The following is a 140,186-nucleotide window of genomic DNA, read 5'->3' on the forward strand; positions in this document are numbered from 1 at the left end:
TGAGCCAATGGTGACAGCGATGAGGAAGCATGAGTCACCTGGAAAGAGAGTGGATGAGACCCTCTGCTGTCTCCCAAGAACCAGGGCACAGCCACAGCCACAGTGCCCATGGGGAGAGGCCTGGAAACCCAGGTCCCCGCCAAGCAGGCCCCCTGGCCATTTGTCTTTAGGCTGCTTCACACTGGCTGCTGGTGTTAGCAAAAATCTGTGCTGTGTGATTGGAGAGACCATTAGAAGTCCCCAAATACCAATCCTCTGCCCCATCCCAGAATTCCCACTCTTAGTCAGTGCAAGTTGAGGCCATTGATTCTCAGCCAGCGTTGTACTTTGGAATCACAGGGCACAGCTAAAATGTGTGAAACCAGTGCTAACCTTGGAGATTGTGGCATTATTTGTGTAGGAGGGGCCCTAGCAATTGGCATCTTTCAGAGGACCCTAGTGTGTAGACAGAGTTAGATCCGTTGCATTGGTATGCAGATGCCTCCACCAGGCACACTGATATTTGGATCTGTCTGCCTGGTGCATGGTCAGAGGTTGAACAGCAGCCCTGGTCTCTGTCCACTAGATGGTCAGTGCCAATGCCCCAGTTGTGACCGTTAACAAAGTCACTAGGGAAAATTGCCCATCTGAGAACCACTGAAGGTGATAACAAAGGGTGGAGGAGAGAGGACGCCCTGACCCTTGATGCTCATGCAGTCCAGGACCAGCATGGCCGGAGCACTGGTCAGAACCGCAGAACACCCTGCCAGCACCCCACCTGACTTGTCATAGTAAAAAGACCTGGGGCTGCGTGTGCGTCACCACAGGGAGACTGCCATGCCACCAGGGCCGGCTGTTTTCCCTGTAAACATTATTTACAGGATTAGTTTATTATTAAAATGGTGATTCCCCTCTGAATCCAGAAAACCATGTAGACTGTCAACATGAGAAACCTTGGAGAGGTCAGCTGCTCCTTCCACACAGGACGGTGGTGATGGCTTGAAGCTGAGCTTATGGGGTGAGCGGCCAGGTGAGAGGGTGAGGTGCACCTAGAGGGGTCTCACTGGGAGGGTGGGTGGGGTGGATGAGCAGAGCCCTCGACTGTCCTAGTCAGGGAGTGGGGCCAGCGAGTAGCTGCCATGCCAGAGACAGCTCTTCCCCACGTCCTGCCCTCGGGCTGGCCAGGCTTCTGCTGTGTGAACCAGGGGCTGTCCTCAGTGGATTATGGGTAACACAGAAATGTGAGTCAGACAGACCAGACACACCCTTCAGGACGCAATTGGTGGCCATACCCACTGCAGGACTGCAAGGCCACCACCCTGCTTCTGGATGAGACCAGTTCTGGAGTCCTCCAGCCGCCCTTGGGGATATCAAGGTTGACCTTAAGAAGAGGGAAGTCAGGGAGGGGGGCATTGTGGAAATGGGGCACAGCATTAGGGACTGAGCTGGTGGCCCTGTGCGCTGGAGTCAACCAACACCCCCCCTGCCCATGTCCCTGTCCCTTCTCTGCCTTGCCTGCCTCCATGGCTTTCACTGGGTGACTTGCTAGTGGGCTGCAGTGCTGTCTGTCCCCTCTGCTGGCTCCAAGGGCCATGAAGACAGGGTCTTTGACTCTGAATCCCCAGGGTGGCCTGGGCCACACTCCGGCCCCATAGTTATTTGTGGAGTGGCGAGTGAATGAGCGCACATGCAAGTAAGAATCTGGTTTATTGCAGTGATGACCGAAGGAACCACCTCTGACAGTTTGACCCATGCAAATTCACCTGCTTTTCCCAGTGCCTTGGAGTTTCCCCAGTGAAGACCAAGAGGCGTTCCCATTCTTGGGGGCTATTGCTCTGGACGGGATCGTTCTCTCTCTTTCAAAGACACCAAAACTCTGCTTGTGTGAAAACCTATTTCTCTGAGAGTTCAGCTTATCAAACAAACATGCTCATTCATAGTTCAGTCATTCATACGTCTGATCAAAGAGTTCTTTCCAAGTACTGACCATCTGCCAGGGGACATGCTAAGTGCTGGGGAAGGTAACCAGCACTGTGACTGTCACATACACTGCCCATGGGCACAGGAGCTGGGGTTAACACCCCATGTTGACAGGGAGTATGGTCAGAGTGCCACCCCGCCCCCGTCAGAGACGTGCTCCCTGGGAGCCCACGAAGAGCAGGCCTGAGACTTGGCACCCGAGGCCCTTTGGAAGGGTGCAGAGACACGCATCATGGACAAAGCAGGTCGGGCTGCCCACATCAGGAATCCCGAGAGAGACGCTCCCAGGGAAAGACGGAGACGGGGGCCCTCCTCCTGGAGGGACAGGCGAGTTCATTCCAAGTGTCCTTCTGCTGGCACAGGTGGGAGCCTCAGTGGGCACGGGGACATGGGTGGGGAGAACAGCAGCTCTCTGGGAAAGAAGTCGACACGCTCTTGCTCAGTGTGTGTGACATGGGACAGAGGAGGCTGGACACCTGAGGAATTTTCGGGAAGCAGGTTTATTGACTGCAGGGTTCAGAGGTGGCTCTTGCGTAAGAGTTCTTCTCAACGATGAGTGCAGAAATTCGTTGAACTTTACACCCAGTGTGTGGGGAAGGGGCTAGGAGGTTCACATGACAAGAGGGTTTCGTCCCATCCTCTCGACGACAGGGGATTCACAGTTTTTTCTGCAAACCTGGCATTTATAAACAGAGGAAGCTGCAAACCAGTGCCTTCTGCAGATTGTTGCTGAAAGCTAGTGTCCTGTGCCAAAAGCTCTCTGATAAGAAGAGGAAGTTACATGCCACAAATAGGGTGGGGGTCTGAACTCCAGGATCTGCTTATTATGGTAAGGTTTTCTGGGCCCGGGTCTCTGGCCTGCTTCATGTGATGCAGAAACAGATCTCAAGATACGCGTGTGCACACACATCCACACACCTAAATTGTTTACTGTCTGGAAACTGAAAAAGGTTTTACAAAGCTGCAGAAAACATAGGAAAACACTCACAAGCAGCCAGTCATGTTTTCTTCCAGGAACCAGTCACCATGCTGGATCCTGTGGTGACCATACCCACCGCCAGCTTCCCAGGAGGGTGCCAGTGGTCCGGGACCCCAGCCAGCACATCCACATCCTTAGGGTCCTGGCCTGGTGGAGATTTTCTTCCTACTTCAGGAGCACTGGGTGGGCTTCCTGGAGGAGGTGAGGCCTGGCTGGCCTGGAGGAGGGGCATAGGGATGGGGTAGCATGAGAGGGAGGCTGGGGAAAGGCGGCACCTATACCTGGAGGAGGAGAGAAGAAGATGTAAAGGAAGGACCAGGAAATATTTTGATTTAAATTCCACATACTTTCTCAGGGCTGTTCTTCCCAAATTCTAGGAAATTTGTAAATCTTAATGTTGCCAAACAAATCACTTTTAGGATTAGTACCTTGAACTCAGTAAGGTAGCCCACCAACGAATAGGGGAAGCAAAGGGAGATAGGAGACTCTAAGACACCTCTAGTTTGGGGGACTTTCTGACATTATCTGCTCATCAGATAATGGAAACAACATCAGACCAAGGATCCTGAGAATGACCAGATCACCATGAACTGTCCCGTGAGCACCAGGCTGATGTCATCCCTATATACCACCCCATGCTCAGCCCTCGCCAGGCTTATTGTAGAAGAAGAGCTGGGAGCCCAAGTGTCTCACTCTCGAGATGGCTGTGTTCTCCCCCTGAACTCGTCTTCTTTGCCTTCCTCCAAGGCAGCGTCTCTTCAGGTAGCCAACATTCTCTCTTGAATATGCCTCCCTTTTCCTGAATCAATCAATCTCTGTGTCTTTGGTGCTTACTGAAGTTCTTCTCTCTCTCTCATAAGCCAAGGACCCCCCTCGTGCTGAGGTGAGTCACTTCCCCACCCCTGGAACCCCCTGGACCATCTTTCAGTGACAGTTCTTCTCTGGTGACAGAACTTGCTAAAGAGGGCCCATGGCTCAGCAGCATTGTCTCATCGGAGGGTTGTCAGAAAGATTTGTCCCAAGCCAGGTGCAGTGGTGCACCCGTGTCATCCCAGCAACTCAGGAGGCTGAGGCAGGAGGATCACAAGTTCAAGGCCAGTCTGGGCAACTTAGCAAAACCTTGTCTCAAAGTAAAAAAAAAATAGGATGTAGCTCAGGTATAGAACCCCTACTCCCCCCAACTCTAATCTCCAGGACTGAAGGAAAAATAACAGTAAAGAAAGCCTGGCCTCAGGTCTAGAGAATCAAAATGTGCATTTTAGCAAAATCCTTCCAGGGAGTTCTGGGGCCAATAGAGGAAGCTGGGGGGTGGGGGGGGGCAGGTGAGCAAGAGCCCAGAGGAAAAGTCAGGGAGTCATTATTCTGTCCCCCTATCTCCCCCCTAAGTGAGGTCAGCAAGTTTCCTGACCCCACCTTTTGGTGGTTTATCTTCTACCCTCTCTCTGGGGATTACCTAGGTTTCAAGGAGAGAGAATCCAGTCCATGGGTGACCCATTGATTGGAGAATGTGATCTTCTTCCAGTGGGTGATTCAGTGCTCTGGGCCAAGGGTGGACATTTCTGTGAGATGGGGCAAGGTGAGCAGATTTTAAAAGGCCGCCAACAGAGGCTTGATTTGAGACACACACACACACACACACACACACACACACCCGCAGAACTCGATCAGACAGACAGACAGAGTGGACAGGAGGAGGGTCTGAGGAGAAACCACGTGGGATCTCCACCGAACTGGGGTTTTACAGGGCTCACAGCAGGAAGGGAGGGGCTTGGGACAGGAAAAGGTGTTTTTAGAGTCCCTTGTCCTGCTGGAGTTGGTGGGGGAGCTGGCTGAACTCCAGGATTAACTCGGGTTAATCAGGAGATCCCGCTGATTGACAGGCGTTTCCCTCGGCTCCTGATTGATGTTTCCTTCCCGCCCGCCCGGGCTGCTTTGTTCTAAGTCACCACCACAGACCTGACAATTTCTATGTGACTTCCTCCATCTCACACACAGAGCTCGGCGGGTTGATCAGAGCCTCAATGCCCAGAACGTGTGAGAAGCTTACCAAAGTAACACAGCAAAGAAAACTTGAACTCCAAGCAGAAAAATGGACCAAGGAAATGAAGCAATTGTTCATAAGTGATACCAAGGAGAAAAAAAAAATAAATGAATAAAACTAGTCTGTGAATAAAATAAGCAGATGCCTCCACAATTATCAAGGATTTAACAAACGGCAATATTAGTATAAGCTGGAGACCGATCTGGACATCTCCCTGGAAAAGAATCTCCTGAGTCACTGTGACATGGATGGAGTCTCTGACTCGGAGATGCTGTCAGCTCTAGCTACCTAGCCCGGGGGTCTCAGTATGAGACAGCAGGAGAGGGAACATGGGATGAGTGGGTCTCCAATCCGGGTCAAACCTTAGTGGGACCTTGTAGTGGTTGCTGCAGGAGCCTGGGGTGCTGCTCTTCCATGCCTGTGCCTAGGGCAGGTCATCATCATGGTGACGTGGCTTAGCACTGGCTCTGCCCGCAGGGGATATAGACTGAATCACCTCCCTCCATGCTTCACACAGTGGTGCCTGTCAGCCTAACACCTGTCACAGCCTAGGTGGGGCCAATCAGGCCACCCACAGCAGCTGGCACAGCCACATGGGTTCCGGTTGCTCCAGGTGTGCCATGCCAGTGATGGCCTGGTCATCATCCCTGACTCCAGGTCAGAGCTGGATTGCAGGGGACCCGAAGACAGGAGGGGAGCAGGTGCAAAGTGGGAGAGGTAGGTAGATTCAGCTCAGACTGGTGGTCCTGAGCACTTGAATTTGGACTTTCTCCTGCAGGCTCAGGGAGCCCTGGGGAGTGCGGAGGCAGGAAGAGGCCCAACCGTGGACAAGGTGGCATCCAGGTGGGAGAGACTGAAACCAGGAGGTCAATAAGGAAATCAATGAAAGTTCAAAAGACGGATCAAGCTTTGATCAATTGTGAAAACAGAATCAAAAGGATCAGTGGGACAGGAACAAAGGGTGGGGAGAGGTCAGAATGACTGGTTTCCACCAGCCCAGCTGTGGTGGGTGGGGCCACCATCCATCAGGACTCACAAAGAAACAGGATCAGGGGAGACAGGGAGACCTAACAGGCTGTGACTAAGGAAAGGATACACCTTTCCAAGCACCATGTCACGTGGCCATGGGAAGCCCACAGAGAAAATCTAGTTTCAAATTCTAGACACATTGCAGCCACACGAGCAAACCTAATCCAAAGCACATTAAAAGACACCATGAGCAAAAGATTATTTCAGAGATGAAAATAATTCAATATACTTAATAATATAACTCACTATGTTCTTAAATCTATTGCGATAGATCACAATATCCTCCATAGACAATGAAAAGATGTCTAACAAAATTATAAAAAAAGTTTTTCATGAAATTCCCAATAAAATAGGAATAGGAGGATGCTTCTTCAGCATGATAAATTATATCTCTTTCAAAACTAGTATCAGTTGTTTAAAATTTTTTTAGTTGTAAATGGATATAATACCTGTATTTTATTTATTAATTTTTATGTGGTGCTGAGGATCAAACCCAGTGCCTCACACATGCTAGGCAAGTGCTCTACCACTGAGCTACAACCACAGCCGCACTAGTATCCATTTTTAGAGTTAGGAACAAAATAAGAATGCCCATTACTACTAAGCACTACACTAGGGTAGTGGACAATGTAATCAGACAGGAAAAAAAAATAAAGGCTTCAAATTTGAAATACTATCACTATTTGTGCAGGATACAATTGTATACCTGCAAACCCAATCTCAAACAAGGAATTCACCAGAAAAGCATGATACAAAGTTAGCAAATAGATATCATCAGCTTTCGTATTCACAAACAATAATTAGAAGATTTTATGGAAGAAAAGGCTCTATTTGCAATGACAACAAAAAAGTATAAATACCTAGACACAAATTTAATAAGAGACAAACAAGATCAATATGCAGGAAACTTGAAAATGTTCTTAAGAAGTGCAAAAGAAGAAATTAGCAAGTGGAATTACATTTCCTCTTCTTAGATAGGACAATTCCACTTCAGAAAGCCATCAAGGCTCCCTAACGTAAATTCTAAATTTCTGTGATCCCAATAGAAATTCCAATCAGACTATATTTGTGGGAGGAATTCTATAATATGGAAAAAAAAAAAGAATAGCCATGATGAAAACTTTGAGGAAAAAAAAAAGTGGGAATATAAAGAAGTACTCATAATGGCTATTAAGACAGAATAAATCTGTTCTGAAACAACATGGTAGAGCTTGGACAGAGTAATGGAAGATAAATAAAAATGCAAAAAGAAAGCCCAGAAAGAGGCCCAAGTGTATGCAGAGGTTCAGAATGTGATAAAGGTCATCGAAAGCCACTGGAAAGGAGGACTCTTCAGTAAATGGAGTTGACACAGCAGGGGACGATCCAACTCTGAGTGACAGCAGTGGCTGGAGTATTTCCCCAGGGCTTAGAGGGCTAAATGTCAGACCTTAAGCCATTGGTGTACTAGAGGACAGCATGGAGCATTTCCTTAGAAACCTGGAGTTGGGTTGGCCTTTCTAATAGACACAAATCCATGACAGTGTTTAGTAGATTTGAGCATGTGTGTATGAGTCTGTTTCTCACAAAGAAAAAAATCAGAAAATAAAAATATATATATATATATATATATATATATATATATATATATATATATAGAGAGAGAGAGAGAGAGAGAGAGAGAGAGAAACTGGGAAAAATAATGCAAATTATAATCTCTATTTAAAATATTTTAACCATCACATGTAGTGCTTCCAACGAGCCCAGCATTACAGCCAAGCACTTTATAAAAATTAGGTCAGCTAATCGTATGCCAACCCTGTGACATGCCACTCTCATTAACACCAGCTCAAGCTGGAAAGGGAAGCAGGAAGAGGTTAAGTAACACGCCATGAACATGCTGGAACAAGCCTAAGAGGTAAAAAGGTGTGCCACTCAAAATGACAGCAGGTCATTCAAAACCCAAGCCCTAGGCACAGATCTGCAGGGAATGAATTCTGTCAAGGGACACATGAGGCATGAATCAGACAGGAGAACATCATTTATTGAATCGAGGCTCAGCGTGGTGAAGATACAAATTCTCTTTGCGTTCATCTTTACATATAGTTGAATAAAGAAATTAACAGGACATTGAAGAATGTCCCTCAGTATTTATAAACATTTTATAGTATTACTTACATGAGACGTTAACTGGGGGGATTTGTTTTGAAGGAAACTCTTCAGATTTCTCTATCAACTCAGCTACTGTCCCAGTAGCCACCAGAGGCCCAGGCAGAAGAGCACAGCAGGACCTGGTGGGGTCAGGTACCACCTGAACCTGTAGCAACCAGAGAGAACTCCAGAGAAGGATGGTGATGGTCCAAGCCCGGCAGAGGGCTGCGTGGGACGTGCAGTCAGGATAAACAGAGTATGTGCTCAGAGATGGCAAGGCACGGGGAAATACTTCAAGGCAGAATAAAGAGGACTGCACAGGCTTTTGACAATAAGCCTTGGCTACAGGACAGAAAGGTGGCGTCAGTCTAGAATGAAACACGCAGCTGGACGGATGTTCTCGTAGGAGTTTTCTAGGTAAGGTGGCCGTGGCTGTGTGCAAGGCTGTGGTCCAGCAGTCTTCAACAATTAGTTCTTGTCATCGGACACACGTGCCTGAGACCCCCTCCTTCCAACTTCTGGGTTTTATCCATTTGTTTTGATTAGGGCTTGGCACAAGGGACTCCATTTTGATTCTGACTCCTTACACCCACATAGAACTCAGTGTCTCCTGACAGCCCGTCAGGGGACCTGCCAGGGTGCAGAGAGATGGCCTTGAGCTCTCTGACACTGCACCCGAGCCAGGCGCACCCAGGCCTGGGAGCCACCTGGACGTGGCCTGAGCAGAATGGGCACTGAGGGCACAGGAAGAGCAGGCTTTACCCTAGACGGTCCCTCCTGGGCTCCTGGAGGGGTGTCTGAGAGACGCCAGTTACATTTTAACACTCATTGCCATCCTCCTGCTCCTTATGGTGAGGGAAAGAGAGATTAATATAGCCACTCCTGAAATAAGAAGTACTGAACTCAAGAAGTTAGCTGGCCAGTGGGTGTGTCCACAGGTGGCCTAGCTGTCTGCTGTCCCTGCAGGGCAGTCCCAGGACCACCTTCTATCTTCCAAGGTGGATGGTATTAGATGGTGAGGAGCTGAGAACAATTGGGTTGGAGACAAAGTGTCCCCCAGTCTCAAGGAGGTCCAGGTGCAGGTGAGGGAGAGGAAGCCCAGGAAGCTGCCCAGCTTTGCTCATTGTCTCTTGCTCTTATCCCCACTTTCAGAGGTCACATAGAAGGTCACATGCAGGGCCTCCCATTAGCTCTGGCACAGCCAGCGCCTGTGACACACGAGTCACTATGGTAGAGGGTGAAACCACTGACCCTCCTTTTGGGCCTGCATGGGTGTCCCGTGGGTGACCTGATGCCAGAGGGCCACCACCCGCCGAGCACACTGACATTGCCATGTTCTGCACACATGTCCCATGAAGGGTCCCAACACTGTTATGCATGGGCAGCCCATTGCTTGCCCTGGTCGTTTATCCTATAAGTCTCCCCAAACCCTGTCCCTGGGAGGTGGACCTGATGCATGGGGCTCCCACCTCCCCAAGCTGGATGTCTCGTGAATAAACTCTTCTTCTTTTGTAAAACTCTTGGTTAGGATGGTTGCCACCTGGCACGGTGGGCAGCACAGGCTCCACTCAGTAGCAGGCCATCTCCAGTCTGGGACAACAGTGGCTGTGGAAGCCAGACTGTACCTCCAGGGGCCGGTGAGGTCCAGTGGTGTGGCAGGACCAGCCGCAGTGCGTGAGGAAGCCCGAAGTGGTCTCCGCCTTGCGCCTGCATGATCCGGGGTTTTTGGGCCACAGGGACCAGGTGATGGTTTTAGGTTCCAGGACTTTCGCAGTTGCTGAGGGGCCCCACAGGAAGGGAGGAAGTGAAGCCAAAGGTGTGCATGTGGGGAGCCCTGGGGTGCAGGACCCTCCGGTGGCCAGCTCCCTCTCTTGATACGCAAACATCCCTGTGACAGGCTTTCAAGGCAAACAGGGGTCTGTAAAAAGAGTCATTTCTTCTTATACTTTGAAGCTTTCTAAACTCTGTAGGATGTAGTGACGTCACTGAATTGCTAGGCCAATTAACTGCTGTCTAAACTATAACCTGGCGGGCTTAGTTCTTAGAACTATGGCTCTTACGGAGGTGAACTCAAGTCAGCTGGAGCTGCTGCCTGTGGTGCAGGACATGATGACCTGCTGAGAACACTCACAGGTGTTTCACTGTCTTTATTCTAACACCTGTGAACTATTTACCATGAATTCCCTGTGCAGGTCTTTGGTTACGAAGGCCAAGAATTCTAACCCACCAATGTCGTAATGGTTAAGAAATGATATCATAGTTCCTATAAAAGCCCCAGGTAACCTCTGCTCAGGGCCCAGAACTTCCAAGCACTGGCTCATGTGGGTCCACCAGTGTAACAAACCTGAATTCTCCAACCCTCCAATTGGTGCTTGGTCTCTTATTAAGTGTAATTTCTTTTTTCTTTCTTTCTTTTTAAAATAAATGACAGCAGAATGCATTATAATTCATATTATACATACAGAGCACAATTTTTCATATCTCTGTGTATAAAGTACATTCACACCAATTCGTGTCTTCATACATGTACTTTGGATCATGATGACCATCACATTCCACCATCATTGCTAACTGCATGCCCCCTCCCTTCCCCTCTCACCCCTCTGCCCTATCTAGAGTTCATCTATTCCTCCCATGCTCCCCCTCCCTATCCCACTATAAGTCAATCTCTTTGTATCAGAAGAAACATTCAGCATTTGTTTTTTGGGGATTGGCTAACTTAGCATTATCTTCTCCAACTCCATCCATTTACCTGCAAATGCCATGATTTTATTCTCTTTTATTGCTGAGTAATATTCCATTGTATATATATATATATATGCCACATTTGTTTTATCCAGTTATCCACTGAAGGGTATCTAAGTTGGTTCCACAGTTTAGCTATTGTGAATTGTGCTGCTATAAACATTGATGTGGCTGTGTCCCTGTAGTATGCTGTTTTTAAGTCCTTTGGGTATAGACCAAAAAGAGGGATAGCTGGGTCAAATGGTGGTTCCATTCTAAGTTTTCCAGGAATCTTTATACCGTTACCAAGCGTGATTTCTATAACACAGCAACAATCATAAAAAGGCCCATTGCTATGGAGGCCATGGCCTGTGCCCTGGAGAGGCCCAGGAGGCCATCCTTCCAACAGGCCTTCCAACAGCTCCCCTGCTTGCTGCCCACTCCCAGCCCTCCACTCAGCCAGGAAGAACCCTGTGACACGAGAATGTGTGAGCCCAGGCCACAGGGTCACTGGCTAAACCTCTGCATGAGAGGGGTCCTTTGATCGGCTTACAGCTCAGCCTTCCCCTGTCTGTCTGCCTCCAGGGGTCTCCAGCAGGATCCCTTCTAAAGCGAGGAATCCTGCCCTCAAATCCCGTGCCCAGAAGCACACCTGTGCCTAGTGTGCGGTGTTCACCGAGAGCATGTGCTGGTGTGTGCGCTAGTGTGAGTGTGTTTATGTGTAAGCGTGTGTTACTATGTGTGTTACTACAAGTGTGGTTAGTGTACCTGTCAGTGTGTGTTTTTGCATGTTATTTTACGTGTCTGCACATGTGTATAATGGTGCATGTTTATGTGTGTTAGCGTGTGTTCATGCGGATGTGTTAACAGGTGTAGGTTTTAGTCATCTGAGTGCAAAGTAGAAGATTCACATATTGTCTGGGGCAAGGATTTATGCACCTTATGGTCATAAACTTTGTACCCACCAGTACAGGTCACCTACTGCCACGTACCAAGATACTCATGACTTGGCTCAGAGGCAGTTTAAGACAGCCCCTGTTCTCTCTGACTTTGTGGGTTGGGACTCAGCAGGTGGCCCCGCTGCAGGGTCTGTCATGGAGCTGCATCATCTGAGAGCTCCCCAGGGCCAAGGAACTGCTCCCAGGGGCTCCTTCCTGCAAGGTATGGCAGGAGGCTGTGGCTCCTGACCTGTGACCTCTCCAGAGCTCAGGCATGTCCCTCTGACAGGGCGCGCATGTCCCCCAGGGTGAGCCATCCAAGAGGAAGCAAGATAAAGCCGCCTCCCCTGGAGCTGGGCTCACACTGTCCCCTCCACTGTATATGCACTGGAAACCGGTCCTGGGTCCGGCCCTTGCTCAGGCCTCCACTGTAGGAGAAGGAGTGCTGAAGAAACTGTGCCCAGGGTTCAAAACCAGCACAACACCCACCAGGAAACACACCGAGCACGGAAGGAGGACGTGGGCCATCCCTGGTCCCCTGTGACACTGCAGTTTGGTTTCCTGCAGGCACTGGAGAGCATGTGTGCCTGCCACCTGCATGTCCTGTTGCTGACTCAGTGGCTTTTGAGGGCTCTCTTCAGGGTCTGTGAAGGCTTGCTCGACCCTGGGCTCCTCTGTGGCACCGTGTCCTGGAGACAAGCAGGGGTATGCTTGGACAGCTGCTTCCTCTGCGATGGGCACTAACTCCGAGTCTCTGTCCTCTGGGCCTCCAAAACCCAGGGTACCACACTGGGAATGGCCCTGGCATCATCCACAAGGCACTAGTGTGGAAGCCATCTCCACTGAGGTTCTGGATCTTCCTGGCGCTGGGAGGGTGGCCATGGGAAGCGAGCACCAAGACATGGGCTTGTAGGGGAGAGCGCACCATCATTGCACCTTGGCGACAGGAAGACTGCAGTGGGGTGACTTCTGAGGTCCTGCAGTGCTTGTGGGTCCCTGCTCCTCCTATCCCCAGCCGGCATGGGGCCTTTTAGGCCTCTCCTTGGCCTACAGCCCTCCAGGACTCCCCTTGCCCCCTTCCCATCTGGTTTCTGCAACAACACTGGGTCCTCAGGGCCGCCCTCCCTGACACCTATGCCCTGCCTGCCCTTCCCAGCCTCCTGCCCTCCTCTGTGTTTCTCTGCATTGAGAGCTACAGCTCTGTCCCCTTGCTGGGACAGAAAGCCCTGGGGGTGTTGCCAGATGTCAGTGTGGCCAGGACCTGGGCCCCAGTGACTGTTGGCAGCACAGACAGAACAGTGGTGGGGGCGCCTCCCCTGCAGCCAGCATCAGGGAGCGGCGGCCACTCACAGGAGCCCGGGAAAGTGTGCGAATGAGTGTGGGTTTAATACGGGTTAGAGCAAGGCTGTTTACCCCCAGGGCGTTAGCAAGGTCTGGGGACAGTTTTGGTCCTCAGGACCTGGGTGGAGAGTGGGGTCTCCTCCTGGGATCCAGCCGGAAGAGGCCACAGAGGTCTGAGTCGCTCTGCATCTCACATGACTAGCACAGCCCACAACAGCGTCATCTTCCGCGGTGTCATCAGGGCCAAGGCAGAGAGTGCTGGATGGGGACAGTTCCCCAGCAAACATGAGCCTGAGGGTCACTTGGAGGAGGCAAAGGGAGGATGATCCAATAAAAAGGTAAGTTCAGCCTAAAGCCATCCACGGTGACACTGCTTAGGAAGGTTGCTTGTAGCTCGACCCAGTTGTCTTTCCTCAGCTGCGGACTCTAGGGACCGGTTACCGTTGTCTGTCTCGTTGACTCCAGTGCTGAAGTCCCCTCAGGGGTGGGTTGTGCTGGTCCACCCAGCACTGCAGTATGATCTTCTGGGAGAGACTTAAGACAGTTACAGGGGACATCATCTGAGTGCACCTGTGTGTGAATTGCACCGGCTACAGAAAACACGCCCCAGAGCACCAGCCCTTTCCATGTGGTCCACACCTCTCTGTTCCCTTCAAATTCTAAGAAATTTTATCGGATTTCTCTGATTTGAATGAGTTAGACCTCTTCTAAGAATAAACTTTAGATAAAAAAATAATTAATATGAGGAATGAATGTGTAGAGCTATTACCAATGTCAGACACTTGAGGACCCTACTGTTAGGGATACGAGGTGGGGAGCCACCACTGCTGTCCTGTTGGGGGCACTGTTCTGGGCTCTCATGGGGACGCTGAGATGAATCAGATGTCACCTACAGCCTCGAGGGCACCTCTGGGCTTTCTGGGGAGGAGTACACAAATCCTCTAGTCAATGCAGAATCTCTGGAGCATCCACAGACCAAATTTGGAGGGACAGGAGGGGTGGCCCCTGGCTACAGGAACCAGAGATTGTTCCAGAAGGAAGAAATGCCAGCAAGAGATTTTGCAAGACAGGGAGAAAATCCACAGAAAGCAGTGCAGAGAAAGTGGGGTGTCCTTCCAGGAGAAGGAGACAGGCCAGCAAAACCTTAGGGGTTCTGCCCTGGGCCGCCATTGTTCCTACACTGCATGTATCCCCTTGGCCGTGCTAGTGGGTAACCAGGTGATTCAGGTGTTCTTTCTGTGAGTTTCTATGGCCTCAGATCAAGGCACCCCTCAGACAGTACATCCAGAGGCAGCAGACCATCAACTGCATGTTGGTCCTCTGCAGCATACTCGTTGTCACCACGGAGGTGTGGAGCATGGTGCAGGGGGTGAACCCTGATGGAGACAGTTCCCTAGAACAGAAGAAAGACCCAGGCTTCCAGGGGATGGTAGGGGAGGAAGGATGCCCCATCTCCGTAGAAGCTCCTGGAATGTAGCACTCTCAGGAATGCTCTGCACCCTGCCATGAATCCAAGTGCTGTCCCATGTTTTCAATAGGGATGTCCTGACACCATCTGTCTAGTATTTGTATATTAACTTTGCTACAGAAATTTAGTACTCCTTCTTTTTAACTGTCAGTTTTTTGGTCTTCTCGTTTGCAACAAAGTTAGAGAGGCTAAAGTTCTCAACAAATATTAACCATAATTATTATATATATAGTTCATCAATAATGTCACAGAGTATATATAATTAGATCTAGTATAGCTGAAACAATACTGCAACATAAATGATACTTTTCTAAGCATTCTAGGTCATGTACAGGAAAAGAGAAACTTGTGCTAGGTATAAAATGAAAATGGGCTATTTTCAGGTTCTTTGCAGTACAGCTCACAATACCCAAAGGAAGAAGGAACCCAAGTGTATGTCATGGATATATGAATAAATAAAATATAGAATACCCATAAGATGGAATGTCATTCAGCCTTTAAATGGGAGAAGATTTTGAAACAATACAACATGGATGAACCTCCAAGACATTCGGCTAAGTGAAATAAGGACAAGTCCCATATGACTCCACTCACATGAGGCAGGTAAAGCAGTCAAACTCATAGGCACAAAAATTTGGATAGTGGGTGCCAGGGGCTGGCAGGGAGGATGGGGATTAGTGTTAATGGGCACAGAGTTTCAGTTTCTGGAGAAGGATAGCAGTGATGGTTGTACATAATATAAATGAGCTTAATACACTGAACTATAAACTTTAAAACAGTTAAAATGGTAAATTTTATGTTCTATATACTTTACCACCATTTTTTAAATAAATGTTTTGGAACAGAAGCTTCCTGAAGGCAGAGTGGCAGGAGCAACATGTTTTCATTAGTTGGGTTATTCTCTGCCACAGACAGAGCCTGCCCTTGTCAAGGTCACCACTCTTCACCACACTGAGGGATGGACAGTCACTTCTTAGTGTTCATCTTGTATTTGCTCTCAGTGGCAGGCATGGCTGACCGCTCCCTCTCTTGGCAAACCCTCCCTCTACCCACCCTGCTGGCTGAGCTCAGATCAGAGCTCCTTCTCCCCACTGGCTGCATGGAGGGACATCCTCAGCCTCCATGTCTGCTGCCCCTTCAATATGCTGGCCTCTAAACAGTGGAACCTTGGTCTGGGTTCTCTCCTCTGTCGACACCTTCTCCTCGAGTCGTTTTACTCACCCATGCTTTGGAATCCTGTCTATGTGCCAGTGACTCCCAGATCTGCACCTTTACCCTGACCTGTCCTAGACTTGACGTCTCCCTGCGGCTGACTGATGTCCATCTCCATGACCTTAATTCCCCACTTCATCCCGTTCTCCTCCTCCCCCAGGCTTCCCAGGCGGTGCACAGGAACATGTCCAAGTTCTAAATCCACATCTGAGTCACACCATGAGCTCCCTCCCACCTTTCCTCTGTGTCTCATTTATCTGTAGTCCTGGGACTCTGCCTCCAAAATTATCACCATGTCCACCGTCCCCTGTGTACCCCACAGCTGCTCCCAAGTCTCTCTCACCTCCTTCCAGAACAAAGGCCTTAGACCTGCTGGTCTGCAGACCTTTGCCTTGACCACAAAACTCACTCTCCATTGGTCTGTAAATGTGCCTCCCTGTTCCTATCCTTTACTGCTTCTTGTCTCCCATATGTAACCCCAGACTCCTCTACCTGTCCAGCAAGCCCTGGCTACCTGTCCCTGAGTGCCTCTCCCAACACAGTTCCCAGAGCCCTCTGCCTGGCCCACCCCTAGCGAGGGAGCTCAGTTCAGAAGCTTCTTGTCATCCGACGGCCCAGAGTTCTCTCCCTCTCCTTCAGGTCTCAGCCCACCCAGCACACCCAAAGTCTGCATCTTTGTTCTTGTATTTCACTTTGCCTGGCTTCTTCCCCTGAGAGGTGGGATGCTCATGAGACCAGGGGCTTCACAGTCTGGTTCCCACCAGCTCTTCCACACCCAGAACAGTGTGCTCCAGAAGTATTTGTTTAGCAAGAAGGATACAGAATGAACCCATGGATTAATTGAAAAAAAGAAGAGAAATGAAAGGATCTAATGTTTGGGGACAGTGCCCTTGTTGGTGGTCCAGTCCAAAGCTGGCCTTATCAGACATTGCTGTATGACGGATGGTGCAGAGGGAGCCTGCCTGCTTTCTGGGTTGAGTCCTCATTTCAGACAGAAGCACAAGAAGTGCAGAACACTCTCTTCCTGGCCAAGGTGAACCCTAATTGGAAGCTTTGATTTTATTATCTTCTCTTTTTCCCCTTCGAATATAGGTCAGTGATCTAGGGTCTCATGGGTGATTGATGGATGGTACCAGGAAAGAGACCTCAGGGAGCTTTCTCCCCTCCCAGGGCAAGGTCCTCTCTTTCACTCATGCAAGATGCACAGAGACCTGGTTTTCTTCAGAACTTGTGTGTCTGTGCACATAAAAACCTTCTTGGAGAGTAGGAAGATTTGCTCTCAAATGACAACATTGGGAACAGGAAGATGAAAGCAGTAAGACCCGAGGTAGGCAGGTAGACAGATGGATAGATATATAGACAGATACCACTGTTTAACTAGGTAGCTAGGAAATTTCAAAAAATGGTAGACCAAAGGCCAGGTTTGAAAATTTAAAAATAGGATCAAAATAGAGAAGACAATATGTTCAATAGGGCCAATGTGTTCAATAGGGGTATCTTATTATCAATTAATATCATCAGTCATTAATAACAAAGAATAATAACAGTCATTAATGACAAACAATCTGTCAGAATTCAGACTTCATTCCCACGGGAGTGGGAAGATGTGGGGACAGAGAGTGGGAGAAGACAGAGAGATGGAGATCACCCAGCTCAGCAGAGCCCGGGCAGGAACCTGGGCTCTCCCTCCTGTGGGCAACACGGAGTTCTTCAAACACGGTGGACAGAGCAGCACTGTGACAACCAGTGCCCTGGTGCCTGGCACCCAGCGGGCACCCAAGACACAGTGTGAAATAAACTGTGGGTGGGTGAACGGAGGGAGGGTGAGTGGGAGCCGCTGGCCAGGCTCCATCAGGAACCGCAGAGGAAGGCTGCAGTTGACCTGGGGGTCCCGCCAGAGAAGCTGGTCCTTCCTCAGGAAGTTCTGAACACTCCACCAGCAAGACACGTGCCCGGCCCCGAGGGTAAGAAGTCAGTTTGTGAGACACAACTCTGTTCTTACTATCTCAGACACCCACAGAGTGTCTCTGCCAGCACTGTCTGGAGGGCAGGGGCCTCAGGCCGATGGACAGGAGGGTTTCAGTGCTCTCCTGGACCTTGACAGAGGACGTGGAGCCACTGGGAAGATTTCAGGGGACCCTCAAGCAGAGATGATCCTGGGCCTGGTGGTGCTGACGGGTGTGACAGTCACACAGCATGTGTCTTTGAGGGAGAAGCACTCCTTAAAGGGCACTTGGGCCTGTGTCCTTCAGCTCCGTTGTTAAAACAAAATACTGGTGCTGAGCCATGTGGAGGGTGAGCCCCACCAGGGAGCTGATAACATGTTCTTCCTGTGGGGTGAGGATTTCCCTGGAGTCCCAGGAGTCCCCAAACCACACCTGGGTCACCTGGCCCCTTAGGTGGCCATGTCCTGCCTGGGTGGCCCAACATACCCTTAAGGTGGCCTTCTGTCCCCAGGGCCACTTCTGCCCTCAAGTACCTTCCTCTCACCGTAAGAGGAGGTGTTTTGGTGGCATCTCCTTGCAGTCCTGGCCACAAGCACACTGGTGGCCCAGGCCCTGGCTCTTGAGGTGACTACAGCACAGTGGATGACTTTTCCCTACTCAGGAAATTCAGGTGTTTGAGCACATTGAGAAGGTAGTCAGTGCTGGTGCAGGGACACCTGGAAGAAGCAGGGGCTGGTCCCATGCACAGAAGAGAAGAGGCAGCCAGCATGGAAACCAGACCCTGGCTCCAGCCTAGGAGGGACAGAGGAGGTGCTGGTGGGGGCCTACCCGAGCCAGGGCAGCTCCAGAGGAGGACTCATCACTCGGGGGCCCAGCGGAGGATCCAGGTTTGCTCTGCAGTCCCTTGAGCCCCTGGGAGTCCACAAAGCACATCCAAGCCCAGGGGCAGCACAGGCAGAGAGCCCAGGCACATGAGGCTGCCTGGGCTGATCCTTATTGAGGCGGGGACAGGGGGTGGCCCTTCCCACCACACCACCCACTCCCCCGGTCCCTCCCCCCTCCTCTGGCACTTAGGCTCCTGGCATTTCCCTTACAGCTGGCTCTTCTTTCTCACAACCAAAGAGGAGAAAGGAAACTGAAAGGGAACAAGAGTTGGGCAAGAAATGGGATGTTGGCGGGGAGGGGAGGACCCAGTGGCTTCCAGTCACCCTGGAGGGCACAGGAGGGGCACTCTGCTGCTGTAGACCAGCCTTCCCTTGCCACCCTTCACACCAGGGACACTGGGACTCTTACGGGCAGGGTGTGCTTTATGCCAAGGGCAAGAGCCAACAGCAAGGACCTGGTGGTGTCCCCTGAGGGGTCCTCAGCCTGGTAGCAAAGGTCAAGATGCTGTGATAGGGCCATGCTGCCTGGGGTGTGGGGCACCTGGCCCCATGCCCTGCCCGTTCCCTGGGCATGTCCTGTGGGAAAGCCTCCATCAGCAAGTGCACTGGGCCTGGAGGAGGACGGCTGAGGTGTCCAGGGCTCAGGGCCTGGGAGAAGGAGTGCCCCTGGGCTAGACCAAGTTCATGTGTGTGTGTGGGGGAGGGGGTGCAGTGAGGAAGTGTGTGTGGGGCCCCATGGGAGCAGCACAGTCAGGGCCTAGTGCACCATGCTGAGCAGAGTGCAGGGGAGCTCTCCCCAGGAGTGGGACACCCTGTGGCGTTTGAACAAGGGCCACCAGCTTTCCACAGGGGTTGGAAGAGTGTGCGGGCTTGGAGGAAGGGGGCTGACTTCACAGAGCCCCCCTTGAAGGGCTTCCCTTAGTAGCTCCGCTCTCCCCTGTCCCTGGCGCGCCCAGCGCAGCCCAGGCTGTGCAGCCTGTGGAGGGCAAAGGAGGAGCAGAGAGACCACCGCCTCACCCCAGGGCTCCATGGGCTGGAGGATGGCAGAGGGCCAGTGGATGGTTTGGCCACTACTAAGGTCCCCTGCAGACACTGGACATGCCAGCTGTGTTTTACAGGAGGTAGGCAATCTCCTAAGAGGGCAGGACCCAGCCTGTGCCAGGGTGGAGCCACAGGCCCATACAAGGGAGCACTCAAGACAGTAGAGTCACCCGTGTCCACTGAGCACCTGCTGCAGGTGTGTCAGGCTCAAGGTAGTCTCTGGGAAATGCAAGTGTGACCAGACCTTGCCCTGTCTCCACAGAGGTGACACCTCATGAAGGAGGTGGTCATATCCCCCACTATCACCATTGTCCCTCGAGATACAACAGAATCTTGGCCTGAGTTTAGGCCGCTAGGGGCCCAGAAGACGCCGGAGCCAGCTTTGGAAGGGGCTTCGAGGGACAACTGCACAGCCAGGCAGACGTTGCATGGGACTTTCCAGGGAGGGGACTTTCCAGCAGTCTGTGAGCACAGGGCAGCCCAGAAGGAGGACCTTCCTAAACAGATCTCAGGAGGCAGAAGCTTATGTGGTGGGCAGGAGTTCCCCGGATCGGCAGGGAGGCAGTTCTCCAGGGCTGGGAGTTTGAAGTTCTTTTTGATAGAAAAGAGAGATCTGGCATTTATTTAGGAGGGAATACCTCCACAGCAACTTGGGTGGGAGGTGCTGGGGCTCCTGAGGGCAGGCGCTGCCTCTTCATCTTAGCCAAGGGGCAAAGGTGCAGAAGGATGTAGGTGTGGGGGCCACAGCCCTCCCTCCCGGCTAGGGGCCTGCTCCATGGACCTCAGTCTTCTCCTGTGTGAAATAGGAGTGAGAATCTTCCCACCTGGGAGTGTGCTCGTGGGGTGAGTGACTGGCTCCTATTCCTCTCTGAGGCTGGTGCCTAACATGCTGAGTCAGTACCCATGATCTGGGTCCAGGTCGCGGCCACTTCCCACTCTCTAGCAGGCCCTAAGGTCACTGTCATGGTGTGCTTATAAAAGTGATGAGGTTCCCGCACCAGAGCCCGGGAGGGACCAGGGCAGTGGGGGAAGCACAGGGCACAGACTGAAGGAGGCTGCAGCACCAGCCAGAGGGTGTGCCTTCAGTTTGGACCCGGGCTCCTTGTGGCCCTTCCCCTCACAGTCCTGGCTAAGCTGAGACTCAGCCCAGGTGTCAGTCGGGGGCTTTGATGAACTTTCCTAAAAACAGTCATTGTGGTTTGTAGGAGCACTGCTGCCCAGTTGCCCAGAGTGAGACCTGGGGATGTCCCAAAGGCACTGCAGGTTGGCACCTATGTCCTGCAGAGACCTCTGTCACTGGGCTCATGGCCAGAAGAAGTTGGGTCTCTCTTAAGTCTGACTGGAGGTAAGCAGCTCCGTGGGCTTGCAGGCTTCCTGGGTGACCCTGGGAGAGGGAGAGCTTGGGGTGTACCACCTAACACCTAGCACGGGTGGACCCTGTAGAGCCGAAGGACTTCAGCCCAGGCAGATGCGGGCTGCAGAGCTTCCCTGGTTTCCACAGACGTTTGAGTTTCTGGGAACCCCGTACAGGAGCTGGGGAAGGTTGTGTGGAGTGGTGGAGGAGTCATGATCCCTAATGACAGCAGACTTTGGGGGACTTGTGGTTTGGAACTGTCAGCTGAACTAAGGGGTTTGGAAGAGGGGTTCCTCAGTTCCCCGAGGGAAACGTCATTCCCCTGCACAGGGAGCAGGAACCCCAGAAGGAGGGCCAAGATTGCTGGGTGCCACCCCAGGTTCTCCCATCCTTTTCCAACCTGGAGAAGTCAGGGGGTAGAAGTGCAGGGAGGCCTCCCAGCCTCCAGAGAGTAAAGGGGCAGGAGGAGATGCACTGGGAGATGCCCAAGGGTCCCGCTACAAGGAACACAGAAAGGTGGACTCCCTGCTGCAGTGCGAGTGGCCCCGGGGAGTCTACTCAAAAGACCATCCATGCTGCCATCAGTGCCGCAGGCAGCTCAGAGCATCAAGGGACAGACAGACGTCAGTGGTGGGAACCCGAGGTTCAGGGACTAATTCTATGAAACGGATCCACTGTGCTGACCCCCACTGCGCTGATCCCCACATGCTTTCTTTTCCAAGAAGCCATTTACCTGCAGCCCTGCCTGGCCTCAGTGGACAGGATATGTCACCTTCCTCAGTAATCTACTCTTAACTGTAGGAGAAATGCGGGCCCAAAAGAGTGTGGATAAGAGGAACCCAAGTTACCCCAAAGGAGGAGACTTTTGTGACCAGATCCTGAAACTCTGAGAGATAAAGGCAGTTCCTCCTAATCATAAAATCTGTAAGAATGTACGGTTAAGAATCCAATTAGAACCTAGAGTTCCATGACAGTGGGGACCTTAGAGTCACCTTGCTGTCCTATTATTTGTCAAAAGTCAAGAGGAGGAGCTGTGCAGGGCTTTTGGAACTCCTCTGGGACTCCCAAACTGAAGTGCAGGACAGGATCCTTGTCTCTCTCCTCTCTGAGAGCACCCATTCTCTCTCTTGAGAGTGTTCTCTTCTTTCCCCTTCAATAAATTTGTCCTGTTATTCTAAGGGACACTTAGGAAACCTTTGAGACTTGATCGGTAAGAATCAGGGTTTGAAGAGGGGTCTTTGCAGCTGCCTGTATGGCAAGCCTCCAGCTTCTCCTAAAGATCAAGCTGCCTATCAAGGTCCCCACAAGTTTCCCTGGAGACACAGCAGGGTGGCCTGGCTGGAGCATCTCCTTTCAGCAAGATCCAGGAGGCGGAGGCCTGCAGGGCAGCAGCCTGATCTGGGTAGGAATCGGTTTCGTTTCTGAGCCTGGCTCCACCTCCAACTCCACCTCCAAGGCTGGGCTGCAGCGGGCCTGTCTCCCTTAGTTTTCCCGCAAGCAGGCGGGGTTTGCTGGAACCACATAGAGCCTCCCAGCTGCACATCGCCTGCACTGTCGCTGCACAGGGACAGGTGAGTGTCCAGGGAGGCGCGGGACAAGCACAGCGCATTCCTGCTGTGGACTGGCCCCCAGGGGAGCACTGCAGGGACATTGCTGGGTGCAGGGAAGTTGCTGAGTGCAGGGGAACGGTGATACTGACAGCAGCTGCAGGTGAGCTCAGACCCCTTTCATTCCAGTTCCCACCAACTCACTCCTGCTGAGGCTCTTGGGTGGAGTTTGAGAAACTATCCCCTAAGTGGCAGTGGCTTTTCTGCTGGTGTTGGCGGGCAGGCACCGGGATGGGGAGTGCAGAGGGTCGCAGAGGGCCTCAGGCTAAGGCTGAGCCCTGAGAAAGTTTCAGACCCAGGGCTGCTGGGGTGCGAGCCCACCCCAGCTGCTGACCATGGACTCGGTGGGTTGTGTTTCCCCCCTAAGGAGGTGCAGCCAGCAAGGCCAAGTCCAGGAGACCCCTGGAAGGGCAGAGGAGTCCTCGGGATCCTGCAGGAGGTTCCCAGGAAGGGGTGGCAGAGACTGGCTTGTGCACAATGCCCCTGCTCCAGGTCCTCCCCAGCCGTGGACTTGGACTTGGAATCCCTAGGATCTTGGGGTCTTGGGGGTACAGAAGGGCGTCAGTGGCTGGGGCAGACTCAGGTTAGGGGTCTGACTCAGTTTGCAGAGATGCCTTGGGTGTGCCTGGAGGGGTGGAGAGTGGCAGGAGTCCTGCAGACTGACAGAGGACCCCAGGGGCCTCGGAGTCCTGTCCCCCACGAGGTTGGTGACCACCCACTGCTCAGATGGGGTACTAGGAATGAGTGGTCACATTGTAAGTCAAGGTTTTTCCTGGGAAGCCCATCAAGTGCTGGTGGCCACTAACTGTCAGTCCCAGAGGGTTCTAGAAGAAAAACCAAAAGGGCAAGTAGCCCTGGGAGGGCTGTTTTCAGACCTAGAGTGAGCCACCTTGGGAAGGTGGCTGGTTCTCAGTGCCTTAGGCTGTCCCGACAACTGCTGGGCAGGTGGTCTCTTTAGGCTCCTGAGGGAGGAAGGCTCTGAATCCTCCCTCTGTTCCCTGCTAGCCTTTGGGCTCTGAGCTGAAGATTCTGCCCCACATGGATGAGCCCAGCCTGCAGGCTGGATGGCCCCTCACCTGCCGTGGGCACTGTGCCCAGCAATGCTGGAAGCTGGCACCTTGGTCTGGGAGATATGTGCAGGCTCCCACAGCCTGAAATCTGGAGTGGAGAGGCAACAGCCTGCCACCCAACCTCACAGGACATTAGGTGGCCACAAGACAGGAACCTGCCCTAGAAAGGAACACAAAGAGCCCTCAGCACCTGGACAGTGGCCCTCCCTGACCCTAAACTGTGATGACAACAGAAGTCCAGGCAAAACCCAGTCCTCTGCACAATGTGACCACAGTACCCTCGTGGGCCATGCCCAGTGGGGTCTGCAGTAGTGAGGGAGGAGAGCTAGGGAGGAGAGAGAGGGGGCCCAGCTCCCTTGCAGTCTTCCCCCAAACACAGGGTGCAGTATCTGCACCTCATGAACAAACGTGGGCTGAGAGCCGCGGGTCATGGCCATAAGACTCTACCAAGACCCATGGTGCTGGATCTGCTTGGTCCAGGTGCACACGGCAGCTGGAGGCCCAGAGCAGTGAGAGTAGAAACTGGTGGAATGACTGAGATTCCCTTTCTGTGAATCCACCCTGATGATCAAAATGACCCTAGAAAGGTACAAAGTTTGTGGCTTGCAGAGAAAACACACAGGACTTAGCTCTCAGGAATCTCTGTAGGAAAAAACAGAGGGAGGGAGTATATACCCAACGACTGCTTTGGTTGCTCAAAGTGAGTCCGTGGTCCTGGAGAGCAGGCCAGGGACCCATGATGTCACCTGATGGTGTACTAAGGCCCACTGAGGCCGTCCTGGCCCAGTAACATGGTGATCCAGGGGACAGATGGAGGGGGTCTTCTCTGTGGAGCCAGGGACACTGTAGGAACCCAAGCTCTCAGCCCACGTTTGCTTGTGAGGTGCAGATCCTGTTTCCAAAATAGGTGGAGGGCGGTTGTCTCTAGAAGAGTTCTGTGGATGGACAGTCTCCATAAGTGACCTCTGACTCGATGGCCTTCCTTATCACCCGACTCCTACCAGACAAAAGGAGCCACCCTCCCTTTCCAGAGGGCCAGGGATGACTAGATGCTGCCCTCGAAGCACACAATCCTGGGGGTGGGCAGAGGCTGGCTGTTCTACAGAGGCCTGGGCTGTGTTCTTTACCAAGGCCCCATCACCCAGGGCCAGGGCTTCCACCTGCACTGACGGGCACATCACCTGTGAAGTTCAAGGTGTGACAGGAGACAAGGAAGAAGATGAGTCCTCCTCCATCAGAAGTCAATTGTGCTCATCCTGCTGCTGTGGAATCCAACCATCTCTTCCCAAATGAAGGTGCTTCCACGGCAGAGAGCAATGAGGCATTGGTAAGTGGCTCTGTTCAGAGGGATGCTTTATTTTGGGAATTTTGACACAGTAACAGGAAGATGACCGTCACAGTGGGTGTGAGTCCTTCCCATCCCCACCCTAAGACTTATAACCCAGCAGGAGGGGCGTCTGGGAGGGAAACGTAAGCAGGTGCTGTAAGGAGAGGAGGCGTCGGGTGGCCCTTCTCATTTGCCTGTGACTTCAGCACTGCTGCTGACACCATTGGACACCTGTTGAGTATTGCTTGGAAATGGAGTGCACCAGAGCAGGCGAGAGGCCAGCATTTCAAACCCGGAATAGCAAAGACCCCAGCGCCCCCTCCCCAAGGACCTGGCTTGAGCTGGTCCTGACTCCTGACTCCTCCCCAGGGCCTCGAGAGCGAGTGCTGTTGTGACTCCTACTTAGAGCTGGGAAGCCGGACTGTGGGGGGAGGAGAACCTGTCACATCACCCGGCTGAAAGGGCCAGTGTGGGGATCAGTCTCCAGGGCGCCTCAGTCCTCACCCCATGTCTGCTTCGCCCCCAAAAGGTCTCCGTTCTACACTGTGGAGACCACGTGGCTTCCCTAGGGATGGAGTGTCCTAGTGAGACCTCCACACTGAGCCGTGGTGAGACGGGGGCAGCACAGTGCGCCCTGGGTGTGGGTGCCAGCCCTGTCCCTACACCAGCCCATCTGCATTCCCCCTGGTCTCCCAGAACAACATGGCGCCCAGCCACATTGAGCTAACCCACTTGGTTGCACCTGGGCCCCAACAGAGCGTGCAAGGACCCAGTTGTCCTGCTCCAGGAGGGACAAGACTGACTCAGTTCATGGTGGCAGAGGTTTCAGTTCATGACAACTTACTGTTACCTTGAGATGTGGTGTCAGAGCACGCCAGGGAGCCTTGCCACACACGGTGCTCCCCTCAAAGGCTGGGAGACAAAAGAGAGAGGAAGTCTGGCCCCTACGTCTCCCCAGGCCCCACCTGTTATACTACAAACTAGCTCCCAGTAATTCCAAGCTGGGAACCAAGGCTTCACCACATGTGCCTCCGGGAGACAGGTCCAAATTGTAACCTCTACTCTCCCCACCTGCCTGGGAAGCAGCTGGTCTTTTCTAGTCTGGGTGTGGGTGTACGTCTGTGAACCCACACGTCCACTTCAAGGTAAGAGTGACGGTGGTTCTCAAATGCGCCCCCGGCCACAGCATCCGCAGGGCCTGGAAGGTGCGGGAACTGCAGGTACTCGGGCCCTCTGCAGCTGAGACCTGGAGAATTAGAGACGTAGCATGGGGACAGGATCAGCGTCGATGGCCCGGGTGGATGTCTCTGGCCCTCTGGAACCTGTGTGCTCCCGGAGGCCACCTGCACAGCAGTGTTTATCACTTTTCATGGAACCATCCTAGGGGAGAGTGCAGAGCAGGATGAGGTTGCCTTGTCGGAATCCCACACTGGCCATCACGTTCTGGCCAAGGCACGCAACTTCTAAAAAAAAAAAAAAAAAAAGAATAGCAGCCTAATGAATCCTCCTTAAAATAGAACAGAGTCACCAGCCTGGTTCCTGCCTGCTTCTAGATGAAGGCCAGCTGTGCTGGCGGGAGACACGCTGCCCCGGCCGTCCCTGGGTCACCCACCGCCCAAGCCATGCTCATCCTGCTTCTTTTTTGGGTGGGTCTAGAATCCCACGTTCCTGGGGTTTTCTGAGTGTGTTCAGCCTGTCAGAGAAGGAGGGTACAGCCCAGGGTTAGGGCTGTGCTCAGTAGAGTGGGAAGCCTTGGACTGAAACCCAGCACCAAATAAACCAACCTGCACCAGAAGCAGTGTCTCCCCACCTGGTTGGTGGGCGGTAGGAAGCTGCTGTCTAGCCCGTCTTTGATCCTCTGTAGAGGGTGTTTCAGGTGCTGGCCCTTTTAGCATTTCCTCTTTGGCCCTGTGCTACAACAAGTTGACTCTAAGGTGCATGGATGTAGTTTGTTTTGTATTTCCTGTTTTGGGGTCTTTATGAGGGTTTTGGACCTTTGGTTTATGTTTTGCATTCGATGGAGGGGTGCGTGCACGACTTCTTCAGGTATCCCCCCTCCCCTTGGTGGGATTCCAGGGACCCTATATTACTCCTGTCCACATTGCCATCTTTGGTGGAGCGTGACCTGCACATAACAGAGTGTCCTCTTGGCCTTCTCCAGGGGTCCGAGTTCAACCTCTGCAGGCAGTACGAGGAGAAGGTGCGCCCCTGCATCGACCTCATCGACTCCCTGCGGGCCCTGGGCGTGGAGCGGGATTTGGCCCTGCCTGCCATCGCCGTCATTGGGGACCAGAGCTCGGGCAAGAGCTCTGTGCTGGAGGCTCTGTCGGGAGTGGCTCTCCCCAGGGGCAGTGGTGAGAACTCATTTCTAACTATTGTCCTCGGGCACCTGGTGGCTCCCAGAGCAGTTCTGTATTCTCCACAGTCTGGAGGCTGCAGGTGGAAGGTGAACGTGGGTTCTCCTGAGGTCCTTCTGGGCTTGCAGGTGGCCACCTCTTCACTGTGCCCTAACCTCACGTGGCCTCTTCTCTGGGCAAGATTCCTGGGGTCTCCGCATAATTTTACAAAGATGCCAATCACATGGGTCAGGACTTTCCTGTTGTGACCCCTGATGACATCTGTCAACTCTAATTGCCTCTTCAGTGGCCCCATCTGCAAAGGCAGTCACATCGGGGTGATTGGCTCAGCCTGTGCATTTGGGGTGAAGAGCTCTCTGTCTCTTACACCGTCTGGTTGCACGCCTTTGTGGATTGTATGGGGTCTGCAGTTGGTGGAGAGTCTGACTGGATAGTGTCCCTGCCCAGAACACAGGGCACTTGGGTGTCTTTCCTGAGCTCATCCCACCAGGTTACTGGCCAGCTGGGGGGACAATGATGGGCATCTGTAGAGTGATGCCTTTGACTTGCATGGACAGGGGTAACTGTGAGAGCTCAGAGGCTGAGCTCTTAGACAGCCAGGATTTAGAGAGGGCTTATAGACGCTCCTTCTGAACGGGAATGTGGCCTGGGGAAGCAGTGAGTGGGGGGTGGCTCAGGAGCAGGGAGGGCCGCTTGCCTGTGTTTGGGAGATTGTCACCTGACCTGAAGGCAGTACATTGGGTTGAAAGCCCGAAGTGTTCATGGGTTTAGATGAATGAGAGAAAGTCACTGGGGTGACTGTTCCAAAAGCTCATGTCTGAGGTCACCACAGACGCGATGCCCCAGTGCATGAGGTCACTGCAGGGTTTTGAGACCAGAGGCTTCTGCCTGGGCATCTCCCCTGATGATGGCATCAACCTTGGAGATCTGTGGGTGCATGGCCCCTCCAGCCTCCAGAGCAGAGCAGAGGACTGACATTAGCTTGGTCTCCTAGGTATCGTCACCAGGTGCCCTCTTGTGCTGAGGATGAAGAAGCTGGGGCAGGAGGATGAGTGGAGGGCCAAGGTCAGTTACCTGGACATGGAGTTGGAGCTCTCAGAGGCTTCACAGGTGGAAGAGGAAATCAATAAAGGTGAGTGTCCGTGGTCTTGCCTGGACACCAGGCCCAGCTAGTGCAGAGGGTCCCCGTCTCCCCTGCCTTGGGCCTGCTCCCTCGGGAGCCCTCCCTTCACCCACCCCAGAGCTACTGCACCTCCTCTGCCTCATGTTAGGGTCACACACACGACTTGGGGACCTGGGTACTGCAGGAGCAGTGAGCTGCCTTGGCCACACATGCCGACGTCATTATTTGCAGCCATGTTCTAGACTGTAACAGACATTCCAGAGAGATGGTGTCTACGCTCAGAAGCACCAGGTGGCCGTCAGGAACCTTCTCCCATTCTAAATGTGTCAATACCGAGAGGGGTCCAGAGAAAAGCAGGCTCCTAACAGAACTCACCGGTTCCTGGTGCCCTAACAAGTTCCCCGCTCTGGTCTGGGTCCCCTGGTGTCCTCACATTCCTCTGTGTGACTCTCCTCCCACACCCAGGGGAGGGTCACGGCATGCCATCAGGAAGGGCTCCAGGCTGGCCCAGTGGAGATGTCCCAGGTCCCTCTATAGACAGTCCTGGGCACAGCAGGGAAAGTACCGAGTCACCTCTTGAGGAAACATGGGGTCCAATCTCCAAAGGGGAAGGTGCTCCAAACCTGCTGCCCCCAGGACCCCCGAGCCAGAGCTGCTGTGGCAGGCTCCCTAAATGGGGCACCGCCCTTCAGCTGCACCCCGTGTCCTCTCCTCTCCACAGCCCAGAACCTCATCGCCGGGACAGGGCTGGGCATCAGCGATGAGCTCATCAGCCTGGAGGTCAGCTCCCCCAGCGTCCCGGATCTGACCCTCATCGACCTTCCTGGCATTACCAGGGTGGCTGTTGGCAATCAGCCCACTGACATCGGGCGCCAGGTGAGACTCCAGCCTCCACCTGCCTGTGCCCCGGATGAGGGGGCGCTGCATGAGTGCAGCCGGGAGTCCAGGTCCTGGTTGAAGGGGGCGTGTGGAGGCGAGTGGCAGGGGAGAGCCAGTGTCACGATCCCCAGTGGACGGAGACGACCGTGTAGACAGGCAGCTCTGTCCTTCCTGCCTGTGGGAGCACAGCCTGCACTTCTGTAGCCTCCACAGAGCATGGTCGGGAGCTCTGGACGCTCCTTGAGCATTTCAGACATCAGAGCGTCACCTCGTCCCCTTCCTTAGAGAAGAAGGGACTTTGGGCCTCAGAATGCAGGAAGGCATCATCTCTGTGTGTTCAGCCGAGCCTTGGTTGGGTCACGTGAAGTTTTGTGTGGCACGTACCCTGCCGTCTCTTAGAGGGCTCCTAGTGGGCAGAGAGGGTGAAGGCGCAGAGGAGGTGACACATGGCCCCCGTGGCTCTCACCCCAGGAAGGAAGACTCAGGAAGTGAGTCAGGCAGTAGGTCTGGTGTCTTGCTCTCCACTGGGACCCTCAGATCTGAGGCCTCAGAGACAGTAGGCAGCCACAGCCTCACGGCCTTCCCTGACCTGGGGCTCCACAGTCCGCAGGCACCGCTGCCCTGAGTCTGGCTTGGCAGAGCCACGGGGTTGTGTTTGCAGGTTCACTTGCCCACGGAGGAGGTTGCAGACACCGAGTGCCTGAGTGCAAGTGCATGGTCTGGGCCTGTCCCCTGCTTGTCCACCCCAGTGTGTCTCCTGCTTGTCCAGCCCAGTGCTGGGAAGTCACGGCCTCTTTTTCCTATAGATCAAGCGACTCATCAGGAAGTATATCCAGAAGCAGGAGACCATCAACCTGGTGGTGGTCCCCAGCAACGTGGACATCGCCACCACGGAGGCACTGAGCATGGCGCAGGAGGTGGACCCTGACGGAGACAGGACCATAGGTGAGAAGCAGGGAGCCGACGGTGGGACCACATCCCTGAGTCCAGGGGAGAGGCTGGCTGGCCGAGGGTACCTGCACGTGGCTCAGGAACCCCCCCAGGTGTAGGTTCCGTGTCCACTGGGTCTGGAGGAAGGGAGCCACGTTGATCCTTATTGGCCACCTCATGGCCTCCTGACCCATGTCCCTTTGGGAAGGCGCCCTGGGCTCCGAGGGTGGGCAGGAACAGGAAGGAGAAGCTCCCAGTTGAGATCTCTGGAGGGCAGCCAGGCTGGTCTGTGCATGGTGAAGGACGGACAGAACACGGCCTGTCCCTCCATGGGCCTGGGTGCAGGAGCTGGGGAAGGGCCACCCCTCTAGTATGGCCCCCTGTCTCCCTGAGGCCTTCCCTTGCAAGTCTTTGTGGACTGGGACTCCAGCTTGCTCGTGGGTTCTGTAGGGGCCCTTGTCTGCTGGCCCTGGGCTGGGAGGAGGCCTGGGGGCTGGTTCTTCCCTCTGCCTTGGGACACTGCACGGTCTCTGATCCCAGTCCCTGGCTGGCAGGAATTCTGACGAAGCCCGACCTGGTGGACAAAGGCACTGAAGACACCGTGGTGGACGTGGTGAGGAACTTCGTGTGCCACCTGAAGAAGGGCTACATGATCGTCAAGTGCCGCGGCCAGCACGACATCCAGTCACGGCTGAGCCTGGCCGAGGCCCTGCAGAAGGAGAAGGCCTTCTTCGAGGACCACCCTCAGTTCAGGTTGGTCAGCTGCGCTTCCCCAAGGCCAGCCCCAAGCAAGGCGGCCGTCCCTGCCGGGGAGAGAGGCTGGGCTGAAGCAGGTGTCGGCAGCGTGTGTGTGTGTGAGTGTGTGTGTGCGCGCACATGGGAGTGAGTGTGCCCCGGCACTGACTGCAGAGCTGTCCTGAGAGGAAAGGGTCGCACACAGCCTTGCCCCCTAATTTAAGGGAATAAGGAGGCTGCTTGCTGCGGTCATCTAAGCGTATGGGCTGGAGCCACAGTAGAAACACGGATGGAACAACAGAGAAAAACACAGAGCCCAGGTCGGACACAGGTGCCTGCGTGTTTGACACTGACCAACGCACATTTCACCCAAGGAGCCAGAGAGGTCGCTGCCAGTCAGGGGCATGGGGTTGTGTTGAACACCTGGGGAAGCCTGAATGGGGTCTTCCCTAACTAGCAGACCAAAACGGACATCAGCTGTAGTTAACTTAGCCATGAAAGGTGACCATGCGGGTCCCTGAGGACCTCGGCCCCGGCATCTGCAGTCGCAGGTGCAGAAGTGCCTGTGTCCAGTGAGGCCTCTTCAGAAGGCAGGACTGACGGACACGCTGGTGGGATCTCAAAGAAGAGCCAGGTGGAGTCTCAGCCTTATTGCCTTCAGTTCCCCGGGGGGCTTCCGGGCGTCCCATGGAGTGACAGGATGTCCCAGGTGCATGCACAGAGTGGCAGCTGCAGTGCGTTCCACAGCAGCCAGAAGGTGAGAGACACCCAACATCCGAGGAGCGAGGAGTGCAGAAGCAGGGTAGCTGTGGGCAGGAGGTGGACGCTCCCGTCCAGGCTCAGAAAGGCAGGAAGCCCCCTCCTGCTGCCACGTGGCTGGACCTTGAAGACACTGTGCCAAGGGAAAGACTGTGACACCAGACCAAGGCCGTGTGTCTGCACTGGACGAGGTCCCTGGAGCCAGGAAACTCACAGCCACAGGAGAGGAACTGGCCAGGCCTTGGAGGAGGTGGGAACGGGGCTTGGCGGTTAATGGAGCAACGTTCCAAGACAGGAAAGTTCTGGAGGTGGGAGGTGGCCGTGCTGAGCCACAGTGTCAAAGTCATAGCGTCTCTGAAGTGTGCACTCTAAATAGCTAAAAGTCAAACAACATGGCATGTTTCATACACGTTGGGAAAAATGGATGGTTGTGGACAGTCAGGCTTGGTGAGGGTCTCCAGCCCCTGCCGCCTGCCACCCTCAGGGACTACAAATATCAGAGACCTGCAATACCTCACCCTGTGGGCCCAAGTTTGGCATTACAAGGAGACTCTGTGGCCTCCCTCCTCCACGTGAACATGGTTGCAGTTCTCACCCTGGGGCAGCTGTGTCTCTCGGTTCCCCAGTTGTCACGTGTGTATGTAAATAGGCACCATGTTTGTGTGCAGTCCTGTCCCCACGGGTGCTGTGTAGTCACGCCATTTACACACGGAAGGGTGTGCGTGTGCTACGGAAGCGTGTCTGAGGTGCACACATGTATGTTTTGTAGACCAAATCTGCAGTTGGATGTCTTGAGACACATTTATTTGATGAGCTGGAAGGGACAGTTCCAGCCTCTGTGGACATACCTGAGCTGCCCACAGGCAACCAGGTCTGATCCAGCTGTTTGCATTGCTTGGGTACCAGCTGTATGCCCTTGTGTACGGTTGGAAGCGCCTGAGTCTGTCCCGGCCTCCCATCTGCACATGCAGACTCTGATGTGCTGTCCACGTGACCACGGATGTCCCTCTTGCTCTCTCTCCCAGGGCTCTCCTGGACGAAGGAAAGGCCACGATTCCCTGCCTGGCGGAGAGACTGACCACTGAGCTCATTGCACACATCTGTGTAAGCAGAGCCCCATGTCCTCTCTGAAGGGTCCCTGGCACCCAGCCGTCCACAGTGCTGGGGAGGTCCTGTACCCAGACCTCTCAAGGCTTCTCGGCACACATCGTGCTGTCTTCGCCGTTGGTGACTCCAGCACGAGAAGCCTTGGTGTTGGGATTCTGCTGCCTCACACAGCAGATGTGGGTGGCACCCTGGCTGTGAGTCCATCTGTCCTGGGGTTTGATGTGTGGGTATCCTTAGGAGCTGGGTTCCCAGTGGGTCTCCGGGGAGAAGAATGTTGGATTCTGTCGGACCTGGCAGAGTGTCTCGCTCACACCACTGTAATTCTCAGCAGTTAGGGGCCCTCAGCCAGTGTGGACTGGGGCAGCAGCCCTGTTGGAGAGCTGCCTCCCGTGTGGGCACAGATTCTCAGTAGAGATCTTGCCATGCTGCCCAGCACCAGCGTTCAAGGTCTTTCCCAAAGTCCCAGGGTGCAGGTGGAGAGCAGGGTGATGTCTGGTGGACCTGGTCATGAGGGTGGAGCTCTCTGGGCCAGCGTCATGCAGAAAGAGCTCATCCCTTAGCAGACTGCCCACTTAGAGCTGCCTGGGACTTATCTTTGCCCCTGCACTGGGTCACACTCCTAAACCCAAGCTCAATTTTTCTTAGCTAGGTCACTGTCCTCGAGGCCCAAGGTGAGTCTGAGGCCCATCAGCTGGCTTCGGACTCTGAGTCTCCCTCCTCACATTGCCAGTCACGGGCTCGTGTGAGGGAGGCTGCTGAGGGCCTGGCTGCACCCTCCAAGCTGCAGGGGCGGGGACCTGGGGGCACTCAGTCACCTTGTATTTTATTGTATTTATTTTTAATTTTTAAATAGGACTTTTGCATTTATTTCTGATTTTGCTTCAGACGTGATGTGATTTCTTTACATATGAAATATATCAAGTATATACAAAACAGTTAATAGACACTTATATACGAACTTGGTAGATTTTTTGGTATTTGCTTCAGATTCCCCCCCTTTTTTAACCAGTCCATTTTTTATGTGTTGTTTTTACATATATACATGAGGGTGGAGTGCATTTTGATATATTTTACATACGTGAACTATAACTTCCCATTCCTATGGTTGTAATGATGTGGAATTGCACTGGTCATGTATTTATGTATATGAATGTAGTAAATTATGTCCGATTCTCTCTAAAGTCATCCCTATTCTCAGCTTTCCTTTCTTTCCTTGATTCACTTTTGTTTAAATCAATGAACTTCTCTTTCCCCCTCCCTCCTCATTTATTGGGTGTTATCATCCACATGTCAGAATGTTTGGCCTCTGTTTTGTTTTGCTTTTTTTTGGATTGGCTTATTTCACTTAGTAGGATAATCTCCAGTTCCGTTTCTTTAGTGGTCAGTGCCATAATTGACTCTTCGCTATGGCTGAGTAATGTTCCACTGTGTACATACACCACATTTTCTTTATCCATTCATCTGTTGAAGGGCAGCTGGGTTGATTCATAGTTTAGCTATTGTGAATTGAGCTGCTCCAAACATTGATGTGGCTGTGTCCCTGTAGTTCACTGATTTTAAGTCCCTTGGGTATATACCGGGTAGTGGGATAACTTTAGCCACCTGTTAGGAACAGAAGTCCCTGCTAGCTTCTCCCTGCTGAGAACAACATCTAAGTGTTGAGGAATCTCAAGTTGTTCCAACTGCAGACAGTGGATCTGTCTGCACCCCTGCACCACCAGAGCTCGTGGAACATGATGCAGAAGCAGTGGCACCTTGGTGGCTCCTAGGTGGCCAGGAATCATGTTCAGTGGGCGTCTCTGTGCGGCTCATGGGCTTGTGTGCAGGAGCAGGCTGTGGGCAGCCCTGGTGGAAGGGGATGCCCCAGTGTGTCTCTCTGCACAGGAAAGTCTTTAGAGGACATCAGGACGTCACATGTACCTTGCAGCTACTCTGGTGAGCAGGCCTGTGGCCTCATTTTTTTTTCCGCGTCCATATTTGTATATCCCCTCGTTTTCCCAGAAATCCCTGCCACTGCTGGAAAATCAAATAAAGGAAAATATCCAGAAAGTAACCGAGGAGTTGAAATACTGTGGCGTGGACGTCCCAGAGGAGGAGAGCTTGAAAACCTTCTTCCTGATAGACGTGAGTATTCCCCGGGGCCTCGTGGGGCAGATTCCGCCTGGTGTCCACACGGGGATGCTGAGCCTCATCCGCTTCTGTCCTCACTCCCATGAGGCTATCCACGGCCCTCTGCCCACTTGGTCCTAAAAGGGACAGGGTTGAGGCAGTGGCCAGGGAATGGAGGGTGTGTGCAGGCTGCGTAGCAGGGAGGAGGTCTCAGTCCTCTCCTCCACTGAAGGTGGAAGGGAAGGGTGGGGCTTCCTGGTACCTGAAATGCCTCACCCCCTTTAATAAAGGGTCGCCCAGGAGGGGGAAAGGCTCATCCAAGCCCAGCACCCACAGGCCTGCAAACACCCTGGCGTCTGTTGTTTGAAGATCTGCTCACACTGATGTTGTCCTTATTTGCAGAAAATCAATGAGTTCAATCAGGACATCAATGCTATCGTACAAGCCGAGGAAGTTGTAGGGCCAGAAGAAATGCGGCTGTTTACCAGGATGCGAAAGGAGTTCCACAAATGGAGTACTGTGATTGAAGAGAACTTCCAAAAAGGTGAGGGTGCTGGGTGTGTATAAGCAGTGGAAACCCGCAGCTCACTGTTCTGGGTGTGTGAATGCCAAGGTCCAGGCGCCAGCTGATTGGGTGTCTGGTTTCAAGATGGCGCTGTCTAGCTGTGTCCTCAGAGGGAAGCAGAGGCCAGACTCCCCTGGCCCTGTTTCTAAGGGCAGGCACCCAGATGTTGGGGTAGAGCCCTCAGGACCACACTGGAGAACTTCAGCATGAACTTGGGGACACGTTTGGCCATGTCAGTGAGTCCAGGCCTGGTCATGGCAGGAGCCTTGGGCTGAGTCTGGGGCAGGAGGTTCCAGTGGTGGGGATGCTGGGGAGGCAGCTAGGAGAAAGCAGCTCACCTGCTCGGCTCCATGCTGCGGACGAGGCCATGAGCCTTCATGACTGATGTCCAAGGTTACCATAGAACACTTCTTAGCCCCCAGAAGAGACGCTGCTCCCCAATAGTGAGTGGAGGGACATGGTGCATCTGGTGTCCTAGATCCCAGTGAGGGTACTGCTGGCATAAGCCTGGCCTCCTGTGGCAGCAGAGAATGAAGACAAAGAGCCCACTGGAGACCAGCTGTGCGCCCTCCCCCCTCCCCCAGGAATCTGGGGAGGGAGAGGGCAGTTCTGGAATGATCTATCCAGATTTCAAGAGGCTGAAGGAAGTCATAGATGAGTTGATCAGGGTGTGGCAGCCAAGCACAATTCCAAGTGACCTGCTGTCTCTCGAGGACCTTGATGTGTGTCCACTATTCACTTCCACCATCCAGAGCTTCAGAGCAACAGATTTCTTTGGCTTTTAGTCTCAAACCTGGGAAAGTGGTGCTCCTCTCTGGGTAGGCCACCCTGTGGAATCCATGGGCCGACGGCGTGGAGGTGGTGGGGATTTGGAGCAGTGCTCTTTGGAGAAGCCCATGGACGGCTCATTAGGGGACAGCGATTTACCTCATCACTGTGTCCTCTGTTCCTGCACTGCTCAGCCCTGCAATTCCAGGGAGCAGAGGCTGTCCCCTGCTGTGGGTGCCTCTGGGTTTAGAGAGGGACACCTGCCCATTTCCAACAGGGAATCCTTTGCAATCACACGGGGGTGAAACGCAGTGCATGGAGTGTAGAAGACAGAGCTCTTGAGACTCCATAGTAACACCCGAATAACCCAGTGAGAAAATGGGAAGAGACACGACTTCAGGAAGAAGACCCAGAAATGGCTGCAGGCACCTGAAAACCACAGGGTGACCGCTTCACAGCCAGGGACAGACACGACCCTCACGAGCTGCGGGTGGAGAGGGAGGTGGCACAGCTGCTTTGGATGATGGCCAGCAGCTCCACCCCTAGGTCCACACTCCAGGGCCCTGAGACCCATGTCCACACAGGAACTGCAGAGCAGGGGTCCCCACAGCAGCCCAGGTCTCCTCACATGGTGGCCTTGGCCCATGTCCAGCTCTCCTCTGTGGTGCTCACAGGAGCACCCTTACTTAAACCCATTGCCTCTTACAGACCCTGCCCACAGCACGGTCGCACTATGAGGCCTTAGGTGGTGGGACCCCCACCTGCATTTCCAGGAATTTCCCCAAACCACACACAACTGTGCCATGTGAAATTCTCAGTCCCAGGCCCAACGCGTGACCCATTCTGAACATGGCTGGACCTTGGACACACCCTGTAGGTGCAGGAAGCAGTCCCAACAGGCCACATGCACCTGCGTCAATACCTATGACGTGTCCACAGTGGGCAGAGCTGTCGGTCAGCCAGCAGAGTGGTGGTCGCAGGGACTGGAGAGAGGGACCAACTGGCAGGGACAGTGACGGCCTGTGGCGTCTTCCAGGGGAGGACTTCTCAGCCTCTAGAAGAGATAGTGGTGGATTAGATAGTGGTGGAGTCCCAGATCAGTTAGACACGCTGAGAGCCACAGGACTGTCCACTTGGCAGAGTGAGTGGTATTGCCTGTGAACTGACCTCAAAAACAATTTCCTGCCAGGAAAATCCCTGAGCAAACAGGCCCCAGAGACCATCCTTCCAGGTGGGAAGCTGGGCCCCTCTGAGGCTGCACCCTGAGGGAGCGTCCCCACGGTCAGGCACCTTGGGCACACAGTGTGAAGAGAAGCTGAGCATTCAGCCTAGTGGACAGTGTCACTGAGCCTCTTACAGCACCTGAGGTGCCTGTGCCCTCTTGTCCCCTCTATGACGGACACCTCCTCTGTCACCACAGCCCAAGAGCACCTGGTGGGCAGGTGGCTGCAGCTGATGTCAGGGTCATTGCTGCCCCCAGAGGCCCTGTGGTCCTGGTTGGGGAGGCGATGTGTCCTCCTCTCTCTCTGGCAGAAGTGGAGCAGAGTGACACAATGACACAGGCCAGTGCTTTGTCCAGTAGGCCTTCCCTGAGACCCTGCGCCTGCTGTTCCTCTGTGTGACCCCTGGGGGGGGTCTAGGGACACCACAATGGCCGTCTCCTTACTACAGACCAGAGGGTCATCCATTCCCAAATCGAGGTTCCTGGGAATTCGCTTCTCCCACTGAGGTCTTCAGAAGACCAGGAAGGTGGTGTCGACCACCCGCGGGGGGCTTACCCACAGCCCCTTTCCTCCTGTAGGGCATGGAGTTCTGCGTAAAGAGATCAGGAAGTTTGAAAACCAGTACCGTGGCCGGGAGCTGCCAGGCTTTGTGAATTACAGGACGTTTGAGACGATCATAAAGGAGCAGCTCAGGTCCCTGGAGGAGCCGGCCGTGGACATGCTGCACACGGTGACGGGTGAGCACCATGTCACTTTCTGGCCTTCACTTCTCAGGCAGGGAGGGTGATCGGAGCCGGGCTCGGGTTCACAGCTGTTCCCGGGGGTTTTCTCCCAGCAGCCCTCTCTGCCGCCCAGACCCCAGCCTGCTGTTGGGCTCCATTCTGACACTGCCACCCCACTGGTTAAGGACACACTCCCCCAGACTGTCCCCAAGAGTATGCATAGCCCATCAGGAGCACATCCCTGCCTGTCCCTCAGGCCCTGCCCCGTCCTCCGGTTGGGGCGTCACAGGTGATCCCGGGAACATGCCGCCTGGCCTCTGCTGTGCGTGCTGAGGGTGTTGAGGACACGGGGCTTGTGCCATGACGGGTGGCGTGGGTCTCAGCTCAGACGCTCAGAGGTTTTCTGGAGGCCTCCCCACCCGGGCCTGGTGATGACTGGAACCCCAGCCCCACTTCCCTCCCCGGAGGGTGGGGTGGGGTGGACAGGGCAGCTTCCACAGCTGGCTTGTCCTCCTGGTGACCAACCCTCATCCTGAATCTGTCTGTGCCCACAGAAATGTTTAGTGGGGCGAGGGATGCTCCTCTCAGGCAGGAGGTCCCCATGCCCCCAACAGGCATGTCAGGGCTGGAGGCCAGGCTGGGGTTCCCCTCTGCCACCCTGCCCCTTGCCCCACGGCCCTGAGCACAGCCCTTGCAACGCTCTGTGTGTTGGCTCCTCTGAGAAGCGGGGTTGGGGGAATGGCCATGCACCCGGTGAGGGCCTGGCACTGCCTCAAGGGTCGAGTGGGTGCGGTGGCATTGCTGCGGTCAGGGAACCAGGTCAGAGCCCTGAGGGCAGACCCGACTTGGTCCTCTCTCACCCCTTCCTGAAACCATCTCCCCGAGGTTTGGAGAAGGCCTGATGTCTCCCCTCCTCCCCTCCCCGCACACCCTGCCTCTTCATCAAGAGTGGTAATAGAGGTGGCCAGGGGCCAGCTGGTGGGGCAGCCTCCCCGGGCTCAGCAGGGTGAGTCCCAGGAACCTGGCCTGCTGGGTGGCGTCCCCACCAGCACCCTCGTCACTGCAGAGCTCTGGCCTCTGGTGACCCTGTGGTCCTTGCAGCAGGCCCCGCAGTTACCCAAGAGAAGTGCAGTCAGTCAGCATCTCGGGAGCTACTTGTGTTTCACAAAGCTGAGGTTTGGGGTCAGTTCAGACTATTCAAGGGTGACGATCTGGTGCTCTGGGATCAAGGACGATCCCGTGAATAGGAAGAACGGGAATGTGTGCTCCTAACACGAGAGCGATGGCGGGAATTTCTATGTAGTGAGAATCGGCTCTTGCATTTCGTTTCAAATGAATATCGTGCTCCTGCAGATTCTCTGGACAACCTTCAGGCTGATGTGACAGTTTTATCGTTAAGTATGACTAGAATCCTGGTCCCCACAAGCCACATTCTTTGAAACTGAGCTCACACGAGTGTTCTGTGGAGTGGCGGCCAGGGCTACTGAGCGAGGAGACCCCTCCGAGGACCTGAGGGCCCACTTCTGCAGGTGCGGGAGGGGGAGCAGGCCTGGCCCCTGGCCTGTCCTGTGTCTTGGGCTCTGTGCCGGCTGCGTGGGCCACCAGGGCCGCCACCACTGTCGAACCTCTTTTTCTCTTTGGTCAGATATGGTGCGAATCGCCTTCACAAATGCTTCAGAAAAGAACTTTGCTGAATTTTTTAACCTCCACAAAACTGCCAAGGTGAGAAGAAGCCGTGGTTTTCGAAGGCTGACCCCAGGCTGGCGGGGGACCCTACCTGATTCCTCTGTCCGTTCCCGGCCTCTCGTTGGCTCTTGGAGAAGCAGTTCCTCCACCAGGTCGGGTTGGAGCCAGAGGAGGGTTGGGGAGGGAGAGAGCAGGCAGAATCGCAGCCTGTGACTCTCAGGAGAGAGGCCGCCTTGGTCAGGTTGGAGGTCACAAGGTGGGCGTGCCCCCAGCTGGGGCCCTCAGTGAGAAGCTGAATACAGAAACAGCATCTGTGGAGAGTGAGCAGAGAGCGAGGAGTGAAGGAGACCCTCGTGCCCAGAGGACAGGCGTGGCCCAGAGCCCAGCAGGGCCACCTGGGGAGAGGGCTGCTCAGTGGGCTCAGGACCCCAGGGCTCTGACCTCAGCTGGGGTCAGGCCTGATGAGCAGGGGGTGGCCCAGGCTGCCCCAGGCCGTGCCGTGCTCACCTTGGTGACCCAGGCTGTGGGCATGCTGATGACCCACTGCCTACTGCACGGGTGACTTGGTGGAGGAGGTTGAGCTGTGTCTCTCTCACCGCAGTCCAAGATTGAGGACATCAGGCTGGAACAAGAGCAAGGAGCGGAGAGGTGCATCCGGCTTCACTTTCAGATGGAGCAGATCGTGTACTGCCAGGACCAGGTCTACCGGGGCGCGTTGCAGGGCGTCAGGGAGAAGGAGGCAGAGGAGGAGAAGAGGAAATCCCACGGCCAGAGCCAGTCTGTCTCTGCAGAGGAGTCGTCCATGGCTGAAATCTTCCAGCACCTCGATGCCTATCGCAAGGTGCGTGTGCAGGGTCTCCATCCTAGGGGTTCTGTGGTTTCCCTGTTGCCTGAGCCCCTCTCTGTCTATGGCACGGTGGCTGTGAGGTGACCATCAGCCAGCTCCACCTCTCAGGTCTGGGTGAGCGTCCCTGGGGGCAGCTCCACCTCATGTAGACAGAACTGGTTGTGGCTTAGAGCACTTGGTAATCTGGCTTCCACTGGCTGTGTGGCTCTGGCCAAGCCACTTACCCTCTCTGAGACTTGGATTCTTCTCTGTGCAGTGCTGTCTCATGGAGAATGTTCCGTGACAGGTGTGTGGGCGAGTCCCCCAGCACAGGGTTGGGATGGCTTGGCAGCTCACAGGGACCCATGTCCTGGAGACGCCTGCTTGGCCTGGCGCTGCCTTTGCTCCCCATGTGAAGTCACAGGTGCAGCTCAGGCAGAGCTTCTGGGGCCTGAGCATCTGCAGAGTGAGGCGCTGGCCCCTCCTGGTTTCCAGACCCAGCCCTCCCCACTCTGGGCTGCGGTGGGCAGAGTGTCTCTGTGTGCACCTTGCACAGCCCGCAGCTCTGCCTGGATGCCCTGTGCCTAGGGGGCCCAGGGGCACTGTGGCTCGTGGCCTGGTGCAGCGCATGGGTCCAGGTGGAGAGCACCCTCGGAAGGCAGGGCTGGCATCCAGGTCCCAGCCCCATTCCCTGCAGACTCAGGGCTGCAGACCCGGAGTGAGCCGATTGGGGGTGGCAGGAGTGCAGGGCCCATCCCGCAGCCCCTGGCACCTGTGTGCTCAGGCTGCCCCAGGGGGCACAGGGGATTTGGGGAGAGGGTGAGGTGTGACGGAGCAGAACGGCTGACCCTGCAAATGCGTGGCCACCACCCCGTGGGAGCCTGCAGCCTGCCCGAGGAGCAGCCCTTCTCCAGGGTCTTGTGGCTGCTCCCAGGTGACTCCGTGCTCTGCAGAGCTGCACTGCACCTGCGTGTTCTCCTCCTTCTGCACAAAGGCTCGCAGGCTGCCCACGGCCCTGCACCTGGCCCCTCGCACTGCTCCCTGGAGATGGGTCCACTCAGATGCCAAGAGCAACCTGGCTCCCCCAGTGACTGCCCAGTGTCCCACGTTAGGGTGGAGCACAGGAGTCCATCACCTCTTGACAGCACCATCTCTTTGCAGCCTCTGCTACCACAGGGATGTTGCAGAGGTGACCCTGTCCACAGCCCATGCCTGTGGAAGCCTGCAGTGCCCGAGCCAGGTTCTGCAGGCAGACAGGACCAGAGGGATATGTCTAAGAAGTCAAAAATTGGCCACTGACTGTGGCCAGTGACTGTGGAGCTGGAAACTGGGGCCAAGTGAGCCGAGCCCGCGGCTGGGGTGTCCTCTTGCCCTGAAGGCCTTTCCCTGACTGGACAAGGCCCACCCACAATGTAGAGTCATCTCCTTACTTAGGGCCAGCTGACCCTTGCATGCCCAGGTCCCAGCATGTCCCCCAAGGGCCCCTTTGCCCGCAGCCGTCCCCTCCTGCACAGCAGCTGGGGCTCCCACCCACTCGCCCCAGGCGCACCTTGCTCTGCTCCCTCTCAGCCTCCCCTGCAGCAGCCACTGGGTGCTCCTCGCCTGCCTGGCGTCTTCTTCGCTGGCATCTGACCACACGCTTCATCTCCTGGGCCATCCCAGAGGGTCCTGCCCTGCACCCTGCCTCCCAGGGAGGGAGACTGAGCCCCAGAGAGGTCGCAGGACTTGCCAAGCTCCAGCACATGCCGATTTCCTGAGGTTGGCCTGTGCAGAGGAGCCGTCAGGGATGTGGTTTTGTGCCGAGTGTGTTGCTGTCTGGTTTAGGAATGTCTGCCTCTTCCACGAGGACGAGCCGATGGTCAGGGAGGCTGGGAACACTCACTCCAGCTCGGTCTTGGACACCTGTGGGGTGGTTCTCTGCCCCGTGCAGGGCTCCCCCCGTCCCCAGCACAGAAGCCTCTGTCGGGACTGAGACCAGGCGAGGGCCTGCACCCCCAGTCTGGGTCCGTCCAGGGTTCCTGTGGGGAGGTCAGCGTGCCCTGCTGACCTGGCCTCGGCTCCTGTGACCTGTCCCTTCCTCCCAGGAGGCTCACAACCGCATCTCCAGCCTCGTGCCCTTGATCATCCAGTTCTTCGTCCTGAAGACGTTCGGCCAGCAGCTGCAGAAGGCCATGCTCCTGCTCCTGCAGGACAAGGACGCCTGTGGCTGGCTGCTGAAGGAGCGCAGCGACACCAGCGACAAGAGGAAGTTCCTGAAGGAGCGGCTCTCGCGCCTGACCCAGGCTCGGCACCGGCTGGCCAAGTTCCCTGGCTAAGGCTGTGTGCACCAGGTCCACAGCACAGGGAGGCGGCCCTGGCCTTTCCTGGTGGCTCTGTGACGACTGTCCCCCAGCAGAGAGGGAGCATGAGCCCGGCTGCCCAGGCAAGGGCTCTGCTGGCCCCTGGATGAGGGTTGGGGGCTCTGGGAGCCTGTGATTCCCAGTGGTCAGAGGAGAGCCCTGAGCTGGGCCAGAGGGCTCAGCGCCCTGCCAGTGTCCTTCCTGATTTGTAATGTCCTCTCAGGAGCCTTGTCTTGCTGTGGGTGGGAGGGCTCGTGGTGGGTGTCCACCTGTCCCTAATAAACCCTGCTGCCCGGCACTTCTCTGACACGTTTGTACCTGGGGAACCCTGAGTATGGCAGGAGGAGGGGCCTTGTGCCCGACCTGCCCTGACGCTGCCCTCCCCAGGGCCTGGAGGACAGAGGACCGCAGCGTCCTGCTGTTTCCTAGAGATGGCCGGGAAGGGGGCAAGCTTGGGAAGCCATGACCTCAGGTTGTCACTGGTACCTGCTGGGCGCCTGGCCTGCAGGTGAGGCTCTCTGGGTCCTGGTGGAGAGGACGCTCTGCCAGTTCTGCTGAGAGGTCCTGGCCGAGAGGGCGGCTGGTGGGGTTTGCAGGACGGAGAGGCCCTGTGTGGCCAGCAGGGAGACCATGGGCAGCAGGAGCCACACCCCACACCCGAGCCTCCATGCTGCTGCTTGACCTTCATCCCCTGGGGCCACCAGGCCGGAGGGCAGCCGTGCAGCAGTGCCCCGGGGACGGGGCAGCCGTGGCCTTGGCCCTCAGAGGAGCAGTGCAGCTCTGGCCTTCAGGAAGGCCTGAGCCCACACAGAAGGCAGGGAGCACCCCCGGCACGAGGGGCAAGGACCAAGCAGCAGGGGGACATTGTCTAGGACACTCAGGCCGACCAGTCCTGCTGGGGCCTGGGGTCCCTGTGCAGCCACAGCCGGTGATCCTCTAACTCTGCTGCCCGTTGACAGGGAGGGCCTCAGGCCACACTGGACGCTGCCTGTCAGGGGCAAGGTGGGTCTGGGTTATGCCCCTGCCCCTCCCAGGCACACCCCGACCCAGATCTCTTCTGACCATGAAGCTTCTTAATCAATCCTTGGACGGTGTCGGGTTCGCCTCCAAGACGGGATGCAGGAGCACTGTGGGCTCGGCATAGTCCGCAGCTGTGGCAGGTGTCTCCACGAGGTGGGGGCTGCCTGTGCCCCTGCAGCAGGACCCGGAGCCCGGGAGCGCCAGAGCTGACCGCCGGCTGCAGTTGGGGAAAGGACTGCGCCAGTTCATGAGGCTGGGTGGGCAGGGCCACTCCTTGTTTGGTTTTTTGATTTTTGTGGTGCTGGGGATTGAACCCAGGGCCTTGGGCATGCGAGACAAGCACGCTACCATCTGAGCTGTGTCCCCAGTCCCCGTGCCACTTCCTAATGGCCCCAAGTCTCTCCAAAGACACCACTTATCCTCTCCCTCCAGAGACACCCCCAGGCTCTCCCTCCAGGCACCCCAGGCCTCTCCCAGTCCTGCCTGGGAGCAGCCCTAAGGCTGATGCGTTCGCCGTGGCTGCCGCCCTCTGGTGGCTGCTAGAGTCATTGCCCATGGTGAGGTCCCATGGCCAGGTCCCTTGGCAGGCTCTGCCCAGTCTTGCAGGGACTTGCAGTTCTGTGGGACAGAAATGGAATCTGAGGTTTCCAGACCTGACATGGACTCTGCTGTGTGCACTTTTCCTGGAGACCCCTGGAGGGTCTGGGGGGAAGGTGGGTCTGGAGCACCTGGTCTCTAGAACCCGGTGGCCCCTGGAGGCTGGACCGTGCTGGGGAGGAGCTGGGGGCTGGCGTGAACCTGGCTCCCTGACCCTCTGGACTCGGCTGTCCTCTCCCATGCCAGGGCCTCCGCCCTCAGTGCAGTCCTCCTGTGGCTCAGAGCTGGACCTCTACCAGCGTGGGGAAGCCCAGGGCAGGCTCAGTCCCTTGAGGAAGGAATGGATCCCAGGGGCAGACCCTCCCCCAGGCGGCCATGAGCCCCAGAGGCCTGAGGTTGGTCCAGTTCCCCTTTATCCTCCCCCAGAAACAGCGCTCCTGGGAGTGCAGGGGTTTCAGATGGTCTGAGTCCCCGTCCCAGCCGGGGGGCTCCAGGTGGTCTGTGGCTCTTGGGGCTCAAACACCGACCGTGGGTTTGTTCCCCCTGAGCGGGTGGCTACGACAGGGATGTTCTCAGTGTGACTTTCCAGTAGTGAAAGTCCCAGCTCCTGCCTCAAACACTGGGCGCAGCTGGTGAGCTGGCTCCCGGCCATGCCATGCTGTCCAGCCCTGTGTGGGCTTGTGGGGCCGTGCAGGGCAGCTCCAGGTCAGCTCTGGTCACAGCCTTGGTTCTGGAGTCAGAGCCGGATCCACTGAGCCACGGCAGAACTAGAGCAAAGGGCTCCAAGCTTGCCAGGGACCTGAGCTTTGGGTGACTGTCCCCAGGGACTCTGCCAGAGGTGGACCCAGCCCTCATGCCCAGGCTGGGCTCAGGCTCGGCCAGCTGCAAGCTGCAGCACCGGCTCAGCCTGACCCCAGCTCCCTGATGGGCACGCTGGGTGGTTCAGGCCAGGCCACTTCCTGTGGGGGGAGCAGCGTTCCCTACAGGAAGTCACTCTTCTTGTCTCTCCCCAGCTTTTCCTTTCAAGTGAAGTCATTCTCGCCCCAGATCAGTCATTCTAGAGGAAGTCATTGTCCACGGACAAGACCATGGGCAAGCACCACACCTGCTCTGCTCTGAGGGACACTGCTTACCTTGATTCCAGAGCCCTCCCTGCTGAAGCGCCCGTTGCTGAGGCTTATATGTGACCTCCAGCTAGCCAGCAGCCCTTTGGGGACTGGTGGGGAGAATCTGCCAGTCCTGTGCATCCCAGTGTCCCAGTCCCAGGGAGGCTGTTTTAGGGACTTTTTCACTGCTGGGACTAAAGGATCTGACCAGAACAATTTCAAAGGAGGAAAAGTTTATTTGTAGGCTCATGGTTTGGGAGATCCCAGTCCAGAGAAGGTCAGCCCCATTCCTCGGGGCTTGAGGTGACGCAGAACATCGCGGCAGGAGAGTGTGGTGGAGGGAAGCAGCTCCAGGATGATCGGGAAGGGGACTCCACTGGCCAGATACAAATACACACCCAAAGCCGCACCCCAATTCCCACCTTCTCCAGCCAAACCGGCCACTTCAGTTAATCCCATCAAGGACTCATGCTGATTAGGCTAAGCCTCCGCCCATCATTTCTCCTCGGAACCTTCTTGCCTTGACTCACACGTGAGCGTTGGGGGGACACCTCACATCCAGACCACAACAGAGGCCCACAGGCGGCCTGTGCTCGGCTCCCTCCAGTTGCCGCTGTTGGGCTGCGTCCTCTCAGGGGCTGTTCATTGCCCTGTGTTTGTAAATCTGAGTTTGGCTGGCCGTGTCCCTGTTCTCCACAGCCAGGGTGCAGCGCCGCAGCGCCACTGTGGAGGCCAGCACAGGGTGGCGCAGCCTCTAACGGAGACACGCGCTAGAGCCCTGGTTCGGGCTGTTGGGGGCTGCTGGATGGGAATGCCGTCCGGGGACCCACCAAGATAGTCAGATGTGGCATCTGCACGGAAACACGTGGAGTGGGGGCTGTGTGTGTCACTTTTGAGCGTATCGTGCCCAGGATGCCCGGGAGCCCAGCTGTCCCCCCAGGAGCAGTGTCAGTGCTGCCGTCCCAGATCCCTGGAGCTTCCCCCAGAACCACTGTCCCCACTCAGAGCCTGTCATCCAAGACAACCCAGGGCTTGGTCGAGGCTTCGCTCTGTTTTCACTTTCTTCCATGTGGACAGGTTTGGGGAGGGAAGCCAGCCATGGTCGTTTCCTCCAACCCTCTTACACGCTGAGGATGCTCAAGGAAGAGAGGCTTTCTGCCCCAGGTGGGGAGAGGCACCCAGTCTCTCTCCTGCCTGCATCTCCAACTCCAGGGCCTTGGGATGGATACACCGGAGGAGGCCTTCCTGCCACCGTGAACCAACAGAGACTATGGAAAGGACCTGACTGTTTTGGTCAGGCTGGGCCCGAGGACCTGGGTACCCTGGGCACAAAGGTGGGAACGGGTGGCTCTCAGGGCCCGAATCTGGGAGAGGTGGGAACCTGGACAAGGCCCCTCCAGGAGTCATCAAGGGTCACATCCCACAGGACAGGCTGTGGGAATCCAGGGACCTGGCCTGGCCAGGTGCTCTGACCAGCATACCCTCCCCCAGGCCGGGCCCGAACTCGTTGTTGAACAAGGAGAGGCCACCCAGCCCTGCTGCCCGGCACAACTGCAAAGACTGGATGAATACTGGAAAAAAGCACGCACTTTATTTGCATAGTATCCTGTCATTGAATTTTACAGCTTAGAACAGACAGAGAGCAGGAGACGAGTTGTGGTGCACACCGAGAGGAGACGCACCGAGAAGGGAGTGTTTGGGAGCGTTTGGCCACTTCCAGGAGCTTGAGCATCCGGCCTGGGAGGAAGGTCCCCGGTGCTACTCCACGGGGGTGTGGGGGAGCACCCACCCTCCCCGGCAAGCCCAGTGGGAGCAGCACATCAGCCACTGGAGCCACGAGAGCTGGCCACGATCAAGGTGGTCACACTCTGCAATGTCACAGCGGGCCCTCCCTCCAGTGGAAACCCAGGGCCACAAGGGGCCACAGGGAGTGCCGCACACACCTGTCCCCTCTGTCACAAGCTTGGGGGCTTTTCTTTCACACTCCTCTGCAGGACCTTGAGTTAGGAGCCAGCTGTCAAGTGCGAGAGACTCAAAGGCCCGCTGTGTCTACGGGGCACAAGTAGAGCTCAGGGAGCCCAGTGCGGGCAGGCGTCAGAAGCCAGGTCCCAGAGCACCGAGGTAGTCTAGGAGAAACCAGACCTGGAACCAGGGCTTCCGGATCTGCACATCCCTGAGTCCCCAGAGGACCTCGGCCTCCATGGGACGAGCCGGCCCTGAGAGGGTTCCCGAGGGCTGGGCTCAGCCCACTGGCAGCCAAGGGGCCAGCACAGGCTCTGAGGGGGAAGGGAGGAGGCACAGGGAGAGGCCAGGGCCAGGCTGCAGTGGTTGGAGTGGGTCTGTGTTCAGCCCCGGCTCTGAGGGCTCTGCCTACACTCTCAGCCTCAAAGGTTTCTGCTGTCCCAATAAGTGGCCAGCATAGCTGTGCCCTAGGAGGGCTGGTCCCTTTGTTTCCAGCCAGCATCCACCCTGGGTGCTGAGAAGGCACTAAAATATGACCAGCCACCTAGAGACCAGGTGGCAAGGTGCCCATGTGCCTGCCCTCAGGTGGCCCTCCCTGGCCACCAAGACCCCTGCCCTCCCCCTCTTCCCTCTCAGGTCATCCAACCACTCAGAGGTCACCCCTCCACACTCATCCAAAGGGGGGCAGCAAGGCTCAGGAGGAAGACCCAGCAGGGCAGCGCCTGCATGCATGTCCCTGGAGGGCCTGCCACCCCTCTGGACAGAGAGTTGGGGGAGTGGACAGGGCGGGCCTGCAGCCTGCGGATGCCAACAGCAGCAGACGACAAGTCACTGTTTAATCAAAGTGAAAGGACCTGGGATCATCTGGAAAGGCACACACGCCAGGGAATTAAATCAGCCCCAGGGGTCCTTGGGTACGACGTTGAGGACAAGGGAGTCGTGGACACGGCCACACAGGTTAGCTGTTCGCCTGTTCAGAAGGAAAAAGAAACAGACGCTGCTTTCTTCAAACAGCAACAGGCAGGCTATTCCTCCTCCAGGTGCAGATGGCAGGGCTCAGGCGCAGGAAGCAGGGGCCAGGCTGCAGGCGGACGGGCGGTAGGGACCCCAGCACCTCTGAGAACAGGCTCAGCCTGGGAGCCACACTCGGCTGAGGACACCAACACCTCAGGGGTGTCACCGTGGAGTCCTTGCTTCCTACCCGCCACACGTCCTGACACCCGGTCCTCTGCCGCTGCAGCCACACACTCCCGCTCCTCTGCTCCCTCACCCCTGTGCCCAGCCCCCACTGTCCCTCCTTGTTGCCCCCAATCACAGCCACACCTGTCTGCGTGCAGCCACCTGCCCCTCTCCAGGTGAGGCCCAGCCCCAAGGTAACGTGAAGGCCCTGCACCCAGATGTCATTGAGGGGACAGAGGTAGAGCACTGCCCCTGGTCCTGGCCCTCCTTCAGCCCCTGGGACCTTGGGGACACGAGGAGAGGAAGAGCATGTCTCTCACCAGTGCCAGCCTGGAAGGCGTCAGGACCTGAGACTATGGGCGGCCTGCTGCCCCTGAGCTGGGGACACTCAGAGCTCTGCCAGCAGAGGGGCTCAGGGTGGCAGGGCAGGATGGCAGGGCAGGGTGGCAGGGCAGGGTGGCAGGGCAGGGTGGCAGGGCAGGATGGCAGGAGCCTGGGGTCACCCTCTCCATGCTCCTTACCCTGCTGCAGGGTCTGGGGACCCAAGGCCCCCAGACACTCCTGCACCCCTTGAGTGTGGGGGCTGCTCAGGGCCCTTGGGAGGTCCCCATGCGGGGGGCGCCCCATCCGACTCTTCCCTCTGCTCCCTGCCCCTCACCACAGGGTTCAGTTGATGTGGGCGGTGGTGACTGGCCAGCTGAGCCGGCTCCAGTGCAGAGGGCAGAGCCCCGAGGAGGGTCCTGCTGGCTTCTGCCACCAGCACCACTGGGCACCAGGGCCTGGGGACACTGGATTGGGGGAAGGTGATCTTGATCTAGCTTCACTGCAGCCGTGGGAAGCAGGGTGGCCTGGTGCATTGGTGGCCAACCAGCTTCTCGCAGCAGAAGCTGGCCTCCTCTCAAGGAGACGGAAACCCAGTGGAAAGGACAGGAAGTTACCCTCATCTGTCGGTAGATCCAGTCTGTGAACACCGTCATGTTTCCGTACACTCCGGGCCTGTTAGGCTTGGCACACCCAGATCCCCAGCTCGTGTCCCCAATCAACCACCAGACTTCATTCTTCAAAGTGACCAGCGGCCCTCCACTGTCCCCCTGGGGGACACAGCAAGTTACCGAGAGTAGAAAGGCTAGTTGCAACCCTCAGCCCATCTCAGAGCACCTAGAGGGCGCAGGGTCAGGGGTTAGGAGTGGGGGTGCCGTCCGCCCTCCACCCCAGGAGGCAGGCTGCGGCATTAATGGACACAGGCGCCCAGCTCAGCGTGGCCAAGAGGCCGGCTGTCTGTGGTTTAAGTCAGCACACTCCCTCCTGCTGCCCGGCACTTCCCCAGGGAAGGGCTCTTTCCCAGGAAGCCAAGCACAGGAGGCTCTCATGCTGTTGGTGACCACCAGTCCCCACAGCTGCCCCAGAGCTATATCACCAGGAGGCTTCACAGAGCCCCGCAGAGCATGGACCCTCACAAGGGATCGGCAGGAACTGGCGAGGCTCAGAGTTGAAGAGAAACTGGCAATTACCTGGCAGGAGTCGATGTTGCCCTGCAGGTACCCGGCACAGATCATGGCCGGAGTGATGAGGTTATTGTAGACATATTTGCTGTTGCAGCGGGAGTGCTCAATGAGGTGCACCATCGCAGCGTTCAGCACGTCCGAGGTCTTCCCTAAGAACAGAGGCATGGACCAGCGGCTCTCAAGGGCGAGTGGATGTCCTTCCCTGAGGGCATGCCTGCTGTCCCCTCCCTCTGCCCATCCTGATCCCAAGCATGGCGTGCTAAGTAGGGTCAGTGTGTTTTTCCCCATTAAGATGGGGCAACGGAGGCACAAAGCCAGGTGAACTGCCTCAGATCATCAACCACTGAAGAGCAGAACTGAGACTCAAACCAACTGCCCACACCTTGCCCCGCTGGCCTGCATGCCCTGAGCCTTACCTTTCTCATAGGTGGCCCCCCACCCAGAAATCCAGCACGGCTGTTGTGCCTCCAGCATCATGCCAGGATTGGGCAGGCACACGGGCTTCACCCTGTCTGTGCCAAGAGGAGGAAACCATGAGCCCTGGGAGTCCAGCAATGGCCTCAGGCAAGAGACTGTGCCTGGCCTGGCCCTGTGCATAGGCAGCCCCCACCACCCTGCCCCGAGAACCCTGGATGCCTATGTGCCTTGACACCCCCACTGTGTGCCCTGGCAGGCCCCTCTTTCTAAGAGGCGAGAAGTTCCCCTCTGAATCCTGTGACATCGTTGCTCCTAAAAACACACGTTCAGCACAGTGGAGCCTCTGGCTCCTGGCTCCTGGTGGGCTCCCCTGAGAGCCCTTTCCCACCTTGAAGGAAAGTTCTTCATGGGGAGGGGGAGGCTCTGCTTCATCTGCACCCACTTGGGGCTAGAACATTCCAGACCTTCGCATAGACTAGTGTGGGGGCCAAACAGGAAGCTGAGGGGAGGCGCTGGTGTAACCCATGATTCTAAAGGACATCACTCCCTGAGTGTACGCGGGGAATAGAGCTCTCTTTAGAAACTGCAAGCCTCATGCTCCCAGCTGGAGGCGATTCCATCCCCGCAGACGACTGGCAATGTCTGGAGACAACTTTGATTGTCTCGACTAGTGGATGCTACTGACCTCTAGTGGGCAGAGGACAGGGACGCTGCTAAACGTCCTGCAAGGGCCAAGCAGCTGCACATCAATGAGGAGCAAATCTGGCCATCCCTGCTTCCCTTCCCCACACCAGGGCACTCCTGGCCTCTGCCAAGCCCTCCTCTAGCAGTGCCAATCTGTTCAGTGCCAATCTGTCTTCCCTGACCACGCGTCTCGCTAACAACCAGCATCTCTCTCCTTACAACCTGGCCCAGCACCACCTCACCCTGGCCACCTGCACCACTGAACGTCAGCATCGCTCCAGCCACACGTACCATTGAACGTCAGCGGTGTCTGCAACTTCATAAGCGCAACATCGTTGTTCTTGGTCTTGGAGTCATAATTGGGGTGAGAGATCACTTTCTCGACCCGGTGTCCACTTCCATAGAGCATGGAGGACTGTCTCAGAAGGCCTGCGAACGCCGTCCAGTACCGCGGGCTGTTGAGAGGCCTGGGAGACAGAGGCACAGCACGCAATGTCTCACCCCGCGCCAGGCGGTCTTTGAAAACTACGAGCTGGAGCTGCTGCCCAGGCTGAGACGACTCCCCAGAATGCAGAGCAGGACTGGGCAGTGGGGGGCTCCACCTATCACCCCCCCACCCGTGCCCCTCTTTCTGCCTCCAGCTGAGGACTCTGGCTGCTGTGGCTGCTGCACTGGCCCACAAATGGGCCCTGAATCTGCCCTAAAGTTGCAAACCCTGTTTCTGGCAGGACTGGGTCCTATTAACCTTCAAATGTCAGATCATTTCCTGGTAGACAGCAGGTACTCAAATACAAGTATGCTAATAAACACTTGGACTCTAATAATAATCGAGACATTCCCTTTATCCAAGGATTTTATTTGGGATCTGAGGGCCCCCAACTGCTAGAGAGCTCTCAGGATCCAGGGGCCTGAAGGGAGAGACAGAAGGGGACACTCCTGGGCGAGACATGGACACTCCCTGCACCTTTACAGCAGCCCCCGTAGAGCAGGGCACACCTGTGTGATAGGTGCAGACCATGTAGGTCAGAAACACTGAGTGACCCGTCCTAGACACACAGCCAGAGGACGGCCAGGCCAGGAGTGAGGCTTCCTGCAACACAGGCAGGTGCCAAAGTAGACACTAAGAAAAGGAAGCGGGCGGGGGCAGTACCTTCCACAACCCCCACGCATCCACCCCTCCCTGCCCGTCTGCATGGGCACGAGGTCCCCGAGTGCATCTGAGGGCTTCTCCTGGCACAAGCATCCGGGAGAGGGGAGGCCCGACAGCAGAGGCCCGGAAGGGCAGGGCAGGGCAGGGCAGGAGGGAGGCTGCAGGGATCGGGTCACAGCCATGAGCACAAGCCACCCTAGCTGTGTCGCAGGGCCAGGGCCAGGGCCAGGGCCAGGGGCACTCTGCACACACCTGCTGAGAGTGGACGTGGCCTACCCACACTCAGCCATGCTTCTGGCTGAGAGGTGTCACAGTCTGCCCAGGGCTCATGGTTTCCTCCTCTTGGCACAGACAGGGTGAAGCCCGTGAGCCCCACTCGCCTGTGGAAACGAAGGCCTTGGAGCTTCACAGCCCTGAATAAGGCCACAGAGTCTCACTCCAAACCCAGCGTCCTTGCCACCCCCACCACCCGACAACAAGGGACGTGGACATACTCCTCCACACAGTGGGCAGCGGTCACAATCCACTCAGGGGTGATGATGGAGCCTCCGCAGACGTGGATGTCTTGGACGTGCAGGCTGACCTGCCAGGGCCAGTCACCCAGGTTGGCGTTGGTTCCACCCACGATCCTGCTCTGGCGCCGCAGAAAGGGGCTACCACACTCTGGGGGACAAGCAAACGTCAGTGGGAAGCCAGCCCAGCAGGAGACCCCTGGCACCTGGCCCCCAGCCCAATCCTGAGGGCACAGGGCTCCCACCCAGGGGTTCACCAGGCAGGGCAGTCGGCAGGACTGCCCCCTCGCATTCCCTGCATTAGGGGTCCAACAAGAGGTGTCATAGTCGACCCTTGGTAGAAGGGAGAGCTCCTGACTCTGCAGATCTCCCCAAGTATGAGAGTGAGGGGTGACTGAGGGGAGTGAGGAGAGTGAGGGGTGACTGAGGGGAGTGAGGAGTTGGGTGAAGAGGAGAGTGAGGTGGTGAGTGAGGAGGGAGTGAGGAGGTGAGTGAGAAGGTAAGTAAGAGGGGAGTGAGGAGAGTGAGGGGGAGAGTGAGGAGGGAGTGAGGAGGGAGTGAGGGGGAGAGTGAGGGGGAGAGTGAGGAGGGAGTGAGGGGGAGAGTGAGGGGGAGAGTGAGGACTGGGTGAGGCCATGGCTGAGGAGGTGAGCGAGGAATAGTGAGGGGCAGGGAAGGCTGTGTGGCCTGAGTGTGGTGTGCCTCACTGTGGGTAGCCAGGCCTGGGAGTCCTCCAGGTGAGGAGGTGGTTGTACCTGAGGCCAGTGTCCTCTGCTGGCAGGAGAGCTGCCTCTCAGATGCCTGTGTGCCCCTCTGGCAGCCCTGGAGGCACTGGGGGACCGTCTAATGGACCAGAGCCAAGGGATCAGGAGAAAGGGATGGAGGGCGGGCATGGGAAGCCGTGGGAAGTCCCTTCCCAGGTGGGCAGGTGTGGGGTCCACTGGCCAAGTGCTTCCCGACGTGGCCTGTTGGCGCCTGAGGAGTGTGACCTGGCTCCTAGGAGCACCCATCAGGGCTCCTTCATGTGCCTCCTCATTGGGGTCTCCTTTCCCATGGGAGGGACATGGGTGTGGGGTGGGCGGCAGGCCTCTACTGGCCGTGTGGACACCCCTACCTAGAGGGCACTGAGCGCAGTCTTGCCGGGAGCCACTGATTCTGTTGGCTTCAGCTCGTCCAAGGAGCGGCTGAGCCTCAGGACCAGCACCCAGCGTCAGGGAGCAGGCCAGGCAGGCCCATGCTTCCAGGGCTTGGGAACCATGCTAATCCGAACAGAGATGTGCCGCCCAGCTGAAGCCGCGTCCGAGGGGAAAGGAAGGGAGCTTGGCATCTGGGCTCTCTCCTTCCAAGGCCCAGTGGCTACCGAGCACCAGATGGCCAGGTGGTGGCACTGTCATGAACCTGCCAGGGGTGTTGGGCTCAAACCCCAGGTCTACACAGAGGCTCTCTGACGATGCCCCTTCGCTCCCTGGCGAGGGAGCCCCAGGAAGCCTTTGGCTCAGGGGGGCACAAAGAACAGGCCATCAGGTTCCTGACCACGGTGGCATGCTCTTGGACCACTGCTAAAGACAGCTCAAGTACACCCAGATTGTCAATGGAACCACGGGGCTCTGGACACATCCCAGCCACTCCCTCGCCCTACACTTGCTGTGTCCCCTAAAGACACAGCGGAACACTTCTGTGAAGATGCAGGATGTTTCCTGCTTAGAAATACAAGATAAGCTGAGAAGTACTTACCCACGCAGCGTAAAGAAACCACTGTGTTTGAGGAGCAGCTATCACTGAAAGAGAAGAGGGGAATTCTGTCACCTGATAAAGGAGGAGATGCCTGGCTCGCAAATACTCAGAAATGAGATTTCCTCCCCCTGTTGTCTCTCCTGTCTCCCCAGAACAAAAGTGTCCACCCCTGGAGGCTTCAGAAAGACAACTAGATCTATAAAAGGGACAATTTAAAAAAGGGTGCCACTGAGTCAAAGTACCAGGTCAAATCTCAGCTGTTCAATACTGAGCAAGTTCCTTAAACCTCCTGTTCCTAAATTCCTTACTGAAAAAATAACAATCATGCAGATTGAGCATCCCTGATTTGAAAACTGAAATCAGAAATGCTCCAAATTCGAACCTTTTCAAACAACTACTTGGGAGCACTGTGGAAAATTCCTCGGCATCTGACCCCATGTGATGGGTCACCGTCCAATGCAGGCCTATCAAAACTGTCACCTCAAATCACCCTCAGCCTATGTGCACAAGACACAGACAACTCCATGGTTTTGTGACGAGACTTTGACCCAGTCCTCAAGTGGATCACTGCAGACATGCAAAGATTCCAACTGGAAAATCTGAAATGTGAATCATTTGTGGTGCCAAGCTTCTCAGACAAAGGTACTCAACGTGCAGGGCCAATCCAGCTGGCCGGGAGGGGAGGCCCGCGGAAGTGATGGTGTCCCTTTTGTCCTTGGAACCCAGGCCACCTGCTAGTGACAGGAGGCTACTCACTGGGAAACGTGCCTTCAGATGGTGACACTGTGTGTGCCGAAGGCAATATGACCAATGCTCGGCCTGGTAGAAGGAAAGAGCCACTTGTCCAGAGTCAACGTCCTTGGTTATGAACGACAAAGAAAGAAGGGGTGCCTTCCATCCCTGTCCAATAGAGAACAGTCCCCATACACTGAGGAGGGGGCCTCAGGCCGGGACACCAGAGCTGCGCCAGCACTGACCACTGGGTGTGGGTTCCATTGGACAAAATCTGTTTTGCAGTGACCAGACCACTCTGACGGACACAGAGCAGGACACTCACCCACGCCATGACGTGTCTAGACGCAGCAGGGACCTTGCCCAAGGCACACACATGAGCCAGCCTCGGGAGGCTGGCAGCCACAGTGTCACCGACACAGCCTGAGCCTCATGCGTTCCAGCTCCCTTGGAGAACTGCACCAAAGGCAGCACGTCCCCGAATCCCACATTGCCTGGCACTGCCCCAGCCTAGAGCCACCCAGGTGCCCGCCAGGTGCCCTGGCCACAACAGCTGTGTTCCAGGGCCTCCCCAGCTGTGAGGCACCAGAGAGGCTGCACAGAGGCAGACTCCTGCTGGAGGGAGATGCTGCCTGAGGACCCTAATGTCCACGGGTGCCACCACAGCCAGCAGCACCTGGGAACACCGCAGTTATTCAGGAGACCCTGGCAAGGAGCTACCCTGGAGACTCAAGCATCATGGGCGGCTCTGAGGGACCCCACCTGAGCCTGCCGTGCCGACAGGCGACACTCTAGACAATGACCTTCTCTTCTTTCCTCCAAGCCTGGCAGCCACCTTGCGAGTTCCCAGGGCTCTTGCCAAGGGACGGCAGCTTCTCCCCTCCCCTGCTCTGCCCGCCCCTGGGTGCCTGGCTTTTCTTGGCTGCCTGACTTCCATGTGAGGGAGGGACACAAAGACCTGCCGGCAGCTGTGTTTGGCCCCGCTGTGTGGACGGTCCACCTGGCCTGCAGGCGCAGCCCTGCCCTGGTCCCAGGACAGTGAGGCTGTGGCAGAGGTCAGCGCCCCACCCCACCTTGGACAGAGCCACCAGCAACACACACCAGTGCCCACCTCCACACAAGGAGAAGTGGGTCACCTCAGAGCTGGAGCCTAGGTGACAGTAAACCCCTAGGGACAAGTGACAGGACCTGGGGGTGAGAAACCTCATGTGCAAAGCACACTGCACCCTCCAGGATGACAAGTGTTCTGACAAGAGCAGGGGCCTGCAGGGGACTGGCAGAGGGGTGGCCAGTCCCTCTCTGCCCTCCTGGCCAGTGCAGCCACTGTCAGTGACTGCCCTGGAGCTCCCTGCCACCCATGGCACCCACCGTGACCTGCACAGGGTCACAGCTTAGCCTTGGGGTGCGGGAAATATTTGCCAAATGGAACTAGCCACCTGTGCCAGGCCCCTGCTGTGACGGACCTGACCCTGAGATGTTATTCTTGTGGATTCCTACCTATGGACTAAATGTGATCTGTCCCCAGACTCATCTGGAGTCTTACGTTAGTGGCATTATGAGGGCAGGAACTTAATCCAATTATGGTGTTTAAAGATGGGGCCCTTGGAAAGCTTAGATTAGATGAAGTCATTGCTTTAAACCTGGTGGCTGTATAAGGAAGTGGAAGGAGACCCACAAGACAGGTGCTCCCCTCATGAGGTGATGTGGTCCAAGGTGCCCTTGCCAGTGCCTGTGCCACACTGTTTGGACCTTCTACTTCTAGAGCCATGAGCCAAAATAAATCTCCAGTCTTTATAAAGTAGTCTGCCTCAAGTGTCTTGTTATAGTAACAAAAAGGTAACAGATGCATATTCCCTAGCATATGTACCTACACCTCTGGTACCTGAAGAATGAAAAAAAGTCAACTACCAATAACAGGGCAGACAGCAGAGGTCACAAACAAAATGGCAAATAAGTGTCAATCTCTTCCCAAGAACAAATCTGGAGCTGCTGAGAGCAGCCTGTCCTGCTTAGCTTCCAAACTCCTCCCAGTGCGGAACTCATCCACATCCAGAACAGCAGCTTAAAGAAATCAACTTGGGACAGTGATGTCCAGGGGTCCCCTGTCCTCATCACCACCCTCGACAAGGGAAAAACACCTGTGGTAGAGCTTTTTATAGAGATCGACGGTGCCAGCACTCGTGTTCAGCTTCATGAAGCTCACGGCACCGCTGTCGTCCACGATCCCCCGCGTGGAATAAAAGCTGTTCCTAAAAAACAAAAGGCTATTTAAACAGCGGTCACTTCAGAAGCCTTTAGAAGTCCTCGTCCCAGGCAGCACTTCTTCCAAGCCGTCCGCCGGCAGAGGTGGCACTTTCCTGCCAGATGGGACCTCGCTCTGAAAACTGGCAGAGGACATACCCTAGGACTGCGGAGGGCCACACAGGCTCCCCGGGAAGAGAAGGTGGCCACAGAGCACAGAGCCTTCCCCGCCCCGAGGGCCGCCCTGCCTCCCCAGGGATACAGCTATGTGGTCCATCTCCTCCAAGCCCACGTTGAGATGTGTCCCTGGGGTAAGTGTCCAGGGGAGGTGGGACCTCGAAGGGGCATGTGAGTCAAAATCCTCCCTTGCAAAGGGACTGATGCCTACTGGGGGAGGGGGTTATTCCTCCTGAGGGTGGCTGTTGGGGACCAATCCCAGCCTCTGTGTCACCCTCTCTCTCACAGGAGCACACTTGCCCATCCGCTTTCCCACCCAGAGGTCAACTGGCCCAAGCCCTCTCCAGGTGCCGGCACCATGGAGCACCATGGTCACACTTCCGAGCCAAAATAACCCTCTGCTCTGTACAATTACCCGGGCTCAGCTATTCTGTTACAGCAGCTGAGAACACTAAGACACCTGGCCATGTTGCTGAGCCCCTGGCCGGGAGTCCCAGCCTGGGACACTCCCTCCTGACTAAAGCCCTCAGTGGCTCCCCCCAGGCAGTGAGAGCTGCCTAGGATCAGCCAGGCCACCGCCAGTCCAGCCCTCCTGGCCGCTGCTGCAGCCGGCTCCCACCCAGAGAGGAGAGCCAAGCAGACTCTGCGGAGGCTGAGCGGCTCCTCCAGAAAAGAGCCACCCAAGGCCCTCAGCCTGCACCCCTGCCCGGGCACTACGGCCCCGGGGATCATTCCTGAGTCGCAGGGTCTACAGCGGCCAGGGAGCTGAGGCGGTGGCCATGGGCCGGGCTCACTAGACACAGGGGAGGGCGAGCTCTGGAGGCCCAGGTCCACCTCCCCATACATGGACCAGCTTCGGGAGGTGACCATGGTCTCCAGCACCTTCTCAGGAGGCGGAGACAGTCTGTCCTAAGTCTCTGCCGTTGGTCACTATCTCCATGTGGGGCCGCCCCCGGAGGCACCAGACTCACTTGTAGCCCATGTCCTTGCAGGCCGCCCTGGCGAAGTTCTCATTCCAATCATCCTGGCACACGGGGTGCCAGGCCTTCCGCTCTGGCGAGTAGACCTGGAGGATGAAGTTGGGTCCGTAGAGGCGAACTGCGTGAGAAGAGAGCTCTCCTGGGTCCCGGGCAACGGCACCGACCAAGGTGATCCCCTGCCACCCGAGTCCCGCCACCTGCCCCGGGCAGCTCTCCTCGGGCACTTACGAAGGGGGCCACAATTCTACGCAAGAGAACTGGACGGGGTGTTCAGACACAGACTCACGTAAGTGCTCACTGCCGAACCGTCCACGACAGCCCAAAGGGGACAGCCCAGTGTCCACCAAGGGAGGAAACAGGGCGGGCCCAAAGTGTGCGGCGGACTGTCATCTGCTGCAGATGGGAAGGAAGCTGTGACCCTGCCGCCGCGTGGGCGACCCTGAAGGCAGTGCCCTGCATAAGAGGCCAGTCCCAACGGCCCAGAGATCGCCTGAGACCGCTAGGAGCAATCACGCGGAGAAGGAGTCTAGGAAAGCCAGCCCCTCAGAGTGGGAGGAAGGAGGGCAGGGGGCGGCAGGAGCCCAGGAACCACGTTCTCCATCGATGGTGGATCCTCTGTGGTGGACCACGGCGCACACAGCTGCAGATGTGTAAACACCCGTGCACTGTCCACCTCACGAAGATGATTGTGGACTACAGCTCAATAAAACTGGGCTTAAAAATAAAGAAATAAGCTGGGCGCAGTGGCCCACGCCTGTAATCCCAGTGGCTTGGGAGGCTGAGGCAGGAGGATTACAAGTTCAAAGTCAGCCTCAGCAAAAAGTGAGGCGTTAAGCAACTCAGTGAGACCCTGTCTCTAAATAAAATACAAAATAGTTTTGGGGATATGGCTCAGTGGTCCAGTGCCCCTGGGTTCAATCCCTGATGGCCCCAAAATAAATAAATAAATAAGACAGAGGGTGAAAATTAAGTGTTCTTTAAGGAACTAGCTGACCTCTTGGTGTCCAGGCCCTGGGCTCTGCAGAGCACCCAGTGTGGCAACAAGGACCTGGCATCTAGGGCACTTTAAATGCCTCCAGATTAATGGACGTTTTGTCAAAATGACCTTGGCCTTGCAGTGGAAGCCCTCCCCTGTCTGGCCCATCCCCCCTGGAGTGGCCACACCTGGAGCCCTGGGAGCCCTTGGTGGGGTGGAATCTCGTGAGAAAACAAGGACTGCTGGGTGGGTCGTGGGTCACCAGGAACAACCCTGAGGACAGTGCTGCATGAGACCCAGCAAGTCACCGCTCCAAGTACGCAGTAAAGACGTGCCCAGTGTGGTGTCCACTCCGACGTGACACTGTTCCCCACAAACAGAAAGTGGCCATTGAGCCTCGAAGGAGACTTGGACGCAGCGCTCAGTGCAGGGAGCCCATCTGAAAAAGCCTCAAGCTCCTGGGCCCAGGACAATCCCGAAGGGCAGAGCCAGAGACCAATGGGGCCAGAGCTTCCAGGGCTCGACCCCAGGGCAGCCTATTCCGGAGGACGCCACCGTGACCAGCACGCCGCACTGTGCTTCCGTGGAAACCCACATGCTGTGGGGCGAGTCCTGGACTCAGTCAACACCTGTTTCCCCCTGGGCCTTCTGTGAGCCCAACGCTGCCCGGAGAATGAAGTCACGGGTTCCTTAGAAGGAACTGGACCTAACGTAGCTCCACAGGTAAAGGTGGAGCTGGCCCTGCAGAGCGTGAGGGAGACGTGAGGGTCCCGCCTCCTGGGGGTCCCAGGCTGCTCCCTCCCCCAGCCGCTGCGTCCACATGCGGACCAGCAGGAGCCACAGCAGGAGAGGGGGAGCCGGACAAGCCTCCAGTTTGTCTGTTGCTCTTCCTTTTAGGAACTAGGGATTTTTCCAGCTTTACCAAGGTCTAAAGGACAAACACTGAGTGTGTTCCGGGGTGCACCGTGAGGACTGGATTCCCGTGTCTGCCGTGAGAGGGTCACCAGCAGCGCTCAGACCCCCACGCCCCTCGCCCCACGGCCGTCTCCTTTTCTCTTTCGTGCTGAGAACACTGAGACCTGCCCTCTGAGCCCGTCCCAAGGGCACCATATTTGCTGCTAGCTACAGTTGCCACTCTTCAGTTTCTCTTCCGACATTCCCAGGAAGACTGGCGGGACAGCAAGGGCGAGAGCTGACCACTGCTGACACACTTACACGCGCACCTTGCACAGAAAGCTCCGTGCGTGGGGTTGGGACGTCCTTCCAGGTCAGAGCTGACCCGTGGTGAGAACCGCCTGCTCTAGGAGCAGGACGGTGCAGCCGTCTCCTCCCAATGAGAAGTCCACGTGGAACTGGGAGAATGGCAGGGAGGAGCCACACACGGCAGCACGCGGAGCCCCGGCCGGCGTCCCATGTCCTGCGTGTGCTGGCAGGCCTGGGGCACTGCTGCTGTGGCTGGAGCCAGAGAGCCCACCTTCCACCAAGAGCCTTCCTTCCCTCTCCTAAAGGGGGAGGAGGCAGCCCTTCTGGGGAAATGAGGCAGCGCTGCACCCACTGCAGAGCCCAGGAGACATGGCGTCAGAAGAGACCACGCCTCGGTCTCCCTGCCCACTCATTCAACCCAGAACAGGAACCCGGGGAGCGGCAGCAGCACACCTCGGTGCCACGGCACCTGGAGAGGCCCGCAGAGACGAGCACCGTGGGCTGGAGCTCTGACCCTCACACTCAGGCAGCCACCAACTGCCCTTGAACCCACCTCCACGAATCAACAGGAGATAGAGAGAGAGTCTCAGCTTAAAACCACAGTGAGATGTCACCTTGCTGCCGTGAGAACAGCTGTCACCAAAGAGGAAGAAGAGGAAGATGATGGGGCCAACAGCCAGGCGAGGAAAGAAGCCCTCGCTCCCGCCCGCGTGAGCGCCAACAGGAAGGGCCGCGGGGAAGCTGCTGGGCACCTCGAAAGAGCATCAGCAGAACTACTCTGTGAACCAGGGCCCAGGTCCAGGGGAGAGACGGCCACACCTTCGTCCAGCACTGCCCCGTGCACCACACCCACAGGTGCAACCTACCCACGTCCACCAGGAGATGGACGGGTAAAGAACTTGGCAGGCCCCAAGGAGCCTTGAGGGGAAGGGCAGCCGGCTGTGCGAGACGCCAGTACAAGAAGCCACACGCTGTCCTCACTTGTGCATGGGTGAGGAAGTCGCGCTCAGGGGAGCAGAATGCACCGTGACAGTCGCCACAGTCTGGGGCGGGGGGGGGGGGAGACGATGGCCAAAGGAGACATGGCCTCTATTAGACAGGAGAAGCCCCTTCGAGAGCTCTAGAGGGCAACCTGGGCAACTCAGGTTGGCAGAAGGTCGTGTGTTTGAAAATCACTGAGAGCAGATCTTAAGAGATCTCCCCGCAAAAAAGGTGAGTACCCCACAAGGTGATGCCTGTTGGGTAGCCTGGGCAGCCATTCTACAGGTGTCCCTACGCCACAGCAGCCCACTGTACACCGTGAATGTGGCACGGCTTTAACTTGTCAATCGACAGACCAACAATGGAAAATAAAGCAAACCCAAGTGCTCATGCTGTGACAAAAGAAAAGACTTTAAAGGCAGCTTGTCTTAAAGCCACACAGTGACCCCCAACTTCATATTTTAAGCAGCTTCTGGGCTTTTCACTGCGGCCCTGTGGCATTCATTTGCGAGCACATGGGTTTGAAGGCAGTCTCGCGGGCCCTGCCATGGACCTCCCACCCTGCTGTGTGACGCTGGACCACGAGTACAGCCCTTCTGAGGCCAGGCTCATCCTCAAGACGGGGACAGAGCTGGCTGGTCACCCCTTGCCCAGGCAGAGCTGCTGCTTCCCAGGGCCAGAGCCGCTCACCACATTGGTTCTCGTCCTCGCCGTTGGGGCAGTGCGCGATGCCATCACACCAGAAGGAGGGGCTGACGCAGGTCCCTGAGGAGCCACACTCCATCTCGGACACGGAGCACTTGTTCTCCACTAGCAGAGGAAACAGAGGCGGGAAGGAGACTGTCAGCCGAGGACCAAGGGGACCTCATGGAGCGCCATCATCCCCCCTTGAGCCCATGAATAAAAAAAAATAACTCCCCCAATTTTTAGTAAGTAGGGAATGTGTCCTTGTCACCAGCATGCACAAAAGGAATTAGGGCTGGGTATGGCATGTCCACAAGGCCGATGGGAAGGACCCTCCCAGGGGACTTCAGGGACCCACAAAGCCCCCCATGTCTCCACTGCTCCAGGGTAAAGGCAGAGACAGACACCCTGCTGCCCAGGGTACGGCGCGGGGCTGCTCTAGAGCAGCCACTGTTACCCAGTGAATATAGTGACCAGGGTTGGCCCCAAGGCGGGGGCCAGCTGTGCTCACAGAGCTGGTGCCACCTTGCTCTGGCAAGTTCTAACTGTTCCTCCTGTGGTGTGTCCAAACTACAGAAATGGCCCGGGATCGCCATGACCCACAGGCTAAGAGGAAGCCCACAGCAAGGTGGGACCCATGAGATGGGCTGCTCCCAGGAACAAACGATGAGAAGGAAGGTCCAGGCCACAGTCTCGGAGGGGCCTTGAGGCCTCCCCAGCCCAGGCAGCAGGGTCACCCTGTGCCCAGGACTGCAGGAGCCATGGCTGAGAGGTGGCAGCCGGCCCAGGGGGTTCTCTGAACTTACAGAACTTCCAGACCAGGACAGCAGCTATAACAGTGACCACAAGGAAGGTCCCGAGGACAAGAGTGACACACAGTACTTTCTTGGCCCCTGCAGAAAAGAGAAAGCAAGACACCTGGTGAGCACTGACCCTCCCGCCTCCCCCAGCACGTCCCAGTCCTGACGTTCCTCCACCAGCACCAGGGCCACGTGGAGCCTGCCAGGCCCTCCTCCCTCCGGCTGGAGTGGCTCAAGGTGACAGTACATTTGACACACAGACCTGCCCACCGACTGGCTGGGCCTCATCCGCCTTAAATGCACTCCAAACACCTTCATCAGCCTACGGCTGGCCGAAACCACGTGACCCAAAGCCCATTTCTAATGGAACATTGAATATCCCGTGCAATTTATTGAACCCTGGGCAGGGAACAGCAGACGGCTTCACAGGTTTACCTTCCCACTGTCATAAGATCAGAAACCAAAGTTGGACCGAGCTCAGTCAGGGCCGCCTGACCACCCGAGGAGGGAGCCCTGTTTCTTCTCTCTTGTTTCTATGCTGCTCAGGAGCCCCACACGTGCCGGCAAGCTTTCTGCCACTAAGAAATAGTGGGTTTTATACACTTAAAAAATGTGAGTTGACGTTGTAAGAACAATGTGTCTCGGGGGCCTGGCTTTTTGGAGAGCAGAACCTCTGGTGAATGAATCCCACCCCAGCCTCAAAAGCTCTGCTCCCTAGAAAGGGTCTTCAACTAGGCCAATGATGAATGGGAAAAACAGACAGGAAAAGCACCTCATTTCAGTAATGAGGAGCCTGAGCCATGTGACAGTGTCCCCCACTGTCATGGTCGCAGGAGAGGCACCCAGGGCAGAGGAACAGGTCTTCCCCAAGGCTGTTTGGAGAGCTGATCGTGTGCACCACCTCTCCCATTAGACAGCTTCCCGCTGCCTGTGGCTTCTTATGTTTTAGTTCATTAAATTTAAATGGAATTAAATAAAAGTATGTAACTCCAAGCACTCAGTAGTCACACGTGGCCAGTGGCTACCATACTGGACAGGGCAGGCATAGAACATCCCCATCACTCCTGAAAGTGCCCATCACACAGCACCAGCTTACACCCTTTGGTCCAAGGGCAGAATAAAGGCCCACTGCAGCTAAGAATAAAGTAATTTGAAGAAGGTCAGCAGTTTACTCTGGACAAAACAAAAAGAGAGCATTTTTTGTCAGAGGTGTGAACCAAAGTTTGCTTCAGAGTTTGGAACAGCCAGGCTCAGTGGCGCATGCCTGTAATCCCAGGGACTCCAGAAGCTGAGGCAGGAGGATCATGAGTTTAAGGCCAACCTCAGCAATTTAGCGAGGCCCTAAGCAATTCAGTGGGAACCTATCTCTAAATAAAATATAAAAGGGGCTGGAAATGTGGTTCAGTGGTTAAGCACTTCTGGCACCAAAAAAAAAAAAAAAAAATCCTAACATAGTGACAAATACCATGAAAGCACCCTGCCTCAGACATCTGTCCCTTATGCTGAGCTAAGGAGGGTGCCCAGCCTGTCACCTCCAGCAGTTCCCATGTGGCATGCAACCTCAGACTCTGGAGCTCCCAGAAGCTTTCTTTGAAAGAAAGGTAGAGAGGTGGGAGAGATTTGATGAGAAGGTATCTATTATTTATTCATTCATTCATTCATTTTGGTGCCAGGGATTGAATCCAAGGGCACTTAACCACTGAGCCACACCCCCAGCCCTCTTTTATTTTTTATTTTGAGACAGGGTCTTATTAAGTTGCTTAGAGACTCACCAAGTTGCTGAGGCTGGCTTCAAACCTTCCATCCTCCCGCCTCATCCTCCCGAGCTGCTAGGATTATAGGCATGTGCCACCGCGCCCAGCAAGAAGGCATTTAAGCAGACCCTGCCGGGCTGGTCAGGCGGTGTCCCCTGCTGCCCTCACCTGTATGCTCCTGGGCTTCCAAAAGTCAGTCAGAGCAAGAAATTAAGGTTCTGGAGTTGGAGAGCCAGAGAGGCCCATCTGCTGGGGTCAAAGCCACTCCTCCCTTCTCCTCACCACATCCTGCGGATTCTCCAAAGGCTCTCAGGCAGTAACAGACTTAATAACTCCCTGAGGATCTCGTCCCCAGTCACCAGAATTTCTGATTGACATCTGGGAAGTTGCACTCCTCACAGGTACGGCCCAAGCCGCTGGCCTGAGAACTGTGCCCAAACAAAGATCTAATCAAAATCTGGCTAAAGGTGGCCATGCCTCAAGGTGGCAGGGTAGAGCCCAAAGGAAGTTCACAGGAGAAATTCCAAATGGCCTCTTGGACCCATGACCAAGGACACTTCTCTCCTTGGATGACTCCCCTGAATGCCATTGTATCTAAGATAAAATAACTTGCTGAGGCTGGGGGTGTCGCTCAGTGGTAGTGGTTGCCCAGCAGGCACGAAAACAAGGCCCTGGCTTTCATCCCTGGTCTGGTGAGTTAGGGTCATCACACCAGGCATCTTTCACCTCCCAGTGAGGGTGGCAATGTGCCAGGTCTCCCTGGGGACCCGGGCACAGTCGGAAGCCTCAGCTTTACCTCTGGATGGGGATTTGCCCCAGTGCGAGGTCAGCTAGACTCGCCTCGGTCCTGGTTTGCAAAGGCTGCTGCGGAAGGGTTCGCTGGACCTACCATTCACCTGCATTAATCATTATCGAGCGGCCTGTGGCTGGCCCTGCCCTGCAGCTTCCAGAGTCAACTATTTGCATCACAGGATGGTTGACCTTTGATTTTCCAAACAGTCTTTCAGATGTATACGTGCTGCTGTGCCAATGGAAACTTGTATGGCTGCTGCTAGAACAATACATTAAGTGTGTGTGTGTGTGTGGTGCTGGGGATTGAACCCAGGGCCTTGTGCATGTGAGGCAAGTACTCTACCAGCTGAGCTCTCTATCCTCAGCCCCAAAAAACAAAAACAAGGTTCTATGTTCTCCAGATGGGGTACTTCTGGGTTACTACTTAAATCACTTGGAAAATAGTCTCAAAGCTGAAGATGACTCTTACAAAATGTATATCATGTCTTGTGATATATGTAATCACATGATCTTTAAAATAAAACCAAGGTGAGTTCAATAAATAATAAGTAAAAATTTTAAACGAAGAAAATTACTGGGTTGGGGATACAGCTCAATTGGTAGAGGGCTCGCCTTGCCCGCACAAGGCCCTGGGTTCAGTCCCCAGCACCACAAAAGAAAAAAAGAAAGAAAATTACTAAATTATTTTTGAGTTTATGGGGCACAGTTTCTATAAATACATACACGTAAAGAGGTAACCTGCTCCTGTCCCTTTCTGTCACCCCCTGGATTCTCCCTTGGAAAGTGAGAGTATTTGGCGAGGGGGGCCAGGGGCCCTCTGCCCTCCTGGCCAACCACTGTTGGTGTGAGACCACCTTTGGAGGTGCTGACCTCACCCGCAGCCCGATGGCTTGTGTGTGTCTGTGTGTGTTACTGGGGGTCGCACCAGGGACAGGGCCTCCGTAAGTGGCCCAGGCTGGGCTTGAACTCATGATCCTCCTGCCTCAGCCCCCAAGTAGCTGGGGTCACAACATGGGCCACGGCACCTGGTGCCCCCCGACCCTTGACAGTCAGCAGGTTCGACCGAGGTGCCCAGTCCTCTTCACCCTGGCTTCCTTCCAACCTCCATGACGGGCACCCAAGCCTGGGCACTGTCCACCTCGGCACACCATGGCCCGGTGGCCCTTTCTCTTGGGGACCCTCCTACCCCACTGCAGGTGTTTAGCAGCAGCACGGGCACCAACCCTCGATGCCAGTAGTGTCCCCTCCCTACTTTAACGACCCAAACTCTGCAACACTGTCGACTGCCTCTGAGGGCCAAAGTCACCCCTGTTTGAGAACCACTGGTCTCGACATACCCAACCCCCTCCAGAAGACCTCGGGCAGCGACAGACATTGCTGTGGGCAGAGGGGCACAGGGTAGGCGTGGTAGGGGAGGGATGCCAGGCTGAACAGGGCAGAGCTGGAGGGAGGGAAAGACACAGGGTGAGGGGTGACTGAGGCCAGCGAGGGGCAGAGTGACAGCTCTGGACCGGAGCTGGAAGGCCTGGGAGGGCAGGCAGGGCTCCCTGAACTGAAGGGGGTGGTGTTGCCCCCGATCCTGTGCGGGTGGCATGGAAGTCCATCCATTATCTCCCTTTCACTCTGCGTGCTGTATAGACAGGGATGCCTACGCCAAGACCAGAAACAGGCTCCACCCAAAAGCTTCCCCCTAGAGCTTCCTCTGCACTGTCCAGCTGGGCAGGCTCCAGCCCGAGGTCCAGGAGGGAAAGGTGAGGAGAGACTCCAGACACTGAAATGACAGGGGCAGAGAAGACGCCCCGCCGCCCACCCCCCTCTGCCCTCCGCCCCCGGGCTTTGGGACTTCAGGCCAGGAGAGGAGGTGGGGTGTGGTGGACCTCCTGCTCACCCCCCACCCACCCCCAGGTCGCTTTCCCTGAACACCAAGCCACAGGGCGTCTTGACCTTGACCTGCTGTGCTAGCAGCCAGTCCCACCCTGGGGAGCCACCATTTTCTCAGACACATCAATAAACCTGAGGCCAGAATCGAGGAGAAGCTGGTTGGGAAAGACCCCGAGGCAGAGCCCAGGGGGGTGGCTGTCGCTCAGGTGGAAGCGAGACCTGGAGTGGGCAGCACTGAGCGGCAGGACAGGGAAAGGCAGGTGGCCGGTGGAGGAGGTGTGACAGCCTGCTAAGAAGGCAGAAAAATGCAAAAAGGGTCCTACTTGTGGTACACACTGTCCCCGGAGGGGGCTTGGGCTGCCGGTAGATGCCAGGTGTCGAAGTGTGCGTGGGGACCCTGGAGGTGTACTGGGGCACCGGGGATGGGTAGTACTGAGCTGGATACGCAGCAGCGTAGACATTGGGAGCCACGGCCGACTGCGATGGGTAGAGGGCTTCTGGTTGGTATCCGTGGTTTTCATAGTAAGGCCCGATGCCCGGGGACGGCCCCTGAACAAGTGAAAAGAAAAATAACATAAAGCTGTCACTGACCCTAAAGGGCTGAGTACACAGCCTCAGGCCCCAGTCCCAGGGGCCCTGCAAGGCCACGCAGACATGCCTGGGTGTCTATAATTACACCAGTTTACTTAGAAAAACCAGATGCCAATTCCAAACTAACCATTCTCAGCTGTCAATGTTGTTTTGTTTACTATTTATTTTGCAATAAAGAAAAAGTGGCTGACATCTACAGAAAAAAATGTACAGAAGTGTGGGATTACAACCCATGGGACCAACATCCTCAACCTGTGGTTCCTCGGGGCCTCTCCTTGAGCGCGGAGCTGCAACATTAGGAACCAGTGATAATCATCTTCGGCTTAATCATCTTGGGTTTGAGAGCTCGCCTGCTGCCAGGCCTCAGTACCCATCACCTCTTTGAAACCTGGGCACCAAGCCCAGGGGGTGCACAAGCACCACTCTGCACACCCCTGGCAGAACAGGGTTGGAGTGGACAGAGCTGCCCAGAGGCAGCCTCTGCTGGTGACTCTGGGGCTCCTCTCCTGCCCTCCCCTCCTGCAGAGCTGCCCCATTCCTACCACCTCCCCAGGCAGGCTAGAGCTGCACCGCACCCTCCAGCCGCCCCCCACCCTCCAGTCGCCCTGCAGCAGAAGCTCTGGTGCCGGTGTGCACATGCACAAATGCCAAGGAACGGCCCAGACACACCACGAGTTTCTGGCTCCTGCCTTCAGCTGGTGTCTATCTTCTCAGAAAAAACTTCTCTTCCCCCTGGGCCCACTTCAAAGCCACCTCCTCAAGACCCACCTCACACAGGGCACATGGGACTCCCTCTAGTGCTGATGGCTGGGTCTCTCCTTGGATGCCACCTTTGTCCTCTTGTCTGTGTCCCAAGGTCCCCAGGTAACCCTCCCCAACTCCTGCCCCTTGTCACTTTGGGCTACAGAATAGCAGAGGGGTTGTCCTCCAAGGACAGGTGTCCTCAGCAGAGGCCACTGAAGGCTTAGAATTTTAAATGGGGCCTTCAGGGAACGTGATTGTAAGCACAGGAGCAGATGCCACTCCCAGTTAACCTGTGCTTAGTAACCCACTAAAGCCACCTACAAAGGTCCAAAGATTGATACTCCACCCGGAGCAGTGACAGAGATGGAGAGTCTGGGCCATCCCTAACCTAAATGGGGGCACCAGAGGCATGGAAATCATCCAAGAGCAGCTGGCCTCAGTCCCAACCATTGAACATGCCACTCCACCCAGGGGGGTGCGTGTCACCAAGCACCTAGTCCAGGAGGATTCCAGTGTAGTGGGTCTGACACTACAAAGGGGTCCAATAAAAAAGTGAATACCAGTGACCAGGAGCCTATAAAGGGGGATAGACCAATAAAGGTATATTTCCCTAGAGGATTCAGAATTTTTTTTTTTTTTTTTTTGGTACCAGGGATGGAACCCAGGGGCACTTAACCACTGAGCCACATCTCCAGCCCTTTTTTATATTTTATTTAGAGACAGGGTCTCACTGATTTGCTTAGATCTCACTAAATTGCTGAAGCTTGCTTTGAACTTGTGATCCTCCTGCATCAGCCTCACAAGCTACTGGGATTACAGGAGTGCACTACCGCACCTGGCTCAGAAAAATATTTCCACTAACCATAATGTCTTTGCTAAATGCACTTATTTCAGGCATAATAGGAACCTGTGAGATCTGCTGGGAACAGAGACCAGGGAAGAGTTTCCCAGGGGCAGGAAGGACAGTCCACCCAGCACCTCATTCCTACATAAGTGTCTCTGGGGCACCAGGAAGCTCTCTTCCCAGGACTCACCTGCTGGCCCACCCTGCTGCACCTGTCTACACACCTGGCGCCCCCCCCCCCCACCAACTGTGAAGGCAGGAAGTGGGGAGGTCAAAGCCAGGGTGTGCACCTGGGCTCCTACCCAGCAGCAATGGCTTTCCAGACCCCTCTGGGCAACTCTGGGCTCTGCCCCAACTCAGCCTTTCTAGACAAGGCCTTGAAAGCCCTGCACACAGCCACAGGAGGCCCACAGGCAGCCCTTAAAAGCGCTGACCCACACCTGCTCTTGGGAATAACAGGAGGAGTGAGGACCAGGAAAGGGCCAGAGAGGTAATGATTAACCACTTACTGAGTTTAAAGCCATCCTGATTTTATCAACAGCATTGGGTAAGGGTAGGCATCTGGATCGTTCAAGACGACCTGGAAGAAAAAATTACAAGACTGTAATGCCTCCATACAGGTTAGTTTTCAGAAGATAAATCTAGAAAAAACTGGAAGACTCTGGCAAAAGGAACCTCCTGCCAGAACAAACTGAAGTTCTGCCCATTGACCGTGATCCCTGACCTTCACGGCCTCTTCCGCACCTCTCCAAACACAGCAAGTGGATGCACAGGCTCAGGGAACCAGGGTTCTCCTCTGGGATGCGGACATGCCCTTGGGGCCAGAGGGTGCAGGGCAGGCAAGCAGCTTAACACTGCAGCCCAGAAAGCGTGACCTTGAAGAGGGAGGGACAGACTGAAGGACCCAGACTCCAGGGAAGGCCTCTCAGGCCTCCAAGCCCTACTGAACTCACATGGCTCCCAGCAGGGGACCATGACCTTCCCCTCATGTCACACCTACCAAAAGAAGAACCCGTGGAATAAAAACAGGTAGGAATCACCACAAGGAAACTTCTAGAGCCATCAAGACCAGCAGAGGTTAAGGCAGACCAAGGAGGAGAAGACCCCGGCAGCTCCTGGCAGAGTCACTTTCCGGGGGCGCTGGTGACTGAACCTGGCTGAAATCTCAGTGCCTCCTCCCCACACCGTTAGGTCGTGGGTTCAGTGCAGACTTGTGGGCACTTCCCCGTGTCAGGCATGGCACCAAGGGACGGGGGTGCGATCAGCTCCACCCTCCTGCAGGACACCCATGGGTGCCTGCCTGGGGCCAGCTGCCATGGAGCAGGTGGTCCCGCCTAGTGCCACAGGCAGGCCACATCTGATGTCTCTAAGTAAGTGACAGAGGCCCTCCCAAGTTTTAATAAGTAGATCCGTCTAACAGCTTCCACTAACACATCCACTCCGGTTACTGCCCCAGATCAAAAAAGAAAGAAACTGGAAGCTAACTAATTTGACCAAATTCAAGATTAGTGTAGGTGAGAGAAAGCTGTGGTCATTTCACGTGTGGCCATGAGATGCCGTCGGCATAAAATTCTCCATTCTCCTTCAGTCTCCACTGACACAGATTCTTTGCCTAAACCAACTTTACCAGGCTCCCCAACTCCAGTGCACTTCCCGGTAAAATGTGGTTTTAGCCGAGAACCCTGCTAAGTCAGGCTATCAGGAACCCCCACCTTGGATACCATCACTCTGGACACCAGAGCAGTTTCTTATCCTCCACACCCCAAAGGGTGTCTGGTCAGCCGGGCCTGCCTCCAGCAAGAAGCCTGTCGGGTCAGTTCAGCCAGAACCCCGCTCACCTGAAGTCCTCTTAGTGACTTTCCTGCTAGGATCCTGCCTGCTTCTGGGCTGTAAATTCCCACTTCCCCTTGTGCTGGGAAAGAACCCAATGTCCCCCCACTGCAAGGCCCCTGCCCTTCTCCTGCTCTACTGACAGTGAGCCCTCCTCGTCCTGATTTGACGAAGGTCACTAAATCACTTTCTCTTAACACCCTGTTCAGTAAGGGCTTTTCTCTACTCTTCAGCTGGGCAAGACATGGCCAGAGAATATTCTATGAAGCGATCTTTGGGATCATCCTTCCGAAAGACAGTGCTCTGAATGAGGGTAAGGAGCCTGGAGCAGGTCTGGGCTTTGCTGGCCACATCAGAGGCTGAATGTTTTCACCTATAAGAGCCTGGCACTGGGTAGGTACGCAAACGTGCAGGTGGCTCGTGCAGGTAGCCCATGACCTCTGGGACTAGACTCTCTGCATCCAAACCTAGCTCAGCCCCTCTCTAGCTATGAACTGGAGCAAGCTAGTTCATGGTCCTATACCTTGGTTCTCTCCCCTGCAAGTTAGGTGAGAGCAGTACCTATGGCACAGTAGTTGGGTCCCTGAGAATTTCACACTAATCAGTTTGCGTGCTACATCAGTCTTTGTTAAAAATAACCACAGAGCCGGTGTAGTTGCACACGCCTGTAATCCCAGCAGCTTGGGAAGCTGAGGCAGGAGGATCACAGGTTCAAAGTCAACCTCAACAACTCAACAAGGACTTTAGTAACTTAGCAAGACCCTGTCTCAACATAAAATATAAAAAGGGACTGGGGATGTGGCCCAGTGGTAAAGCTCCCCTGGGTTCAATCTCCAGTGCAAAAAAAAAAAAAACAAAAAACTGCTGTTTTGTGGCATTTAGAATTTGCTTTTGATAAGTATCCCAAGCTAGTGGGTGTCACAAAGTCCACCCAGTTTCAATTCACTGGAGCCAAATGCAGTGGACATCACTGCCTTCCCATCTCCTAGGCAAATCACCATCTGATCATCAAACAAGAAAAAAGAAAGACGGAGACTTCTGATGGATGAAAATATGAGAGTCACTTCGAACAGGTCACAGCAAAAATGCACCAGCTCACTTATTTACTCTACATGAAGGGCCAGATCTTGTCAAGAGCAGCAAAATGTTTTTCACGATTAAATAGATAAAGTCAAGCCCTTCTTGGGTATGAGCAGAGAAAACCAGGGAAGGTGCAGGCTGCGGGATCGCCGTTCACCACACACGGAAGGCTTTTCAACAGGTGGGCTGTCGTTTCAACACGCCTTCCCGGGTCCCCGAGGTGGAGGACCCTGAGGCTCCGGGCACCAAGACCAATCCTGCAGCCCTGCCCAGGAAGCAGAATGAACTCGGCCCTTGCTAAGGTTCCTTTCAAAACAGTCCTGCCTAAGCAAGCCCGCGCCCGGCTCTGGTTTCCCTGCTCCCTGGCCGCCCCGCCCGCCCGCTGGGCTGTCTCGCCAGTTCTGGGATTGGTTGAAGTTTCAGGAAATGAGAATCGGATCGCGCTGGCGGCTTTCCCAGTTTAGGAGTCCTGTGAAAGGAAGGTGAGTCAATGCCCCAAATCCACACTCGCCGTTCATCAGCGATCCCTAACAGTGGGCGAAGGAAGCCGGGAAGGGGAGGAACACTAGGAGCCAAGTGGTCTCACAGAAGCCACAGGACACAGAACAAGGGAGAATCCTACCGCACCCAGGGATCCCGCCACCCAGGACACTGGAGCCAGCAGCGTGAAGTGTGCCCGGCTCGGCTGGGCTACGGTGGACTTTGGAATAGAAGACCAGGGCGCTACCTGCCACCCCCTGCCGAGGAGAAGGAAGGGGAGCCCTGTTCCCACTCCAGAGAAGTGGATCTGAAAGGGAGCCAGCTTCCCAGCTTCCCGAGAGACCCAGGGGGCCGCATCCATCCGCTCACCCTCAGAACGGGCTCCATTTCCACAGCCGCACGAGATTACAAATCGCATGAACTTGTTTCTGAAAGGAGCAGGATACAACCCAGGTGACAAGAGACAACCTGTTTAGCAGTCTTTCCTGTCATTTAAAAGACAAGGACCATTGTTCTCTATTCTGGAAAGCCAGCTCTCATGAGCACTTTGGGAAATTCTCCTTTAAGTGCAAGAGAGCAAATGAGGACAAAGGTCCCGACCCCCTCCTCGCTGGCAGCCAATCCACTGCCTCCCAACCAAGCAGCTGCCCTCCTGCTGCTCCGACCCACTGCGTGTCCCTTCAGGGAGCCGAGGCACCTGCAGCACCTCTGCCCCACCTCGCACCTGGACAGTGCTGCAGGATCCGACCTGCACCCCATGGCAGACCAAAGCTGTTTCTAAAGGAGAACAGGTTCATCTTATAGTTTCCATCCTCTGCAGAGTTAGGAGCACGTTTGCTGGAGATTTATTTTGAAAACCACCCAAAGCCAATGCAGTCAGGTCCATGGGTGCTGACTTGGACCCAGGGTCAGGGGTGGTCCCTACAGATAAGATCACTACCCTCACTCACGCCACCCCGCACCTGTGCCAGCACAAGTCCCCACAGTGTGCTGGGTACTGCCCAAGTTGCTGGAGGTGTGAGGGGTGCCACATCAACGGACACTCCACAGCCAATGAACAAATATGGAAGAGAATCCCTTATATCAAAACCGAGGCACTAAAACACACCCAAGATGCTCTCTGCTCTGGGTTGGAGAGCTAGCTGGAGGCTGGGCAACAGCGGTGGGTTTCAGTAATAGTCAGCATGAACCAGCGTGAGCACATCAGACGGAGCGCGTACAGCAGCTGACAAGGAATTCTACGGGTGGAGGGCAAGTGAGGTGTTGGGAAGAGGCTGCCTGCACCATCAAGTTTCCTTCTACGACTGCCCCATTGTCCTAAGGAGGCTACAGGCTTTTTAGAGTGGATATCAGGTCTGGTCCTCTTTTTAAAAAAGCTAGTTTTATACCATACAAAGAACATGTTCGAATATCTTTGAGATCCAAAGGCTAAATGAACATGGTGACATTGAGCAGAGTGAGACGGGAGCCAGCACTGGACATCACCAGTCTCCAAGCCAGGGATCTCAGGGGGTCCACAGGGTCTGTGTGCGAAAGAGCTGTATGTGGGGCTAACAGGACAGGTGGGTCTCCAGGCCACTCCAAGAGGAGGTGTCCAGGCCACCAGCCCAGGTAAAGAACATGCCCAAGTCCACCTGCATGACGGGGATGATAACTGAATAGGTATGGTAAGGATTAAGTGGCAAAGCAATCCCTGGATCAACGTGGGAGGAGCCACGGTGACAACATGAGGGTCATCCTCCATAACCAAGGATCTGCTAAAGCAGAAGGGACTTAATGTAGTCTCTGTCCCTCCAAGGCCCTACCAGGATCAATGGTCAGGATAGTCCCAATAGCAGCGTTGACTCCATTTGGGGAAACCAAGTTTCCAACAGTTGTAAAGCTCAAAGACTGTGGCTACCTGGGAAAGAACAGAATTCCACAAACCTAGAAACATGGACCCAAGACTAGCAGGTCATGTCTCTAGCATATTCTAGAACAGGACTGGGCTTCCGCTGCAAGGCCAGATGCGATGACCTTCTCAAGTTGCTCCTGGGCAGGCGTGGTGGTACATGCTGGGCCTGTAATCCCGCTACTTGGGAGGCTAAGGCAAGAGGATCTTGAGGATGAGGCCAGCCTAGACAACATGGTGAGACCCCATCTCAAAAAACAAGTAAACAAATAATAAGCTAGAGTTGCTCCAACCTGTTATAAATGTATTACCACCAATAGACTTGAACTTGTCACCACGCAGCTCCGTGGACAGAATTCTGCAGAACAATCTCCAAAACACCTCCTGTGTCCAATGACAGATCTGGGGCTGACCCCAAGGCTGCATCACTGTGAGCTCAGATCTGCACCCTTCCTTCCAGGGTGGCCTCTTGGGAAGCAATGGCCTTAGAGGAAGTTTGACACAGGGCCTCACAGGCAAACAAGCAATAATAAAGCCCGGCTCCTCTCATCCGCCAGACGAGTGGTCACTTGTAAACACGCCACACAGTCTGCTCCGCCACAGGGGCCTCTCTCCTCAGTCCCACCTCCACTGCCCTCACCTGAACGTCCAAGGCCACAAGCACCGAGCGCCCTTGGAGCACTTCATCCCCCTTCCTACACCTCTGACCCCCGCCCCTCCTGACCACCCCCTGGTGCCTGAGGGCTCAACTGTGGACACAGTGCCCAGGGTTCCCATCCCTTCCCCAGGCTCGCCTCAGTTAAGAGCAGAGGGCACACCTTTGGGTCACCTGCCCTCTTCAAAGTCCACACTGTGCACTTTGTGCCTATACCCTGCCCAGAAAACCATCACTCCTCCTCCCAGGAGGCCTCTTCTGACCACTGAGAAGTCTTGCACATGTCACGGTCCTGCTCCTGCCAGTGCCCACAGGCCACTGGGAAAGCCAAGCCCCCCAGGTTCGGCTCTGCTTCCTCTCGGCCCTCCAGCTCCACGCCGGGTCATCCCACAGGGCTTCCGGTGTGAACAGACCACACGTCTCCCCAGGAACCCAAGGGCTGCTTGTGAACAGTGCCCGCTGGCACAAGGGACTTCACAAGCCAGCCTCCTTCAACCCCAGGCCCACGACACCTGGGAGCTGTGAGTCAGGACTTCCCCAGGTCAACCTTGAAGCCTGGCCCAAACCAGACGTCAGCTCTCAGACCCTCCTGCACCCCAATCCTCAAAGACCACCAGACTCACCCTGGGGCCAGCCCAGTGTTGGAGGGTCCCTGGTAGGTACTGGGAAGTCAGGAGGGGCCAGGAAAGCAGGCCACGAACCTCCAAGGACACATGGACCGGGGGAGGGCAGAAGATGGGACAGCCCCCACCAGGGCTCGGTGGCTGCCTGCAGGCAGCTCTCCAGGCCTGGGTCCTCCTCCACCCTCCCCAGCAACAGGGCCAGTTTCCAACGCTCAGTCAGGGGACCTGACCAGCCACTCAGCTGACCAGCCACCTTTCCTTTCCTCCTCAATGCCCAAGGCTGAGGCCTCCTCAGTCCTTCCTGGACCATGGGATTTCTGAAGGGCTTGAATAAAAATAAAGATCACTGGGTGCCACTCCCAGGGTCTGGGGCGCAGCAGTCATGACAGAGGAATGACACCATAGAATTATTATTTTTTATATTTATATATAGTTATCAATTCTTCTTTTAATAACTATTTTTCTCAGGTGGTGCTGAGGGTCAAACCCTGTGCCTCACACATGCTAGGCAAGTGCCCTACAGCAGAGCCACAGCCCCAGCCCTGACGCCACAGTATTAAAAAGCTCCCCAGGACTCCTGCCGCGGCTCAGAGGGAACAGAGCGAGCCAGAGCCTGGTTCCCACTTCCTGGCAGCCCCCAGCCCCAAGCTGGGCCCAGAGTAGGATGGCACTCTTACATGATGGTGGCGGCTCTGGCAAAACGCACCGCGGGTGCCCAGGCTTCACCATCGAGAGTCCTTCACCATTGGCAGGACGTGTGCACTGTGCTGTCACTCGTGACCCCATCGCCCAGGAGTCAGTCTGCACACCACCCCCCTGAGAAGTCCCAGCCCCCCTGCCCACAGGGCACGGCTGCCCAGTGGTGCAGAGCCCGGGCGGGACTGCAGGCAGGCGGCTGTGAGGTCAGGGAGACGCACACCTGACCCCAGAGCAGCCCCCTTTTGTATCTGGATTCCTTGGTCCTCGTTCTCAGTTTCCTTCTCTCCTTTCCTCCACCTCTGTGACATTAAAACCTAGGTACTAAAGACGGTGGAGTGAATAGGACGTCACTTCCCTATGTTCACATAAGACTACACGACCAGCGTAGCTCACACCATGTACAACCACAAGAATGGGGAGTTACACTCCCTCTGTGTATACTCTGCCGAAATACACTCTACTGTCATGCATAACCAAAAAGAATAAATAAAAAATTAAAAAAAAAAACACCTCAGCACTAAGAGAGGAAGAGAGAATCAACACCCTGTGCCAAAGCCCCTTCTAAGACCGGTGTCTCCAACTCAGAACCTGTTAATAATGAGAGCCAGATAGCCCCTACTCTGCCCCACTTCTGCCCCTTCTGGGTCACAGGATCTGGGCAACTTACCTAACCTCTCTGCCTCGGTTTCCCTATAATTGAGTTAAATATGTCATAAAGAGCTGGCGATGGATGATGCCTGACTGGAACAAAGAGTGTCACACCGACATCTACACCTATCGTTATAACTCTTTTGATCTGGGCAACTGTGTACAGGGCCCAGCACCCAACAGTGCCAGGCAGCCCAGGGTGAGTGAACTCCGGGGATCTGTGTTTGGTGCCAGCATTAGCACAATCTTGTTAAAAGGCTGACTTGCTGCATGAGTTAAAGGAAAGTTGCTCAGGACCAAATGCTGGAGCTGGGAACAGAGGTCCAGCAAGCTCTTATTTAAGTACAGAGCCTGCAGTGTGGACCCACAGGTGTAGGGACAGAGTGCCAGCCCGTGAGGCCTTCCCCTCCACTGGGGTGCTGAATTTTCTTCCCCAGAGGTGCCCTTGAGTTTCATTCTGTTCATCAAGGCTACTGGGAGGAAGAGGCAGGGTGAGGCAGGGTGAGCCTCCTGAAGAGGCACAGTGAGGGCTGAGAGTCCTGAGCAGCCTCAGTGACCTCCTGGGGACTCCCTCTCCCAGGGCCCACCTGAGCCTCTTTGGCCTCACTGCACTAAGCAGTTAGTGTCCCTGTGTCCCTGTAAACTCTGCCGGCCCCTCCTAGCCCCACCCTTCCGGCAAGGGAAGCCATGCATTCTCACTTCCTGGAGGCCCCTGCCCACCTGCTGGGATGGGTCAACAACCCCCACCTCACTTTAGGTTTTCAAACACCTAGTAGCTCCTCTGGAAGCCTGAGTAACTTTCCATTCTCTGTGTAGCTCTTGGGCAGATGGGGAGCTCAGGGCTACAGCAGGGGGTGGGGAGATGTGCTCCTGGATTTAACCCCAGAACTAAGGCACAGCTTGCATGGTGGGCTGAAGCAACCTCCAAGCCCAGCTCTGGATGACTCTTGCCTACCAGGCCCACCTGGGGCTGCCATGCTAGCCTTCCCTGCTAAAGGGGACACCAGGATTCCTGAGGACCAGGCCCGCACGTGTTGTGAACCGGATTCAGGCCACAGCACTGAGTCCCAACACGGGGTGGGCAGGTGCTCCCCTCTGCCTGCAGCAGGCACAAGCCGGCACTGGAGCCACCTGCAACCAGGACCTCTGGGGCGTGGACTCACAAACTTTTGGCCTCGGGGCAGTTCTTCAACTTGGCCAGCGCAGTCTCGGGCAGGGTACCCCGTCAGGCTGGTGCATTCGGCCACCTGGCCACCGGCCTGAGTCCCGCCAGAGGGGATGCAGTGGACGGAAACTCCCAGGTGCTGGGCAGGGAGTGCCCGCCCTGGGGCCCAGNCTTCCCGGCAGGGAGCCCTTCGCTCTAGCCTCGCCCGGGTCCCTCAGGGAGCCTGGCCCGTGGCCCCACCGCGCCGACCCTATCGTTCCCCGGCATCTCGGAGTTTCCAGTTTCTCCCTCGGTAGGGAACCAAGGAGCAGAAGGAGTTCAGGTAACAGTCCCAGGCCGCAGTGATTTTCCCGAAACAAAGAAATGCACCACAAGTCTACCCTCCCTGGTCCCCAGAGGGGGAAAAGACTCAGCCAGGGCTCCTAGGTGGGGGCCAAAGGAGGACAGGCGATCCGGGGGCCCGCCCCGCCCGACGGATCCCACCCAAAGGACCCTGGAGCACCCTCTTCTCGGATAAAACTGCCAGGGACTCTCGGGGCCATCAGCCCACCCGCGCAACGCCAGCGGAGGTGGCTGGAGTTCCCACCCGTGCGCCCACGGGGGCCTGCTGTCGTCGTCCTGCCGCCCGCAGGAAGGGCGCTCCGCCGGCCTCAGCCCCGAGCGCTCAGCCCGCGCAGACACACCTGCCGCTCACACCTCGCTTGCCTCCAGCCACCCGCACCCAGAACTGGGGCAGGGAACTCCGGCGGTTCCCAGATGCCCAGGTTCCCCTTCCAAGCCCAAACCCAGCGCTCAGACCCCGCAGAGTCGGTGCGTCTTGAGCGCCACTTACCTGCCGCGCTCGGCCGCGCTCCCCGCCCCTCGGCCTTCCTCCGCGCGCGTCTTCACCTCCGCCTCCCCGGGAGCTCGCGCCTTCCTCGGCCCGGCGCTCAAGTCCCGGGCCTTCCCCAGATCTCGCTTTAATCTCAGGAGGCGGCGTCCCCAGGGCTCAGGGCGACACCCCCCAAACGCGAATCCCCGTTCAACCCGGGCAGGAGGAGGGGACAAGCCGGAGCGGCCATCCCGGACTGGAGGAGGAGTTTCCCCAGGGGAAGCCCCGGACGCGCTCTGCCTTGGCGCGCTCCAGAACAGCGGGGACTCCGGTACGTCTAGGGTCAGGCACCCGCAGGCAGTCGGGGGCTGAGAAGAGGCGCTGCCCTCTCCCCAAGTCCGTAGGTCCTCTCAGGTCGCGGGGCGACGCGGTCTGAGGGCTGCGTTTGAATTTAGGAGGGGGATTCTCGGGAATCGAGTCTCCACTCATTGGAGCAGGGTAGCTCCAATTTCCAGACTTCCTGTAGAAGTGTGTCCTCTGTGCTGACTCTGGGCTGGTGGACCAGGCCAGGGTGGCCCAGGAGGTGGCCCTAGGGGACCGCTGGCCCACGTACAAAGGTCCGGGATGCAGCGCCGCTGGGGGCCAAGGACCCTTCTCGGTTCCCCTTGGCTTTTCTTGCAGCACCGCTGGCCTCCAGTCTCCCCTCTTCCTAACGTCTCCTGGACAGCGTTCCCCAGAGGGACAGACATCTTTTAGTGGGCACCGGTGGAACCCGGCTGGGGAATATGCCTCAGTTCAGAAGACCCGCCCTTCCCCCACTTCTGAAGCTCCTTGGCAAGTCTGCAGTTGTGGAGCTCAGCTTACACTGCCCAGAGTACCCAGCAGAGCATGCCACCCCCAAGCAGTCCTCCCTGCATACTGATGGTTTGGAGCCGGTGTCTTGGAAGTGTAGACTCTACAGCCCCTCTGGAAAACCTGCCCTTGTGTACAGGAAATGTCCATCTTCAAAGGACTTGTTCATTAGTAAAGGTTCAGCAGAAAAAGAGAACTGCTCCAGACAGCTCTGGTCACCAAGAGTCCTTAGTCTTGACTCTGGAGTCCTTATCACCAGGACTGTCCTGCTGTCCCTACAGCAGGGACTGCAAACCCTTGTTCTTTCTGTAGTTTGACATGGCCTACAAGCCTCAAGGGTCTAGCTGGGTGTCTCAGATTTGTGAATGCCTATCTCTGCACCTAAAACTTTAAATGATTTTTCTGTGAATCTGTCATATCAGTTTAATTCATATACCAGCCAGAGAAGCTGAGAGTGTAGCAATACACAAATTAAGATACAAATTAACATTTATGAATTTAAATGTTAATTTTCCTCCCTGAGCAATACACAAATTAACATTTATGGATTTAAAATAAAACGGAAGCAGAATAAAACCTAAATCATTCCCAGCCACTGGCTGCATGGGCCCAGCCGCCCTTCCTGGAAAGCACTCCCTGAATCCCGTCCTGTGGAGCTGGACCTTCCTAGCGAGTTCTTCTCTCCCACCCTTCTTTGGGGAGCATCTACAAGGAGGGCTTTCCCCTAGGTGCTGCTGCCCTCCCCATCTGAGGACTTCACTGCTTTGCAGGTAGGCCCCAGTGGAAGACCCTCAGGAGCAGTGTCCCACAGGGAGCCCAACGGTAGCTGTGCAACTCACTTCTTTCTGTATTGACAGTGTGTTCTGCGCCTTTCTAGCAGGGACTCCTAAGGTCCACTTGCACACCAGGTGGCATCAGCCCTCTTGAGGTGTTTGTCCACCCCCATCCTTTTTCCCTGTTACAGTAGTAGGCAGGTACTAGAGAGGAGCAGAGCCTGTAGGGGACATGGAAGAGATTTATATAAAGAATTGACTCACACAGTTTGGGAGCAGGAAGTCCACGATCTGCCCTCTGCGCCTGGAGTCAGAGAAGAGCCTGCAGTTCAAAGGCCAGAGAGCCAAAGAGCCACACCCAAGGGACAGAGGACCTGGAGCAGAGGCGGAGTGAGTTCAGCCCTCCTCCCCTTTCTGCTTCCTTCAGGCCCTCGCACGCACACTGGCTGACGCATGCATGCACACTGGGCAGAGTGGGCTGCCTTCCCCCAGTGCCAACGCGATGAGAACCTCCTCAGAAGCATGCTCACGGTCACATCCAGAAATAACATTTAACCAGCGGTCTGGGCCCCAGGGCCCAGTCAACCTGATCTATGAAAGTAGCCATTGCGAGTCCACCCCCACCAACTTGACACCCAGGTTGGTCTCCCTAAGCCACACTTAACCTCCCAATAAAGACAATAACAAGGCTACAATTCCGCCAGACCTGACAGAACTATCAGAACTGTCTACACACAACCAAAAATGTCCGGAAGAGGAGATGAAGTCCCAGCCCCATGACCACTTCTCCTTGACATTCCCCAGCTTAAGTACCATGATGAGAAATCAGTGATACACAGGAGAGTGATCTGAAGTCAGTATACCTTATGTTACATGAAAAGGGAATGAGAAAGTGCATCTGAGAAATCACACATACATGCACGCAAAATGTATTCAGAACAAACTAAGAACAACCAATCGTTTGGGTCCTCCTTTCTGTAACTGGCCACATGGTGGGAGGTGGAATTTATGGCTACCTTGCCCTGCCCCTCCTGCTATCCCTTTGTCTTCAGCACGCTGCTTACCTGGATGGGTCACCTACACCTTAATCACTGAAGGGCCTGGGACATCAGAATCGTGCCCAGGTTGGGTGGTTACGGTTTTCCCTTGACCTGAGTCACAGCATGGGGGAACTAAGAAATGCCCCAGGGACTCATGCGCCAGACACCTGCTCCTTACTTCCACAGTGGAGCAGCAGTGTAGCCTCTCTGTGGTAGTCAGGGTCGACCAGCCCGACCAGTACCGCAATTCTCTTTGCCAGTTGTCTCACAGGCATGGGGAGTCCACAACGGCCAGTGGCAGTCTTCAATTCTGGTCTAATGGAATCCTTATTGTGTCTCCTGGTGGAAGCACTTCTCCCTCAGAGTGAAGCCCTCTATGTCAGCAGAGAATAAACTCACGTGAGCAGGAAGCAAACATTTCACTAGTGGGCCATTGGACATAATAGTGACTAATGCCACTCCCATTTCCACCCCTTGATTCCTGGTCCTGTGAATCCCAGCAAGGGGAGAAACAGCGCTATGTAGGGGACACTGATCCAGGGCACACACAGCCTTGTGGGGAACCTTGGCCCTGCTCTGCAAGGTTGTACCTGCCAGAGGCCTCCACAACTGGGTCTTCGAAGGCCGTCCACCATCCTATCAAGGGCTGCCCAGGATGGTGGGGAACATTGTAAGGCCAGTGAGTTCTATGAGCCAGGCTCCATGGCTGCACTTCTTTGGCTGAGAAGTGATTTCCTTGGGCAGAAGCAATGCCATATGGAAGATCATGGCTGTAGGAAAGACATTCTGCAGATCCCCAGAGGGTGTCTCCAGCAGAAGCACTGTGTGCAGGCAAGGCAGATTTATATCCAGATTGCCTGTCCCAGTGAGAACAAACGCCGTCCCTTCCACGATGGAATCCATCCAATGTAACCATCCTGCCACTGGGTAACCGGCAGATCGCTCTGGAAATGGTGCCATATCAGGGACTCTATCTCTGCTGCTGGCAGGTGGATGCTTATTGGTGACTATAACCAAGTCACCATTGGTGAGTGGAAGTCCATATTGCTGAGCCCATGTATAACCCCCATCCCTGCCACCATGACCACTTTGTTCATGAGCCCCTTGGCAGGAACAGGGGTGTCTGGGGAGGAGGCTAACTGGTATCTACAGGATGGGTTATCCTAATCCACTTGGTTATTTAAGGTCAGTCACATATCTCTTCCCCAAATCGGTGTGTCGACAATTTTTCAATTCAAGTCCCTCCCCACCCTGCCAAACCACTGCCTGTAGCCCGCCAGTGGGTATAGAACCTCATGTCTGGACATCTCTGAGGGGTGCATAGCCAGGCGCACTGCTCAGCCTGCGGCCCTCAGGGAGGATTTCTTATCACCGCTGTCCTTAGGGGTGTCCCAGAGAGGGGCTGTGGTGCTGTTGCTGTCCACTTCCAAGAGGTGCTGCATAGCATGCAGAACATCTGTAAACCAGGCTTGAGACTTCTCCCCTGTCAACTACGAGGCCCAGGTGCAGGCTGGGCCAGAGAAGGCAGTGGATTGGGAGTGGGGACCATGGGCATTTGGGCCACTTGTTCATATAACTAACTTGTGCCTTCAGGATCAGGTCACACATGTATCACACTTCCAAGTAATGTGCATATCCATCCTAATGGCTTGGTGTCGACATAACACCCGGTTCATGATGGGCAGCCCAGGTCACCTGGTGGCCCATGGCCAAGCATTCAGTTCTCACCACGCCCAGTAGCAGGCCAAGAATTATCTCTCAAAAAGAAAGTAGCTAGGTAGAAAGGATGGCTGGGCTTTGTCCCTAACCCTAAGGGCCTCCGCTGTGACTCAGCTATGGGACCTGCCAGAGGTTCCACACAGTGTCCCACTGACACCTCAAGCACTGTCAGGTCTGCTGAGTCACGTGGCCTGAGTGGAGGAGCAGCTGGACCCGTGGCAGGGCCTTCTTAAGAGGGTTCAGATGAGCAACTCATCCCTCACCTTGGAAGGGGCATCTCAGCACACCCCACACCACTGACCCTTGGATGTCTCACTGATAGACGTTTTCCCCATGCTAATTCTTGCTCACTAGGTCCCAGCAGCATACTGGACCAAGAAGAAGATGTATCTTTCACCCACAAACACAGCAGAGACAGCACAAGAAACCCAGTCTCTGATGGCATCCTTGAGACACAGAATCAAACCACCCTGAAGTCAAGCCTGCTTTCCCACTGTCTTCACAAGGACCTCTGGAAAATCAGAACTGTTCACCAGGAAAGCAGCTGTGACACATGAAACCAAAGCAATCGTATGACACGTGAACAGTAAGCAGCAGTTCTCTTCCACAAGATGGTGGGCCAGAGAGCCTGGAAAAACGCCCCCTCTACAGAATAGCCAGAAAGGCTGAGTGAGCTAATATGTCACTAGTAACCTTTAACATTGCATCAGACTTTGCAAGAAAACTTGGGAAACCTCATCCATGAAAGTGAAGTGGCAGCACAGGGTGAGAGCCGTGAGATGTTGGGCCTCTGGAATCCTCTGTGTGTACCCATCCCACTGAAGGGTGGCAGCCAGTAACTTGAACTTGTCTCTAGTCTTTGCTCCCAATGAAAGAGGAATCTTTGCTCTTCTGAGCATGTATGACTACAAGCAAGCCTTCTTGTGAGAATTTAGGGTTTGAACCCAAATTCTGACTGTCTTCTATAGTCAGAAAAAGCTTCTAGCCAAGAATTCAATCTAAAGTGGTCCTAAAATAAATATAACTGATTCTGTGATCCTAGATTAGCCATGCCGCAGGCACTTGGTAGAAACAAACTCCAACCCTTTCTAGGGGAATGAATGCCCATCCACCCAAGACACAGTGTCCCCAGGTCACCAACAAAATGAGCTCAAAAATTTAAAAAGCCAAGAACAACAACAGCTGTAGAATCAGACCTTAGATATTGGCATGATTAGACACAGATGAGAAAATAAGAAAGTTTATTGTGTAAAAAAAAGCGGGGGGCGGGGGGAATCTAAAAATAAAAATGAAGCAAGAATTGTTTCAAATCACCCGGGAGAACTGAAGAGATAAAAACTAAAGGGACCTTCTAGAAACAAAATAATATAAACTTTTAATAGGGGAAGAGGGAATCTGGGAGGTAGAATACCTACCTGAAGAAGTTATCTGAAATTCCTACAGGAAGAAAAGCTATTTAAAAAATATGAAAAAGAACCTAAGTGGTGTGGAGACTAAATGGAAAGTTCTGAAGAAGTCTAACTAGACTTCCAAAGTGGTCATAGAGTAAGGAAGAATCAATGCTTTAGGCAGTATGGGTTGCAGATTATCTACAATTGATACAGATCACAAGTTCTTAGGTTTTTGAAGCACAATGAATTCCAATCAGAAAAAAAGAGGAACCCATAGTTAAGAAAATTGCAGAATCCCTCAGATAAAGAAAAAGATCTAGGAACCGGGGATGTGGCTCGGTGGTTGAGACTACGCCCTGGGTCCAATCCTTAGCACTGGAATAAAAAAAAAAAGAAAGAAAGAAAGAAAGAAGAAGACCTAAAATGTTTTTAAAGGGAAGACTTCCCCCTCCAGTGAGTACTGTGGGCTAGCCTGGTGGCAAGGAGGGGTGCAGTGGGAGCAGGGGTACCCACCGGGGCACTAGGCACAGTGACACTGGGAGCGATCCGCTTCTTCCCCTGCGTGATAAATACATGTGTGCCCACTCTTTGTTTATACTTTTTTTTTTTGTAGTATATATACTCCCTGGTACGCATGGAATATTTTGTAATCTGAAAAATGACAGATGATTAATCATTAAGCTAGCTGGCTTTAAAACTGAGTTCTGAAACAGGAATCTCTGGGTGGCTCAAGGAGCCACTTGTGATCTGTAGTAATGAGACAGGATTTGGCTTGATGCCGGTCGAGGAGATCATGCTGCGTCCCGGCTCCGTGGTGACGCCCTGATGCTCATAGTTGGAAGGGGAGGAGGAGACCAAGGGGAGGAGGAGGCTGAGGGCCACTCCAGCTCTGGAGGTCACCTCTACTGTGCTGAGGGCCTCTGACCATGTCCCCAGGGAAGGACACGGTCCCAAATCCACACACTACCGCCAGAAAAGCAAAGGCTTCTATACTACGGTGCTTCTAGCAGGTTCTTCAGGTGAACTCAGATACTGATTGTTCAAACAAGGAAAAGGGCTTCAAATATTTGTTGTTTCTGTGGTTGAAACGAGTTCTAAGGCTTGTCTCCCAGGCTCAGAATGTCCACTGTAAAAATAACAATGACCTTTTATTGAACATTCTCCGTGGCGGTCAGAGGGAGGCTTACATTACCACACTGAGATAGGTGTGTTGACTTCCCCATGTTACCACAAGGTCACTGGAGTCCAGAGGGGCCCAGCACTTGGCCAGGTCACATAGCAGGTGTGGGGGGCCTGACACCAGGGGTGGGTGTGTGCACCACTGAGTGGGAGTCAGGGGCTGGGGTTCCTGGCACCCTTGACAGTGAGACTGCTCTATTCCTGGTCTGTTCCAGGGACCCAAGTCCTCCAGGCCCCTTTGGCTCCAGATCCCAGAGGGAAGCAGTTGCAGGGGTGTGGGGAGGTGCTCAAGAGGAGCCCCGTCCACTCCTCGGTCCTCCAGGAGCACCCTTGCCCTCTGCTGCCTACCACACGTCCTCTAACTGCAGGAGGAGAGGTCCAGGCTGGCTGTGGGACCGAGTGATCACCCCAACTGTCCCCAGCACACCCAGTTCACAACGGTGGAGGGAACTAGGCTCCAGGCAGTAAAAACAAGTTCCACGGGGCACAGGGGGGAGGGGAAATAGCACTGGGTGGTCGTCCCTGTCTTTTTTTTTTTTTTTAAATGTTTATTTATTTATTTATTTTAGTTCTCGGCGGACACAACATCTTTGTTTGTATGTGGTGCTGAGGATCGAACCCGGGCCGCACGCATGCCAGGCGAGCGCGCTACCGCTTGAGCCACATCCCCAGCCCCGGTCGTCCCTGTCTTGCTGCCCTGACCCTGTGGGATTCCCTGCTGCTCCCAGCTCTGTCCTTGGAGAACTTCTGTCCAGTACTGGGGTGGGTCGGGTTGGGGGCTTGCCCTTCTGTACATGGACTTCTGCTCCCCTGCCTTGCAGGCAGGGCCTGGCTGTGGCGTTGCAGGTGGGGGACAAGCTTCCCTGAGTCTGCTCAGATCTGTGGCAGCCTCCCTGGGGATTCAGGGTGCAGGTGCTTCCCAGCTGGTGTCCTGTTCCAGAGGTCAGATCAGACCCTTCGCGAGGTTCCTAGGGTCGGAACCTCCCTGGAAGGCCGCTTTAACCCCAGCCCGACTGTTAGAGGGCTGGCCTTCTGGCTTCACGAGGCTCTGCGATTACGTTTCCCTGTGCCCTGCGGCTGGGATGAAGAAGCCAGTGACAGCCTGGTGTCCTCGAAAGTGTGGGCTCTTTGCTCCTGATCTGGGGGCGGGGAGGTTCCTGGGCATGAGACCCAGAGCAAGTGTAGTGGCTACTGTGCTGTGTCCCCCAGCCCATGAGGCACTGGCTCCCCTGGCTGCTGGGGGTACTCATGCCCGATTCCTCATTCCACCCATGCACTCCCTCCCCCCAAACTTCACCTTGCCGGGGAGAGCGCCCCAGCCCACACTCTCAGCCTTTTTCTGAGGACTGCATCCAGCGACTTGTAGACGAGAGCATGAATGCCTCTAATCTGGCACAACCTGACACAAGGGTGTGAGGTCTTCGTGGTACCCACGCCACAGCCCCAGGTTTCCCTCTGCCTGACTCTCCTCTCACTCCCTCAAAAGCGTTAACCCCACTTTTACTAGTACTGCTACTGCTAGTAGTTCTCAGGACCTGCCTCCTCCTAAAACGTGACCTAGGAGTTCTAGGAAGACACCACCCTGAGGCAGACCCACACCATCATGGCAACATGTGGCCAAAATGGCACCCGTGCCTCCAAGATCCATGCACCAAAGGCACAAAGTCCCTGCATGTATTTCTCATGAGCCATTCCAGAGTTAACCCCTGAAGGATGGACACCAACCAGTCTCAGCCTTGAGCTTCAAACCCTGACTCCCGTCAAGTGATGTTTCCCCCTTGGAGAATTGGGGCTTGCACCCCATCATGTGCCCCCACTCAGTGTGGCTAAGGGGGTGTGTCCTCCTAAGTCTTATTGAGTGGGGCACTTTCCCCCCCATGCAAGACAGATATTTTCATCGCATTGTCAAATGCCGACAGTTCCAGATAAGAAATGGCAGCGTGATGGCCAATTTCCAGGTGAAGTGTCATCCGTGGGCACTTAAGAGCTGTCCGTGGGAGCAGCGCTAGTTCAGACAACAGCTCCTTGTCCACAGACCTCGTTCAAGGCCTCCAGCGTTATATTCAAGCCCCCTCATCTTGAGCTTTCCAAAAGCAGCTGCGGGAATGGAAGGCTGTGTGAGTGGAGGATGGAGAGGCATTAAGGACGCTTGGTCCGGGCTGTAAGGTAAGGATCCTGCCCAAGGCTCCAGCTACTCCCGCTTTCCAGAAGAGCAGGGCCCATGGCATCTGCTGCCTGTTGTTAAAGAAAGAAAGGAGAATAAAGAAATGATTCTCTGCCCTTTATCAAAGCACAGCGAGGAAAATCCGACAGGACCATATTCGCAGGAATAGGGACCAGGAAATGGGGCTTTGCAGAGCAGTGCGGAGACTGGGCTGTACACTCAATGAAGCAGGTGGGCTCAGGGGGTGGAAAGTCACTCAGAGGAGACACTGCGGGGAGGGGGGTGCTGGCTAAACTGACCAGACAGGTTCTTACTGAAGGCAGCCAGGGCGACCAGATGCCCCTGAGGATGGTGGAAGATAAGAAACCCACTGGGTTCTTGGGAGTCCCGCTAGAGTGACTCAGCAGGGCTTTAGCTGAAACTGGGCTCTACATGGGAGTTCTGGATGGTCGAGGAGCGGGCTCAGGACCTGATACAGTTGGACATGCAGAGGGTCTTGTTATCATCTTCTCCTTTGGGAGCTCCTGAAGGGAAAGGCTCTAGAAGGAGGGCACTGAGGGCTGCAGGGGCTGGAGCCCTGCTCCTACCTCCCCAGGACAGGCGCCTGGACCCCACTGGTGCAGGTGCCTGAGAAAGGCCTGGGCAGGGCGGCTCCCACAAAGCACAGAGGAACCCCCTGGGTGGGGCCCAAGTGGGCGGGCACCTGAGGTCTGCCAACCTCCTCTGTCCACCTCTGCGGAGGTCTATCTTGCAGAGGATGTGCAAGAATTGACGTGAAGGATGTGTGCTTTCACAGGGGTGACAGTCGTGCTGGGGGACAAGGACCTTGGAGACACAGAAGGCTCACCTGCAAAGTTCAGTGCAGGGCCATCCTTGAAGGGCTCAAGAGGGGACTGAAGGTGGCCAGGATGTTTGCCTTCTGGCTTCTTCGCTGTCCCTCCCCCAGGCAGGGACTGGGCAGGCAGCAGGAGGGCCAGGGTCCTGGGGCTGGAGTGTGGGGGCCGGGACCTATTGCATAACAAATGACCTTCCAACACTCTTGTGTTTTTGCATTAAAAAAAAAATTGCAGCTAAATAAGTAGAGTGGGTTTTATTACCCATCTCAGAATGCAGTTACCTAGGATGACTAGAACAGTTAGGATCCTGGCCAGGCCTGGGCCTTCACTTTCCTGCCCGCCCTACAGACAGGGAGGAGAGTTGGTGATCTGGATGATTGCTTTCTTTGAAGAGGAGAAAAGTAATGAATACTATTCTGTGCATAATAGGTTCTTACAGACCTAAAATTTAAAGGTTTTTTTCAGAGTTTTTTCTCGTCATAAAGCATGCTTTAATTTTTTTCTGCACCTCACTGGTGCAGGGGCCTGAGAAAGGCCTGGGGCAGGGCAGCTTACCCGCAGCCTACTTTTTCTGTTTAAAATACATGCAAATTACTTTTTCAGAAAGAAGGCTATGGCCGCCTGCAGCGCTGTGTGCAGGGCCGCTGGGACACGGGCTCCAGCTGGTCCCAGCTCTGGTCCCTGCCGGACAGGACAGCAGCCGCTGCTGCTCCGCTGAGCACTCGCCACCCCACCCCTCGCCAGGTCGGGAAGTCTGTTTGGAAACCGCAGGGGCTTCTGTTTCCCTGGTAAAGGATGGCACCCCAATCTCTCCCCCAGAAACAGGCTCCAGCCAGTGGGCACGAAGGTGAAGTCCTGGGCGTGGAGTGGCCCCGGGGCGACTGGGGGGCGGGGGGCACAACACCCCAGGTCTCTCCCTCCCTGGTATCGTCAGGTGGCCAGTTGAGGTCCAAGTCCTTGGTGTCCCCAACACAGAACTGAGCAAGACACACAGGAGTAACAGGCAAAGTACAGGCTTCCGCAGGCCGAGGGGGAGCCGCTTGGGAAGGGGGAGCAGAGAGGCCCCAGGCCAGGTCTGGAAGGCAGGGTCCCACACGGCCCGACTGAAGACCTCACCCCATCGGTTACCTTATGACATCTGGTTAGAATATTGTCCATTCCCCCCACTGGTGACTTTACCTAATTAGAATACTGTCCATTTACCCCCACTGGTCATTTTAAAATACCCAATCTGTGGCAGGATGTTGAGAGCCACAACCAAGTCAAGATGGTGCCTGGCATTTTGCCAGAAGGAGTGGTTGAGAAGTGACGCCAGCGAGCCATTAATATGATGATAATTAAGTTAAGCTGTGTATAATTATTAAGATAATGACTGATTGCTGTAACTGGATGATGCTAAATTGAAACGAGCTGTGTATTCAGTTGTGTATATAAACCTCTGCTGTCTGGCAATTAGGTGGCTCCTGCTACCTCGGGTGCCCGCTACTTTTGAGTTCTCACAAAATTCCCATTGAGTTCCCATTGAGTTCTCGCGGAGTTTCCATGGAGTTCCGGTTGAGTTCCCGTTGGGTTCGGGCAATAAAGTAGTTCCTGTTTGAACCTACAAGTGGCTCGTGATCTCCTAATTATTTGTGCCCAGCCAGACTGCGGCAGCAGGAGATGTCATGGTGATGACTGTGTGGGAGGTGCTTGTCATGGTGACTTGTCTCTCGGACTTGTCTTCCAGGGGTACCCTTCTTACACCTGCCCCATCGGCTCAGTGTCCTGAACTCCAGCTTAACAGTGCCTCTCAGGCACAGAACCATCACCTGTCCCCTGCACTGAGTTATCATTTCAGTGTCCAGGAGAGAAGCCAGCTGTCCTGTTGGGGAGGCCACAGGTACCCTGAGGGGAACACTTCACACCGAGCATGATTTGAGCAAGTACACACATATGGACATGCATGTGTGTATGTGTGTGTGTGCGCTGTACATGCGTACCAGCAAATATGTGTGTATGAGTAAAAAGTCATTTGTTTTTCTCACTGGTTTTTAAAAACCATGGCTGATTGAGCAAATCTGTCCTTCAAAGACTGAGACCAGAAACCACCCACGCCCACAGGGGCTGGCTGCCTGCATTAGGGACACTGGATGTCCTCGCACTGTCCTCACTACAGTGACCTGTCGCACCTTCCAAGAGACTCAGCTCGGATGGTCTTGAGCATTTCTTACACAGGACTCCAGAAAGACCCTCTTCTGTGGTTAAATGTGTCCCCAAAAGTTGGCGTGTTGGAGACTTAATCCCCCGTTCCTATGCTAATAGTGGGGGTGGGGCCTGTGGGAGGTGAATGGGATTAGAGGAGGTCAGTATCAGTGGCTCTGCAGGAAGAGGAAGAGGCCCAGGTGCACGCCTGCTCTGTCTCCATGTGATGCCCTCCACCAGGTCCCAATGAGCCTTGCTCTGTGCTCAGAAGCCTCCCAAACAGACAGGCACAGGACCCTCTGCTGTGCGTAAAATACTCAATCTCAGGCATTGTGTTTCAGCAACAAGAAAAGGACCAAGACAGCCACCAACTCCTCAGTGTGCTCCCTGAGGTTCCTAGACTCCTCACTCTGTTCCGCCACCTGGGCTGTCCTGATGTGATCCACGCCCCGCCCACACACCCTGAGCCCTCAAAGCCTGCCTCCTCCCCGACTCAGGCACCCGGCAGGATTCCACCTCACCTCCAGCACTGCAGGGCTTCATGGTCCTGCCGCTGACCAGCCAAGTTTAACCCTGGAGTCCAGATATCTGGGGAAACTGCGTCTGACAAAAATAGACCCGTCTTATGTAAATATACAGTGATAAATTACTCAATGAAACTAGTAAGGAAAATAAAACAGTGTGGTTCTGCCCCAGAGTTACTTCATCATAAAATAAGCCAAATTACATACATTTAGGTTGTGGAGGATTAAATCAGCCAACAAGGGAGAAACTTGCAAACTCTAAGGAGCTAAGGAAACACAAAAAATATTTCCCAAGGAATGGAGAATTCAACAATTAAAACAGCAATTCCACAATTATAGCCTAGGGCTAGGATTGGCTGGACAAAGAGGTCCACACCTAGGGTTGCCATGTGTGGTTGAGCAGGTTGTATGCTGTGCAAGTTCTTACGGTGAGGTGCCTGTCACAATTGTAGTGAAGATAGATGTGTGTATTTGACATAACAGTTTTCCAGCAGATACCAAAAGATGTCTGGTGGAAAGGATGATTTATTCCAGTTCATAAGAAGATGCTGAACAAGCTCCTAGGGCAGTTATCTGTCCGTGCCCCAATTTAGAAGACAGGGGGGACTGAACCTCGCAGCCACACTGTCTTCACTGTGGGTTGTAATGTGGAGTCAGTTTTATATCTTAACTGCTCTGTGGCCTAAATATATGGCTGGAGGCCAGACATAAAAGCACCAACTTTTAGAAGTGCCTCGCTTGACTATTTATTATTTACTTACTTATTTTGCAGTGCTGGGATTGAACACAGGGCCTGGCACACACCTAGGCAAGTGCTCTACCACTGAGCTACATCCACAGCACCAACTGACTTTAGATTGATCTAGAATAAACTATCTGTTGTAGTGCGTCAGGCCAGGTACAACCTGCCTTAGAAACAGAACATTTTTAAGATGTTTGAACGAGCAGTTTAAAACTGGAGGACTTTCCGATAAAAACCAGCTCCCTACCCTCTCTCTCTCACTCTTCCACGTTTTTTGGTATCAGGGATTGAATCCAGTGGTACTTAACCACTGAGCCCCCAGACCTTTTTTGTATGTAGAGACAGGGTCTCGCTGAATGGCTTTAGGACTCCCTAAGTTGCTGAGGCTGGCTTTGAACTCACAATTCTCTTGCCTCAGCCTCCCGAGCCACTGGGATCCCTAGCCTCACCTTAAAACTTGCAATGGGAGGCCCACTGGGCCTGGATTTCAGCAAATCAGGGTCAGGCTCACCTGCCCACAGGCTCCTGGGCAGTCAGCCCGGTGTGGAACTGGAATGCCACTGTCCTGAGCTGTCCCTGAGGGTGTTGGGCCTGCTCAGCGCCAGGGGTGGTCAGAAGCTGACCACGAGCAAATACCTCCCTCCCAGCAAGTGCCCTCCTGGCCTGCCATGTCCTCAGCCTAGAAGTGCTGAGGAAGGTGTGCAGGGCCACCCGAAGCCTGGCGCTCCTGCCCACCTGCCCTGCACCTGAGGGGGCAGAGCAGCCACGCAGCCTCTGTGCCCCCGGAGATGGCACCAACCAGCAAGCAAACAGGACCTGTGCAGGCGGGGGTGGGGGGGGGGGGCAGCAAAGAAAATGGAGCCAGAGACCAGTGGGGATAGCAGGGAGCTGGGATGGCACCGAACACCTACACTCTTAGGACATGGTCAAAACCAGCAAAAATAACCCAGCGTCTCCAGGCTGTGACCCCTAGAAGCAGCACGCCACTGCAGGTGGCCCTGAGAGGTCTCTTGTGAAGGACCATCAGGAGTGGAGCTCAGGACACCTTTACCCCCAGGCGTGTTGGGGTCGGGGTCTGGAGGGAAGTGAGTGACATGGAAGAGCTGGTCCCCTCCAGGGGAGGTGGATGTCACCCAGCCACGAGGAACCCACGCACAGCAGATGCGGGGAAGCCCAGGCCACCAACCAGCAACCAGGGCCTGCCCTTCTGCACAAGAGCCTCTGACTGGGCTGGCAGGGGAAGAGAGAGCTGGTCACTCTCCCCGTCTGCCACCCCAGCCCGCACCCCACCAGGGAAGGAAGCCCAGGCCAGCTCCCATCTGCCTAGGGGAAGGGAGGAAAAAAGACACAAATCTAAAATATCCAGGTGCACAGGAGCCCAGGAAGACAGCCGCAGGACCAGGCCAACGCAGGCTCTCGCAGCTGCGAGAAGGGGTGGACCGTGAGAGGTCCGTTAAATGAGTGCTTACTGCCACACGTGGAGTGTCTCCCCAGAGGCTGCGGGCTTCCACACTGGCCACCCGAGAGGGCCTGCAATCACTGCCGGGAGGACAAGGGCCATTGCCCCGGACTTTCTCCACCATCAGCAGCAAGACGAGTATCTTTCATTGCAGAAGAGCCCAGAGCCTGTCCCTGTCACTGAACCCCTGCTTGATGGCTCTCTGTTCTTGTACTGCACCAGGAACTTGCTGAATTCTGGGATTTCTCTTATTCAGTTAAAGCTCATCAGAAAACCAAAGAAACCTTCAGGCTGTGTGCTCGGCCACTTGGGCTTACACTGATGCTGTGCTGCTGAGTTTGGGTACTAAGGCACGAAGCCCCCGCTCCCGCCAGCCCTCTGTCCACAGTGACAGCAGGCAGACTAAAGGGAGGGACCTGAGAGTCCAGAGTCCACACCCACAGGTCCTCCTGGGCCTTGCGCTTGGAGTCGCAGGGAAAGCCAGTGGACTCTTCCCTTCAGATGCTGCACACGGGCCTCTGGAAGCAGAGCAGGACACCTGGAGGCCTCGCCTGGGCGAGGTGGCAGATGGCCTGGAGGACCTCGTGGCCAGCTGAAGGGGGCTGCTGAGCATGGTGGAGGTGACCGGCAGAGGTCAGGATGCGCATGAGGGACAGGACCAGAATCCTTTCAGGAACAAAGCCCAGGGCCAGCTGAAACCCTGACTTTCGAGCCAGATAGCAGGTGCGGCCCTGGCACTGTCCTTCTAGAAGTTGTTGAATTCTCCAAGCCTCGGTTGGCTCATCCATGATATGGGATGAGCAGTGTCTGTCCCTGCAGGATTATCCAAAAAGGAGGACCCGGAGGGTAAAGGGCAGCGCTGTGCTGGCCGCAGGTGGCAGGAGCGAGACAAGCCCATGGCCACCCAAATCCTTCCCAGCTCAGCCCAAAGGTGGAGGCGGGAGAAGGGCTGCTGCACTTGAAGAGCAGCCATGGGGCAGCTGGCCGTCACCCCAGGAGAGGGAGCGGAAGGAGCCTGGGGGATCCCCATGCCGGGGTCCTGTTCTGGGGAAAGGAGCCGTGGCTGCGTTCTGGACCTCCTCCTGGGTGTTTGTGGGTGTCCGACTCACCATCCCACCCAGAGCGTGGACGATGGAGAGAGCTGGACCCTGCACTGGACCCTGCAGGAACCCGGCGCCCAGGGTTCAGGGAGAGGCACGTGAGGCCGCAGGCTGCGCTGCTTCCCCAGCCCCAGGACGGCGCTCAGGGAGCCGCGGTCACCAGGGAAGGGTCTGGAGGCTGGGGGTTCCACCAGGCCTCGCTGGCTCCTGTCCAACAGCAGGGCGTGAACGACGGGGAAAGCCACAGGGCAAACCCACGAGAAGGCCGAGTTCATGATCAATGTTCTCAACAAGAGTAAGTCACGACACCAGCTGGAGTAAGTGGTCTTGATGATTCTTCAGGTGAAGCGTGGTGCTCCACCAGTTCTGACGTGGTTCAGAGGACGTGCCAGGGGCTCGCTGCTCCGAGAAGCGTCTCCTTGTTAGCCTGGGACAGCACTGGAGCGAGGGGCAGCCGCGTTGCTATGCACCTGAGGCTCAGCCCAAGCATGCTGTGCAGGGCTGTGTGGTGGGCGGGCTGGGCCAGGATTCAGGAGAGGCGTGGGTGCTGAGTCCCTGTCCCTGGGCCCCCTTCAGCATAGTCGGCTGGGCACTCAGATGGCCAGGGAGACTGTGTGGACCAGGCTGCCCTTTTGGCTGGCCCCAAAAGCTGGTGCTGCCAGACCCTCCAGCCACCCACCCACACCCAGAGGACCCCACTTCCAGCTGTTTCCAGGACGCCCAGGAAGTAGGGCCAGGGTAGGGTGTCAGGAAGAGGGTGCTACCTGCCCCGTCCTGATAGGGCTGGGCTGGCCCCGAGAAGCCGGAGAGCTGCCAGGAATCTGGCCTCTGGAGGGGAAGGTCAGTGAGGAGAGTGAGCCCTGCCCTCCTGCTGGAGCCCCCACCCAGTGCACCCCAATGTCGGGTGGGCCCGCTGCCCCCATGCATTCCACCTGGGGAACGTGGTGGGACGGTGTGCGCTTGGGTGACGGTGGTTTTCTCACTACCTGCATGGGGAAGCACTTCTCCTCTTCCCTCGTCACCCTGTGGTCACCTAGAGCCTCGCGGCACCGGTTTTTCCAGTTGGACTGGACACGCTGCCCTGGGCCTGGAGGAGAGAACGTTTCCTGAGGCACATCTTGGCGGCCACTGGAAATGTTGACTGCCACACCCGTGGCCCTGTGTGTCCAGATCTGGTTCCAAGCCCCTTGCACCCTGATTCCGGCCGAGCAGCCGTCTGCCAACAACAGGGTCCCTGGCCTCCATCCCAGATGAAAAGCAGGGATTTGGTGACCCGCCTGTCCTACCTCACTGCTTTGTGCCAATGGTCACATTAAATATAGATCTGACCGTACTTTGAAGAGAGAAGAAAGCACTAAGCCAGATGCCCAGAGCAAAATGCAAAGCCATCAGCCCAGAGTGGGCACAGGGGCCAGGTTGAGGGACGCAGCTGCCTTGGGTATTGTCCCCTCAGGCCCTTCCCATCAGCCAAGGCAAAACAGCTGATGAACTGAGGATTGAGGGGAAGGAGGGATGGAAAGGGGAGGGACGGAAGGACGAATCTGGTCAGACTCTCCTGTGTACATATGTGAATGTACCCAGTGCATCTCCCCTTAGTGCACATCAGATGCACTAAATTTTACAAAAGCAAGAAGTAAATAAATAAAGATCAGAGAGCAGAGGAAAGGGACCAGGGGGAGCAGGGCGGGAGATACGGAGACAAGATACACGCAGGTGTTCACGACTCCAGGGTCTCGGGCCTGAGCAGTCGGAGGGACGGAGTAGCCACCAACCGAGATGAGCAAGGGCTGAGCTGCTCAGACTTGGACGTGCGAAGTCTGTGACGTCTGTGAGCTACCCAAGCAGAGGGACCGGGGGCAGCTCGATACCCACATCCGAGGTTGGGGAGAGGTCAGAGGGAGAAGTGTGGGCATCGTTGGCCTGTGCAAGAAGGGACACTGATCTCAAAGTGAGCTTGGACGAGTTCACCGAAGGAATGACGCTGGGGAAAGGGACCCTGGAGGGAGCCTTGGGCCAGCAGGGAACTCGGAGAAAGGATGGAGGAAACTGGCTAAAGGGTGCTATGGAGTGAATTGTGTCCCCAGGTCATAGCTTGGAGCCCCAACCCCAGGACCCCAGTATGTGATTGTAATTGGGGACAGGGCTTTACAGGACAGATTGAGGTTAAATGAGAGTGATCCAATCCCTTCCAGGGTCAGAAGCCAGAGGAGGCAGGAAGTCAGAGATGGGGAGGGAGCTGGAGCCAAGGGACAGCGGCTCCTGAAGGCTGGAAAGGGCAGGAAGCAGACCCCGCGGGCGCTGGAAAGGACACAGCCCTGTGGACACTAGTCTCTCCCAGAGGCTCATGTCTGACTGCTGCCTCCAGCATGCAAGGGCCTCCCTTGGTGAGGCCCAACCCGCCCCATTCGCCCATTCGTGGTAGTTTGTTAGCAGCAGCAATAGATGGAAAAAGAAGAAGAAGAAGAAGAAGAAGAAGAAGAAGAAGAAGAAGAAGAAGAAGAAGAAGAAGAAGAAGAAGAAGAAGAAGAAGAAGAAGAAGAAGAAGAAGAAGAANAGTAGTAGACAGCAGAGAGAAGAGAAGAAGAGAGAGAGAGAGAAGAAGAAGAAGAAGAAGAAGAAGAAGAAGAAGAAGAAGAAGAAGAAGAAGAAGAAGAAGCGTGCACAACAGGTTTCTTGTGTTGCTTAAACCAAGACTCTAGTGACAACAGGGAGGTGACCAGGGCTGACTTAAGAGCCTCGGGCCCTGGAGGAGCAGAGAAGTGCAGATGTCCTCCTGTTGTCAAGAAAGTGCACAGTGAAGCTCACTTGATGCAAAGGACTGTCACTCAGCAGACAGGAGCACCGCAGCTGCAGGCCAGCAGGCGGGTAAGGGAAGCTCAGGAAAGGTCCTCTCTGCAAGGGAAGGCAGAGAAGAGGAGGGGAGGGGAAGGCAGAAGGGCTCCACCAGAGCAGGGAGCCAGCTGGAAAAGTCTCAAGTCCATCAGCAGCCAGAAAAGTGCAAGTCACACGGAGAAGAGGAGAATGACCAGACTGGAGAGCAAACAGAATCCAGCTGCATGTGTTTACAGGACAGCACAAGTGGGCAGCGGGGTGTGTGTGTGTGTGTGTGTGTGTGTGTGTGTGAGTGTGTGCGCATGTGTGTACGTGAGTGTACGTGTGTGCGCATGTGTGTGCATGTGTGTGCGTGTGTGCACATGTGTGTGCGCACGTGTGTGCCCGTGTGTGTATATGTGTGCACATGCACCAACCACAGCAAAGCTGGTGGAAAATGTTAAGATCAGACCAATGGAGTTTAAAGAAAAAGACATGAGCTGAAATGAAGAGCGGCACATAAGCACAGGAGAGCAAGCGAAATGGACCGTCCTCTTTTGAAGTATACACACAGCGCCACTGAGACTGACCATGGTCCACTTCCAGCAGATGTAGTGTGCCATGCCAGAAGCCCTGAAGCAGCTACCAGAACACCTTGCAAAAAGCTGGAGTGCAGCAGAAACCCACAAAACAATAAAACCGCTTTTTAAAATCAAAAGCCAGTGAAATAGATGGTTTTCCATCAAGACTGACCAAGGACAGAAGAGGCCAGGCAGGAACTCACCACATGGGAACAAAGTGACCAGAAGAAAGTGACCATCATGACAAAACGCGTCACCTTTGTACAAAGTCTGCTTAAATTTACGTTTGTCCACTTTACAACTTGTATGAAAAGAACACGTCTAGAAAAATATAGACCTCTAGAACTGACTCAGGAAGAAAGGAAGACCCCCAAATAAGTCAGTAACCACTAAAAAAATTAATCTGAGATCCAATAACTTCTCGTATCCTAAAAGGATACCAAGCCCTGATTCAAAGCAGTCATCATCAAAAACTCAAAGAATCTTCACCTGGTACAAATAATTACATAGACTAGAAAAGAGAGTTGAAGCATTTCGAGTCTGAACACCAAAGCCAGGTGAAGTCATGTGGGGAAAGAAGATTAAATACCAACCTCAGATATAAACTTGGATGCAGAAACATTACATAAAACATTAGCAAAGCACATCCAGGAGTATCTCTTAAAACTCAAGACCAAATAAGATCTATCCCAGGAATTCAAAAGCGAATTTGATGTTTTATAAACCACCCTAAATTTTATAAGGCATCTTAATAGATGTCCTCAAACAAAACTTCTTGCCAATGTTGTGCTAGGGGTTCTAGCCGGTCAGATAATAAGAAGGAAGGGAGGGAGGAAGGGGAGAGGGAGGGAGGGAGAGGAGGGAGAAGGGACAGTGAAACACTGCCATCGTATACAGCTGATGCGACTGTCCCCTGGAAACAGCGGAGGGTGTAGGAACAGGTAGCACCACCAAGAGGGTTGTACACTCGACCAATCAGGCGCGAACCCATAGCCAAAAAGAAGATCCCAGATGAGCACAGCAAAATTACCAGGTCCCTAATCTAACAAGAAATCTACAAGAGAATTGAAAATCGTAGTGTTCAGCTGGCTGAGCAAACCTACCGAGCTCACACACAGGAAGGCTCACATCATAATGCCGATTCTGCTCTTCCCAGATGTCTCTAAATGCAAAGCCATTCTGTGCAAAACTCCTAGGCACTTTCTAAGAAACTTGCCAAGTTGATTGCGAATTTCATATGAACAGAAGTTCAATAACTTTAAAGAGCAAGAACAAAGGGAAAACTTGTCCTCAGAGACAAGGGACTTAAAATAGATAAATGGAAACTGTAAGAGTGTCGACCTGCACTGAGGACAAGAAGACCAACGGAGCAGCACAGAAATGCAAGGGTCAGACCCTCACACCGGGGGGGGGGGGGAAGCAGTCCAAGCTCTGGGTGGTGCAACCAGTGCTGAGAGAGGACTTTGCGTAAAGGACACAGAGACCCAGCTTCAAGAGGCCGAGGGCTTGAGAGATGGACCATAAAGCTGGCCTGCGGTAGAGAATGGCTGGTCATCTGCCCAGCTCAGCCTTGGGCTCACCTCCCCTCTCTAGGGGGTGAGAGGGAGGGAGGGTGACCAGAGAAGGCTTGGACCCGAGGGGTGGGGGTGAGAAGCTTAACCCAGGTCTGACATGGAGGCTTCTGTTGGGACTCATCTGTGAGACAAAGAATGGGACTGAGTGGCCTCGTCCTAGGTAAGCCATGGTGCACCAGTGAGTCGCAGGGCCACTGAACAGAACACAGAAGGGTAGGAGGATTTCTTGACCTTTGGGTCAAATTAATCATCATAATATTTAATCAGATGGCCCCAACTTAGATGGTCAAATCAGGTTTTTTTATGATATTGCAAAACCATGCCCATGAGTGGGAACCTGCCCTGGAGATGGGAACTGGACCTTCTCCTGGCCTGGCAACACGCAGCACGGTCCTCTTATGAAGCCGGGCAGCCCCGGGGTGGCGGCACCCAGCAGCAGTGATGGCGAGGGGCACCTCCAGTGCTCTGGGGTGCCGAGAGGCCACACCAGTGTGTGCATAGGTGGGGGTCGGATGACTTTCAGCTCACTGTGTTTTCAGCGCGTGACGAGTGCATCAGGACGTGACCCATCACAAGTCAAGGAGCGCCAGCACATTGGGCTCAGGTGGAACTGACAGGGCACAGGAAAGCAGAGCACCTTCAGGAACTTTCTGATGGTCAGAGAAGACACGGCTGCCTGTTTCCCATAGAGCCAGAGCTGGAGAGCTGCTGGGTACATTTTAAAGGTGAGGAAGTTTTTGTTTAAAATGTTAATATTCAGGCAGGGGATATGGCTCAGTTGGTAGAGCGCTTGCCTCGCATGTACAAGGCCCTGGGTTCAATCCCCAGCACCAAGAAAAAAAAAAAACTATTAAAATGTTAATTTTCAAACTATGCTGGATTCCATATGTGACTAATTAGTTGTATGATAGGAGTGTTTAAATATCAGCGTCTAAGGGCTGGGGACAGCTCAGTAGCAGAGCACCAGCCTAGTGTGCTTGAGGCCCTGAATTCAGTCCCTAGTACCCAGTACTACCAAGACCAACCAACAAAGCAAAAATCAGCTTTCAGGGGCAGGGGCGTGTAGCTTGGTGGGGCCCTGGCCTCGCATAGGTGAGGTCCTAGGTCTGGTCCTTAGCACTGAAGAAAGAAATCGCTTCAAAGTCCAAGGGGCCACCTGCTCTTCCAGTGACATTTTGGAGTTTCCACAAATAAAAACTTAGACACCACTGTCCCAGGAGTGGGTGGGAGGCATGTCTAAAAGGTGGCTTTTGGCTGGGGAGCTTGGCTGTGTGGTCTCATTAAGTCAGGTGCACAGGGGCAGTACCCAGTCAAGGCAGAGCAGCAGGACAAGGCCACCCCCAGCTGTGGCCAGCGAGCAGAGGAGCCACTGGTAACCTCTCTACTCCCCAGCTTAGCACCCGCCTTCCTCCCTGTCCTCGGAAATGAGGGGCTCCAATGACCCTAAAGCAGAGGTCCTCGGCCCTGGTGACAACCTGGGCCACTTACATCCTAGGTCCAAATCCTCAGGGAGGGCTCAGGCCCCGGGGGGACTCAGCTTCAGAGTCTCTGGGGGAGCCCCGTGGAGGCCCTGGGGAGCCCCGTGGAGGTCCCCCTGCACCAAGGGGCAGGCTTTGCTTTGTGCCTGTCACCATGCAGACTGGTGGCCTGAGAGCAAATGAGATGGGTCCTGCTGCCGAGTAAGCTAAGTCCCCCAGGTGTCCTCGTCTCGCTTCTCCTGGGTACAGCCCTCCTCCAGCCCCTTCTGCAGAGGTGGCAAAGTCCCTCCCCAGCCATTGGCCTGTCCATTCCGAGAATGCTCCAGGAGAGTCCCTGGGAAGCAGGGGGGTCGAAGGGACAGAAAGAATCAGCCTTTTTTTGATTCTCAGCTGAAAAAGAGACACAGTTATGTTGATTTTGTTTCTGTACAAATCAGTGGCTACCTACGTATAGCCTGTGAGAAAAATGACGAGAGACGGCTAGCGTTGGCTCTTCACTGGTAAAGTCAGCAAGTTGCTAGTGCACTGAGAACTCCAACCCTCCCGGAGCCCAGGGTGTCTCCCGCCTGGCCGTGAAGCCACCACATGTCCCTGAATACAGGTGACGCTGTCCACTAAAGACATTTTCACATGAGAAAATCCACTATAAAAAATCAGTGATGCAGCTTAAATAGTCAGATAATTGTTTAAAATGTTGTTTATAAAATGTATTAATTTTGTTGTATACATTTAAAAAATCAGGTGTTGTCTATAAATCCCAAGTTCCTGTCTTGCCTCCCACTCTCCCACTGAGGAAGCCTTTGTGGTGGGACCCCTTCCTGCTTGGTGTCACAGCCTCCTGGTCATTGCAGACCCTGCTTTTGAGCAAATGGCCTCCCGAGGATGTGGGATGGGCCTCTGATGCCCCCCTTCCCCTCTGGGAGGACACTGTCTCTGGAAACATTTCCCTGGAGAGTCTGTTTACATAATATCAGAATAGTGTTTCTTTTTCATTAAAAAAAAATTTAAATTTGTTTTAATTAGTTATCCATGACAGAAGAATGCATTCATGCACTTAGATATATCATACATAGGTGGGATATTATTTCTCACTTTTCTGAGTGTGCATGTTGCAGAATCATATTGGTCCTGCAGTCGGTTATATACATAAAGCAATAATGTCTGTTTCAGTCTACTATCTTTCCTATCCCCACATCCCCTGCCCTCCCTTCCCTTCACTTCCCTCTACCTATCTAAGTTAACTCTATTCTTCTCTAGTGCCCCCCCACCTTATTGTGAATTAGCCCCTGCATTTTAGAAAACACATTCGACCTTTGGATTTTTAGGTCTGGCTTATTTTGCTTAGCATGATATTCTCCAACTCCATCCATTTACTGGCAAATGCCATATTTCATTCTTCTTAAAAGCAAGTAATATTTCATTGAATATATATAGCACATTTTCCTTATCCATTCATCTATTGAAGGACACCTAGGTTGGTTGCATAGTTTAGCTATTGTAAATTGAGCTGCTATAAACATTGATGTGGCTGCATCTTACAGATTGGGAGAAAATCTTTTCAATAAAGCATTAATCTCTAGAATATATATAAAAAAAACTCAAAAACTTAACACTAAAAAAAAAAAAAACCCAAATAACCCAATCAATAAATGGGCTAAGGAACTGAACAGACACTTCACAGAAGAAGAAATACAAGTGATCCACAAATATATGAAAAAGTGTTTGACATTTCTAGCTATTAGAGAAATGCAAATCAAAACTACTCTAAGATTTCAACTCACTCCTGTCAGAATGGCAGTCATCAAGAATACAGGCAACAGTAAACGTTGGCGAGGATGTGGGGAAAAGGCACACCCATACTCTGCTGGTGGGACTGCAGATAGGCGCAACCCCTCTGCAAAGCAGTCTGGGGAGTCCTCAGAAAACTGGGATGGAATCACCGTTTGGCCCAGCTATCCCACTCCTCATTCTAGACCCAAAGGACTTAAGGTCATTCTTTTTGCAGGTGAATGTACCATGGCTTCTCAGGTGGTCCTGAAAGGCTTGTTCCTGAACCCTCTCCTCCTCTGGACCTGAGACCGTCCCTTCTGGGCTGACTCCGTTTGTGGTGCGCATGTCGTCTTCTCCCCTGTTGGTCAGGGTTCCCGCAGGCGGCTGCTCTGAACAGGGCATTTCAGGCTGTTGTGCTTCCTGGAAAAGGAAACAGTTTCTTGGTGGGAAGTAATTGGTGTCTATTTCATGATAAAACATTGGATTAAGAAGTTCAGTGCAAGAGCCTCTTACAGCCTGAGATACTTCATGTGAAACTGAACGTAAGGCGTCTAATCCTGGGGGCAAAACAGATGACTTGTTCATCTCCACTTTCTTTCTTTTTTTTTGGGGGGGGGGGTGGTTACTGGGGATTGAACTCAGGGGCACTCGACCCCTGAGCCTCACCCCCCAGCCCTATTTTGTATTTTATTTAGAGACAGGGTCTCTCTGAGTTGCCTAGTGCCTTGCCATTGCTGAGGCTGGCTTTGAACTCTCGATCCTCCTGCCTCAGCCTCCCGAGCGCTGGGATGACAGGCGTGTGCCACCACCCCTGGCTTCATCTCCACTTTCTATTCTACTCTGGTTCTAGGAGCTCAGGAGACAAACGCACAGGGAAGGGTATGCGACTCACACACACACACACACACACGCCTCCTCATGACCTCATATGTGCACACAGGTGCGTGCGGGTGGAGATGCACACCTGTGCACGTGGGTTAAAATGCACACGTGTGCGCACACACTTCCACACAGACAGGCCTGTCACACTTTGTTACATTTCAACAATTCTCTCTCGGAGTCAGGATTCACCCAGGGAGAGAGGGAGCTTCGGGGTGCTGCAGGGAAGTGGGGGCCGCAGGGAAGGGAGCCAAGGAGGGGGGGGAGGAACTGCCCCAGGCTGGCGGTGCTGTGCAGCCACCCTCTCATGGCCACACAGGGGGACCCGAAATGGCTCAGGTAGCTTCTCATTCCTCTCCTCCTGGGGACAAGGACAGAAATGATGTATTTGAAGTGAAGACCGACTCCAAAAAGAGATCCACAGAAGGCCAGAGAGTGGTACTGGACGCCTGTCGTGGCCCCTCAGGAGCAAGCTCCAAGCCCGACAGTGGACTTCTGATGTGGTCATTTGGGTCCTGGGCCAGCTGCCTCCCTCTCCACGTGGGTGTCCTTGTGGGACACGAGGCCTCTCAACCTCCAAGGCCAGGCCCACCTTGTACTTTTCCACTTAAGGCGAGGACACTGAGAGGAAGCTTTGTCTTGGCAGCAGCCTTGGATCGGGGGATTTCTGACAGTTTACGAGCTCCTGCCTCCCAATAGCGGTGTCTTCCGAGCTGTGAAATTCCGACCTCCACGCAGCACGGCCCAGGGCATCATCACACAAGTGTGACCACGGTTTCCCCTTGCCATCCTTCCTCCTCAACCTGGCAGAAGGGCGGGGACTCCTGGGCACGTGGTGCAGCAGCAGCAGCAGCCCTGGGGCTGGAGGATGGATCTCGGAGCCGGGAGAATCTAACCAACGGGGAATTCCACCTCCTCGGCAGGGCCTGGCCAGAATTTCCAGGGCTGAGGGAATCAAGGCTCAGTATTTGCTCAGAAATAGACCTGGGACCACTGAAGGACAATGAAGCACCAAGGGAGGCCGGGCGGGGGCTCAGAGAGAGGGGCCCCTGCTTTATGAGAGGGTAGGAGCTCTGAGAGGAGCGGGGCCTTGCACAGCAGGCCCTGCAGGAGAGGGCAGGGGGAATCCACAGCCCGCCCCACCCCCCTGACCTGGCAGTCTGCACAGGCAGGGAAGACAGCGCAGAGGGGCCGGGGGAGACCAGAGGGGCCGAGGGAAGCCTCCAGCGTGGCGCAGGACAAGCAGACCACACAGTGCTGGACATGAAGGGGCTTAGCTCAGAAAATGCCCTCATTTCAAAGTCACTTCAGTTGCCTTCTCTGCTCTTGCATTCAAAAGTATCCCAACATAGACAGGCAAAATATTTTATGTACAAAGCTATTCTTAAAAATGTCATGGTCTAGGGCTGGGGCCGTGGCTCAGTGGCAGAGCGCTTGCCTAACATGTGTGAGGCCCTGGGTTCAATCCTCGGCACCACATAAAAATAAATAAAATAAAGGCACTGTGTCCATCTACAACTAAAAATATTTTTTTAAAAAATGTTATGGTCTAGAAATGTAATGGAAACTCACAGAAGGGGCAGAAGCTACAAGACTATGGGTCTCCAAGTCTAGAAATGGGCCGTGACACCAGGAGTGTGCTCCCAAGGAGAAGGGGGCACTCATGTGCCCACGTGCCAGGAGCCTGGAGCTGCGAGGACAGTCTTCCTCGGGAGACCTAGGAAGTCAGGAGCAGGGCCTAGGATGAAGTCTGGACTGCTGTGACCAGGGCTGCTCATCTGACCCTGCGGGAGCAGGGCTGTCAGTCACAGGGTGAGCAAAGGCAGAAAGAGAGCCAAGTGGACTCTCAAAACAGCATCTCCAAACCCAGGAGAAACAGAAACACCTTGAAATAATTCATGATAAACGAAACAGATTAGAGAATGCTCCTAAGGAAACATAAACAACACAGCCAACATCAAAGGACTTGTTTGATCATATGTGATCTTCAAAGAGACAGAGAAAGGGATGATAATAAGGATAAAAACACAAGAGGATGCTGTGAAACAATTCAAGCAGCCGAAAATCAAGAAATGAATGATCAAAATGACTGATTTGGAGATTCTGGAAACACAAAACTATAAGATCAAGACAAAGAACTTAGCAAACAGGATAAACCCTAAACTAGACACAGGTGAAGAAAGAATTAGTGAAATAGAATATTGTCCCAGGGAGTTAATACTCACAGGCTAAAGAAATAAAAACTATAAAAGAAACTGAAATAATATGGAGAGTAAAATAAGACACTCCAACACACATTTAATAAGAGTTTCAGAATAAGAGAGTATGGGAAATGGTGGCAGGAATTTCCAAATTATAATGTCTGGGAAGGATGACATGATTTTTTGAAGAGAAAGATAACACTGAGGATCATGAAAGATAGATAAAAGTAGATCTGTAGTTGGACACACTGCATTAGAAATGCAGATCACCAAGGCCAAAGAGAGAATCTGAAGACCCTCGGAGAGAAAAGATAGACATCTTTCACAATGAAGAGCTGACATTTCAACAGGAGGAATGGAGGTGGCGAGGCTGAACCTCAAAGGTGGAGGAAAACGACCTTCAATCCAGATCTCTATAAACAACCAAACCAAATATAAAATAAAGGCCTCAGACCTGAGAAGACAGAGGAGTTTACCACACAGACTTTTGGTGAAGATTGGTGGTCCATTAATACTAAAAAATATTCAAAAGTTTCCAATGCTCAGGTCTTACCCGGAGCAGACTTCACTTTATTTTTAATCTCATTATTCCACTGTTCAGCTAGAGCGGAAATCACTGTTCCACCTAGTTTCCCCCAGAAGAAGAGAGCTGTGTACAAAGAGGTCACCAAGGTGCCCAACTCCATCAGCTGCATCAGGTCATAGCATTAACTTTATCGGGGTTGGTGGGGCAGGGGATCTGTGTCACAAGTCTATTGCTTGGAATGAGACAGTTCGGAACAATCAATTTCCCTATGATCATTCCACACCAAGTGAATTTTTCTTATTCATTTTTTAAGTACTTTGCATTTATTTGTGGGAGAAAGGCCCATTTGGGGACCGGATTCTGCTCATACTGTGGACCTACCGCCTTGCTGCCGTTTCTTTATCAGTACCTGGAGCCACTTCCAAGGGTCCCACCGCAACAGGCAGGGGCGAGGCCTTGCTCACAGGGGGGTTGTATCTCTCCAGCAGCCACCAAGTTTGGGAACCATTGATTTGGGGTTCTGTGGGCGAAGGATATCAGAAGAAATAAACAGAAGGAGGAAGCGGTGGATCCGTGAGCTGGTCTGAAGCCCTCCTAGAGAGAGCGGCCTGCTTAGTCCTACAGAAGGTGCCAATGGGGCTCGTTTTCACAATTTTCTTAGATAACGAATTCACATGTCAATCAAAGGATTTTTGAACAAATTGGAAATATCAAGAGAGTTTGTCAGTAATTTAAAGAATCACTTATTTATCTTTCTTTTTCTATTGTACTTACTGATATTTCTATTTCTGCATTTCACATTGGGATCTGTCAGCTGACTGGAGGTGCCAGTGACTGGAAATCTTATCTCAACTGTCTTTCTTTGGGGGACTTTGGACGAATCAGTTCAGTGTTTGATGGGGTTACTTCCTTGAGGGTGCAGTGGGGAAACCCAGCCCATCCTGGGTGTACCTGGGGTTGTAAGGGATCTGACAGCCTGCTCTCAGCCAGAAGTCAGGGACTGCACAGGGCTTCTGTGGATGCCCTGTGACCTCTGGGTCACTGGGCTTCCATATTCAGTGTCAGGGTCTGTGTCGGACCCCCTACCCTGACACGGACAAGCCAGGTGAGTCTGACCCACTAACCCGAGGCAGGACTTCTGTCTTGAACAGGAGTTGCAAAGGTCGATTCCTAGGAATGCAGGGTGAGGTGGTGCCACTTCCTAGCAGGCAGGTGTTGGCTCTGGGTGCAGCCAGGGCTCTGTCACAGGGCGGAGTCCAACCTGCCTGAGGTGGAGCCAGGAGTCTGCACCTTCAACCCCGCCCCTGAAAGCCACCGTAGATGTGGGGTCACCCAGAAAACCGCTGCAAGTGTGGGCACCTCCTCCTGCAGGCTCCCTCCTCTAACAGCCAGGTGTGTCCCCGTGCCCTTTCTGGCTGACGTCATCCAGGGCAACGTCACTTGTGTTGTCCTAAAATCCCCCACATAGCTGAGCACCTGCTATGAGAATGGAGAAATGGGATTTATTGTTTCTGTCCTGAACACTTTATGAGATGGGTGCTATATTGCTGGGGACTTGATGGCAAGGTGACAGCTCTCACCATGAAAAGCCACAAGCGGAGCCTGTGCCGTCAGCAGTTGCTCAGGGGTCAGTCAGCAGGTGCAGCCCCAGGAGCGGGGCTGTGGGTGCCTGGGATGGGTCTCTGAGAACACTGTGCTCAGCTGACCCGGGAGGTCACCTGGTTTGCCTCGTCGTTTTACATCTGGGGAAACTGAGGCTCTACAGGGGTGGCTTCCTCAGGCTCCAGCACCCGCAGCACAGGCAGACACCCAGGCTCCTGCTGCGTCTGCCCAGGTCCCTGCTCCTCACTTCACCAGGATCTTCAGGGATTCTTGGTTCAAATGTTTGGGGCACCAAAAGCCAGCTGCCCACACCGAGTGCCTGCCTTAGGTGAGTTGTCTGGGCCAACAGAGCTGGACAGTCTGCCTCAGATCCAGGTCCTGGCCCCGTGGAGTGGGAGGAGGGCCCCGACTTCCTCGTTGCTGGCAGGAGGAAATCATGGGCCCAGCCTGGGTGGGTCTTAAGAAGCCTGTGGCACGGCTGCCTGTGACCTCTCAGGAGGGCACTGGGCTCCAGGCTCCGTGTTGCACACACGCCCTTCCCACATGAGGTGCCTGGCAGGATCAAGATCACAGTCCTCGGGGAAGGAAAGGAACTCAACCCAACACAGCGTTGGCTTCACCCTGTCACACCGTCACTGCCCCCAAAATAATGTGGACAAAGGAGGCCCAGGACTGGATTGCCTTCGCCGCTGGGATGGCTTCCCTACCCCATAGCTCTAGGCACACTGCCTGGGAGCCCATGAGCCAGCCCACAGCAGGACCACAGTGCCCGGGTGATGGCTGGGGCCACCCAGCCAGTGACATCTCTGTGAAGTGTTGCACGTGAACCAGAATTTACTGTGGGCAGAGCTTTAAGGTTTGCCTGTGAGTAACAAAATAAACTAAAAAAAACAAAAACAAAAACAAAAAAACTTTACTGAATTAACAAAACAAACACCCACTCAATAGAATAAGAGAAGGTTTCCAGGATCCATGGGCTCCTGGGTGTGGCCCAGCTCCTCCGCCTCCCACAGGCCAACAGCCAGCCAGCGGATCAGGGTCCAGAAGGTTCCAGAGTTAGGTAGTGAAGGACGCCCGTGTTCTGCCGATCCCAGGCAAGGAGCTGTGTCTGTGGGTCCCCGTGGGGGTCTCCTGGGTTGGGGCAGCACCATGCAAATGGCCTGCCCCGATGGGGGGCGCCCTCGCCCTGTGCTGCCTCCTCCCATTGCCGGGCCAGAGTGAGTTAGGGTTACACCTGCACCCCAAACTCCCGGAGGGTCAGCTTGCTTATCCAGATGACTACTGCCCTGGGGGTCCCCGCAGCAGGTCGTGGTGCCTGCAGGGGGCGGGTAACCCCACCTGGTCTTTACCAAGGGACGGCCCTGTTACCTTCACTACCCCTGTCTTGGGTTTCTTCCTGAACAACCTTGAATAATTGTCCCAAGGTTGTAGGAAACACTTGCCCCTCCACAATGCCCTCCTGCCTCTCTACCGTGTTTAGCAAAACACTGGGTTTCTAGTGGTGACCAGCAGTGCCCGCGAGTCACTTGTTCCGGGAACTAGAGCCAAGTGTGGCTCCTCAGAGGCCTGCTTACTTCCTTGTGGACAAATTTTTTTAATGTCTTTTTTTTTTATGATGATTTTTTCAAGCAACTTCCGGAGGATATTTGTGCTGCACACACCTCCTCTGGGTTGTCCCCCTTTTCTTTCCCTAACCCTCCTTCTCTCAAATGATTTATCACCCCTGACAGCAGGATGACAAGTTTCTGGGATTCCCTGCTGCCCCCAAACTGCCCTTCATGATCACATAATGTGTTCCCGCATGGTATGCGGACCGTTCCCTCCTGTCGTTTCTGCCATACTAGAAAACCAGCCCTATTTATTTATTTATTTATTTGTTTATTTATTTATTTATTTATTGTGTGTGTGTGTGTGTGTGTGTGTGTGGTGCTGGAACCAGGGGCCTCGTGTGCGCTAGGCCAACCCTCTGCCACTCAGCTACACCCCAGACCTCTTATCCTCTTTCTCTCCCCAAAATGCTGCCCGGGAGCCAGGTGCAGTAGCTCATGCCTGTAATCCCAGCAACTTGTGATATACTCCTGCTTCAGCTTCCCAAGTTCCAGGTCAGCCTCAGCAACTCAGTGAGGCCCTAAGCAACTTAGACCCTGTCTCAAAATAAAAAGGGGGTGGGTGGATGTGGCTCAGGGGTTAAGCACCCCTGGGTTCAATCGCCAGCACACACACAGAAGTCTGCCATGGATCCCCTGACAGTAATTCTCAATGATCAGTTCTGAGACCTAATGCTTTCTATCTTACAAGACTTTATAAGTCCTAAAATAAAGTGATCCTTATTTTGTGACATCTATGAAGTCCTTCAGGAAGTTCACACATCTTCCCAGTTTTTCCCACCAGGAGCCGTGTGTAAAATCAGCTGGCAGAGCTCACTGTCTTTGGAACCCCCTCAAAGACTGTGAAATTCAGAGCTGTTTGAATTGTACATGTTCCACACAGAAAGCCACTTATTAAATTTGAACTTTAGGGGAGAAATTATTTATTAGTGTCACAGTATCATAAAAGCAATCACCATCTAATGAAGATCAATTGAGAAAATATCAATTTTAGATTGATTTTAGATTTAATGAGTGAAGACATGGGAGGGATGAAGGAACTGAGGCTGATAGAGACCCAGCAGCGGCTTAGAGTAGGACCAGGCCCTGCCCGGAGCTGCGCCTGGCCTGCGCCTGGCCCGCGCCCGGCCCACGGCTCTCCCAGGCTCTGCCAGACTCGCCCAGCCTCACACGTGGGGTCCACCAGGGACCAGGATGCCTGGCCTCACACCCCCTTCCTCCTTGGTGAAGCCCTCCCTACCCCCTGCTGGGCCCAGGTGCAGGCTTTATGGCCCCCACACCCTTACGGGGCCCGCTGACATCTGTGTGCTGCCTCCAGGAACCTGGCCGGCGCCTGCTCCATCTGCCTGCTCCCGCCAGGTGAGCCAGGTGTGGCTGTGCCTGATGGAGGTCTCCCATCCCCAGCCTGCGGTGGGTAATAACCGTGAGGTTAGCTAACAGGCCCAGAGGGGAGGCGCCTCCCACCGCCCACTTATAGATGTAGACACTGAGGCCTGGGGAGACTGAGTGCACAGTCCAAAGGCCAGTGCTGGTCCGTCGTCCAGTCTTAACCATTGAGCTAAGAGAGTCCTTTTCTTAAATGGGATCCGGCTTTGGTTGAGTCACCTGGATGATTGATCTGGCGTCCCTTGGGGCACCTTGAAGGCTGTTTATTATCCAGAGCCATTCCCTGGAGTCGGGAGCGGCCCGGACCTGAACTGCCTTCTCTTTCCCACGCAGCCATTCAAGGGCAGGAAACCACTCCCAGGATCCCAGGAGAACTCAGAGGGGGCTGTGGGGTCACCACTGACCACACAAAGGTAAGGCAGGTCTCTGTCCTGCCACAGGACTGCAGTGGGACGGTGGTTGAGGTGTGGGGGCTCCATCTGCTTCTCCAGCAAAATTAAATAAAAATAAAAAATCAAAATTAAACTTTGGCCCTGCCAATCATAATCTGAGTGCCACTTTAAGAGACTGGTCTCTATGTTCAGTGCGGTGCTGTCATGAGGTGTAACCTTTCACAATTGAGTGAGAATTAGGTCAGCTTAGCCCTCTCCTGGCCCCGAGAGCTGGCTATATAAAAACTGAAGAGGAGGGTGAGCAGGTGGCTTCCTGAGGCTGAGGGGTTTAAAATGCCGGGAGGGAGGGAGGCCCTGAGGACTACCTCTGGGAATTGAAGTTTTCGCTGGGTCTCTCCAGCCTTGGTTGTCAGCCCCAGAGAAGAAACCTGGTACGGAAGAGCCACAGAGAGCAGGACCTCAAAGGGAGCAAGTCTGGCTTTAGGATCGACTCTCTCCTGCCGCGCTCCTCCCTGGGCAGACAGCAGTGCCAGTCTGGCGGTCACCCACAGACGTGGGCATGTGTGACGGGTCCTCAGGGCACAAGCAAGGCTCATAAATGCCTGATGCCCGCCCTGGCCTGAGTCCCCCATGGAGGGAGAGTACTCCTCATTTGCTGAGCCACACATGATGAGTGGCAGAGGCTTGGCCAAGTGTCCATGAGCTGCTGGTACAGTCGTTGCCCTGCCAGGCACTGCCTGAGCCCCAGGACATCACCATGAGCCAAGAGGTAGTGACCTGCCTCTAGCTCAGCTATGTCCTCCACCTTTGGTGGCTCCAGTGGAGGAGGGCAGCCCCTCCAGGAGACAGGCCTCCGGCCCTCACCCACCCAGGTCTGCACCATGGTGCCCTGTGCCTGGCCACCAGCAGGGAGGCGGTGCCCACTGTTGCCCCGTTGTCTTCCTAACTTGATGTAAATGGCTGTGAGCAGAACTTCTGCGCAGACACACCTTTCCTCGCCGGCCTGATCTTTGCACAGCCCTCGGCCTGGATTTGAATATAACTGGAAGGTTCCAAACAGTCTGAGACCATAAGCCCATTGTAAATGCTAATGACGGGTAGAAAAGCCTGGCAGAGCCAGAGCGAAAGCAGCAACTACAGGGAGCAGGCCTGTGTGCTGTCCGGGCGGGAGAGAAGGCCTCCCCGGGGCGGGCCAGGACGGGGCGAGGGGCAGCCCAGGGCCTGCAGGGACAGCGCCCCAAGAGGAAGCCGGCAGGCCTCGGGCTCCAGCATGTTCTGGGGTCTGGAAGGCTCAGGCCGGCTGACAGGACACTCAACAGCATTTGAACTGTGGCTTGGAGTTCCAGGCAGATCTGCCATGCTTCCCGGCAGGTCACTTCACAGTGGTCCTGTAAAGCAGTGGGGGCGCGGCGCTCATGGTGGACCCAGCAGAGCAGACTGGCACAGTAGAGGGAGCGGGATGCAAATTCCACAGCTGCTGCTTCTGGCAGGGTGGCCAAGTCCACAGGACGGATTCCTCCAGGCAGGCCCTGGGGCTGGTCCCCTCCCCTCTCTGGCTCTACCCTGAGCCTGCTCTGATAAGAGAGAGAGTGAGCAGGGGACCCAGAGGACTGGGACCCCAGCCATGGAGAACAGCCAGTGGAGCTGGTCACTGCCCTGCGGGTGCACCCTGGGCAAGGTGGGCTTCTTAGACACTCCATTCAGCCCTCGGGAGGGAGCCCCTGTGATGTCACTGACCACCTTTCCTAATCAAGCCTAATGGCTACCAGCACAACAGAGAGGTGGCCAGGTCAGTCTGGCCCTGATATCTGTTCACAACAGCCTGCTGGGGTCACCCAGGCCACCGAGCCTCTCCAACCTAGTGGCGGGAGGTGCTTGTCTGGATGCGGTGGGAAGTCTCTCTGCTCACGTGTGAACATGGAACTGCACAGAGCTCAGAGCTGGATATAGGTACAGCACCAGGTCCCTAAGGCATGCGTGGGGACCACCGGAGGCAGGGGCAGGAAGCCGGTGTCTCGAAGCCTTCACCCCACTGTGCCTTGCAGGGTACACCTCTGTGCAGGGGCCCCAGCCGTCGGGGCTCCCATACGGAGCCTGGTGCCTGGTGGGGAAACCCTTTGGTGAGCATTCTTAACCTCCACAGCCCACGTTCACTGCCTGTGGGGTCCCAACCCTCCAGCAAGAAAGCTGAATTTGAAGTGACCTAGGGTGGGAAGAAAACAGTAAGCCCTTTCTAGACATTACATCTTCATCCAACTCAGGCTTCAAAATATTTCAGTTCCTAGAAAATTGAGCAGTTCGTGGTTAAAAAATAGTCCCAACGGACCCCGAAGCCAGTGGAAGGGCAGGCAGCAGGCTCAGGCCGCACAGGCTTCAGGCCCTGAAGGTGCGCAGAAGTCGAACATTCGCTTCCTTGGCAACGAGAAAAGACAGGCTGAAGATTCTGCACCTACCAGAAAAAATCATGAAGATTCCACCAAGAATTGAATGGATCACCCAGAAATCAAAGTGATGATAATTGAACTTTAGAAGCCAATTGTGGCAGAAAAGCAAAAGCTCTTCCCTAGATTCCCAGGTGATCAATGAGGAAAATGGGGAAAAACTCCCTGTTGACCACTCCCACAGTGACCATTCTTTCAAGCAAGAATCATCCGTGGATGTTGAAATTAAAGTACGGAAAGAAACAGGATGTTCGCGTCATCAGGTCTCCAAAGACATGATTCAGCACAGGGCGGGGCAGGGGGTGGGAATTGGGCCTTTATTGCAAGGAAACCAGTCAGAAGTCCCGCTCCCAGCTGCTGGGCGCCTCCTAGAGCAGGCACCAGGGTGGCCCAAGGCTGCTGGTGTCTCTGTGCACTTCTGCCAAGAATGCAGGAACTTGACCTCGAGGAACATCAGAAAACCCGAAGGAAGGACCTTTACCAAATAACAGACCAGCTCCCCCACAGAGAGACCAGGAACTTTTCCAAACCAGAGACAAGGAACTGGGGGACCCTGGCCGACTCGGAGCAAGGTCTGAGGGTGCGACAGTGACCTCCTGGCTTTGATGTGCCCGGGGCTACGGGACAGGCTATCCCGGGCATCTGAGCAAGCCCAGGTGAGGGTCGTAGGTACGGCTGCTGTACGTCTGAAATTATTTCAGAATGAAAAGTTAAAATATAAAAGCACTGAATAGTAAACGTAGAGGATTAATCACATCAACAAAAACTTAGCTGGAATGCAGCCCAGAAAGACCCAAGAGACGGACGGCAGGAGACGACGGAGTGAGGAGATCTGACAACAGCTACCCTGAAGCCCAGAGGGGAGAGCAGAGAAAAGGCAACCGTCTGATGTTAAAGAGGAGAATGGCCGAGAATTCTCTGGAATGTTGAAAGACATCAAATCCTAGACCCAGGAAGCGAGTAACCCTAAAATAAGATAAGTGAAAAAGAACCTGTGTCTGAGCACATCACAGGGACCCTTCAAAGCATCAAAACAAAAGGAAGATCCCCAACCCAGGCCTCCCCTTCAGGTCAGGAGCCCACCTCCTGTCCAGCCTTTCACCACGGACAGGCCAGGGAGGGCTTGCACAGGAAGGAGGCGTGAGCTGTGTCACAGGCCATGCCATCTGTGGGTGGAGAATCCTACGAAATCCAAGCCCCTAGAACCTCGGATGTGTTTAGGAAGGTTGCAATATGCGAACTCAGTATTGAAAAAATCAGCTTTCTCCCACCTATTAGCAGAGGTAAATGCCAAAAGAACTTTTAAGAATGTTGGGTACAGCAGTGACATCAAAGCCAGGGATACAGAGGTGGATTTGATGAACATTTATAAAAGCGTCACTAAAACGACAAATCAACACCGAGAGGGAAGTTGCAGGTCTAAACAGGAGCAGTCGCAGCTCATAAGATTCATTTGGGCAACAATAGTACACAGTGTCCCCAGATTCATCCACAGATTAAATACAAACTGAAACAAAACCCCAGCAAGACTTTTATTAGAAAATTTTTCAAATTAATTCTGAACTTCACTTGGAAATGCAATTGATCCAGAAAAACAACACAAAAATGAGAAGACAAAAAATTGGGGAATGCACACTCCTTGATTTCCAGGTTCCCCTTAAAGCTACAGTGATCAACACTGAGTGGTGTTGGCTGAAGGATAGATACATAGACTGAAAGAGCAGAGGAGGGGCCCAGGATAGACCCACATTTATCTCGTCAGTTGGTTTCTGATGAAGTCACCAAAGTATTTCAAAAGAGAGAGAAAAGTTGGTCATAGATGAAGCTGGAACAAAAAGATACCCACAGAGAAAAAAAAAAAAAGTTGCCCCTCCCCTGGACCAGATGCCAAAATCAACTTACAGTGGATTATTGACGTCAGTGTAATAGCACCAGACTTCATGGAAATTAAAAATTATGAAGAAAATTAACAAACAACACAGAGACAGGGGGAAAATATTTGTAACACGTTTGTTTTGTAACATCTGACAAAGGACTTACATACTGAATGTTTAAAAATGGCCACAAGTTGATAATAACACGAAACAATAAAAAATTTAAAAAGACAAATGACCCGATAAAGATATGGACCAATCACCTGGGAAGATGTATAAAGAGTCAATAAACAAATGAAAATTGTTCAGTGTCTTCAGCCATCGTGGAAATTCAAATTAACACCACAATGGACCACTATACCAATATTAATAGCCTTGTGATGTCAGTTTTAATGTATCATATCAGTTAACTTAATAGTAAGAACATTCTTTTAGCTGACACTGATTCAACCACCAGGTATCCCCATTAAAGAGACCTTTACCATAATTAAGCTTATTGTCAGCAAGATTTTACAACGAGCGCCAAGAGGATTTCACTGGAGATCTGCAGAGAGCTCACTGTGGTTTGAAGCTTCCTCTTTCTTGTAAATGCCAGGTTTGCAGACACAGCGTGTGAAGCCTCTGTCTCCAGAGAGCTTGCTGTGCTAAAGTTACTCTCTCTGTCTAACCTAAGAATTTGGGACAAAAGGTAACTGTTCTGCACCCACCCACTGTGGTGTAACCACCCTTCTGAGTACACACCTAGAAAAATTTCCAGAACTGGGGTCCAGAGATTTATAGGCATGAGCCCCTCTGGACCACTGCAGCTTAAATAAACCTGCTTCCTGAAAATTCCTCAGGTGTCCAGCCTCATCCGTCCTACATCCATAGCTTAGCCAACTTAATCAGACTGGCAGCTCCAAATGTTGGCAAAGGCATAGAACAATTGGAACTCCCTTGCCCTGCTCGTGGGAATGTCGAACTGTGGAAACCTCCTTGGCAGATTCTTAAACATAGTTAAATATTTACCTGTTCAAGACCTGGTAATTCTACTCTTGGGTAGTTTTCCAAAATAAACAGAAACTGGAAAAAAATGAAAAACCATGTGAATATTTCATTCTAGTTGAGGTCTACTGGACAAAAATTGGAACCAACTCCAATTTTTAGCAATAGAAAAATGAATAAGCAATTGGGAAACATCCATACAATGGAAATATCAGTCAGAAATAAAAAGAAGGGGACAACTGGCTATGGACTGGGTATTTTGTGTCCTTCCTCTGTTGATGCCTGTTGAAGCTCTAACCCCATGTGGTGGTATTAGGAGGAGCAGCCTATGGAGGTTAGATGTCATAGGGGTGGAGCCCTCACGCATGGGGTCACTGGGGCCCCAGGGGTGCTCTTGATTTTCCCTCCTGAAGACGCACTGAGAAGATGGCGTGTGCAGATGAGCCCTCACCAAGAGCTCAGCTATGTTGGCCCCTTGATCTTGGACTACTAGTTTCAGAACCAAGAGAAATAAATCCCTTTATTTAAGCCACTGGCCTGTGGCATTCTGCTCTGGCAGCCTGAAGTGACCAGGACGCCACACATACCTGCAACACGGTGAGTATCCAAAATGGTGCCCTGAGTGAAAAAGCCAGGAGCCAAAGAGAGCGTGCTGTGAATGCCCACTGTGTGTGGCACTGAAATAGGCAGAATGGGGCGGTGCCGTCTTGGTCCCCCTTGTGCTGACCTAACAGTACACTTGGTTCTGGAGGCTGGAAAGTCCAAGAGCATGAGGGCAGCATCTGGTGGGAGCTTCCATGCGGTGTCATCCCATGGCAGAAGGCAGACAAACAAGAGAACATGAGGGCGCAAGCAAGAGGGGGCCGAGCTCACGCTCATAACACACCCACTCCCGCTCCATGGCATTAGTCCATTCATGCCATCAGAGCCCTCGGGAGCTACCCACGCTCATTAGGCCCCACCTCCCACCATAGGGGTGGAGTGAACTTCCGAGGGGCATATTTAAACCATTGCAGTGGCTACCTCTTGGAGGGGGCACAGAGACTGCCTGGGGAAGAGCACAGGGATCACTGTCGTCTGACAAAACGTCTGTATTGAGACAGGAGTGAGGGTCTGTGCCTGGGGGCACGGGCTTGTGTGGCTTGACTCTTGCTGGTGCCAAGGGACAGAACATGAGGCTTTCCTATCAGCTTTTCCAGATGTGGAACAGAAGGAAAGGGAGAGTGTTGGGGCTTAAAACCATCATTAAATATGAAAATAGAAAAAGCTAGAAGCTCTTTATTATACCCATCCAACTGTAATGCGTAATATGTGTACATTTCACTCTTTGTAAATCATGTCTTTGTTTTTTAAAAATAAATAAATAAAAGGGGACAAACAGATAAAGATGGAACCAAAGAAAATGCAATAGCATCTTCCAAGTACAGAGAGAAATATCTGTCAACCTATTATTTTATACCCAGCAAAGATGGCCTCAGAAACAGGTGAAATAAAGACATGCTCAGAGAAACACAAACAGAAAGGATTTACCACCAACAAATCCATGGAGAGAAATTTAAAATACATTCTTCAAGAAGAAAGAGAGATTTTCCAGACAGATGGTGAGCAGAGACCGTGGTGAGGAGGCAGGTAGACCCCATACAGTGCCAACTGTGACATCCAATTTGTAGGGTCTCAAGCAAGAAGGAAAACAAAAAACCCAAACTCAATATTACACAGCGATAACGCCCTGCATTGGCCTACTGGTCACCTGCTGGAGGGTGCCTGGGTGGTCTGCAGTGTTTAGCCATTGCGGTCAGAGTTGCTCTGACCTCTATGTCCAGCCTTTTGTGTGACCCCAGGAGTGGAGCTGCTGGATCATAAAGATGTAAATGTTTAACTTTTTTAAAAAAAAAATTAGATTTGGTTATTAGATAGTTTTTGGTTCATAGTAAATCTAAGTGGAAAGAATAGAGCTCGCCCAACACCCCACCCCACATTCACATGGCCTTCCCTACGGTCAGTGCCCAGGACAGTAGCAAGCAGAGCAGGACCCGTCATCTACAGTGACGCACCGTGTCACCCTGAGACTTCCAGGCGGGGTCCCTCTTGGTGCTGAAGGTTCTGTGGGGCTGACTAAGGCACCGTGATCTGGACCCACACTTGCGGTATCACCCAGAACAGCTGACGCTGTCACACCCTTCGTACTCACCCACCCTCCATGCTGCCTGGCCCGGCGACTACTTGGCTTTTCCTTTTCCTCGTGACCTTGGCGCTCACAGGGCACCATGTAGCTGGACTCACGAGCTATGTAGTCTTCCCAGACTGCTTTCTTCCACTGGAGAACATGCATTTGAGTTTCCTCCCCTTCTTTTCGTGGCCCGATGGCTCATTTCATTTGGTGCTGAAGGACTTTCCATTGTCTGGATCTACCACAGCTTACCCACTCTCCTGCTGAGGGATGTTTGGGGGATTCGAGCTTTAGCAATCATGTGCAAAGCTGAAGACATGGGCCTGCAGGTAAAGGCCAAGCAAGTGCTGAGACAGCTGGATGATCTGCTAAGAGGACGCGCCATTGGCAGGGAACCTCTGAGCTCTCCCTCCGGAGGGACGGTGCCACGGAGGGACGGTGCCACGTGCTTTCCCACCAGCAAAGTGTAGGCGCCTCGCTGCTCACGGCCTCGCCATGAGGTGAGGTGCTGTCGGTGTTTCGGAGTTTGGACGTTCTGATCTGTCTGTGATGGCGTCACGTTACTGCTGCAGTGCTCTACCTTTTAGGACTTGGTGAAACTGCTTCCCAGAGTGGCTGGTCATTTCACCCTCCCCCAAACAAGGGAGTGAGTGGCAGCTGCTTCCCTCCTTGCCAATGCCTGGCATGCTCTTTCTTTTGTAATGTCAGAAACGTCATTCCTGTGGCTCTTACTTCTCAATAGTGAGTGTGGCCGGGGTGGCTCAGCGAGTCCTCTGCTCAGGCCCGAGCCAGGCTGAGCGAGGTGTCAGTCTGGCTGTGTCCACTGGTGAGACGAGACAGACCAGGCTTCCAAGCTCACGCTGTCCCCAGCAGAACCCAGGTCCTTGTGTTGCTCACTGCAGGCTTCAGTGTCCTGAGGCTGCTACCTGGAGGCCACCCAGCCCTGCAGGCACCTGGCTTCCTGGGTTCTCCAGCTGGCCCCGGGCTCACTGCCCACAGCCGCTCCTGGTCACCTTTACACCTTTCCATCACCCTTACAAGTGTGTTCAGGTGGTTGGAAGCAGGTCACACATCCTTCCCACATTTAAGGGGAAGGAAGAGCACAGGATGGACTCCAAGTTGGGACAGGAGCATCACAGGGGCCACCCAGAGACATAAAGCTGGGAAAAGCTGTAAAACCAACACACAGAACTCTAGATGTGAAGGACACAGGAATTACTCTGGAAATAGAAGAAATCTTCACAAAATATCCTGAATAGCCTCAGAGAGACGAAAATGATCGTACCCACAAGGCAATAACAGTGCGCACTGAAGGAGAGCCACCAGGGGACAAGAAGGCACAGAGGACAGTGGGGGATGTCGATAAAATGCTGAGTCATGAAGACAGGGAGGTCCAGGAAGTAGAGCCTCTTCATATTCCTCGATCTCCCCTGCCGCATATTTCAGATCAATAAGATAATGTAAGGGAACACTGGCGGGACTCTGAGATGGTGGGAGCGGGGCATGGTGGGACACCCTTGTCATCCCAGCAACTCGGGAGGCTGAGGCAGGATTAAAATTCAAGGACAGGCTCAACAGCTTAGCAAGACCCTGTCTCAAAATAAAGCATAAAAAGGGCTGGGGATGTGACTCAGTATTATTCTGGAAATAGAAGAAATCATAAGGGTTCAATCCCTAGTGCCGGGGGAAAGGTCAGGATGGTGAGTTCCAGAAGAAATGAGCTGAGATGAATTGCCTTTGTCGGGGGAAGTTCGGGTGGAGCCGAGAGAAGGTTTAATCATAGATGTAGTTATTAAATGTGTTATTAAATGTGTGATGAAACCACGTTGACTTTTAAGAGAAGTAAGGCCATGTTTAGGCACCAGGGACACCAGGGCTCCCACCTGGATCCAGGAGGACCCACGGCACTATCTTGGCCACATAACCTGATCTAGATGTCGGACCAGCCCTGTGGATCCCGACCCTGGCCTCTGGATGCACCTGTGGCAGCAGAGTCACATCAGTCAGCATAACACACTGATTCCAGGCCAAGTGTCCCCTGTGTTTGACCCTACGGCTGTGAGTTAAGGCGGGGCTCCAGCATGATCTGGGCTTCCTCCAACGGAAAATTTCACACAGGGGTTCCCAGACAAGCAGCTTCCCTGACAGAAGTTTCAGATTATTTAGGATATTTTTAATATTTTCATATTCATAATGCCATATCTGGGAGATAGGTCTAAACACAAAATTCATTTACGTTTCATATGCATCTTATACATATAAAAGGTAATTTTATAGAATATAAAAATTGTTGATGTGGGGGACTTGCAGCATCTCATTATTTCTCCTCCAAGTTGGGCAGTTTCTTCCTGTGCCTTATCTCCCTCCCATCTAAGGGCCTTGACATCACCCTGAATTTCTGCCAAATGATGCTTGCGTTTCCCACCATGCGTTGAAGCTCTTCACCATCTCCTCCTGCTGCCTTCCAAAGGTCCGCAGCATCATGGTTTGCCCCGGCAGGAGGGAAACAGGCATCTTGGGTTTTAGATCTACTTCTGACCACTTTTCTGAGGTCCTGAGCTTTACTTTTCTAATAATCTCTGCTTCTAAAGTCTTAACAAAGGAATCAAGTCTGGAATATTTATTTTGGACTTTTTCAGTCTCAAAAATGATAGATCTCAGCCTTTTTATGGTAGCTTCCAAATTAGTACATTATTTTGTTGGCAAATGAGTAAACTTCTCCTTGTTGGCAGTATCTATCAAAACGTTTTTGTCTTTCTCTAGTTTCTCTGCTAGCTGGTCAATTTTGCTCAATCCTTTACAAAGATGCTCATCGTGGCTGGTTAACTGTCCACTTGACTACTCAGACCTCCTTAACTAGCATCTTCTTCCGAGCCCTGGTTGGTTTGTTGGAGATCTTCCACCTGTAATTCAGTGCAGGGATCAGTCTATCTGGGCTTCTCACTTCTTGTTCTAAATGGGACGGGAGCTTTCTCTGGAGAGCTGGGCCTGGGAATGGGAGTGTCCAGTCCTTGCCCTGGACTTGGCTTTAATCGTCGGCCAGTGTGGGTCCCTGGGGCCTCCCTTTTACTTTGCTTCTGTGGCTGACTAACCAGGCCTCACACACCTGAGCAGGTGGAGACCGTCATCACTCAGGTCACTGTCCTCCAGTGGCCCGGAGCTGCTCTGTGTCTGAGGGAGTTGTGTGTCGGGGTTACCGCACCCCGGGAGAGCAGGTTCCTGCCTGGAGGTGTGAGCCTCTTGGGTGGGAAAATAAAGTCTGAAGTAATCAGTAAGGAATAAAAGACAGAAGTTAGATTAAAAGGAGGGCGTCTGATGGGTCTCCCGGCCCTGAGAGGAGCTGGAACTGAACACTGGTCAAGGCCCCAGTCCTTATTTAAGGAAGTACATCAGCTTCCAGTGTGGCCGGGACCCCGGGTAAGCGGGTTGTTTGGAGGGTGGCAGGTTCTTTTGTCTCTCTTCTCCTTCCCCTGGATATTTTCTTCTGACCTATCTTCCAGTTCATTTGATCCTAGGGCTGGGAGTTGAGGCGGGGCACCAGCGTGACCTGGGCTTCCTCCAAGGGGGAATTTCACACAGGGGTTCCCAGACAAGCAGCTCCCCTGCCTTATGTGGGCTCAAACAAACCCATCATTTAAACATGGCTGCTGATAGTTGTGCTCATCTCTGCCCTGCTCAGCGATGTCTGTACCTCCAGGGTCCTCTCAGAGGACGAGCTTAGTTTCTTATTTTCAAATGCTTAGGAAACCATTCACCTTTATTCCCAAAGCACAGAATCAGATGTCAACAGAAGGGTGACTGAAATAGCCCTAGTTTGATGACCCGTTTATCAAAATGAGTAGACTTTCACAGAACAGAAAAAAAGATATTTGAAAACAAATTAGTTCAGACCTGCTTAATTTAAGTTCTCCTGTCTCCTTACCTCAAAAATAGAGGCTTTTGCTCCCTAGTTATCTGATAGGGATCATTAAGCATTTTTTATTTTTTATATATATATTTTTCACTTTTTGTGGGGCTGAGGGCTGAACCCTGGGCCCTGTGCATGTTAGACAAGAGCTCTACCCCCGAGCTACACCCCTCGTCATTAAGGATTTCATTTTTTAAAAAACCTTCAGTCTTCCTAAGGAGAAAGCTCAGGGAAATCTGTCAGCTCAGTCGCTCTCGGCTGTCACCTCTTCCAACAGCTCTCCCCACCCTGTCCCTCCTTGTGAGGCAGGCCCACGTCCCCAGAAGGCGGCCCAGGATCCAGAGAGGGAGACGTCCACTGAGCGTCCTGGGGATAAAACCTTCCTCTGTGCCCCCTCGCCCAGGCTGGCTTTCTCTTTTCTCATCTTTTGTCTCTCTTCTCCTTCCCCTGGATATTTTCTTCTGACCTATCTTCCAGTTCATGAATTCTCTCTCCAGATGTTTTCAGTGTGCTGTAAAAAAATGCCCCCTGCATTTTTAATTTGTTATTATATTTTTTGGTTTAGAATCATTTTTTCCAAAGCTGCTGTCATTTTCCACTATTTCCAGCTTTCCACTGAAAATTTTTAAATCTTTATTTATTTTTATGTGGTGCTAAGGATCGAACCCCGTACCTCACAGGTATGAGGCAAGTGCTCTACTGCTGAGCCACAACCCCAGCCCTCCACTGAAATTTTAAAATGCTCTTTTATATCCTTGAATGCCATAAGCATCGCTGTTGTAGAGACTGTGTCTGATAATTCTTTCATTTGTAGCCTCGTGTGTCCCTATTGCCTGTTCTTTGCTAGTTCTAATTTGCGATGTTGTGTCTCCTTGTACTTCTGGTTATCGTTGATGGAATGACAAGACTGTATTTGGAAGACTGCTTAGGAATCATTTGAGGCTGGAAGGAGGTTGCAATGGTTTTCTTTTATTTCAGCCAGGTGCCAGGAGGTACTAACAACCTGGGGTCACCTGCATACAACGTCAGTGGTAGATATCTTTAGGGCCACGGTCCACATGAGGATAAGTTCTCTCCCTCCTTCCTCTGAGGGCATGGCCCACTGTGTTCCCCACCCAAAGTTCAGGCATTATGAAGGTCCTGACCTTGGCAGCCACTAGACCTCTGCTCTTGACCTCCTGCCTATGAGGAGGACAAAAGTGCTGCTCAGCTCCTTGGCCTCCATCAGCAGATGCCCCAGGACCGAGGCAGCTGCAGGCTGGCCGTGCTTCTCTGGAGTCTCACCTCCTCCTAACCTCCGTCTTAGGCTCAGGACTTGTCAGGGCTCCGACTCCTTTAAACACATTCCTCTGCGCGACTTCAGCAGCTTGGCACTTGTTATCACGGGATCCTGGGTCCGGCTTACCTGTGAGAAGCAGGATCACTTAGAGCCCTGGAGAACGAAGACTCGGTGTCACCGGCTCTTCTTTTCATCAGTCTGGTCCTCCAAGTCTTTGCCAAGCCAAGCTCCCTACTTCAAAGATGTGTATCTCAAGTTACAATCCACAGCCATTGGCTTTAAGAGACCCCAGGACCAAAGCGCTAATTCCACCTCACACGGCAACTCGCCCAGCTCTTCCTCCCGGCTATGGGGAGGACGAATTCACACCTTGCAAAGTCGCAGAGGGTCAAGCTGTGCGATGGGCCCTGGGCTGGGCTGCAGGGAACCAGCCCGCTGTCAGGCTCTGCCTGTTACCACCTGTCCTCTTGTGCCCCAGGGTCTAAAAATCATGGATTCTGCAGCCTTGAGGATAAAACGTGGGATGGGAAATGAGGCCCAGGGAGGACCCAGGGGACCCCAGGCCCACGTCCCCAGAAGGCAGCCCAGGATCCAGAGAGGGAGATGTCCACTGAGCGTCCTGGGTATAAAACCTAGCAGTTCCTCTGTCATTCCTCAGGTATCCAGAGGACCTCGGTTCACCAGGTCAGGGTGATTTCCATCCCCTGGCCTCAGATCTTGGTGTCCCCAAGCCCCAAGGAAGTAGGCCTTGGTCTGGGAACCCAGACCCTCCCCCCAGGCTGGAGCCTCTGAAGGCAGGTGCTGAAGGGTGGAGGGGGTCAGCGAGGCCTGGGCAGTTCCTCCAAGGAGGACCACAACTGGGGCGGGAACTGGGGCCCAGACAGGGGTGGGGACAGGCCCCTGTGACCAGAAGCTGCTCACCCTGGGGAAGGTGCCAGGCGGGCAAGGCAGATGGAGGGGTCCTGGTCCCTCTGGGAGATGCTGCGAGGCCACCTGCAGAGCCTTCCCCACCCTGCCCCTGGCCCACGGGGAGGCAGGTTGAGCAGGCTGATTTGACTGACCAAGGCTGCCCTAGTCCTGCAGGCCAGGTGCCTTGCAGCTCTCACCACTGGCCTGGGCAACCTGCTTGAGTCCCCAGGTGTCCCTCAGGACCCCTGCCCTCCACCTCACCACAGAGGGACAGAAGACCCAGGCCCCTCAGGGCTGCACTCTCCTGGCCAGGGGTGGGGTTGAGGTAGGTGGTGGGCGCACAGGCACCTGGGAAGGCTGGTCGGCCCACCCCGGGGTGGGGGAGCTGCTCTCTGCAGGGGTGAGGGGAACCAGAGGCTGGGTAGGCCCATCCCAGAAGCCCCGAGTCCAGGAGGCCCCCGAGGCCCCCATTTCCCTTTTGCTGGGTCTCCACCCCACAGAGCTAGTGCAACCCAGGCTCTGGGAACCGCACGCTGGGGTGGGGGATTTCAACTCCAGCACGTAGCCATCTCCTTTGGGTAAGGGGCTGTACTTCCCACCAGGGACCCAGTCTTGAGGTGGCAGCAACCCTGGGGTTAGCGGGGGACACACTCCTGAGCCAGTACACAGGCGACGGGCACTGAGCCTGGGATTCTGCCCACCCGCAGGTCCTGGTGGGAGTCGAGGCCCTGGCCCCTGCTGGAGCTGGGCTCTGCACTGGGCAGCCGGGGCTGAGACCACGGAGTTCCCTGCCCGTGCTCAGGAGCTCTGGGCCAGGCCCACCGTCACCAGCACAGAGAGGGCATCCTCCATCTTTGGCTTATGTGGCTTTGAACCCATCAACTGCCTGAGATCCAGGCCCGGTAAGGGACGCTGGGTCCAGAATGCGCAGCCACAGGGACACGGTCGTCCCACTGACGGGGCATGGGCAGACAGGAGTCGGTCCTTGTGAAGCCCACCCCAGGGGCCAGCAGTGTGGGGCCTGTGGGTGGCCCAGGGAGGGGCTGAGGGTTCCTGCGGGAGGCACCCTCATCCCCGGAACCTCCTGACCAGAGACGCCGCCTGTGACATCCGCAGCTCCCCAAGGTCAAAGCTCTCCTCACATTCCCTGCAAGAGGAGTTTGGCTGTAAGTCCATCTTTGGTAAGACTCGGGAAAGTCCTCCTCATACCAGACCTCCTGCCTTTAGACACTCACTTCATCCCGGGTGAGACTCTGGTTTCCTCAATTACCTGCCAGGGCGACAATACCTACGCCCCCACACATCCTAACTAACAGAAGCCCGGTTATGTCCAGTCAGGTAACACGCCCAGTAAAAATAAATCTATCAGACTCCTTTGAAGCCAGGGGCAGCCTCATAACGCTTCTGACAAATAAAACTTAGCCAGAGATCTGCTGTAGCCTCTGGGGAAGCTTCTACTTCCCTGAAACACGCCCCAACTTCTTTATCTCATTCTTTCTTCCTCCTTGAACCACAGAAGGAATGTCTGGGGCTGCAACAGCCATTTTGTGATCACAAAGCAATGATCCAGGGGAAGGAGGTGAACATGAGGTTTGGTGAAGATGGAAGCTAAAAAGATCCAGGGTCCCCGGCGGCATTATTGGTACTTCCCCAACCCTGTGAGGTCTACAGGCTTCATTGTGTGAGACAGACATTATTAAGCCTGGGTCCGCAGGGTTTGTCAAATTTGCAGGTGAATGATCACAGATCTCAGGGAGGCTCTAAGATCTGGGGGGCTTTGGGAGGTGATCAGAATAGACCCAGGTGCTCTAGGAGCCTTGTGGTCTGTCCCTGGTGGTGCTGCTGATAAGTACAGATGAGGTGACCAGTGACAAGCCTCCAGACAAGTGCAGTGCAGGGTGACATGCACCCCAGGGCCTGATCTCCTGCAGTCTGAATGGGGCCATCTCGGAGTTGTGGGTGACACAGAGGCACTGTCTCTGCTTCTCTGGGCCTGTTTGGTTTGCTTCTTTGTTTTCACTAAGTTCTCTTGATGATCTAACCTTCTCCCCTCCCAGCTCAGGGGACAGGACTGCGGCAGAAGGAGGAGGTAGTGAGAGGGTAGCTCATGGGGACCTTCCGACTCTAGCCAGGATTGTGAGGTCGCTCATGAAATAGCACCCTCTACAGAGGAGGACTTTGTTTATCTCGCTGCTTCACAAGAATGTGCTCAGGTATATCTGGCATTCACCCTGAGCCCGAATATTTACATGCAGGCAAGTGGGGCCTGCCTGGGTCTGCTGGCTGGGTCAGGTGCCACCTCGCTCGGGGAAGAATGCCGTCCTTCTGGGGCACTGAGGAGGAGAGGGCTACCGAGGACACACCCACGAGGCCCTTGACCCTGCTCCTGCGCCTCCGTCTCTGGACCTGGCTCTGCAAACACTCGGTCTGCGTGGCTGCATGCCGGGCATGTCTGGGCAGCTCGCACTGTCGCACCCAGAGCTCCGACCAACGGGAGTGTGCAGCGCCCCCTGCAGGCTGCCCGGGACACGGCCTCCCAGTGGCTGAGCCAGGGCATGTGGGCGCCCCGCCTTTACCCCTTTGCCTGTAGCTCACCCGCGTGCCCAAGCCCAGCAGAGGGGAGTCCTGGCCTCCCTCTTCCTTTCCAACTTAGCCCCATTGCTGGTACCAGTGCAGCAGACCCTGGGGCGAGCCAAACCTCAGGGCTGAGCCTGCCAGCAAGCCTGGCTGGGGTCACCGAGGTGCTCCAACCGCCCCCAAGGGACTCGCTGTTAGCTTTGACGGAGAGGCTAAGCTTTGCTCTTGGAACCAAGGTCTGCTGGAGCTGAAGCCTGTAGGCATCTTGATTAGCATGGGGCTGTCCCGCCACTCAGGCCACCAGCTCTGCTCACCAAGGCACGACGCAACACACACTGTGCAAGCACACCTCACACACACAACACACACATACACACACACACAAAGAAAAAAAAAAACCTGATCATTAATATTTGATGAACTAAAAGAAGATCTAAGGAATGAATAAAGAGAGAAAATACAGAAGATGAAAGATCATTTTAATAAATAAATTGGCATATTAAAAAGAAACCAGTCAGAACTCCTGGAAATGAAAGACACAATTAATCCAATTAGAAATTCATTTGAAAGCATCACCAACAATTTAGATTGCATAGAAAATAGAACTTTAGGCCTTAAAGACAGATATATAAACTTGAATACTCAGTAAGTGATAAAATAAATAAATAAAATTAAAAAACCGTGATCAGAATATACAAGACCTCTGGGACAGCATTCAGAGAACAAACTTGAGAGTCACTTGGACAGAAGAGAACAGGAGATACAGGCTAAAGACATTAAGAAACTCTTCAGTGAGACAATAGCAGAAAAATTTCCTCGCCTTAGAAATGAGATGGACCATCACATACAGGATGCATATAGAATAGCAAATAGACAAGATCAAAAAGAATCACTCCAAGATACCTCATAATAAAAACGCCTAATATAGAAAATAAATAAGTGTTAAAAGCTGCAAAAGAAAAATATCAGGTCACTTTTAGAGTCAAGCCAATAAGGCTCCATTCTGACTTCTTAACTCAGACCCTGAAATCAAGGAGATATTCCAAGCTCCAAAAGAAAACATTTATCAGCCAAGATTGCTCTATCCAGCAAAGCTCTCTTTCAAAATCAGTGGAGAAACAAGAATGTTCCATATCAGGATAAACTAAAAAAATTCATGAGCACGAAATCAGCATAGCATACAATATTCGAAGATATGCTGCATACAGAACCGCCCCCCCAAATCCCAAAGCCCCCAGAAAGATGAAGATCATTAGGACAGCAACCAAATAAATGAAGACCAAAACAGAAGTAAGTACAACCAATGAACTGAAATGGCGGGAAACAACAAACATCTCTACACAACAACACTGACTGTAAATGGTCTCAATTCCTCCATTAAAAGACATAGATTAGCAGAATGGATTAAAAGCAAGATATCCAATTATACGCTTTTGCAAGAGACTCATAGGCAAAGATACTCCCACAGGCTGAAAGTAAAAGGATGGGGGTAAAAAATTGTGAAAATGGAGTCCAAAAACAAGCAGGAGTAGCTACTATTATTTCTGACAAAGCAGATTTCAAGCAAAAGCTCATCAGAAGAGACAAGAAGGCCACTACATAGTGGGAAAGGGAACAATCCTACAAGAAGATATGATAGTAAATATATACGCCCCCAAATGTCAGGGTACCTAACTACATAAAATAATACTTCTTGACATTAAATCCCAGTTAACTCCAATACAACAATGCAGAGTGGTTTCAACACACTCTTATCACCAATAAACATGCCATTCAAACATAAATTAATAAAGATATTCTGACCTAAATAATACTATAAGTCAAATGGATCTAAGACATACTTACAGAATATTACACCCCAAAGCTGCTGAATTTACTTCCTTCTCAGCAGCTTATACAACATTTTCCAAAATAAGGTTGGTTCAATAAATGCAAATCAACTAATGTAATTCACCATATAAATAGAGTTAAGGACAAGAATCATATGATCATCTCAATAGATGCAGAAAAGACCTTTGATAAAATCCAACACCCGTCCATGTTAAAAACATTGGAGAGGGGCTGGGGATGTGGCTCAAGCGGTAGCGCGCTCACCTGGCATGCGTGCGGCCCGGGTTCGATCCTCAGCACCACATACAGGGATGTTGTGTCCACTGAAAACTAAAAAATAAATATTAAAAATTCTCTCTCTCCCTCTCTCTCTCTCTCTCTCAAAAAAAAAAAACATTGGAGAAACTAGGGATAAAAGAAATTGATCTCAAACATTATAAATATATGACAAACCTAAAGCCAACATTATACTTAATGAAGACGACATTTTCTCTAAAATCAGGAATAAGACAAGGATATATACTCTCATCAGTCCTGTGCAATATAGTTCTTGAACCCATATCCACAGCAAGAGAAGGAAATGAAAGGGATAAACATAGGAAAAGAAGTTAAATTATTTGTTTGCTTATGACATGATTCTATGTCTAGAAGACCCCAAAAATTCTACCAGAAGTCTTCTAGAGCTGATAAACAAGGTCAGGAAAATAGCAGGATACAACATCCACATACATAAATCAACAGATTTCCTATACTCCAATAGTGGTTCTGCTGAGAAAGAAATCAGGAAAACCATCCTGTTTAAAATAACCTCAAAAACCAAAATATAACAAAACACTTGAGAATTGATTTAACCAAGGAGGTGAAAGATCTCTATGATTAAAATTATAGGACACTGAAGAAGAAAATTGAAGAAGACCTTGGAAGGTGGAAAGAGCCCTCATGTTCTTAAAGAGGCAAAATCAATATTGTCAGAACGGTCATACTATCAGAAGTGTCATACAGATTCAATACAATCCCCATCAAAATCCTAATACATTCTTCCCAAAACTGGGGGAAAAAACCCAGATCTAAAATTAATTTGGAAGATAAATGACCCAGAAAAGCCAAAACCATCCTGAGCAATAAGAGCAACACAGGAGGCATCACAGTACCTGATGTAAAATTATACTACAGTGCCATAGTGACAAAAACTGCGTGATATGGCATCAAAATAGACGTGAAGACCAATGAAATAGAATAGAAGACACAGAGACAAACCCACAAACTTAAGGCCATCTGATACTTGACAAAGGTGCCAAAAATATTTGGCAGAGAAAAGCTAGCCTTTTCAACAAATGGTGCTGGGAAAACTGGATATCCGTATGCAGAAGAATGAACTAGACTCTAACTCTCACCTGCAAAAAAGTCAAGTCAAAGTGTATTAAAGACCTAGGAACTAGACCAGAAACTTCCCAACTACCAGAAAAAAAAAAACACAGAGTCAACCTCAGACAGATGCAGGCACTGACTTCCTCAGGAGGGCCACGAAAGTTCAAGAAATAAAACCAAGAATCAATAAGTGGGATGTCATCAAGTTGAAAAGCTTCTGCACAACAAAGGAAATGATCAAGGGCATGAAGAGAGCCTATGGGACGGGAGAAAGCCTTTGCCAGCTGATTCCCCAACTGGGGATTGATACCCACGATATGTGAGGAACGCAGAGAGCTTAACACCAGAAGACAAAGACCAAAACAGGTGACCCCATCAATAAGTGGACAAAAGAACTTAACAGAAAGAAAAAAAGACAACAGATACATATATAAAAAAAGCTCAACATCGTTAGCAATCAGGAAAATGTAAATTGAATTATACTAAGATTTCATGTAACTCTAGTCAGAATGGCATTTTAAAAAGTACAAATAATAATAAGTGCTGATGAGAATGTGGGGGAAAAGGTACACTCATACCTTGTTTTGGGAACTGTAAATCAACACAAACATGCTGGAAAATATTACAGGGATTCCTCAAAAACTAGGAATGGGAAACACCATATGACCCAGCTATCCCATTCCTTGGTATTTATCCAAAATAACTAACATCATCATACTATAGAGATAGAGCCACTTCCATGTTTATAGCAGCACAATTTACAACAGTGAAGTTATAGAACCAGCCCAGGTGTCCCTCAATAGATGAATGGATCAAGAAAATATTATACACACACACACACACACACACACACACACACACACACACAATGGAGTTTTACTCATTCATAAAAAGAATGAAATTATTGCATTTGCTGGTGAATGAACAGACCTGGAGAACATCATGCTAAGTGAAATAAGCCAGACTCAGAACAATCAAGGTGGGGGTGGGGGGGAGTCAGACATCTCAAAGATACAGTGAAGGAGAAGAAGGAAATCAAGAGGGAGAGGAGGGTAGGAAGAGGAGGAAATGTGACGAATTTAACCCAATCACATTAGGAACATATGTAAACCTAGCACAGTGAATTCCAGCTGTGTGTACAGGTGTGAAACAGCAAGCAAAATTAAATAAGTGAACGGGTGAAAGGCAGATGGGTAAAGTAGAGGAGGGAGGAGGGGAGCAAAAGGTGGGGGGCACCCGGGACTGGAGTGGGGTAAACCACATTCCATGCATGGATGGCTTTGTCAAAATGAACCCAACTATTATGTAGAAAATGCTTTAATTTTTTAAAAAAGATACTGAAATACTGTTTCCACCTGTTTAGCTGGGTTGACATAAAGCAAGAAGCCTGGTGACATGCTAGCTGGAAAACCTGTACAGGGCAGGCATTCCCCCGCCACTTGTGGGAAGGATCACATGCTCACCCAGCACCCAGAGAGACAGCAAGTAACAGAACAAGCTCTGGATGCACCCCAAAGCCGTCCTGGCAAAATCACCAGGTGATACCTACCCATGACGTCCACTCAGCACAGCTTCATTCGTCTCGTTCACGGGCAGAGCTGCCCATCAACCAATGAACTGGCTGATAAGGCCACGAGGAAGGCGAGGAAGGTCCCCATGTCCCACCAGAGCTGTCTTCAGGACACACCGTCAAGTGGAGAATGCAGAGCACAGACCAGTGGGTGGATTGTAAGAAAGAGGAACAACAAACACAGATACACACACACACACACGCACGCACGCACGCACACACACACACACACACATACTTTGGGTTATGTGTGTCTTTTTCAAAGCATGGAAGGATAAAGCAGAACTTACTAGGTCTATGGCCCACGAGGAGCAGGGACACAGGTGAGGGGCCTGGGCTGGGCACACTCTGTGAATGGGTGGTGAAGGGAGTTACTGCACACAGACCCCCTGGGGCTAGACACCTGTGCTGCAGGCCAGGCCCTGGTGTGCTGGGGCCGGCTCCAGCTGCCTCGTGCCAGGGGCAAGTTGATTGTTCAGTATCCAGGTGCTTGTCAAGAAGTTGGTGGTTGATGCTGGAGTTCAGGGGCTTCCCTCCAGGACTCCCCCAGACTCCCTGCCACACAAGGGTCCAGACTTTTCCCTGGGTGACTGACCACTCCCCTGCCTCATCCAGAGGTCTTTCTCCCTCCCTCCCTCCCTCCCTTCTTTTTTCTTGACAGATTTCTGATAGTGTACAAGTGATATGCTAGCAAATTAGATTTAGTACAAAGTACAATTTTTTTGTTCATCTTATAAAAGATCTTGACTTTCTTTCCATGGCCACACACAGCTCCACCTCGCTCCTGGCATTTCTAAGCAATCTCAGGGAAAGACAAGGCTGTGCACAAACTTCCAGAAACTATTAAGGTTTCAGAAGTAGCAATGGAAACTATTCAGCAATAAAATCCACATACCTCTACATTCAACAGTGTGAGTGACGCTGACAAATGAAATGGTGGGCACCGGAGGTTTGATAAAATAGTCCCATTGGCTGACCATTTACATAAGATTTGCAATCGATAAAATTGGCCTAGAATACTATTATAGAGATGCACAAAAGTAATCCCATTCCTCTGTTAATGGTATCCTCCACAATCTGCAGTGTTCCTGGCTCCTTGCTGTAAATGTAGGAAGGACGCTACAACCAGAACAGGGCAGGAGCCACGTCTGTCAGGCCACCTGCAGCACTCCCCGCATAGCCACACACCTGGGGATGTCAAAGACGGACAGCACAGGGCTCAGTTGAAACTGACACCTCGAATCCTGAAACACCCTCAGGAGGCCCTGTCAAAATGAGAGTCGAGGGGCAGGAGCTAAATGCTTGGCTACCTCCAGCTCAGAGTGGGTCCAGGGCTCCACGGACCCGTGGTCATGACCTGGGTCTCTGAACGTACATTGGCATGGACATCCCTGGAGCCAGGCGCTGGGACCCCTTGGCCTCGTGGTGAACACACTGGGAAGCACAGGCCCAGCATCTCCTGTAAAGTGTTCTTGCCCCAGGATTGACCCTGCTCATGAACCTTCATTTCAGCCGATCTGCAGATCTCCTCTCATGTCACAGAAACTAGAGACAGTGAGGGGATATTTTACACAACACGAAAGACAGATACAGAGGGCAGGCAGCTCCCCAGGACAAATAACTCCATTTCTTCAATAGATAAATAGAAATGGAGGACAGATTTGCCACATATTGAAAGGGACTTAAGACACATCAGCCACATGCTTCGTGATGCTCACTTGGACCCTGATTTAAATAAATCAGTAATTTAACCATCACTTTTATAGAAGCAGAATCAGTTGAGTGGGTATTGTTCACACATGAACTCCACCTCATTCCTTTAGATGCCTGTGTAGTATTTCATTTTACAGATACTCTGAAGTAATACCATTCTTCTCTGAATGATTCTCCTATGTCTCCTTTTGTTGCTGTTATGAACAATGTGATCATGAACACCCTTGTTTGTGTATCTTAGAGCAAACAGTTCTGTTGGCCGGTTCCTAGGAGAAGGAGAGAGGGGCACTGGAGATTGACTGGCCCAGGGCCGCATGACCAGTAAATAGCAGAGCTGGCTGTCCAGCCCTTTCCTGTGTCCTGGAAGGCTGGCAGCAGTTTCTGTCTCCTGCCCCACATCCTGCCCTGGGGGTCTTAGGGGGTGCAACACACTGACCTCAGATGCCTCAGGACTGCTGGGCAGCACCCGCCTCACTACCTTCACCGCCAACAGTTGACAACTGCAGTCACCAGTCACCGAGCCCAGGCATCGCAGCCCTTCCTAGGGTGGAGTGCTATTTCTCAAGCTGAGATCCTGTAATCGAGGGAGCCCACTCTCCCTTGGCATATGAATTGTCCCCTATAGTAATGAGTTGACAGCTGAATGACAAGCCAGAGGACATGGCAGAATTTCTCTCTGGGGACTGTACTTGGTAATACATACCCGGCCACACCCAGGACGTCACTGTTGGGTCCACTGAATTAGAAGACTCTGGAGAAGAGAGGACAATGATGCCACTTGAGTGGGTGGCCCCGAGAGAGGCTCCCTTGTCCCGCCTCCTTCCCAGGGGTAATGGGACAGACCTGAAACAGAAGGCTGCTTTTTGGTATCTCCCCTAACCTGTTCTGTCCATCTCAGTGAAGGAGCTGTCGCCTAGCAACTGGAGTTGGGTCATGACGTCCTTGGAATATTCTGTTCCCACCTGGTGACACCAAATGCTGGTTGATTATTAGCACAAAGACAGGGAGGTGGCAACCACTTTAGAGGAAAACAAGCCACATGGGACAGAGGGGCTTCGAGGGTGGCTTTGGGAAGGGGGTTTTTCTGTCCTCAGAAAGAAACTCCTTCCTCAACCCACAGGATTCCTTGGTATTAAGAAAACGCTTTGAAATACGAGCCCTGCCACTTAATTTCCAGTCTGTGAAACTGCAGTGCAAACTGTGTACGGGCCCGCCTCCCTGCATGTTTGGAGTCTGTAGACTTTGCAAGTGTTTTAAGCAACTGCCAAAAAGTGTCACATAAGTAACTATGATGTAGCACTAATGGCCTCTCTGTGTCCTTCTCTTTAGAATGTGTTAATAATTCACGCTTAACTAAGAGCCACTGTTGACACAGCAGCAGAAGGACTTTTCAAAGAGCCATTTCTGCACCAGGTAAATAATCCTAGATAAGCTTCTGCTCCCCCTGAGAGCCGGTGTCTTGGAGCCGGGAGGGCGTGCTCTCGGGGAACTGAGCTGGATCCTCCTCTCCCACAGCCAACTCGGGAAATACGAGCAAAACACTTGTCACACAAAACAGATTTGGGGTGCTATTTGAGAGCTTGTGGTTCTGGAAAAGAGAGCGCTGTCTTGCCCAGCCCTACAGGACAAAGGGCCAGGGTCCATCAGCCCTGCAGGTTGAGACCCCGTAAACAGCGAGGGAAAGACGTCGCCACGTCCCACTCCTAGAGGGTGTGGTGGGGTGCACGGCAGACCTGGGTGCCTTTGGTGAAATCATGGCCATGTTCTAGGTATAACTTCACCGGATGCTTCTTTCACATATAAGCCTTGTTAGTGACAGACCTGTCAGCAAAATGAATGGCGACAGTGGCAGTGACAGGGGAGAGAAAGCAGTGTCTTTGCTCACTCATCACAGGGCCACGGCTGCTCTTCCATAACAGATGACAGCTGACAAGAGAAGGGCATATTTATTTAACCAGAGTTCTACATGACCAGGAGGCTAGGAAATGAAGACCCAAAGACCCAAGAGAAACCGCATTTTATGCTTAGGGGTTTTGTGGCTCTTGTTTTTCCTTGGTGCTGGGGATTGAACCCAGGGGTGCTCAACCACTGAGCCACATCCCAGCCCTTTTTATTTTGTATTTTGAGACAGGGTCTCACTAAGTTGCTGAGGTCGGCCTTGAACTTGCAGTCCTCCTGCTTCAGCCTCCAGAGTTGCTGGGATTACAGGCACGTGCTTCTGCTCCTGGTTCGTGTTGGGGTTGATGACAAATACCATTCAGAGGCACCCCTGGACAAGGAGGGGATGACCTGTAGGGCTAGGCAGGGAGCTGGACAAGGCTGTGTGTTCAGACTCCCTGCTTCTGTGCTCTTCTGGGTACACAGCAGGAATCGGCCACCTGCAGGTCTGTGGGAGAAGGTCAGAGAGTGGCCTTCTGTCACAGTTTTGATCCCAAAGCCTGAGTCCCTTTTCTCTCTTGGAATTAGGAAACAAGACCCAGCATGGACTGAGCAGCAAAGCAGGCTTCCATCCTTGGCCAAGGGTAGAAATGGGAAAGAAACTCTAAAATTGGCTGCCCACCCCTTGGGGGGAGGTTATGGACACAGGACAAAGTAAGTGGGGGAGGAACTGTCGCGTCTTCTGTTTCCTGAAGTCAGAGGTGTCTGGTCTCCCTGGCAGGGGCTCAGACCCAGCGCTTCCAGCCAGCCACCCTGCAGAGGGATTCCTGACCTTCAGGCAGTGTCCTCAAAGCAAGGCAGATTAGGGCCCAGTAGAGCTGAGCCAGGCCTCCGGGCAGGGCAAGAGCAGGCCGGGAGACCCCTCCTGCTTCTGCTGTTCTCTCACCTGACTTCAGTTTAAAACAGGAGGTGCCGAGGTGCTGCATGTGGGTATCATGTTCTGATCCCCAGCACAATTCTCCGATGTCCTTGACATCATTTGAATGAGGCCGTGCCATTTAAGATGATCTCCTGTACTGCGGGGACAAGCAACTCTGAGGAAGAAGGAATTCAAGGAATTTGGAGTTGAGATTCCAACCATGATGGTATGAAATCTCCCCAACACCGCAAAGCCCCAGGCAGAAAAGGTCCTGCCCTTGGCATCGCACCACAGCCCACGTCTGTTCCCCCAAAGGTGGTTCTGATCCTCTCCCAGACAGTCTGAGACATTTGGAAGGTGTGGACTTTGACCTTCCAGGTCCAAGGTAGAAGGAGGGGGTCTGTGAGAGAACTGCACAGACCAGGTGGCTGGAGACCACAGAGTGCATTTAGCATCCCAGCCAGGGCATGAGTGGCCTGCTGTGCCGCACACGCCCCTGTGATGTGCTGCTCGCCACAGGCCCAAAGCAGGGGCCACCAGCCATGGACGGACACCGCTAAAACCGTGATCCAGAATGAAGCTTTCCTGTGCATTGTAGCTGACCTGCTCCTAGATAACCCACCCAGATCCAGGAAGCCTTCATGCTGTAATAACGTGGACCACAGCAGGTGGGCCAGACAGAAAATCTGCAGAGTTCATGCTATCAGGGATACTCCATTGATAACTAACCCACTCCCAGGATAACTAACCTACTTTCTCAATAACTAAGCCAATTCCAAGATAACTAACCCATGCCCAGGATAACTAACCCACTCCTATGATAACTAACCCTTCCCATGATAACTAACTTACTCCCTCAATAACTAGCTCAGTCCCATGATAGCTAACCTACTCCCACATAACTAACACATCCTCAAGTAACTAATCCACTCCTATAACTTACTCCCCAAATAACTAACCTTCTACCAAGATAACTAAACCACGTCCAGGATAACTAACCTACTCCCATGATAACTAACCTACTCCATCAATAACTAACCCACTCTCACAACCAGTAATGTACTCCCACAATAACTAATCCACTCCCATAACCTAACCTACTCCCTCAATAACTAACTCATGCCCATGATAACTAACCTACTCCCATGATAACTAACCTACTCCTATGATAACTAACCTACTCCCATGATAACTAATCCACTCCTAGGATCACGAACATCCTTCCATCATTATTAACCCACTTCCAAACAACCAACCCGCTTCCGTGACAACACTCCTTGGTAATGGCATTAAGCGCCTCTTGAAAGGACCCCTCTCCACGCTGTCCAATGCCAGCCAAGGCTCAGTGGGCAGTGGGGGAAGTCACAGCACAGCCGGAGGGTCTCTGCGGGTCCCAGAGGAGCACAGAGTTGCTGGCACTTTGTCACACTGCTGGCCTCCAGAGGTGGGAGAGGACACATCTCTGTGATTGCAGCCACTGTGTGACATGGGTCTGCAGTGCCCCAGAGCCCTTGTGCTGAGGGCTCGGTCCCCAACTTGACACTGTTGGGAGGTGGCGGGACCTTTAAGGGGTCCTCAGGGGACAGGCCCTGGGGACATGCCCTTGATGTTGGGACCCCGGCCTCTCTCTTTTCACATCCCAGCCAAGACACGAGTGGCATGGCTGTGCCACACCCACGCTCCATGGTGTGCTG

At 53.7% G+C, this 140,186-nt stretch overlaps 2 protein-coding genes and 2 long non-coding RNA genes across 19 annotated transcripts in view; 1 reads left to right on the forward strand and 3 right to left on the reverse strand.

The window, feature by feature from the left end:
* The first annotated feature begins 12,876 nt into the window (after positions 1-12,876).
* On the forward strand, positions 12,877-43,476 carry Mx1 (MX dynamin like GTPase 1). 4 transcript variants are annotated; one of them, XM_048803697.1, is made up of 15 exons: positions 20,248-20,535; positions 20,898-21,037; positions 24,913-25,050; positions 27,212-27,404; positions 28,402-28,539; positions 29,252-29,406; positions 30,216-30,354; positions 30,894-31,092; positions 32,859-32,937; positions 34,942-35,064; positions 35,452-35,593; positions 38,184-38,342; positions 39,973-40,049; positions 40,615-40,854; positions 42,924-43,476. In XM_048803697.1, the coding sequence occupies exons 3-15, from the start codon at positions 24,943-24,945 to the stop codon at positions 43,152-43,154; spliced, it is 1,983 nt and encodes a 660-aa protein (XP_048659654.1). In that variant the 5' UTR covers positions 20,248-20,535; positions 20,898-21,037; positions 24,913-24,942; the 3' UTR covers positions 43,155-43,476. The 4 variants fall into 4 exon arrangements, with proteins under 4 accessions (XP_048659655.1, XP_048659654.1, XP_015334276.1 ...); XM_048803698.1 differs by lacking the exons at positions 20,248-20,535; positions 20,898-21,037 and adding an exon at positions 12,877-12,887; XM_015478790.2 differs by lacking the exons at positions 20,248-20,535; positions 20,898-21,037 and adding an exon at positions 22,471-22,617.
* On the reverse strand, positions 25,060-38,184 carry LOC125616970. 3 transcript variants are annotated; one of them, XR_007347803.1, is made up of 3 exons: positions 37,305-38,184; positions 28,131-28,358; positions 25,060-26,513 (listed from the first exon to the last, which is right to left on the reverse strand). It is a non-coding gene; the product is annotated as an uncharacterized LOC125616970 (long non-coding RNA). The 3 variants fall into 3 exon arrangements; XR_007347802.1 differs by lacking the exon at positions 28,131-28,358; XR_007347801.1 differs by having other exon boundaries at positions 25,060-28,358.
* Positions 43,477-47,470: 3,994 nt separating the features above from the next.
* Tmprss2 (transmembrane serine protease 2) lies at positions 47,471-83,279 on the reverse strand. 7 transcript variants are annotated; one of them, XM_048803704.1, is made up of 15 exons: positions 80,328-80,499; positions 71,136-71,299; positions 70,934-71,004; positions 68,569-68,794; positions 63,825-63,911; positions 63,025-63,144; positions 59,166-59,292; positions 57,915-58,025; positions 55,045-55,088; positions 53,293-53,461; positions 51,940-52,115; positions 50,964-51,059; positions 50,554-50,696; positions 49,981-50,133; positions 47,471-48,833 (listed from the first exon to the last, which is right to left on the reverse strand). In XM_048803704.1, the coding sequence occupies exons 3-15, from the start codon at positions 70,946-70,948 to the stop codon at positions 48,822-48,824; spliced, it is 1,479 nt and encodes a 492-aa protein (XP_048659661.1). In that variant the 5' UTR covers positions 70,949-71,004; positions 71,136-71,299; positions 80,328-80,499; the 3' UTR covers positions 47,471-48,821. The 7 variants fall into 7 exon arrangements, with proteins under 7 accessions (XP_048659661.1, XP_048659657.1, XP_048659660.1 ...); XM_048803700.1 differs by lacking the exons at positions 71,136-71,299; positions 80,328-80,499 and adding an exon at positions 83,150-83,279; XM_048803703.1 differs by lacking the exon at positions 71,136-71,299 and having other exon boundaries at positions 80,328-80,498.
* A 41,908-nt stretch (positions 83,280-125,187) lies between these two features.
* LOC125616971 overlaps positions 125,188-140,186 on the reverse strand; it is a 19,596-nt gene continuing 4,597 nt past the window's right edge. For 2 of the 5 annotated variants that reach the window (XR_007347804.1, XR_007347807.1), the window contains 2 exons: positions 136,539-138,667; positions 134,631-136,446 (listed from right to left, as the gene is read on the reverse strand). This is a non-coding gene — a long non-coding RNA (uncharacterized LOC125616971). Of the gene's footprint in view, positions 125,855-134,630; positions 136,447-136,538; positions 138,668-140,186 lie in introns of those variants that run through there. The other 3 variants (XR_007347808.1, XR_007347805.1, XR_007347806.1) reach the window with 3 other exon arrangements.

The sequence above is a fragment of the Marmota marmota genome, unplaced genomic scaffold, assembly GCF_001458135.2.
Source record: "Marmota marmota marmota unplaced genomic scaffold, marMar, whole genome shotgun sequence".
Classification (NCBI taxonomy): Eukaryota; Metazoa; Chordata; class Mammalia; order Rodentia; family Sciuridae; genus Marmota; species Marmota marmota.

Bases quoted from the DNA above. Each gene is read 5' to 3' on its own strand.
- Tmprss2 (XM_048803700.1), bottom strand. From the start codon at position 83,246: ATGCCTGTGAGACAACTGGCAAAGAGAATTGCGGTACTGGTCGGGCTG. The intron at 53,462-55,044 runs GTAAGTACTTCT...CTTGTCCCCCAG, and splicing joins GGTTTCTTTACGCTGCGTGG to AGTGTGGTAGCCCCTTTCTG. The intron at 52,116-53,292 runs GTATGTCCACGT...TCTGTCTCCCAG, and splicing joins GCTGCCCACTGTGTGGAGGA to GCCTCTCAACAGCCCGCGGT.
- Mx1 (XM_048803698.1), top strand. From the start codon at position 24,943: ATGAGTCCTCCTCCATCAGAAGTCAATTGTGCTCATCCTGCTGCTGTG. The intron at 40,050-40,614 runs GTGAGAAGAAGC...CTCTCACCGCAG, and splicing joins ACCTCCACAAAACTGCCAAG to TCCAAGATTGAGGACATCAG. The intron at 40,855-42,923 runs GTGCGTGTGCAG...CCTTCCTCCCAG, and splicing joins ACCTCGATGCCTATCGCAAG to GAGGCTCACAACCGCATCTC.